This window comes from Moschus berezovskii, chromosome Y (genome assembly GCF_049115385.1).
Source record: "Moschus berezovskii isolate FMDL1 chromosome Y, NW_MosBer_1.0, whole genome shotgun sequence".
Lineage (NCBI taxonomy): Eukaryota > Metazoa > Chordata > Mammalia > Artiodactyla > Moschidae > Moschus > Moschus berezovskii.
In genome coordinates, this window is record NC_142489.1 from 41,635,671 (window position 1) to 41,779,849 (window position 144,179).

At 39.8% G+C, this 144,179-nt stretch overlaps 1 protein-coding gene across 4 annotated transcripts; it reads left to right on the forward strand.

The window, feature by feature from the left end:
- The first annotated feature begins 8,729 nt into the window (after positions 1 to 8,729).
- LOC129557936 (gamma-taxilin-like) lies at positions 8,730 to 113,734 on the forward strand. 4 transcript variants are annotated; one of them, XR_016036986.1, is made up of 10 exons: positions 8,730 to 8,875; positions 22,238 to 22,542; positions 23,937 to 24,028; positions 97,307 to 97,477; positions 102,073 to 102,267; positions 104,623 to 104,742; positions 106,330 to 106,404; positions 106,625 to 106,673; positions 108,575 to 108,667; positions 110,686 to 110,781. XR_016036986.1 is itself a non-coding variant. In XM_055428586.2 (10 exons), the coding sequence occupies exons 2-10, from the start codon at positions 22,254 to 22,256 to the stop codon at positions 111,480 to 111,482; spliced, it is 1,452 nt and encodes a 483-aa protein (XP_055284561.2). In that variant the 5' UTR covers positions 8,730 to 8,875; positions 22,238 to 22,253; the 3' UTR covers positions 111,483 to 113,633. The 4 variants fall into 4 exon arrangements, 3 of the variants coding, with proteins under 3 accessions (XP_055284561.2, XP_055284562.2, XP_088690490.1); XM_055428586.2 differs by lacking the exon at positions 106,625 to 106,673 and adding an exon at positions 111,162 to 113,633; XM_088834364.1 differs by lacking the exon at positions 106,625 to 106,673 and adding an exon at positions 111,162 to 113,734 and having other exon boundaries at positions 8,777 to 8,885.
- The last annotated feature ends 30,445 nt before the right edge of the window (positions 113,735 to 144,179 follow it).

Genomic DNA, 144,179 nt, shown 5'->3' on the forward strand with positions numbered 1-144,179 from the left:
CAATGATTCAACGGTTGTTTGCAATTTGATCTCTGGTTCCTCTGCCTTTTCTAAAACTAGCTTGAACATCTGGAAGTTCATAGCTCACGTATTGGTAAAGACTGGCCTGGAGAATTTTGAGCATTACTTTATTGGTGTTTGAGATGAGTGCAATTTTGTGGTAGTCTGAGCATTCTTTGGCATTGACTTTCTTTGGGATTGGAATGAAAACTGACCTTTTCCAGTCCTCTGGCCACTGCTTAATTTCCCAAATTTGCTGGCATATTGAGTGCAGCAATTTCACATTATCATTTTTTTTTTTTTTTTTTTTTAGGCTTTGAAATAACTCAGCTGGAATTCCAATACCTCCACTAGTTTTGTTCATAGTGATGCTTCCTAAGGCCCTGTTGACTTCACATCCCAGGATGTCTGTGTCTAGGTGAGTGAACACACCATCATGCTTATCTGGATCATGAAGATCTTTTTTGTACAGTTCTTTGTAACCTTGCCACCTCTTCTTAATATCTTCTGCTTACGTTAGGTCCCTACCATTTCTGTCCTTTATGGAGCCCATCTTTGCATGAAATGTTCCCTTGGTATCTCTGATTTTTTTCGACGAGATCTATAGTCTTTCCCATTACATAATTTTTTTCTAGCTGTTTATACTGATCATTAAGGAAGGCTTTCATTTCTTTCTTTGCTATTCTTTGGAACTCTGAATTCAAATAGGTATATCTTTCATTTTCTCCCTTGATTTTCTCTTCTTCTCTTTTTACAGCTATTTGTAAGTCCTCCTCAGACAGCAATTTTGCTCTTTTTGCTTTATTTTTTTCCCCCGGGGGATGGTCTTGATTCCTGTCTCCTGTACAATGTCATCAACCTCTGTCCATAGATCATCAGGCACTCTATCAGATCTAGTCCCTTAAATCTCTTTCTTAGTTTCACTGTATAATCATAAGATATTTGACTTCAGTTCAGTTCAAATCAGTCGCTCAGTCGTGTCCGACTCTCTGCGAACCCATGAATCACAGCACGCCAGGCCTCCCTGTCCATCACCAACTCCCGGAGTTCACTCAAACTCTGTCTGCAGAGTCGGTGATGTCATACAGCCATCTCATTCTCTGTTGTCCCCTTCTCCTCCTGCCCCCAACCTTTCCTAGCATCAGAGTTTTTTCCAGTGAGTCAACTCGTCGCATGAATTGGCCAAAGTATTGCAGTTTCAGCTCTAGCATCAGTCCTTCCAATGAACGCCCAGGATTGATCTCCTTTAGAATGGACTGGTTGGATGTCCTTGCAGTCCAAGGGACTCTCAAGAGACTTCTCCAACACCACAGTTCAAAAGCATCAATTCTTCGGCCATCAGCTTTCTTCACAGTCCAACTCTCACATCCATACATGACCACGTGGAAAACCATAGACTTGTTTAGATGGACCTTGGTTGGCAAAGTAATGTCTCTGCTTTTAATATACTACCTAGGTTGGTCATAACCTTCCTTCCAAGGAATAAGCGTCTTTTAATTTCATGGCTGCAATCAGCATCTGCAGTGATTTTGGAGCCCCCCCCCAAAAAAATAAAGTCTGACACTGTTTCCACTGTTTTTCCATTGGCTTAGGTCATACTAAATTGTTTAGTTGTTTTCTCAATTTTCTTCCATTTAAGTCTGATTGTAGCAGTATGGAGTTCATGATGTGAGCCACAGTCAGCTCCTGGTCTTGTTTTCGGTGACTGTATAGAGCTTCTTTATCTTTAACTGCAAAGAGTATAATCAGTCTGAGTTGTGTTTTGGCTATCTGGTGATGTCCACGTGTTATTCGAAGAGCATGTTTCTATGACCAGTGCATTCTCTTCGCAGAACTCTATTAGCGTTTGCCTTGCTTCATTCTGTACTCCAAGGCCAAATTTGCCTGTTACTCCAGGTGTTTATTGTCTTCCTACTTTTGCATTCCAGTCCCCTATAATGAAAAGGACATCTTTTGAGGGTGTTAGTTTTAAAAGGTCTTGTACATCGTCATAGAACCATTCAACTCCAGCCTCTTCAGCATTGCTGGCTGGGGCATAGACTTGGATTGCCATGATATTGAATGGTTTGCCTTCGAAATGAATATAGATTATTGTGTTATGTTTGAGATTGCATCCAAGTACTGCATTTCAAACTCTTTTTTTGGCATATTATAAATAAATATCTGTGAAATGATATAAACAGTATACAACACAAGTCAAACAAGCCCTTTTTCATATGAAGTATAGGAATATTAAGAATCATGTAAATGGCTTTTCTAAGGCTTTTATAACAAATTTTCACAAAATAAATTTTAAAACAACAGCAGATTTATTCTCTTACAATCCTGGAGGCTAGAAGTCTAAAATGAAGGGATTGATAGGAGTGATTCATTCTTTGGGCTTCCTCTGAGGGGTAGCCTTTTTCACGGTTTCCTCCTATTTTTCAGTGGTTTGCTCTTAATCTTTTGCTTTTTTTTTTTGGCTAGTACATATAGGAAAAAGTGTATGAAAATTATACTTCACAGATTGATTTATCCTATGAATTAGAAGTATTTTATATCACTGTAAGGCAATGAAAGAATATAATTTAATAAACTAAAGAGTGTAATTTAAACATTGCTTAGTTTTACATTGAAGACATCAGGAATTTCTTGTTTAACACGAATGCCCTTGTTACTTGAGAAACTTATTTGGCAGTAATATAACAGAAAGAGGATTAAAATATTAAGTTGCTCTGTCTCTTACATTTGTACTGGATTTACAAAGACTTATTTATTTTTATTTTCCTTTCTTTAAATCAGGAAATGACTGCTTTTTCCAGAATCAGTTCAGTTCAGTTCAGTTATGTCCGAATGAAGACTAAACATTGATCAGAGTGAAGTGAAGAGGTTAGGCCACATTTAAAAAGTGGTTTCACATATTCTAACTTCTTGTCATCAGTGGTACATTCAGATTGGAGAGCAGTGTGGGGACTCCTTAAACTACTGGGGATAGGTCTACCATATGACCCAGCATTCCCACTACTGGGCATAAACCCCAAGGAAATCAGAATCGAAAGAGACACATTAATACATTATTCATTGTAGCACTGTTTACAATAGCTAGGACATGAGAGCAACAAAGATGTCCATCAGCAGACGAAAGGATAAGGAAGTAGTTGTTCACATACACAATGCAACGTTCAGTTCCGTTCAGTTCAGTCGCTCAGTCGTGTCCGACTCTTTGTGACCCCATGAATCACAGCATGCAAAGCCTCCCTGTCCATCACCAACTCCTGGAGTTCACTCACACTCATGTCCATCGAGTCGGTGATGCCATCCAGCCATCTCATTCTCTGTCGTCCCCTTCTCCTCCCACCCCCAATCCTTCCCAGCATCAGAGTCTTTTCCAGTGAGTTAACTCGTCACATGAGGTGGCCAAAGTATTGAGTTTCAGCTTTAGCATCAGTCCTTCCAATGAACACCCAGGGTCGATCTCCTTTAGAAAGGACTGGTTGTATCTCCTTGCAGTATAAGGGACTCTCAAGAGTCTTCTCCAGCACCACAGTTCAAAAACATCAATTCTTCGGCCATCAGCTTTCTTCACAGTCCAACTCTCACATCCGTACATGACCACTGGAAAAACCATAGCCTTGACTAGACGGACCTTGGTTGGCAAAGTAATGTCTCTGCTTTTTAATATGCTATCTAGGCTGGTCATTGGAGAAGGCAATGGCACCCCACTCCAGTACTCTTGCCTGGAAAAGCCCATGGACGGAGGAGCCTGGTAGGCTGCAGTCTGTGGGCTCACTAAGAGTCAGGCACGACTGAGTGACTTCACTTTCACTTTTCTCTTTCATGCATGGGAGAAGGCAATGGCAACCCACTCCAGTGTCCTTGCCTGGAGAATCCCAGGGACGGGGGAGCCTGGTGGGCTGCTGTCTATGGGGTCGCACAGAGTCGGACACGACTGAAGCGACTTAGCAGCAGCAGCAGCAGGCTGGTCATAACTTTCCTTCCAAGGAGTAAGCATCTTTTAATTTCATGGCTGCAATCAGCATCCGCAGTGATTTTGGAGCCCCCAAAAATAAAATCTGACACTGTTTCCACTGTTTTTCCATCTATTTCCCATGAAGTGATGGGACCAGATGCCATGATCTTCGTTTTCTGAATGTTGAGCTTCAAGCCAACCTTTTCACTCTCCTCTTTCACTTTCATCAAGAGGCTTTTGAGTTCCTCTTCACTTTCTGCCATAAGTATGGTGTCTTCTGCATATCTGAGGTTATTGATATCTCTCCCAGAATGAAATGTTACTCGCTATCAAATAGTACACATTTGGGTCCCTTCCAGTGAGGTGGATGAAACTGGAGACTATTATATACAGTGAAGTAATTCAGAAATAAAGAAACAGTGCATATTAATGCATATATATTAGAAAGCAATTAGAAAGATGGTATTGACAATCTTATATATAAGGCAACAAAATAAATGCAAATGTAAAGAATAGAATTTTGGACTCTGTGGGAGAAGTCGAGGGTGGGATGATATGAAAGAATAGCTTTGAAACATGTATATTACCATATATAAAATAGATGACCAGTGCAAGTTTGATTCATGACGCAAGGACGTCAGGTACTCTGAGACCACCCAGAGGGATTGGGGGTGGAAAGCGCGGGGGAAGGGGCTTGAGAATGTGTGGAAGACACGTATACTTGTGGCTCATTAACGTTGCTGTATGGGAAAAACTGTCACAATATTGTAAAATACTTTCCTCCAATTATAATAAATTGATTAATTTAAAAAGTGGGAGTAAAAAAGAGAAACATATGTGAAGTCTGCAGGATGATGCAACTATTCTCATGTTAAACATTGTGTATATAAGGAGATTTTCTAGTATGTTTCAGGAAGCTAGTATTACTCACTGAACTTGGTTGACAGCCAGGTAAATTAATCTCCTCTGCCCTCACCTGCTGTAAAGGCCAATGTCCTCAGTTAACACTGCATCCTTTTCTGAGTTCTCTGTGAGACTCATAGTATACTCTGCCCCAGAAGCCCAGCAGCACAGATTTTTAGGCAGCTTGTTCCATAGCCTGGAAAAGTAGGAATTGTCTCTTTCAACTGCTTTTATTCACCTAATGAAAAGAGAATAATTTTAAAGTAATCCAGGAGACAGATCCTCTGGCATGCTGCAAGAGGTTTAGGTCTGTGAGTCACTTAACCCCTGGAGAGACAGCAGCACTCGTCATAGGGTGTGTATATGTGGGTGTGTACCTGTGATAGACAGGTACATAGGTGTCTTGTTAGTGTATGTTTCCCTTTCTAAGTAACAGATTTTCTCCAGGCTGGGTGGAAACCCAATTGTGTGCTCCTGGGTATCAGTACCAAACAGTGCAAGGAGACTGTTTCGGAATCCTGAGAGATCAGTATTCACAAGAAGACTCCAATTTTGCATGTCTTTGTACATCTGTTTATTCCAATTTTGTAAACATGCAAAACTGGATTCTTCTTGTGAATACTGATCTCTCAGGATTCCGAAACAGAGAGTCATAAACAAATATTTAATGGTGAAGATAGCAGTGCTAGAATTCCAGGCTGTGGAAATTCATGGGCTCGGCCTTGACGGACCTAAACTTTCTCCTGTCTGGTCAGAAATCCATATTTTCTGGGTTTGGAAGTCATTAGATCAGGAGACTGAGGACCTCGGACCACTGAAGTAGGGTGTGAATCTGTATAATTCCACTCAACAGAGGATGAATAGCTCTTGGCAAATTATGAATTAAATTTCAGAGATTTATGGGTTAAAAGGATGCCCTTTCAATGAATACCAAGTAGCCCTGGTCTTGGTAACCTGCTTTCAGCTCAAGTCTTGAATAGTAGAAACTGTCAAACTGCTGACAAGCTGTTAGAAAAGGCAGTCTCAGAAATAGGGATTTATTGTTAGAAATCCCTATCCTGCTGCAGACTGTAATACTCAGATCTTTCCTTATCCTAAGGATATGCTGAGACAGTAGGCAGCACACAAATCTGTGCCAACTGCCACCATCTTTTCGGAGAGACTGTGGTCTGGATTTGATCTACCTGCCAGCCCCTGGGAGACAGTGTGCCCCCTGCACCTTGGGAGGAGGACTTTGTAACCTTTCTTATAAGTGTTCCTGGGTGTAGCACAGAGGGTGCATGGGACACATGTGTAAGGGGAAGCATTGCAAGAGTAAGCACCTCAGAATCAGGTGTCCCTACCCTATACAGAGAGCTGGAGTTTTACCTCAGATTCTTGGCAGAGATGCAGTCTGACTGCCTAGGGTGTGACCAGTGAAGGAGTCAGTGAAATGGTAGAATAAGACAAAGTTGTCAGTAGTCTAGCCAAAAGTGACAGCCAAAGGCTAGATAGGTGATGGGTATGATGATGACTTGTGGGTTCAGGGCACAGGGGAAGTTATGGAAAGGAGTTCTTTTAAAGACTTTCCCTGACATCTCCTTCACCAAGCAAGAGGTTCTAAAATTTATGTTTACCAAACTAAGGGCTAAATATGAAATCCTCTAGCTTATTAAACTGGCTAACTCTTTTTTCAGGGATAATAACTTTGTAATGTTGTGTTGGTTTCTGCCTTCCATCAGCATGAATCAACCATATGTCTCCTCCCTCTTGAATCTCCCTTCCACCTCCCTCCCCATCTCACCCCTATCAGTTCAGTTCAGTCGCTCAGTCGTGTCTGACTCTTTGTGACCCCATAAATCTCACCCCTATAGGTTGTCTCAAAGTTATGTTCCAGTTATTTTGATTGAAGTATCCCTCCAAACTCCTCAGTAATTGAGCACCCAGCTCTGGAGAAAAAGTAACCAGAGGCATCCAGATTGTTAAAAGAACAAGTAAGATTGTTTCAAGACTTATTCTTGTATATGCAAACTACTAAAAAATCAGGAAGAGACATGGCCTTATAAATGAATCTGCAAAGTTACAGTAAAGGATGCACCTCAGCCAGATTGCAGCTCCCATTGCATATTAATTCAGGACAGATAAACAGCAGTCAAAATTTCAGTGAAGGGGCAAGATTCTAGACAAGCGTTGGGGCTGGAAAAATGAAATTCTGAAAGATATACCCACTTGTTTTTGGCAAAGTAGATGTAGAGATTCTCAGAAATTCTACTTGGTTTGTTCTGGGACACTTTAATAAAATCAATATTGAAATAGAGCAAGTCAGACACTTATTTTTATTTTTTTATTTCGCAGTGTGTATAATATTTGTATTTACCATTTATTGTAGCTTATTAAGTGCAATATCACTACATCTGAAAATCAATGTACAATCCTTAATTTAAAATTATTTACTGGTAAAAAAAATTCCAACCACCAAGTGAGCCTTCAGTAAACAGTAACATCATAGACCACTGGACACAGACCAATGTAAGAAATGTAATCATTTTTTAAATAGTTTTGAGTACTGAGAAGAAACAGACTTCCAGTTGCTTCTCCAGCACAGAGACGTTTACTCAGGATTAGCAAAGAATTGGCAATTTAGAATCTGCAGTTAAGTTTACGCCAGATGTACAAGCAGAAGCAGAAGCAGAAGGCAATTATAATTGCAGAAACCAGCTGCCAGGGTGGTAGTACACAGAGTCTCTGCGGTTTCATCCAGAGTCCTTGTCAGGAAATAAAAGGACGCGGTTCTGAATGTGGGAGGTGTGACGTGGTCTCAGGATGTGAGGTCCCTTCTGATTGACCAAACCTATTTAATTGAGGTTTCTGTTTCTTTATTATACAGGAAACAAGAAGTGATGAAATGACGTTCAAAGATATGAATAATGAGCTTGCAAAGTGGAGAATTGCCACAACCCTTCAATCTGCAAAATGATGAAGCAGCTGTGAAATGCAATGAACAAGGTATGCCCATACTGACCCTTCAGTTCAGTTCAGTCACTCCAACACTTTGCTACCCCATGAGTCGCAGCACGCCAGGCCTCCCTGTCCATCACCAACTCCCGGAGTTCACCCAAACTTATGTCCACAGAGTCGGTGATGCCATCCAGCCACTCAATCATTGCAGGATAACACCGAGGTCCCTAGCAAGTATAAGGTAACAAGAACAAAAAAGGAGTTATTACTATTTTCACCTGACCTTGAACTTTTTCGTAATATTTTCAAAGTTGCCTGAGTACTTTATTGTGATATTGCCCCTCAGTTGAGTTCAGTTCAGTTCAGTCGCTCAGTCGTGTCCGACTCTCCGCGACCCCATGAATCACAGCACGCCAGGCCTCCCTGTCCATCACCAACTCCCGGAGTTCACTCAAACTCATGTCCACAGAGTCGGTGATGCCATCCAGCCATCTCATTCTCTGTCGTCCCCTTCTCCTCCCGCCCCCAATCCCTCCCAGCATCAGTCTTTTCCAGTGAGTCAACTCGTCGCATATTGCCCCTAGAAAACCACAATTCCCAGTAAGCTGCACGCACAGCACAGTGAATATTCTCCCCTTCTTATAGCGCGCCCAGTTCCTCCCTAAACCCAAACAGGGCGTGCAGACTTTGGCGGATCAGTTTGCTAGCACCAGCAGTTCTCTCCACTGTGTCTATCCTCTTCCAGGCAAAGTCACTGGGTGTTCTTTTGTCTGGTTGACCCTGGAACCGGGTTTTGCCTCAGATAACCCCCACCCCCTCAATTCAGGTTTATCCAGTAGAAGCAAACCGTTTACTCGTCACGTGAAGAGCGCCAGATCAGCGATTGGCTGCTGGGGTTTGGAGAGAGTTGCTTGGTCCTGCGAGCTTCCGCCCTTTGGGTTAAAGGTGCGGGTTTATATGCTTGCGTCACTGCTCCGCGACGTGTAGGCTAGGCAGCGTTGAGCAGAGGCGTCGGTACCGAGGGTGAGACGGTTGAGGCCATTCCGGACAGTTGACTGCACCGAAGCAGTCAGAAGTCCGAAGCCGGTCAGTCCAGGTTGCTACCGGGTGACGGGGGTGGAGTGTGAGAGATCATTTTACGTTTTGCACGTTTTCCTGTTCGCTACCTTTGGTTACTTTACTTTTAGTTAACTTTTCCTTCAGAGGGTGAAGATAGGAGAAGGATGTATGTGTTGGGGGTTAGTAGGGGGAAGTTCAATTGGAATAAATCGGGTAGAGGAGCTGCTGGGCCTTCGGGTGGTGTGCGCCGGCTAATTAGAGGAGGCGGTTCGAAACTGTCTTGTTTGTGGGGAAAGAGTGCGGGGCGCGGGGAAGGTAATGTCAGCCCACTCCTTTACTCTTGCTTGGGAAATCCCATGGACGGAAGAGCTTGGTAGGCTACAGTCCATGGGGTCGCGAATAGTCGGACACGACTGAACGACTTCACTTTCACTTTTCACTTTCATGCACTGGAGAAGGAAATGGCAACCCACTCCAGGATTTTTGCCTGGAACATCCCAGGGACAGAGGATTTTGGTGGGCTCCCGTTTATGGGGTCGCACAGAGTCGGGACACAACTGAGGCGACTTAGCAGCGGCAGTAGTGCCGGCAGCGGATTCGCCGCCTGTTACAGCTGCCTGCGGCGGGTGCCTCGGGGTCCTTTGGGTCCTGTGAGTCATATGTCCTGTTTCCCAGCCTCTGATTTCCCCGTATTCCCTTCCTTGGCCGCCAGTCTCGGTCGACTGGGAACAAGGACTGCTGCTCAGCTTTCGGCGGGTCGCTCTTCAGGGTGTGTTGCGGCAGCGTTGGTAAGACTGTTGCGTACTTAGATAATGGCGCCGAGGTCCGGGCTGCGTTGCGTGGTGTGTTTTCCGGTTATCGGTTGCTGTCTGCCGCCGAGCGGATGGTAGGCATAGGTGGCGTAACTGTAAGAGTTGCTTGGTTTCGCTACCTGGGCTGTTGGCATCAGTGATGTGGACGACACTGGCGGTTTGGGGGGCTTCCTTCCTGGCCCAGAGCTAAAGAATTTGGCTGCAAAGCAGGAGACCCTTGGGTCTGGAAGATCCCGTGGAGGAGGAAATGGCAACCGACTCCAATAGTCTTACCTGGAGAATTCCGTGGATAGAGCAGCCATAAGGTTGCAAAGAGTCGACACGACTGAACGACTAAACCATGCACAGGACTTGGTATAGAAGTGATAATGGAGCATTACGTTGTTTTTCTGGTGGAAGGAAAATCTCAGTCTATATTAGAATCGAAAAACCCTTCTTCTGGGATGAGTTTGAGAAAGCTTACCACAACAACTGTGCTACATACAGTTATATGATTTTCGGAACCCTGGAGTTGAGAATTGGAGGGAAAGAGCCTGGGATAGTGCAACACTTTTTCTGTTCATTTGAACTTCTTGAAACGTTTGTTTCTCTTGGAACCCATAAAATAATATTTTTCTGGTATTTTCTGTGAACTTCAGAGTTTCATGAACTTTACGTTTGAACGAAGGGCGAAAAATTTGTTGCACCTGTGTTTGAATTGCGATTATTTTGTCTGTATATGAAGGTGCGAATACTTCACACTTTGCTTTTCTCTCTCTCTCCTTCTGAAAAACAGATTCAGTTCTTGCAGGATTGTGAAAAAACAAAAAAACTGGATGCATAGTACTCTTAAGAATTTGGAATTTCACAATGGGTACTTCCTCCAAAGACAAATATGATTTGAAAAAATAAAAGTGCAGCTCTGCAGTTTAGGACACTAACAAAGCAGAGAAATATTATTTTCCATAGAAATAGGAGAAGTTGGGGAGAATTTTTGAATGAAAGTCTTTAGGAGAAAAGTGAGAGTTCAGCATGATAATAATTTCTCACTCGCTGAGTTAAGTAGTGCATTTCTTCTAGGGAATACAGTGTCTGTGTTTTCCGTTTAGCATTTGTAGTTGGAAGATTTTTTTCCCCCTATTGATTATAGTGTTTGGATCTGTAATTGATAATTCTTCCTATAAGTGCAGTGGTACTGGCTGAAAACTCTGGGCCTCTGGGCTCCATTTTGATGAGATTTCCTTTTGTTAGTGTTCATAGAAATATCCATTTCTATACTTTGTCTGTTTGTGTACTTGTTATTTAAATGAGTCCCCTAACAGAGTAGTGCTTGCCAAAGGGGTAGGGATTATAAGGGAGGTAAAAATGGATAAAGTTTATCAACTATGTGGTAATGGATGGAAATCATATTTTTGTATGGGACTTCCCAGCTGGCTCAGTGGTAAAGAATCTGCCTGCCAATGCAGGAGACTCAGGTTCAGTCTCTGGGTCAAGAATATCCACAGAGAAGGGATCTCATCCTCTGTTGTCCACTTCTTCTCTCACCTTTAATCTTTTCTGACATCAGGGTCTTTTCAAATGAGTCAGTCTTTGCATCAGGTGGCCAAAATATTTTAGCTTCAGCTTCAGTCCTTCCATTGACTGTTCAGGACTGATTTCCTTTAGGGTGGACTGGTTGGATCTTCTTGGGGTCCATGGGGATGCAAAGTGTTGGATAGGACTGAGCACCCACACATGCTGTAAGGTATACAAAAGCTGAAATATAAGGTGTACAGTGAAACTCACATAATATTTTATTGGTATTGCAATGAAAGGATCATCTTCAGGAGAGCTTGTAGCTTGTAAATAACTTATGGGCATCTTGGTTATAGATATTAAGGTAGAGTAGGCAATCTTAGGGCTTCCCTCATAGCTCAGTTGATAAAGAATCCACCTGCAATGCAGAAACCCCGGTTTAATTCCAGGTCAGGAAAATCCTCTGGATAAGGGATAGACTACACATGCTAATATTCTTGGGCTTCCGTGGTGCCTCAACTGGTAAAGAATCTGCCTGCCATGAGAGAGACCTTGGTTTGACCCTGGGTTGGGAAGATACCCTGGAAAAGGGAAAGGCTACCCATTCCAGTATTCTGGCCTGGAGAATTTCATGAACTGAATAGTCCATAGGGTCACCAGAAGTCTAAGGGAAGGTGTTAATATTTTTAATCATGGGTAAATCTGGGAAGTCAAGTGATTTCTTCAACTGTAGTAGATGCCTGTGTACTTCAATAAATAAATTGGAAAGTTTTGAGAAAAGGAAAGTGAGTCATGTATAGTATGTCCTGGGATTACAGTTTTTAAAAATTTATCATTTTTTTGCCTTTTTATTGCAGAATTTATTCTGTTTAAGGTAATTTCTGATAGGGATTTGCTTTTGCCATTCTGTTGTTTGTTTTCTATATTTTTTCTTCTTATTTCCTGTTTTACTGCTTTTTTGTTTGAATTTTTGGTAGTGTAGAATTTAAATTCTCATTTCTTCTCATGTATGCTACTTAGTTTTTTACAAATTGATTCCCTGGAGATTAAAAAAAAAAATGACAACTATTTTATATTACTATCAGTGTACCTTCAGTAGTATAATCTGTTCCTATAGTTCTGCTATCTTCCTTTTGTCATAGATAATTAGCACATTGTCTTAATTTATTATCTCATAAATTTAAGTTTTAAATTATGTAACAGAGTTACAAGTGAAAAATAATTATTGGTTTTTATATTTAAGTATGTAATTATTTTTACTATTCTTTTTTTTTTTTTTTTTGCATGGCTTGAGTTGATTTGTAATGCCCTTTTATTTTTCTTGGAAGGACTTTGTGTGTTTTTTTGCAGGGCAGATCTAATAGTATTCTCTTAGCTCTTGTGTATTTGGGAATGTTTTAATGCCGTTTCTTATTTTTTTTTTTTCCAATTTTATTTATTTTTTTCAAGTTGAATAGACTAAATTTCTTTAAACAAACTTACTTATACTCCAGAGTCCTTTAAAAACTTAATAGCATTTATACATTGAAGGTATTTGATTTTCTTGTAACTACCACTTCAAATGCAACAAGCATTTGACCCAACAAGTAAAACTTTCTACAGTTCATAACTTTTATAAATAAATTAAATGTACAGTGAATAAGTTCTCTGAAATATTTCAATATTTCTGCAGGTTTAGTAACATCGTAAAATACATTTCAACTAAAATTCACAAATCTAAAAACCAGTTAGGCATTTTTAGGCATTTTAAGATGGAAATGAAGACCAATGTTATATTGTAATATGTCAATTACAAATAGTACTTCAAATAGCAAATACTACAGTTTGTCCCAAACTTTAAAAACTATTCATGAACTCAACACTGAACTATTGATGGCTATGAGAATTGTTTCCTAGCCTTTTTGAAAATTTCAACCCATTTACGTTTAAGGTAATTATTGATAAGTACGATCCTGTAGCCATTTTCTTTATTGCTTTGGGTTCAAGTTTATACACTCTTTCTGTGTCTCCTGTCTATAGAAGATCCTTTAGCATTTGTTGGAGAGCTGGTTTGGTGATGCTGAATTCCCTCAGCTTCTGCTTGTCTGTAAAGCTTTTGATTTCTCCTTCATATTTGAATGAGACTCTTGATGGGTATAGTAATCTGGGCTGTAGGGTATTTTCTTTCATCACTTTAAGTATGTCTTGCCACTCCCTTCTGGCCTGAAGAGTTTCTGTTGAAAGATCAGCTGTTATCCTTATGGGAATCCCCTTATGTGTTATTTGCTGCTTTTCCCTTGCTGCTTTTAATATTTGTTCTTTGTGTTTGATCTTTGTTAATTTGATTAATATGTGTCTTGGAGTATTTTGCCTTGGGTTTATCCTGCTGGGGACTCTCTGGGTTTCTTGGACTTGGGTGATTATTTCTTTCCCCATTTTAGGGAAGTTTTCAACTATTATCTCCTCAAGTATTCTCTCATGGTCTTTCTTTTTGTCTTCTTCTTCTGGGACTCCTATGATTCGAATGTTGGAGCGTTTAACATTGTCCCAGAGGACTCTAATATTGTCCTCATTTCTTTTAATTCGTTTTTCTTTTTTCCTCTCTGTTTCATTTATTTCTACAATTCTATCTTCTAGTTCATTTATCCTGTCTTCTGCCTCTGTTATTCTACTGTTTGTTCCCTCCAGAGTGTTTCTGATCCCATCTATTTCATTATTCATTGTATATTGACTCTTTTTTATTTCTTCTAGTCCTTATTAAACCTTTCTTCCTTCTTCTCAGTCCTTCTCTCCAGGTTATTTATCTGTAACTCCATTTTGCTTTCAAGATTTTGAATCATTTTCACCATCAAAATTTGAAATTCTTTATCAGGTAAATTCCCTATATCTTGTTCTTTTGTTTTAGTTGGTGGGCAATTATCTTGTTCCTTTACTTGCTGGGTATTTCTCTGCCTCTTCATCTTGCTTATATTGCTTTGCTTGGGGTGGCCTTTCCCTCTTCTTGCAGTTTGTGGAGTTCTCTTTATTACGTAGTTTCTTTGCTGTGTGTGGGGTTGGACGGGTGACTTGTCCGGGTTCCCTGGTTAGGGAAGCATGTGTCGGTGTTCTGGTGGGTGGAGCTGGATTTCTTCTCTCTCCTTTAGAAGACAATGGGCTGCTTTTCTGGGAGCCTGATGTCCTCTGCCAGTATTCAGAAGTTGTTTTGTGGACTTTACTCCGCGTTCAAAAGTTCTTTTGATGAATTTGTGGGGGAGAAAGTGGTCTCGCCATCTTATCCCTCCACCATCTTGTTCCTTCCTCCCCAGAACACTGGATTCTTATATTCCACTTGGCTGTGGAGTATCTCCTCCCAGCTGCTCCAGCAAGGCGCAGCCGCTGTACCCTACCTTGGACGAGGGGCATCTCCCCAAGGCCGCACCTCCTGCTTTGAATGTAGATCAGCTCCTCTCGGCCCTCCGGTGCCCAAGCAGCCACCGCCTCCTGAACGTGGTACAGCTCCTCTCGGCCACCGCCGCAACCCTGGGCGCGGGGTAGCTCATCTCAGCCACGATTATGCACGTGGTCGGTTGCGCCGGAGCCGGGCGTCTCCCACGTCCGCGCCGCCAGAGCCAGGCGACCGTCTCTTATTTTTAAAGATAGTCTTTGTGTTTATAATAAACACAAATTTTTTTCATTTAAAAGTTTATTCATTTTTTAACTCATGGGATGTGTAGACAAATGGTTTTCATCAAATAAGAGTTTTTTCTGTTATTTCTTCGAGTATTCTTGCCTCTTCTCTCCTCTTCTTCTGTGACTTATGTTATATGTATGTTAATATCACAAAAGTCTCTTAACTTCTGTTCATTTTTATTTATTCCTTTTTCTGTTTCCCACATTTTATTTTCAGTTGACCTGTCTTCTAAATTTCCAGTTTTTCTTCCTTCTGAATTCAGTTGTCATACTTCTCAATTCTGAAGTTTTGTTTGGTTCATTTAGAAATAAATTCTATTTGTTTATTGATGGCTGTTATTTTGTGTATTCTTAATTTAGTTTATTTCCATGACTTGCCTATAGTTCTATTTTTCTTTGCCTGACTTGTGACTTTATCATTTTCAGTGTGAATGTTTTGAGTTTTATAATGTAACTGTTGAACAAAAATGAATCCTGATATTTAGATAACAGGAGGCCTTATTCAAAGAGACTACTCTAATAGAGAGTACAGTATGGAACGGTACATTCTGATACTGATTTCAGAAATCTTAAAATGTCTCAGAATCAGGCAGTGGCTTATTGAAAAATGTAAGTAGGTTAATAGAAACCTTAGGTGAAATCAAACAAGTAAAGGAGAGTGTGCAGAGAGCATAATTGGCATGGTTGATGAGAGTTGTGTCTCAGCTGATTCTTAGATTCTTTGGATAAGTTGTTAATAGACATGCTTTGCATTTTTCTTTCTTAATTATGGATTAGAGGTGTGGGAAGAAAGAACCTTGCCCTTGGAGACAAAAGTTCCAGTTTAGACAAACCAGTGAGTAAGAAATGTGCAAATGTGAACCCTATATTCTGGAAATCATATTCTTCCTATATTCTTAGGGTTGTTGTTGCTTCTTCTATGAGTTGTAAATGTTTATTTAGTTATTTCTTTTTTTTCTGATTCATATGGTAAGCTGTTTCCTAAAGATCATGTTGTTTCCCCTGTATTGTCTTTGAAGTCTTTTGTGATAGCTTAGAAGACAGCCAGAAATTTGAAAGAGATTTCCTCAAAAACGTAAACAACAAAAATAATAAAAAGTACACTCTGAGTTTTTGCAAATTGACTTTGTTTAGGGAACTTGTTTAACACTTAGGCAAACTCAGCCTAAACATGTACGTCCTTGCACACAACCAGATACAAAAGTATATGGTCTTCTGAAGTCTTTTCTGAACAGGTTTCCTGCCCTGGACATGCATGTGGCCTTTTAGATTCTGTAGTATACCTGGGGCCAATCCAGATCCATTATTCTTCCATGGTTCTTCTTTACCAGCCTCCTTTATCAGTTTGTCTGCTGCTTCCCATGTCATTCGTTCCTTAGCCCATGTAGCTTTGACTGTTTCAGCATTCCATACCAAGAGGTTTTTACCAATTCTGGCAATGTGAAAGCTTATTCTTGAGCTCCCCTTGGGTATCTGTCATATAGCCACCTATCAGAACTCTTAAGAACAAGTTCTGTTACCCACTGTTCCTCCAGTGTGCCATACCAGATATGCAAACCGTTTCCAGGGTAGGGATTAGGGGAATGTAGGCATGTAGAATAAAAAATTACAATATTCCTTAAGTAAAATACAGCATCTTCTTTCCTAGTTAAGCTTTCTTCTGGTTGTTGGTTTTAATTGTTTTCTAGTTTCAAAACAGTTTGAACAATTTTTGCCAGTGTAATCATTGTGTAGTGTAGAAGTGGTGGTTTGGAGGTCCTTCCCTCACTATTTTCGTTAAAAAAAAAAAAAAAATGTATATATATATGGTATAATCAGTGTACAAGTTTCAGTTTATGACATATTGATTCAGAATTTTTAAAAGGTTATTCTTGTAGCTTATTTATTTTACACCTAAGTAGTTTGTACCTCTTAATCCTCCTGCCGTATCTTGCCATTTCCCTTTTCGCTCTCTCCACTGATAACCTCTAGTTTGTTCTCTGGATCTGTGAGGCGGCTGCTTCTTTGTTTTATTCACTAGTTTTAATTCTAGATTCAACATATAAATGACACATGTTTTTCTCTGATTTATTTCACTTAGCATAATGTCCTCTAAGTTCATTAGTGTTGCAGATGGCAAAATTTCATTCATTTTTAGGTTTGAATAATATTCCATTGTGTATGTGTGTGTCACATCTTCTTTATCCACTCGTTTGTTGATGGATACTAGGATTGCTTCAGTATCCTGGCAGTTGTACATAATGCTATGAAGATTGAGGTGAGTGTATATTTCTGAATTCATGTTTTTAGTTTTTTTGAATATATACTCAGGATTTGAATTTTTGAGTCACATGAATATCATATAGTTTGTTGAGAAATATCCAAACCATTTTGTACAGTGGCTGCACCTGTTTACATGCCCACCAAAAACGTAGGAGAGATCCCTTTTCTATACACTTACATTTGTGATCTTTTTGATGATAGCATTCTGGCAGGTGTGGGGGAATATTTCACTGTGGTTTTGATTTTCATTTCCTTTTCAGCATCTTTTCATGTATCTGTTTGCCATCTTTGGGAAATTGTGTATTCATGTCTTCTGGCCATCTTTTTGCTGGGTTGTTTTACCACCACTAATAAGTGTGGCCAGACAGTTGAGACTCTTCTGAAAGCCATCGTTGATCATTTCAGCTGAAGTTGTGAAGAGATTTCCTTCTGTCTTTTATTAGTAAATGACTCCCATTTGGGTGATAACTACCTATAGTATAACAATAAGCCAGGAATCAACTGCTCCTGCAGTGAGTTTCTTCAGGAAACCAAAGTAGCATCATTTTGGAGAGCATTTTGTATTTTTCTGATAGTCCCTTGACTTTCTGATCAAACAGTTGATAATCTCTTACGACCTTTCCTAACGTGGAAGACTTTTTCTACAGGAATGGAAGTTCATTCCTGGCTTCCATCTGAGAAGGGGCACACATGGTACCTTTGGGAACAAAGTATGGATTATGATTGTTGAGGTTCCTAAAGTGAAACTTACATTTTCCAATGGACACAGATTTAAAGTGATTTGCAGTATGGCTCCCTAGCCAACTGATAACACTAGGGTTTTCAGGTGACTAACTGAACTGTGGTATTGGAGAAGACTCTTGAGAGTCCCTTGGACTGCAAGGAGATCCAACCAGTCCATTCTAAAGGAGATCAGTCCTAGGTGTTCATTGGAAGGACTGATGCTTAAGCTGAAACTCCAGTACTTTGGCCACCTCATGTGAAGAGTTGACTTACTGGAAAAGACTGATGCTGGGAGGGATTGGGGGCGGGAGAAGAAGGGGACGACAGAGAATGAGATGGCTGGATGGCATCACCAACTCGATGGACATGAGTTTCAGCAAGCTTTGGAGTTGATGATGGACAGGGAAGACTGGCATGGGGCAGTCCATGGAGTCACAAAATGTTGTACACGACTGAGCTGACTGCATGCCAGATCATTTCAAAGGCTGTAGTGATGTAACCAAAGTCAAGTGATTGATGTGGCACATCAATCCCATGACCTGAAAAGGTTATTAACTATGGGTCACCCACGACTGGTAGATCTAAGGAGCCTTGAAAGTTGGTGCATTTAAGACTTTCAGAATGAAGGGAATCAAGGCCCTGTGTATCATGGCCTTCCCAGTCTGGAGACAAGTGGGTCAACTTTTTGTGTGTATCACAAGTCTAACAGGCAGAGGCAGCTTTTGCATTAGAAAAGAATCCTTTAGTTGGTGCCATTTCTGTGAATATGGGCACGTAGCCACACTCAGTATGGACTGCAGTCCAGGCAGCAATCATAGCCATCTGGACAGTGCAGTAGCTTGATTTTGCTCAGCATAAAGATCTATGTGAATAATCCATGTGATTCTTTCAGTAGCTATGATTTATTACTCCAGTTTGTGGTAGCCCAAAATGGAGTCTTTTGTGGTAACATCTATGTGGGTTATCCACATGATTCTTTTAGTAGCTGTGATTTATTACTCCAGTTTGTGGTAACTCCAAAATGGAGTAACCCAAAATATGCCTGTTCAGGTCTTCCCTGTGAATTTAAGTTTCTTGCCTTATTACAGAAAGAATTTGGAGACAAGACAGGGAGGTTAAAAAAGTAAAATGAGAATTATGACACTTCTGATACAAGCTACATACAGAAAACAACCTCACCTTCCCCTCAGGATAAAAATCAGGGAATATGGACCCTCAGACTCCTCCTTCCCCTGTGAATATTCTGCCCCTTCATTTGTGTGCTCCTTATAGCTGACTTGCCAAAGAAATACAGAGAAGCATTTCCTCACCTATCTGCCTGGTCTCCCTCCAAAAGCATGCCTTCTAAGCTGCTTCAATCATAAGCAGAAGTATGCTCTCAGAGGGCTTTCCCACTAACTCAGCAGGTAAAGAATCCACCCGCCAATGCAGGAGACTTAAGAGATTCAGGTTCGATCCCTGGGTTGGGAAGATCCCCTGGAGGCAACCCATTCCAGTATTCTTGCCTAGAAAATCTCAGGGATGGAGGAGCCTGGTGGGCTTTAGTCCATAGCATTTCAAAGAGTTGAATATGATTGAAGCAGCTTAGAAGGCATGCTCTTGGAGGGAGATCAGGCAGATAGGTGAGGAAATGCTACTCTGTATTTCTTTGGCAAGTCAGCTATGAGGAGCATACAAATGAAGGGGCAGAATATTCACAGGGGAAGGAGGAGTCTGAGGGTCCATATTCCCTGATTTTTATACTGAGGGAAAGGTGAGGTTGTTTTCTGTATGTAGCTTGTATCAGAAGTGTCATGGAGTTGGTGTGTGATGAGTGCTTCTTTTCTGCAAGGCTGATTTTATTGTAGTGAAAGCATATGAGCAACATGTTGCATTTGGGTGCAAGAGATTCCTGTCATTTCCCAACCTTTCTTTGCCTTTTGGACACCTATCATGTAAACTGTATGATTTCATGTCAGTGTGGACATTCTTGATTTTCTCTGACCATGGAACCCCTGCGTCATTTGTCATGGATATAGGTATAGGCATTTGTACTGGGCTTAGATATGTAAGTAACATGTAGTCAGCTTGAAGCTGATTGGTTGAGCTTCCTTGATGGAATGTGAACCCTGCCCCATGCCTCTTCAGTTGAATTCAGAGACCTCTTATCCCTGCAGAACTAGATGGGACAGTGAGTGATTTGAGTAGCTGTTTTCAAAGAGCCATAAAAATTAGAGTTGGGCTGCTCTTTTCTCCACAGTGCCCCAGCTTAATTGGATGGGTTTCATGTGGGGGTTGGAGAGAATTTGTCCCCGACCCTAGGCACCTTTCTGTGCAAGATAGCTAAAGTCAGAGTATTGCAGGAAGAGGGACCTGTTCTTAGGGCCTGAGTGTGGGCTCTTGTCTGATACTCAGAAATGTATTGTCCGAAGAGACACTCTTACTGACAAAGCAAGAGACTTTATTGGTTTGGGGCACCCAGATGGAGAGCAGTATGTCAAGGGAACCCAGGAGTGCCATGTGCATCATGGTCTCAGGTTTTATGGGGTTAGTTTCCAGTTTGTCTTTGGTCAGTCTTTCTGACTCAGAATCCTTCCTGGTAGCTCACACATTGCTCAGCCAAAATGGCTGCCAACAGGAAATCTGGGAGGTGGTAGGAAATGTGACGTCTCTTTGATCTTTCTCGAACTCTTCTGGTTAGTGATAACTTATCATTCCATGTTCCTTACCAGAACGTCCTGTCATAAAATAACTAATGTAAATGGTTACTATGGTGCCTGACTAGGGTGGGTGGTTTCAGTCAGTGTGCTTCCTTTAACAAGGGTACACCCAGGTACCCAGGGAGAGATCAGTGGATGTGAAGAGAGATAGTTTCACGTCAGTACACAAGACATGTTTTCTCTTGTACTTTTGAGTAGCTTAGAGTACTTAGCCAGGGTCTTTACAACTCGGCCTTAGCCTTTGTTTCTGCTTGAAGGTCAGACTGCTTGAAGGCCAAGCAGAGATAGTAAGATATTTCTAACGTGGGATCTTTAAAATACCTATGTTCATCTCCTTTCCCAGCCTTTCTTTTTGCAGATTTTCCTGTCTTTTTACTTTTTCCTTGTCTTTGTCCTATCTCTCAGCAGCCGAAGCAGTACTTCGGCCTTGCCGTCCACAAAGCTTCCCTAGTGTTGGTATTGTAAGAAGTGGGGTCCCCCTGGAGGGCTCCAAGAGTGGGCTCTTGTGTAAACACTGGGGAAAGAATTGTCTAAGGAGACATGTGCTGACAAAGCACAAGACTATCGGAAAAGTGCACCGGGGCAGAGAGCAGCAGGGTAAGGGAACCCAGGAGAAATGTTGTGCCATGTGGCTTGTGGCTCGCAATCTCAGGTTTTATGGTAATGGGATTACTTTTCGAGTTGTCTTTGGCCAATCATTCTGACTCAGAATCCTTCCTGGTGGCACACGCATTGCTCAGCCAAGATGGATGCTAACTAGAGGGATTCTGGGAGGTGGTCGGACACGTGGTGTTCTCTTTTGATCTTTTCCGAACTCTTCTTGGTGGTGGTGGCTTATTAGTTCAGTGTTCTTTACTAGGACCTTCTGTCCTAAAATAGCTCATGCAATTGGTTACTAGGGAGCCTGGCCGAGGATGGGCGGTTTCAGTCAGTGTGCATCTCCTAACACTGAGATAATGCTTCCAAGGGATAAACAGAGGCAGACTCCTTTACAAGTTTCTTAGGGAACTGCCCAAAAGGTTGAAAGAGACCACAATCCTATGAAAATAATGTCTGCATTGTTCCCACTGGCACTGGTAGCATCACTGAGAGCATGGGCTACTGTTCTTAAAGTCATTGGTGACCAGGAATATGGAGAATGGCAGACAGAAGTTTAAAATCACATAGTGATCTCAGACTTTTATTTGCTAGGCCTTCCATTTGGGTTGTTAATTTTAATTTTCTTCTGTAGGCTTTTAGGAGATTCCAGAGTTCTGCAGAATTTGATTCTGATATATTCTGCCAGCATATTTATTACTTACTAGAAGGTCAGAGCCTAGGATTCTTTTCTGTTCTGTGATTACAGTAGTCCCTTCTTCTCCCTTTTTCTAACAAGCACTCTCTTTTTGTAAACCACTGTGAAAGGGGGTAAAAAACTGTCATGATCATCTGCCAATTGATTTTACCATGTACACAAAGTAAAAACTACATTTAAACATGAGCAAAGCGGGGAGCTCACTCGTGGTCAAGTGGTTAGAACGCCAAACTCCCACTGCAGGGGGCTTTGATTCCTTGATGCATTGGGAAGCTAAGATATTGCATACCACTTGGTGCAGCCAAAAGAAAAAAAAAAAAGAACCTATGTTTGAGTCCACTCTTAAAATGAGCAAAGTGGGGTGGAAAACAGTGTTGTGCAGCCTTGTTTTACTCCCTTGATACATTTGGTTTAACTTCTTCTTCCTTTTTTTTTTTTTTCTGCTCTTTTCCTCTAGCTTATGGAGAATCACAATGGAAGAATCTAGAATTTGCCGAGTAGGAGTAAAACCAGATATGTTGCATCACTGTCAATCAAATGATATTCCTCAGTGTAATGACTCAAATTATGGTAGCACATCTAACAAGCATTCAGTGGAAGAGGATGAAAGCAGTAACGTTACAACAAAAAGCAGAGATTTACTGAGCCCATTGTACTGCACACAAGAGACAAGAGAGGAATCTCCAGGGCCAGGAGCTGGAGCAGATCCCTCTGGTGGTCAGCAAGATTCAGAGTGCCGCAGAAAGAAAGAAAAAATTTTAGGTAATAATCTCTGCTCAGGAGTTGAACATTTTCACATGGTGCTTGTTAAACTTATATTTTCTGCAGCACTGGTAATGGTGGAACGTGACCAGTTTTGAGACAGATGTTTAGCTAATACACCTAGTTTCTTTGGTCAGGTCAGTATGCTTCACTCCGGCAGTTACATGCAGGAGGTGAAAATAGCAGAGTAGAAAGTACAATTCTGGATGCCTTTGTTTGTTCTCTCTGACTAAGGATTGTTTTTCAGAAAAAATATTTGTGGCCAGTTTGACAGAAGTAGTATTTGATTTGCCTTGTTGCTTGATCATTCAAGGTAATCTAATAATTAGTAAGAAAGCTGTATATTTGCTCAGCTTATTAGAGAATATCCACTAAAATTTGGAAATGATATGTTATTTTGCAGCTTAGAAAGTGTGTAGTAAGACTAGTTTTAGGGTTTGTCCTATAACTGCTTATTTTGACAGGATTAACAATGTGATATGTTAAAGTTCATGAATGAAATCTGAAGCCCTTCATCTTACTGGTTGCTTCTCAGTTTTTCATTCCTGTTGTACCTAATATTTACCTTGTTTAATTAGTGATTTGTGCATAACATTATAATTTGAAATTCTCTTTCTTAATCCACCTACTACATTTTAAAGACTTTAAAATTTATATGATTATGCAAATTATTTATAATTCCTTGCAAAAAAGACAGATACTTGCAGAATCAATGACCCTAACAGTTGTGCATAAAATACAACTTCAGGTAAAAATCATTTAAATAGTTTAAAGTAGAATTTAAAATATTCATAAAGTTGAAGTATACGTTACTGTTATGTCTGCACATTGAAACATAGTTCCTTTTTTTTTTTTTTAATCTTGAACTGAAGGGAAAAAGCTTTCAGTACTGAAATCTTAATCTAAATAAGATAGTCAACTTTTTGAATTTGGACTGTTCTTCCTCCCACGTCCATTGCAGTCTGTAAAGTATATGAAATGTTAACTTTAGATTAAATCCTAAAGAATTAGATGAATACCATTCTCTTTGATGAAATACTCAACATACAAAGCTGAACAGTTTAGAAAATAAAAAAGTTTTCTATCCTTAGGGTAAGAAATAGAATATTATTTCTAACTTTAAAGCATCATTTGCCTCCACCTAGCTTAGTAACCTGTTTCCTCGGCTAAAGTTATTAAGGCACTCTTGAAGAACTCTTGTTTTTGCTGTTTAAGTGATTACTATCTAAGAGGTAGCAGTGTTGGTAAGTATAGAAACGTGGATGATGGTGAGGCTAATACATCAGTTTGAAAATAGCTTCTTTCCTTAAGTTATAAATATAAGTTTTATGTAGAGTTTACAGACTGAATTAATGTCATCCTTCTGCTACCTTTTTTCTTTTATAAATCATTAGGAAAAGAAGTATTATTATTGATGCAAGCCTTAAACACTCTTTCAACTCCAGAGGAGAAGCTGGCAGCTCTGTGTAAGAAATATGCTGATCTTGTGAGTATTAAGGGAGTGAGGCCCATATATAGCATAGCAAAATATGTGTATGTACTTGATAAACTTTGAAAATGTAGTTTTGATACAGTTTTATGTTTAAAATTATAATACAGAATTGAGGAGAAGAATAAAATTTCTTGGGAGTTATTCTGATTGTATGACTTAGTATTATGATATACAATTTAGAACATTATAATGCTTTTTGAGATGTATCCTGAAAGTCAGTCAGCCTTGGCATTTCCCTGATAGATTTTTTTGTTTATATGTGTAATGCCTCTCAGTTGAAAGAGACTTTTTTTTTTTTTGGTTAAATTCAGGCGTTCTGGACATGAAAGGAATATTAGAGACAAAGGCTTTTTCAATTTTGATTGAATATTTTAGTTATGTGACAGTGCTACATTTTAAGAAACGTTTACTGTGAATCCACTGTTTGCTAGGTTGTGTTCCTTTTTCCTTTTTCCAAAGAAGTTCACTCATGGGGTGTTTGTTCTAATTATGTTTTTCAACTAGCACTCTTTTCCTGGAATTATGGAAGCACTCTTAACCTGGAAACCTTGATAGCCTCTTAAAATTTAAGAATGGAAAAGGCATTAGAACCTTTGAAGAATAGTTGTGGGAAATTTTTGGAATAGTTGGTTCTAATGTAAATGCCAAAATCGTTGCATTTTGTGAAGCACTTAGTGAATTACCACTGATAAACTATGCAATTTCATCTGTTGTTTAAAGCGACTATTCTGTATCATTCCTGTGTTTTGTCATTAAGGAACAGAGCTGAAACAAATCTTGTTACTGTTTATTCAAGTGGCACATCTAAATCTGATTTAACAGCCTGGCACCCTCTGATAGTGTAAGAAGTGGAAATGTCCAAGAATCAAAGAAAATGAAGTGCCATCCAAACCAAAGGTTCCAACAGTCATTATTGCATTGCTGGCCTCAGAAGGAAAGTTTCCATTGGATATCAAACTCTCATGGCACAGTGAATGATAGAAATCAAGAAAGACATGGTAGAAAAATAAGGCAGGGACAAGAAAAAAAAAGGGAGAAAGAAATTGAGGGAAGAAAAGCAGCAGGAATAGTTTTGGTTGACTTACTGATGTGACAGCAGCAGCCAGCCATGAAAGGATCAGGGACGCAAGAGCAAATTGAATAGCATAGTGAGCTAGGCCAGTCCTTCTTAACTTCATACACATCACCCAGGGATCTTGTCAAATTGTCAATGCTGAGTACATAGATGTAAAAGACATTTCACAGTAGATTTTAAGTGGAGATGGAGAAGATCGTTAAGATAGATTGCATTCTAACAGGTTCCCAATTGGTGGTCAAAGCTACCGGTCCAGGGACTAAACTTTGAGAAACAGGAGTCAAGTTATTTATTTATTTAGACATTTTCTGAAGGTGGAAGGATATGGCAAGTAAGAGTTTCTGCATTTATTTTCAGAAGTGACACACTGGAGACTTGTCCAAGAAGTATTTTCTCTATGATGTTGTTTTATCCTTGTGGAGATCAGTAGTTCTCATGCATAATAAAAAGTAGATATATTTTAGGTTTAAAAATATGTTCAAAAACTGCTTCTTAAAAAACTTATTTTCTAAGTTATTGAACCACCTTTGGAATATAATGTCACTGTTACATTGACGGATAGGAGAGGCTGAATCAAACTTCATCCCCACAGTGGTGAGCTCACAAGCAAAAGGGAACTAGTAAGTTTGGATCTAGGGTTTGAACCCAACATCATCAGTACCTAGCTTTTAAGGCCTGTACGTGAGAGAATACCCCCAAAATCTGAGTTTGAAAAACAGCCTGTCTTTTTCGAACTCTTCAAAAAAATTTGTAAAGGATGGATTTTTTTTTTTTTTTTTTAAAGCCAGGTCAGTAGTTACTGATGTTTTTTGATACACTTTTTATTGTTTTGCTTATTTGATTTTTAACTTGGTCTTCGTTGCTGAATATGTATTTTTTCTAGCTTCTGCTTACTCTCTAGTTGCCCTGCACAACCTTATTGTTGCAGTGGCTTCCTGTGTAGCAGAACAGAAACTCTGGGGCAGAAGAGCTATAGTAGCTGCCACATGTGGGCCCACTGCTGTTGTGGTGGAGCATGGGCCTAGTTGCCCCAAGGCACGTGGATTCCTCCTGGACAGGGATTGAACCTGTTTGCCCTGCATTGGCAGGTAGATTCTTAATAACTTGAGCACCAGGGACGTCCCAAGGATGGAACAGTTCATAACTAACTTTCTTAACTATATGCAGAGTACATCATGAAATACCAGGCTGGATGAATCCAAAGCTGGAATGCAGATACCAACAACCTCAAATATACAGATGACATCACCCTAATATCAGAAAGCAAAGTGGAACTAAAGAGCCTCTTGATGAAGGTGAAAGAGGACAGTGAAAAAGCTGGTTAAAACCCAACATTCAAAAAAACAAAACTAGTGGCATCTGGTCCCATCACTTTATGGCAAATATGATGGGGAAACAGTAGAAACAGTGATACATTTTATTTTCTTGGGTTTCAAAATCACTGCCTTTGGAGACTGCAGCCACAGAATTAAAAGATGCATGTTTCTGGGAAGAAAAGCTATGACAAATCTAGACAGCATATTAGAAAGCAGACATATTACTTTGCCAAAAAAGGTCCATCTAGGCAAAGCTATGGTTTTTCCAGTAGTCATGTATGGATGTGAGAGTTGGACCATAAAGAAGGCTGAAGAATTGATGCTTTTGAAGAGTGGTGTTGGAAAAGACTTTTGAGAGTCGCTTGGACAGCACAGAGACCTAACCAGTCAATCGTAAAGGAAATCAGTCCTGAATATTCATGGGAAACAATGATGGTAAAACTGAAGCTGCAGTGCTTAGGCCAGCTGATGTAAAGAGCTGACCCACTGGAAAAAACAATGGTGCTTGGAAAGATTGAAGGCAGGAGGAGTAGGGAGTGTCAGAGGATGAGATGATTGAATGGCATCACCATCTCAGTGGATACAAGTTAGAGCAAATTACTGGAGCTGGTGAAGGACAAGGATGCCTGCTATGCAGCAGTTCATGGGTTTGCAAAGAGTCAGACACAACTTGCTGGCTGAACAGCAAGCAGCACTGTGTTGCCCAAACCTCACAAGAACACCACAAGAAAAACAAAACTTCAAGTTGGAAATTTAGAAACTTTTCCTGTACAGTAGGAGTAGATGAGTAGCTCATTCTCATCACTTACTCAGAATAGTACTTGGAGTCCTAGCCAAGGATATTAGGCAAGAAGGAGAAACAATGCAGAAAAATTGGAAAATAACCCAGGTAAAATTACTATTTGCAAATGATATTATAATTAGATTGTCAGAATCCACTAAAATCCGCTACCGTAAAACAAAAAAGGAAACCTCTTAGAACTAACAATTCAATAAGTTTCTGGATTAAAAAAATAACTTATGAAAATGAGCTGAACTTCTAAACAGTGACAAACCATCAGCAAAAACTATTAAGAAAATAATCCCATTTTAAGTTACGTCAGGAAAAATAAAAGATCTCGGACTTAAGTAATCTAGGAAGTTATAATATGTACACTGGAAATTGTAAGTTAACTGACAAAAACAATCAAGAAGATGCTCATAAATGGAAATAATTGTTTCATGCTGTTGTATTGGAAGAATTAATAAAATAGAGATACTACCCAAAGCAGTCTACAGACTCGTGAAAATCTCTATGAAAGTATCAATAACATTTTTTAAAATTAGTTATTTTAATTGTAGGCTAACTACAATATTGTGGGTTTTGCCATACACTGACATGAGTCAGTCATGGGTGTACATGTGTCCCCCTGTCCTGAGCCCCCTTTCCACGTCCCTCCCAATTTAATCCCTCTGGGTTGTCTAAGCACCCTGACTTTGCTATACTTCATGCATCGAACTTGGACTAGTCATCTAATACATATATACACATACATATACATGTTTCAGTGCAATTCTCTCAAATTATTCCACCCTCTCCTTCTCCCACAGAGTCCAAAGGCTGTTCTTTATATCTGTGTCTCTTTTGTTGTGTCTTTTTGTGGTCATCGTTACCATCGTTCTAAATTCCATATATATTCATTCAGTTCAGTTCAGTTCAGTCGGTCAGTCGTGTCCGACTCTCTGTGACCGTATGAATCACAGCACGCCAGCCCTCCCTGTCCATCACAACTCCCGGAGTTCACTCCAACTCATGTCCACAGAGTCGGTGATGCCATCCAGCCATCTCATTCGCTGTCGTCGCCTTCTCCTCCCGCCCCCAACCTTTCCCAGCATCAGTCAACTCGTCGCATGAGGTGGCCAAAGTATTGGAGTTTCAGCTTCAGCATCAGTCCTTCCAATGAACACCCAGGATTGATCTCCTTTAGAATGGACTGGTTGGATCTCCTTGCAGTATAAGGGACTCTCAAGAGTCTTCTCCAACACCACAGTTCAAAAGCATCGATTCTTCGGCGATCAGCCTTCTTCACAGTCCAACTCTCACATCCATACATGACCACGGGAAAAACCATTGCCTTGACTAGACGGACCTTGGTTACTGTATTATTCCATTGTGTATATGTACCACGGCTTTCTTATCCATTTGTCTGCTGATGGACATTTAGGTTGCTTTCATGTCCTGGCTGTTGTAAACAATGATGTGATGAATTTTGGGGTACACTTGTATCTTTCAGTTCTGGTTTCCTCGGTGTGTGTGCCCAGCAGTGGAATTGCTGGGTCATATGGCAGTTCTCTTTCCAGTTCTATAAGGAATCTCCACACTGTTCTCCAGAGTAGCTGTACTAATTTGCATTCCTACCAACAGTGTAAAAGGGTTCCCTTTTCTCCACACCCTCTCCAGCATTTATTATTTGTAAACTTTTTGATAGTAGCCATTCTGAATGGTGTGAGATGGTACCTCATTGTGGTTTTGATTTGCATTTCTGTGATAATGAGTGATGTTGAGCATCTTTTTCATATGTTTGTTAGCCATCTATATGTCCTCTTTGGAGAAAGTTTAGTTCTTTGGCCCAGTTTTTGATTGGGTCATTTATTTTTCTGATATTGAGCTGCATGCGCTGCTTGTGTATTTTTGAGATTATTTCTTTGTCAGTTGCTTTGTTTGCTGTTATTTTCTCCCATTCTGAAGGCTGACTTTTCACCTTGCTTATAGTTTCCTTCATTGTGCAAAAGCTTCTAAGTTTAATTAGGTCCCATTTGTTTATTTTTGCTTTTATTTTGATTACTCTGGGACAGGGGTCATAGAGGGTCGTGCTATGATTTATGTCAGAGAGTGTATTGCCTATGTTTTCCTCTAGGAGTTTTATAATTTCTGGTCTTATATTGACTTCTTTAATCCATTTGAGTTTATGTTTGTCTATGGTGCTAGAAAGTGTTCTAGTTTCATTCTTTTACAAGTGTTTGACCAGTTTTCTCAGGACCACTTGTGGAAGAGACTGTCTGTACTCCATTTTATACTCTTGCCTCCTTTGTCAAAGATAAGGTTTCCATAGGTGCGTGGATTTATCTCTGGTCTTTCTGTTTTCTTCTGTTGATATATATTTATGTCTTTGTGCCAGTACCATACTGTCTTGATGACTGTTGCTCTATATAGTATAGTCTGAAGTCAGGCAGGTTGATTCTACAGTTCCATTCTTCTTTCTCAAGATTGCTTTGGCTATTTGAGTTTTTTTTTTTTTTTGCATTTTCATACAAATTGTGAAATTATTTGTTCTGGTTCTCTGAAAAATACCGTTGGTAGCTTGAAAGGGATTGCATTGAATCTATAGATTTTTTAAGGTAGTGTACTCATTTCCAATATATTGATTCTTCTGATCTATGAACATGGTTTATTTCTCCATCTATTTGTGGAAAGTTTGATTTCTTTCATCAGTGCTTTATAGTTTTCTACATAAAGGTTTAAATTTCTTTAGGTAGATTTATTCCTAAGTATTTTATTCTTTCCATTACAGTGGTGAATGGGGTTGTTTCCTTAACTTCTCTTTCTGTTCTCTGATTTTGTGTAGAAATGCAAGGGATTTCTGTGTATTAATTTTATATCCTGCAACTTTTCAGTTCAGTTCAGTTCAGTTCAGTCGCTCAGTCGTGTCCGACTCTCCGCGACCCCATGAATCACAGCACGCCAGGCCTCCCTGTCCATCACCAACTCCCGGAGTACACTCAAACTCAGGTCCACAGAGTCGGTGATGCCATCCTGCAACTTTTAGGTCTAGTAAATTTCTGGTGGAGTCTTTAGGGTTTTCTATATAGAGGATCATGTCATCTGCAAATAGTGAGAGCTTTATTTCTTTTTTTCCAATTTGGATTCCTTTATTTCTTTATCTTCTCTGATTGCTGTGGCTAAAATTTCCAAAACTGTGTTGAATGGTAATTGTGAGAGTGGGCACCCTTTTCTTATTCCTGACTTTAGGGGAAATGCTTTCAACTTTTCACCATTGAGGATAATGTTTGCTTGAGGGATTATCATATATGGCTTTTATTATGTTGAGGTATGTTTCTTCTATGCCTGTTTTCTGGAGGGTTTTTATCATAAGTGGGTGTTCAGTTCAGTTCAGTCGCTCAGTCGTGTCCGACTCTCCGCGACCCCATGAATCACAGCACGCCAGGCCTCCCTATCCATCACCAACTCCCGGAGTTCACTCAAACTCATGTCCACAGAGTCGATGATGCCATCCAGCCATCTCATTCTCGGTCGTTCCCTTCTCCTCCCGCCCCCAACCTTTCCCAGCATCAGAGTCTTTTCCAGTGAGTCAGCTCGTCGCATGAGGTGGCCAAAGTATTGGAGTTTCAGCTTTAGCATCAGTCCTTCCAGTGAACACCCAGGATCGATCTCCCTTAGAATGGACTGGTTGGATCTCCTTGCTGTACAAGGGACTCTCAAGAGTCTTCTCCAACACCACAATTCAAAAGCATCAATTCTTCGGCCATCAGCTTTCTTCACAGTCCAACTCTCACATCCATACATGACCACGGGAAAAACTATAGCCTTGACTAGACGGACCTTTGTTGGCAAAGTAATGTCTCTGCTTTTTAATATATTATCAAGGTTGGTCATAACTTTCCTTCCAAGGAGTAAGCGTGTTTTAATTTCATGGCTGCAGTCAGCATCTGCAGTGATTTTGGAGCCCCCCAAAATAAAGTCTGACACTTTTTCCACTGTTTTTCCATCTATTTCCCATGAAGTGATGGGACCAGATGCCATGATCCTTGTTTTCTGAATGTTGAGCTTCAAGCCAATCTTTTCACTCTCCTCTTTCACTTTCATCAAGAGGCTTTTGATTTCCTCTTCAATTTCTGCCATAAGGATGGTGATGTCAAATATTGTCAAAGACTTTCTCTGCCTCTACCTAGATAATCATAATTTTTACCTTTCAATTTGTTAATATAGTGTACCACATTGATTGATTTGCAAATATTGAAGAATCCTTGTATCCCTGGGATAAAGCTCACTTGGTCATGATGTATGATCTTTTTAATATGTTGTTGGGTAGTGTTTCCTAAAATTCTGTTGAGGAATCTATGCATCTGTGTTCATCAGTGATAATTGGCCTGTAGTTTTCTTTTTTGGGTGGCATCTTTGTCTGGTTTTGCTGTTAGGTGATCGTGGCCTTCTGGAATGAGTTTGGAGTTTACTTAACCTTCCTCAGCTATTTTCTGGAAGAGTTTGAGTAGTGTAGGTATTAGTTCTCTCAATTTTTGGTAGAATACTTTTTTGGGCTCCAAGATCACTGCAGATGCCATGATTTTCATTTCACAGCCATGAAATGAAAAGACGCTTACTCCTTGGAAGGAAAGTTATGACCAACCTTGATAATATATTAAAAAGCAGAGACATTACTTTGCCAACAAAGGTCCGTCTAGTCAAGGCTCTGGTTTTTCCCGTGGTCATGTATGGATGTGAGAGTTGGACTGTGAAGAAAGCTGATCGCTGAAGAATTGATGCTTTTGAAGTGTGGTGTTGGAGAAGATTCTTAAGAGTCCCTTGTACCGCAAGGAGATCCAACCAGTCCATTCTAAGGGAGATCGATCCTAGGTGTTCATTGGAAGGACTGATGATAAAGCTGAAACTGCAATACTTTGGCCACCTCATGCGACGAGTTGACTCAATGGAAAAGACTCTGATGCTGGGCAAGGTTGGGGGCGGGAGGAGAAGGGGACGACGGAGAGTGAGATGGCTTTATGGCATCACCGACTCTCTGGACATGAGTTTGAGTGAACTCCAGGAGTCGGTGATGGACAGGGAGGCCTGGCTTGCTGTGATTCATGGTTTCGCGGAGAGTCGGACACGACTGAGCAACTAAACTGAACTGAACTGAACTGAGCACATGTGAAACTATCATGTCCTGGACTTTGTTTGTTTGAATTTCTTGATTATAGTTTCGTTTTCTCTGCTTGTGAAGGGTCTGTTTAGATTTTCTGTGTCTTTCCCTGGTTCAGGTTTGGAAGGTTATACTTTTCTAAGAAATTGTCCATTTCTTCCAAGTTGTCCATTTCATTGTTATATAGTTGCTGATAGTTGTATCTTATGATGCTTTGTATTTCTGTGTTGTTTGTAGTGATTTCTCCATGTTCATTTCTAATTTTGTTGATTTGATTCTTCTCCCTTTGTTTCTTGATGAATCTGGCTAATGGTTTTTCTATTTTGTTTATTGTCTCAAAGAACAAGCATTCAGTTTTGTTGATTTTTGCTGTAGTTTCCTTTGTTTCTTTGTCATTTATTTCTGTGCTAATTTTTAAGATTTCTTTCCTACTAACCGTGGAGTTCTTCATTACATCTTTTTCTAGTTGCTTTAGATGTAAAGTTAGGGTTTTTTTTTTTCCTCTTGTTTCTTCAGGTAAGCTTGTATTTCTATGAACTTTCTCCTTAGCCGTTCTTTTACTGAATCCTATAGGTTTTGGCTTGTCACGTTTTCATTTTCATTTCTTTTGATGCATACTTTTGTTTCTTTTTTGATTTCTTCTGTGACATGTTGGTTATTCAGAAGTGTCTTGTTTAGCCTCCATATGTTTGTATTTGTAATAGTTTTTTTTTTTTTTCCCTGTAGTTGACTTCTCTCTTAGAGCACTGAGAACATAAATGATGCTTGAAATGGTTTCAATTGTTTTGAATTTACCACGGCCAGATTTATGGCCCAGGATATGATCTGTCCTAGAGAATGTTGTGTGTGCACCTGAGAAAAAAGTGAACTTCATTGTTTTGTGGTGAAATGTCCTGTGGATATCAGATAGGTGTAACTGGTCCATTGCATCATTTAAAGTTTATGTTTCCTTGCTAATTTTCTCTTTGGTTGATCTACCCACAGATGTGAGTGGGATCTTAAAGTCTCCCACTATTATTGTGTTACTGTTAATTTCCCCTTTCAAACTTGATAGAATTTGTCTTTCATAGTGCAGCCCTCCTATGTTGGGTGCATCAGTCAGTTCAGTCGCTCAGTCATGTCCTACTTTGTGACCCCGTGAATCACAGCACGCCATGCCTCCCTATCAATCACCAACTGCCGGAGTGTACCCAAACACAAGTCCATTGAGTCGGTGATGCCATCCAATCATTTCATCCTCTGTCGTCCCCTTCTCCTGCACTCAATTTTTTCCAACATCAGGGTCTTTTTCAATGAGTCAGCTCTTCGCATCAGGTGGCCAAAGCATTGGAGTCTCAGGTTCAACATCAGTCCTTCCAATGAACACCCAGGACTGATTTCCTTTAGGATGGACTGGTTGGATCTTCTTGGAGTCCCAGGAACTCTCCAGAGTCTTCTCCAACACGACAGTTCAAAAGCATCAGTTCTTCGGCACTCAGCTTTCTTTATAGCCCAACTCTCACATCATACATGACTGCTGGAAAAACCGTAGACTTGACTTGACGGACCTGTGTTGACAAAGTAATGTCTCTGCTTTTTAATATGCTGTCTAGGTTGGTCATAACTTTCCTGCCAAGGAGCAAGTGTCTTTTAATTTCATGGCTGCACTCGCCACCTGCAGGAACCTTGGAGCCCAGAAAAATAAAATCAGCCACTGATTCCACTGTTTCCCCATCTATTTGCCATGAAGTGATGGGACCAGGTGCCATGATTTCATTCTGCTTTTTCACTTTCATCAAGAGTCTCTTTTTCTTCACTTTCTGCCATAAGGGTGTTGTCATCTACATATCTGAGGTTATTGATATTTCTCCTGGGAGTCTTGACTCCAGCTTGTGCTTCCTCCCGCCCAGCATTTCTCATGATGTAATCTGCCTATAAGTTACATAAACAGGGTGACAATATACAGCCTTGACCTACTCCTTTTCCTACTTTGAACCAGTCTGTTGTCCCATGTCCAGTTTTAACTGTTGCTTCCTGACCTGCATACAGGTTTCTCAAGAGGCAGATCAGGTGGTCTGGTATTCTTATCTCTTTCAGAATGTTCCACAGTTTATTGTGATCCACACAGTCAAAGGCTTTGGCATAGTCAATAAAGCAGAAATAGATGCTTTTCTGAAACTCTTTTTGCTTTTTCGATGATCCAACGGATGTTGGCAATTTGATCTCTGGTTCCTCTGACTTTTCTGAAACCAGCTTGAACATTGGAAGTTCATGGAAACATATTGCTTAAGCCTGGCTTTAATTATTTTCAGCATTACTTTACTAGCGTGTGAGATGATTGTAACTGTGTGGTAGTTTGAACATTCCTTAGCTTTGCCTTTCTTTGGGATTGGAATTAAAATGACCATTTCCAGTCCTGCAGCCAGTGCTAATTTTCCAAATTTGCTGACATATTGAGTGTAGCACTTTCACAGCATCATCTGTTAGGATTTCAATAACTCAACTGGAGTTCCATCACCTCCACTAGCTTTGTTCATAGTAATGCTTCCCAAGGCCCAGTTGACTTCACATTCCAGGATGTCTGGCTCTAGGGAAGTGTGAGTGATCACACCTTCGTGCTTATCTGGGTTGTGAAGATCTTGTTTGTACAGTTCTTCTGTGTATTCTTGCCACCTCTTCTTAATATCTCCTGCTTCTGTTAGGTCCCAAGCATTTCTGTCCTTTATTGAGTCTATCTTTGCATGAAATATTCCCTTGGTATCTTTAATTTTCTGAAGAGGTCTCTAGTCTTTCCCATTCTGTTGTTTTCCTCTATTTCTTTGCATTAATCGCTGAGGAAGGCTTTCTTATCTCTCCTTGATATTCTTGGAACTCTGCATTCAAATGGGTATATCTTTCCTTTTCTCCTTTGCTTTTTGCTTCTCTTCTTTTCACAGCTATTTTGTAAGGCATCCTCTGACAGCCATTTTACTTGTTTGCATTTCTTTTTTTGGGGATGGTCTTGATTCCTGTCTCCTGTAGAGTGTTGAGTCTCCGTCCATAGTTCATCAGGCACTGTGTCTATCAGATCTAGTCCCTTAAATCTATTCCTCACTTCCACTGTATAGTCATAAGGGATTTGATTTAGGTCATACCTGAATGGTCTTGTGGTTTTCCCACTTTCTTCAATTTCAGTCTGTATTTGGCAATAAGGAGTTCATGATCTGAGCCACAGTCAGCTCCTTGTCTTGTTTCTGCTGATCTTGTATAGAGCTTGTATTCTGCTGCTATTGCTGCTGCTAAGTCGATTCCGTCGTGTTCAACTCTGTACAGTCCCATAGACGGCAGCCCACCAGGCTCCACTGTCCCTGGGATTCTCCAGGCAAGAACATTGTAGTGGGTTGCCATTTCCTTCTCCAATGCATAAAAGTGAAAATGAAGTTGCTCAGTTGTGTCTGACTCTTGGCTACTGCATGGACTGCAGCCTACCACACTCCAACGTCATTGGGTACTGGAGTGTAGTGGAGAGTACCGGAGTGTACTGGAGAGTACTGGAGTGTACTGGAGTGGGATTGCCATTGCCTTCTCCATAGAGCTTGTATAGCGTTTCTCTGTCTTTGGCTGCAAAGAATATAATCAGTCTGATTTCGTGTTGACCATCTTGTGATATCCATGTGTAGCGTATTCTCTTGTGTTTTTGGAAGAGGTTGTTTCTATGACCAGTGCATTCTCTTGGCAGAACTCTATTAGCCTTTGCCCTGCTTCATTCTGTACTCCCAGGCCAAATTTGCCTGTTACACCAGGCGTTTCTTGACTTCCTACTTTTGCATTCCAGTCCTCTATAATGGAAAGGACATTTTTAGGGGTGTTAGTTCTAGAAGGTGTTGCAGGTCTTCACAGAACCTCTCAACTTCAGCTTCAGCGTTACTGGTTGGGGCATAGACTTGGATTACTGTGATATTGAATGCATATATATTTGGGTGCATATATATTTTAATTGTTATATCTTCTTCTTGGATTGATCTTTTGATCATTTTGCAGTGTCCTTCTTTGTCTCTTTTCAGTGGCCTTGATTTCAAAGCCTATTTTATCTGATACGAGTATTGGTACTCCTGAGTTCTTTTGGTCTCTATTTTAATGAAATATCTTTTTTTCCTGCCCTTCACTTTCATCCTGTATATGTCCCGTGGTTTGAGGTGGGTTTCTTGTAGATAGCATATATAGGGATCTTGGTTTTTTTTTTATCCGCTCAGCCAGTCTTTGTCTTTTTTTGGAACATTCAAACCATTTACATTTTGGGGATTATTAATGAGTATGATCCCGTTGCCTTTTACTTTGTTGTTTGGGGTTCGAATTTATACACCTTTTCTGTTTCCTGTAGAGAAGATCCTTTAGGATTTCTTGAAGAACTGGTTTGGTGGTGCTGAATTCTCAGTTTTTGCTTATCTTTAAAGCTTTTCAGTTCTCCTTCATATTTGCATGAGATCCTGTGGGTATAGAAATCTGGGTTGTAGGTTTTTCTCTTTCATCACTTTAAATATGTCCTGCCTTTCTTTTCTGGCCTGAGGAGTTTCTGTTGAAACATCAGCTGTTGTCCTTATGGGAATCCCCCTGGGTGTTATTTGTTGCTTCTTTTTCTTGCTCTTTTTGTTTGATCTTCATTAATTTGGTTAATATTTGTGTTGGGATGTTTTGCCTTGTGTTTATCCTTTTTGGGACTCTCTGGGTTTCTTGGACTTGAATGGCTGTTTCCTTCCCCATTTTAGGAAAGTTTTTCAATATTATTTCTCATGCCCTCTCTTCTTGTCTTCTTCTTCTGGAACTACTGTGATTCGAATGTTGGGGTGTTTAACATTGTCCAGAGGTCTCTGAGGTTGTCATTATTTCTTTTAATTCTTTTCCCCAGTTTCATCTCTGCTTCCTGTATTTCCAGCATTCTATCTTCCACCTCACTTATCCTGTATTCTGCCTCAGGTGTTCTACTGTTGGTTCCCTCCAGAGGGCTTGTGATCTTAGTTATTGCATTATTCATTATTGATTGACTCTGTTTTATTTTTACTAGGTCCTTGTTAAAACATTTATTGCATCTTCTCAATCGTTGTAACCAGACTATTTATCTGTAACTCATTTTGTTTTCAAGATAATAGATCATCTTTACTATCATTCTTCTGATTTCTTTTTCAGATAGACTCCCTGTCTCTTTCTCTTTTGTTTTGTTTGGTGGGCATTTTTATCATGTTCCTTTTCCTGCTGAATATTTCTTTGCCTTTTCATTTTGTTTAGATTGCTGTGTTTGGGGTGTCCTTTCTGTGTGCTGAAAGTTTGTGCTTCCTCTTTATTGTGGCGGTTACTCCATGTGGTGGGGTTAGACAAGTGCCTTGTCAAGGTCTCCTGGTTAGGGCAGCTTGCGTCTGTGTTCTGGTGTGTGTGTGGAGCTGGATCTCTTCTCTGTGTAGTGCAGTGACATATACAGTAGTAAGTTTTAGGGTGTCTATGTGTTTGGTGTTACTATTGGTCGCCTGTGTTTTAATGCTCAGGGCTTTGTTCCTGCATTGCTAGAGAATTAGCATGGTATGTCTTACCCTGAAACTTGTTGGTTCTTGGGTGGAGCTTGGTTTCAGTGTAGTTCTGAAGGCTTTTGGATGAGCTCTTGTCAATTAATGTTCCTTGCAGTCAGGAGTATGCTGGTGTTCTGAAGTTTTTGATTTAAGTCTCCTGCCTCTGGCTTTCATCTTATTCTTACAATAGCCTTAAAACTCCATCCATATGGCACCAATGATAAAACATCTAGATTAATGGGGAAAAGATTCTCCACAGTGAGGAACATCCAGAGAGGTTCACAGTTTCATGGAGCAGAGATGAGGGAAGAGGGAAATAGAGGTGACCAGGAGGAGAGGGGGAAACAAAAGGTGAGAGACCAGTCTAGTCAGTAACCAGTTCCTTGTGTGCTCTCCACAGTGTGGAACACTCAGAGGGGTTTGCAGAGTTACATAGAGTAGAGAAGACTTAGGAGGGAGATAGAGGTACTAGGAGAAGAAGAGGGGAAGTCAAATGGGAGACAGGAATCTAGTTAACAGTTAATAACTGTTAATAGTTAATAACTATTAATAGCTAGTTAATAGCAGTTTCCTAAGTTTTCTCAACAGCTTGGAACACCCATTGAGATTCACTGAGTTAAGTAGCGCAGAGAATGTGGAGGGAGGAGATAGAGGTGATCTGGAGGAAAAAAAACGGAGCTTCAGGAGGGAGAGAGCAATCAAGCCAATCAGTAATCACACCCCTAAGTGAAAATGGACACTGAAGATCAGATTCTTAAGGGTACAAAATTGATAAAAAATACCAAAAAACAAAGATTAAATATGTAGAGTAGAGGTTAGACTCAGAAATACAATATCAAAAATAGAAAACAAAGTGAGAAAAACTATAAAAAACATGAAATTTACTTTAAAGGTAGTCTTTTTTTTTTTTTTTTGCAAGGTAACAATAGGTTATAAAAATGAAAAGTATTAAAGAACTTAAGCGCCTTAGGTTAAAGCTTTTCTTGGGAAAGTTCTCTTTTTTTTTTTTTCTCTCTCTCTCTGGCTGTCCCACAGTTTGGGTTGCTATCTCACTTTAGCTCGCTATCTCACTTTAGCTCCCTCCAGTTGTCTTCAGGGCATTCAGTGCGGTCTTTACCCTAAGCATGCAACCAGCACCTCCCTGTCTTGTCCATGCTTCTTGGTGGCTGACACCAGCATCTGGGCAACTTCTCCACTGGGTGTTGCTGTTAGGTATGTGTTCTGTGGGTTTTAAAAAAATTTTTTTCCAGGTTATGTGCACTTCTGAGATTCCAAAACTCCCCACAGACCCACTGGTGAGAAGGTTTCCTGCTATTTGAAAAGTTATCCTCCTTTACGACTCCTTCCCCAGGATGGGTGTCCGTCCCTAACTCTTTTGTCTCACTTTTGGTCTATTTTCTCCTACATCCTTTCAAAGAGAATGGGCTGCCTTTCTAAGTGCCTGCTGTCCACCACTAGTTTTCAGAGTTGTTTTGTGGATGTTGCTAAGCGTTCAGATGATCTTTTGATGAATTTGTGGGAAAGAAAGTGGTGTCCCAATCCTGTTCCTCTGCCATCTTAGGACTGTCCCCCCAGTGTATTAATTTTATATCCTGCAACTTTACTATTTTCATTGATTAGATCTAGTAATTTTCTGGTAGTGTCTTTAGGGTTTACTATGTAGAGAGTCATGTCCTCTGCAAACTGAGAGTCTTACTTTTCCCATTTGGATTCCTTTTATTTATTTTTCTTCTCTGATTGCTGTGGCTACAACTTCCAAAATTATGTTGAATGGTAGATGTGAGACTGGGTACCCTTGTCTTCTTCCTGATTGTAGAGGAGATGCTTTCTATTTTTCGCCATTGAGGACAGTGTTTGCAGTGGGTGTATCTCAGATGGCTTTTACTATGTTGAGTCATGTTCCTTCTGTGCCTGCTTTCTGGAGAGCTTTTATCATCAAAGGCCTAATCTTCATCTATTGAGATAATCGTGTGGTTTTACTTTTCAGTTTGTTAATACGGTGTAGCACATTGATTGATTTGTGAATACTGAAAAATCCTTGCATCCCTGGAATAAAACCCACTTGCTCATGATGTTTGATTTTTATTATATGTTGTTGGATTCTGTTTGCTAGAATTTTGTTGAGGATTTTTTCATCTATTTCCATTATTGATATTAGCATATAGTTTTCTTTTTTTGTGGCATCTTATGACCAACCTAGATAGTATATTAAAAAGCAGAGACATTACTTTGCCAACAAAGGTCCGTCTTGTCAAGGCTATGCTTTTTACAGTTGTCATGTATGGATGTGAGAGTTGGACTGTGAAGAAAGCTGATCACTGAAGAATTGATGCTTTTGAACTGTGGTGCTGGAGAGGACTCCTGAGAGTCCCTTGGATTGCAAGGAGATCCAACCAGTCTATTCAGAAGAGATCAATCCTGAAACTCCAATACTTTGGCCACCTCATGGGACGTGTTGACTCACTGAAAAAGACTGATGCTGGGAAGGATTGGGGGCGGGAGGAGAAGGGGACGACAAAGAATGAGATGGCTGGATGGCAACATGAACTCGATGGGCGTGAGTTTGAGTGAACTCCGGGAGTTGGTGATGGACAGGGAGGCCTGGCGTGCTGTGATTCATGGGGTCGCAAAGAGTCAGACACGACTGAGCAACTGAACTTAACTGAAGTCTGCTTTTGATATTAGGGTGGTGGTGGCCTCAGAATGAGTTTGGCAGTTTACCTTCTTCTGTAATTTTCTGGAACAGTTTTAGAAGCATCAATTTCTTGTAGAATTCACCTATGAAGCCATCTGGCCCTGGACTTTTGTTTGTCGAAAAATTTTTAATTTCAGTTTTGATTTCTCTGCTTGTGATGGATCTGATTTATGTTTTCTGTTTTTCCCTGGTTCAGTTTTGGAAGGTCATACTTTTGTCAGAATTTGTCCCATGTCTTCCTGGTAATCCTTTTTTTTTGGGATATGGTTGCTGACAGTAGTCTCTTATGCTCCTTTGTATTTCTGTGTTGTCTATTGTGAATTTTACTATTTTCATTTCAAATTTGTTGATTTGATTCTTCTCATTTTAATATGTGTAATGGTTTGTCTATTTTGTTTATCTTCTGAAAGAATCAGCCTTTAGTTTTGTTGATTTTTCCTTAGTCTTCATTTGTTTTTCAGTTATTTTTTCTCTGATTTTTATTATTACTTTCCTTCTAACTTCGGGGTTATTCAGTTTTTCTTTTTCTAGTTGCTTTAGGTGGAAGTTTAGGGTATTTATTTAATGTTTCTTTTCTTTCTTTTAGTATGCTTATATTGGTATGAACTTTCCCCTTCACACTGCTTTTAATGAATTCCATAGATTTTGGGTGGTGTCATCTGCATATCTGAGGTTATTGATATTTCTCCCAGAAATCTTGATTCCAGCTGTGCTCCCTCCAGCCCAGCATTTCTCATGATGTACTCTTCATATAAATTATATAATCAGGGTGACAATATAGAGCCTTGACGTACTCCTTTTCCTACTTGGAACCAGTCTGTTGTGACATGTCCGTTCTAACTGTTGCTTCCTGACCTGCATACAGGTTTCTCAAGAGGCAGATCAGGTGATCTGAATTCCCATCTCTTTCAGAATGTTCCACAGTTTATTGTGATCCACACAGTCAAAGGCTTTGGCATAGTCAGTAAAGCAGAAATAGATGTTTTTCTGGAACTCTCTTGCTTTTTCGATGAAGTAACAGATGTTGGCAATTTGATCTCTGGTTCCTCTGCCTCTTCTAAAAGCAGCTTGAACATTGGAAGTCCAAGGATCACGTATTGCTTAAGCCTGGCTTTAAGAATTTTGAGCATTACTTTACTAGCGTGTGAGATGAGTGTAATTGCACGGTGGTTTGAACATTCCTGGCATTGCCTTTCTTTGGGATTGGAATGAAAACTGACCATTTCCAGTCTTGAGGCCAGTGCAGAGTTTTCCAAATTTGCTGACATATTGAGTGCAACACTTTCACAGCATCATCTTTTAGAATTGGAAATAGCTCAACTGGAATTCCATCACCTCCACTAGCTTTGCTCGTAGTGATTCTCCCTTCGGCCGACCTGACTTCACGTTCCAGGATATCTGGCTCTAGGTGAGTGAGTGATCACACCTTCGTGCTTACCTGGGTCGTGAAGATCTTTTTTGTACAGTTCTTCTGTGTATTCTTGCCACCTCGTCTTAATATTTCCTGCTTCTGTTAGATCCATACCATTTCAGTCCTTTATTTTGTCCATCTTTGAATGAAATGTTCCCTTGGTATCACTGATTTTCTTGAAGAGATCTCTTGTCTTTCTCATTCCATTGTTTTCCTCTATTTCTTTGCATTGATCGCTGAGGAAGACTTTCTTATCTCTCCTTGCTATTCTTTGGAACTCTGCATTCAAATGGGTATATCTTTCCTTTTCTCCCTTGCTTTTTGCTTCTCTTCTTTTCACGTTTATTTGCAAGGCCTCCTCAGACAGCCATTTTACTGTTTTGCTTTTCTTTTTCTTGGGGATGATCCCTGTCCCGTAAAGTGTCACGAGTCTCAGTCCATGGTTCATCAGGCACTCTAAGTGAAGAAGAACTAAAGAGCCTCTTGATAAAAGTGAAAGAGGAGAGTGAAAAAAGTTGGCTTAAAGCTCAGCGTTTAGAAAACTAAGATCATGGCATCCTGTCCCATCATTTCATGGCAAATAGGTGGGGAAACAGTGGAAATAGTGGCTGACTTTATTTTTCTGGGCTTCAAAATCAATGCAGATGGTGATTGCAGCCGTGAAATTAAAAGGCACTTGCTCCTTGGAAGGAAAGTTATGACCAACCTAGACAGCATATTAAAAAGCAGAGAGATTACTTTGCCCACAAAGGTTCATCTAGTCAGTGAGGTTATGGTTTTTCCAGTAGTCATGTATGGATTGAGAGTTGGACAATAAAGAAAGGTGAGTGGAGAAGAATTGATGCTTTTTAACTGTGGTGTTGGAGAAGACTCTTGAGAGTCCCTTGGACTCCAAGGAGATCCAGCCAGTCCCTCCTAAAGGAGGTCAGTCCTGAGTGTTCATTGGAAGGACTATTGCTGAAGCTGAAACTCCCAATACTTTGGCCACCTGATGCAGAGAGCTGACTCATTTGTAAAGACCGTGATGCTGAGAAAAGATTGAGGGCATAAGGAGAAGAGGACCACAGAGGATGAGATGGTTGGATGGCATCCTTGACACAATGGACATGGGTTTGGGTGGACTGTGGGAGTTGGTGATGGATAGGGAGGCCTGGCATGCTGGGGTTCATGGGGTCGCAGAGTCGGACAGTACTCAGCAACTGAACTGATAGGTTTTTGGTGTGATTTCATTTTTTTCTGTTGATTTCCTTTTTAATTTTTCCATGATCTGTTGCTTACTCAGAATCCTGTTGTTTAGCCTCCATATGTTTTATTTTTAAGTTTTTTTTTTTTTCCTGTAGCTGACATTTAATCTTACCGCATTGTGGTCAGAAAGGATGCTTGAAGTGATTTCAGCGTTTTTTAATTTACCAAGTGTAGATTTCTGACCCAGGATGTGATCTGTCCTGGAGAATATTCTATGTGCATGTGAGAATTGGCGAAATTCATTTTTTGGGGGTTTACCTATAGATATAAATTAGGTCTAACTGGTTCATTGTATCATTTAAAACTTGTATTTCCTTGCTAAGTTTCTGATTGATATTTCCATAGGTGTGAATGGGGTGTTACATTCTTTCACTGTTGTATTTCTGTTAATTTCCCCTTGCATACTTGTCAGTATGTGCCTTACTTATTGAGGTGCTCCTATGTTGCGTGCATGTATATTTATAACATTTATATTCTTCTTGGATTGATCCTTTGATCATTATGTTGTCTTTGTTTCTTTTCATGGTCTTTATTTCAAAGTCTATTTGATCTAATATGAGTATTGCTATTCGTGCTTTCTTTTGGTCTTCATTTGCATGGAATATTTTTTCCTGCCCCTCACTTGCAGCCTCTATGTGTCCCTTGGTTTGAGGTGATTCTCTTGAAGGCCGCATATCTAGTGGTCTTGTTTTTATATCCATTTGGCCAGTCTTTGTCTTTTGCTTGGGGCATTTAAGCCATTTACTTTTGAAGTAATTCTTGATAAGTATGAACCCACTACCATTTGCTTTGTTGTTTTGGGTTCAATTTTATAAACTTTTTCTGTGTTCCCTGTCTAGAGACTAAATTTAGGCGTTTGTTGAAGATCTGGTTTTGTGGTGCTGAATTCGCTCAGCTTTTGCTTGTCTGTAAAGCTTTTGATTTCTTCTTTATATTTGAATGAGATCCTGTGGGTATAGTAATTGTGTTGTAGGTTTTCCTCTTTTGTCACTTTAAGTATGTCCTGCCATTTCCTTCTGGCCTGAAGACTTTGTATTGAAATATCAGCTGATATCCATATGGGGCTCCCCATAAGGGGTTGTGTGTTATTTGTTGCTTTTTATCTTGCTGCTTTTAATATTTTTTCATTGTATTTGATCTTCCTTAGTTTAGTTAATGTTATATCTTTGGGTGTTTCACCTTGGGTTTATCCTGTTTGGGACTTTCTGGGTTTCTTGGATTTTTAGTTGTTTCCTTACCCATTTTAGGGAAATTTTTGACTATTATCTCCTCAAGTTTTTTCTCATGCCCCCCCCCCTTTTTTTTTTTTTTGGTCTTCTTCTGAGATACCTATGATTTGTATGTTGGTACTTTTAATATTGTCCCAGAGGTCTCTGAGGTTGTACTTGTTTCTTTTAATTCTTTCTCCTTTTTCCCTCTCTGCTTCATTTATTTCCTCCTCTCTTCCACCTCATCCTATCTCCTGCCTCAGTTATGCTACTGTTGGTTCCCTCCAGAGTGATTTTGATCTCAGTTATTGCATCATTCATTATTGATTGACACTTCTTTATTTCTTCTAGGTCTTTGTTAAACATTTCTTGTATCTTCTCAGTGCTTGTCTCTAGTCTTACCTGTAATTCCATTTTGTTTTTGAGATTTTTTTTATCATCCTTACTATCATTCTTCTGATGTCTTTTTCAGGTAGACTCTCTGTCTTCTCCTCTTTTGTTTGGTTTGTGGGTTTTTATCATTTCCTTTACCTGCTGAATAGTTCTCTGCATTTTAATTTTGTTTAGATTGATATGTTTGAGGTGCCCTTTCTGTGTGCTGGCAGTTTGTGCTTCCTTTTTGCTGTGAAGTCTGCTTCCTGCGGGTTGGCTTGGACTAGTGGCTTGTCAGGGCTTTCTACTTGGGGCAGCTTATATCTGTGTTCTGGTGTGTGGAGCTGGATCTCTTCTCTCTGGAGTGCAATGAACTGTCAAGTAGCAGGTTTTTGGGTGTCTTTGGGTTTCGCATGGCTTTGGGCAACTTGTCTTTTAATGCTCAGAGTTGTGTTCCTGTTTTGCTGGAGAATTAGTTTCCTGTATCTTGCACTGGAACTTTTTGGCTTTTGGGTGGAGCTTTGCTTCAGTGTAGGTATGTAGTCTTGTGTGAGTTGTTGTTTATTAATATTCCCTCGAATCAAGAGTTCTCTGAAATTCTCAAGTTTTGGAGTTAAGCCTCCTGCCTCTGGCTTTCAGTCCTCTTACAGTAGCTTCAAGACTTCTGAGAGTGTTTTCCCTATGTTTTCCTCTAGGAGTTTTATAGTTTCTGGTCTTACATATAGATCTTTACTCTGTTAGAAAATGTTCTAGTTTAATTATTTTATAAGTGGTTGACCAGTTTTCCCAGCACCACTTGTTAAAGACATTGTCTTTTCTCCATTGTATATTCTTGCCTTCTTTGTCAAAGATAAGGTGTCCATAGGTGTGTGGATTTATCTCTGGGCTTGCTGTTTTGTTCCATTGATCTGTGTTTCTGTGTTTGGAATTTTTAATAGTTTTTCTCTTGTAGTTGACATCTAATCGTACTGCATTGTGGTTAGAAAACTTGCTTGGAATGATATCATTTTTTTTGAATTTACCAAGGCTAGATTTATGGCGCAGCATGTGATCTGTCCTGGTGAAGGTTCCATGTGACTTGAGAAAGAGGTGCAATTCATTGTTTTGGGGTGAAATGTCCTGTAGGTATCAATTACGTCCAACCGGTCTGTTGTATCATTTAAACTGTGTTTCCTTGTTAATTTTCTGTTTAGTTGATCTAGCCATAGATGTGATAAGATATTAACGTCTTCCACTATTATTGTGTTATTGTTAATTTCCCCTTTCATACTTGTTAGCATTTGCCTTACATATTGCGGTGCTCCTATGTTGGGTTCATATATATTTATAATTGTTATATCCTCTTCTTGGATTGATCCTTTGATCATTATGTACTGTCCTTCTTGTCTCTTTTCACAGCCTTTATTTTAAAGTCTACTTTATCTGATATGAGTATTGCTACTCCTGCTTTCTTTAGTCTCTATTTGTGTGGAATATCTTCTTCCAGCCCTTCATTTTCAGTCTGTATGTGTCCGTGGTTTTTAGGTGAGTCTCTTGTAGACAGCATATATAAGGGTCTTGATTTTATATCCATTCAGCCTGTCTTTTATTTGGGACATTAAACTCATTTGCATTTTTGTTTTTGGTTTGTGTTTATAATCCTTTTCTCCTTTTCCTGTCTAGAGAAGATCCTTTAGCATTTGTTGAAGAGCTGGTTTGGTGGTGCTGAATTCTCTGAGATTTTGCTTTCTCTGTAAAGCTTTTGATTTCTCCTTCATATTTGAATGAGATCCTTCCTGGGTACAGTAATCTGGAATGTAGGTTTTCCTCTTTTGTCACTTTAAGTATGTCTTGTCATTCCCTCTGGCCTTGAAAGATCAGCTGTTATCCTTATGGGAATCCCTTTGTGTGTTATTTTTCGCTTTTCCCTTGCTGCTTTTAATCTTTGTTCTTTGTGTTCAACCTTTGTTAATTTGATTAATATGTGTCTTGGGGTATTTCATCTTGGGTTTATCCTGTTTGGGACTCTATGAGTTTCCCCCAGAGTGTTTTTGATCTCCTTTATTGCATTATTCATTATATATTGACTCTTTTTTATTTCTTCAAGTCCTGTTAAACATTTCTTGCATCTTCTCAATCCTTGTCTGAGGCTATTTATTTGTAAGTCCATTTTGTTTTCAAGATTTTGGATCATTTTCACTATGATTATTCAGAATTCTTTTTTAGGTTGATTCCCTATCTCTTCCTCTCTTTTTTGGCTTGGTGGGTATTTATCCTGTTCCTTTACTTGCTGAGTGTTTCTCTGCCCTTTCAGCTTGTTTAGATTGCTTTGTTTGGGGTGGCTTTCTGTATTCTGGCAGTTTGTGGGTTATCTTTATTGTGGAGGTTGTTCCGTGTGGTGGGGTTGGACTAGTGGCTTGTCAAGGTTTCCTGGTTAGGGAAGCTTGTGTCAGTGTTCTGGTGGGTGGGGGTGGATTTCTTCTCCCTGGAGTGCAATGAATTGTCCAGTAGTGGGTTTTGAGATGTCAGTGGGTTTCGTGTGGCCTTCAACAGCCTGTATATTGAAGTTCAGGGGTATGTTCCTCTGTTGCTGGAGAATTTGCGTGGTATGTCTTGTTCTGGAACTTGTTGGCTCTTGGGTGGTACTTGGTTTTAGTGTAGGTATGGAGCCTTTTGTATGGGCTCTTATCGATTAATTTTCTCTGGAGTCCGGAGTTCTCTGGTGTTTTCAGGATTTGAACTTAAGCCTCGTGCGTCTGGTTTTCAGTCTTATTCTTATAGTAGCCTCAAGACTTCTCCATTTATACAACATTAGTGATAAAACATGTAGGTTAATGATGAAAAGTTTATCCACAGTGAGTGATACCTGGAGAGGTACAGAGAGTCACATGGAGAAGAAAAGAGGCAGGAGGGAGATAGAGGTGACCAAGAGGAAAAGAGAGGGGAATCAAAAGGGGAGAGAGCAAGCTAGCCAGCAATCACTTCCCTGTGTGCTCTCCACAGTCTGGATCCCTCAGAGATATTCACATAGTTACACAGAGAAGAGAAGAGGAAGGAAGGAGACAGAGGTGGCCAGGAGAATAAAAGGGGAAATCAAAAGGAGAAAGACTGATCCAGCAAGTAATCAGTTCCCTAAGTGTTCTCCCTTTCCCAGTGGACCACATTCTGGCAAACCGCTTCAGTATACTTGCCTTGAGAACCCCATGAACAGTATCAAAAGAAAAATGATAGGATAACTTAATGAGGAATTCCCCAGGTCAGTAGGTGCCCAGTATGCTACTGGAGATCAGTGGAGAAATAACTTCAGAAAGAATGAAGGGATGGAGCCAGAGCAAAACCAATACCCAGTTGTGGGTGTGACTGGTGATAGAAGTAAGGTCCGATGCTGTAAGGAGCAATATTGAATAGAACTGGACGTGGTCAAACAGGACATGGCAAGAGTGAACGTAGACATTCTAGGAATCAGTGAACTAAAATGGACTGGAATGGGTGAATTTAACTCAGATGACAATTATATCTATTACTGTGGGCAGGAATCACTTAGAAGAAATGGAGTAGCCATCATGGTCAACAAAAAAGTCCGAAATGCAGTACTTGGATGCAGTCTCAAAAACGACATAATCATCTCTCTTCGTTTGCAAGGCAAACCATCCAGTATTACAGTAATCCAAGCCTATGCCCCAACAAGTAACGCTGAAGAAGCCGAAGTTGAACGGTTCTATGGAGACCTAGAAGACCTTTTAGAACTAACACCCAAAAAAGATGTCCTTTTCATTATAGGGGACTGGAATGCAAAAGTAGGAAGTCAGGAAACACCTGGAATAACAGGCGAATTTGGCCTTGAGCACGGAATGAAGCCGGGCAAAGGCTAATAGAGTTTTGCCAAGAGAACGCACTGGTCATAGCAAACACACTCTTCCAACAACACAAGAGAAGACTCTACACATGGACTCTCCAGATGGTCAACACCGAAATCAGATTGATTATATTCTTTGCAGCCAAAGATGGAGAAGCTCTATGCAGTTATAAAAAGACCAGGAGCTGATTGTGGCTCAGATCATGAACTCCTTATTGCCAAATTCAGACTGAAATTGAAGAAAGTAGGGAAAACCACTAGAACATTCAGATACGATCTAAAGCAAGTCCCTTATGATTATACGGAGGAAGTGAGAAATAGATGTAAGGGACTAGATCTGATAGATAGAGGGCCTGATGAACTCTGGACGGAGGTTCGTAACATTGTACAGGAGACAGGGACCAAAACCATCCCCATGCAAAAGAAATGCAAAAAAGCAAAATGGCTGTCTGAGGAGGCCTTCCAAATAGCTGTGAAAAGAAGAAAAGCGAAAAGCAAAGGAGAAAAGGAAAGATATAAGCTTCTGAATGCAGAGTTCCAAAGAATAGCAAGGAGAGATAAGAAACACTTTCTCAGCGATCAGTGTAAAGAAATAGAGGAAAACAACAGACTTGGAAAAAAAAAGAGATCTCTTCGAGAAAAGTAGAGTTTCCAAGGGAACATTTCATGCAAAGATGGGCTTGATAAAGGACGGAAATGGTATGGACCTAACAGAAGCAGAAGATATTAAAAAGGTGGCAAGAATACACAGAAGAACTGTACAAAAAAGATCTTCATGATCAAGATAATCAAGATGGCGTGATCACTGACCTAGAGCCAGACCTCTTGGAATGTGAAGTCAAATGGGCCTTAGAAAGCATCACTACCACAAAGCTAGTGGAGGTGATGGAATTCCAGTTGAGTTATTTCAAATCCTGAAAGATGATGCTGTGAAAGTGCTTCACTCAATATGCCAGCAAATTTGGAAATTCAACTGTGGCCACAGGACTGCAAAAGGTCAGTCTTCATTCCAGTCCCAAAGAAAGGCAATGCCAAAGAATGCTCAAACTACCGCACAATTGCACTCATCTCACACGCTGGTCAAGTCATGTTCAAAATTCTCCAAGCCAGGCTTCTGCAATTTGTGAATCGTGAACTTCCCGATATTCAAGCTGGTTTTAGAAAAGGAAGAGGCACCAGAGATCAAATCGCCAACATCCGCTGGATCATGGAGAAAGCAAGAGAGTTTCAGAAAAACATCTATTTCTGCTTCATTGACTATGCCAAAGCCTTTGACTGTGTGGATCACAATAAAGTGGAAAATTCTGAAAGAGATGGGAATCCCAGACCACCTGACCTGCCTCTTGAGAAACCTGTATACAGGTCAGGAAGCAACAGTTAGAACTGGACATGGAACAACAGACTGGTTCCGAATAGAAAGAGTATGCAAGGGTGTATATTGTCACCCTGCTTATTTAACTTATATGCAGAGTACAGATGAGGAACGCTGGGCTGGAAGAAGCACAAGCTGGAATCAAGATTGGTGGGAAAAATATCAATAACCTCAGATATGCTGATGACACCACCCTTATGGAAGAAAGTGAAGAGGAACTCAAAAGCCTCTTGATAAAAGTGAAAGAGGAGAGTGAAAAAGTTGGCTTGAAGCTCAACATTCAGAAAACAAAGATCATGGCATCTGGTCCCATCACTTCAGGGGAAATAGATGGGGAAACAGTGGAAACAGTGTCAGACTTTATTTTTGGGGCCCAAAATCACTGCCGATGCTGATTGCAGCCATCTAATTAAAAGACGTTTACTCCTTGGAAGGAAAGTTATGACCAACCTAGATAGCATATTAAAAAGCAGAGACATTACTTTGCCAACAAAGCTCCGTCTAGTCAAGGCTATGGTTTTTTCAGTGGTCATGTATGGATGTGAGAATTGGACTGTGAAGAAAGCTGATTGCCGAAGAATTGATGCTTTTGAACTGTGGTGTTGGAGAAGACTCTTGAGAGTCTCTTGGACTGCAAGGAGATCCAACCAGTCCATTCTAAAGGAGATCAATCCTGGGTGTTCATTGGAAGGACTGATGCTAAAGCTGAAACTCCAGTACTTTGGCCACCTCATGCGACGAGTTGACTCACAGGAAAAGACTCTGACGCTTCGAGGGATTGAGGGCGGGAGGAGAAGGGTACGTCAGAAAATGAGATGCTTGGATGACATCACCGACTCGATGGACATGAGTTTGAGTGAACTGTGGGTGTCGGTGATGGACAGGGAGGCCTGAGTGCTGTGATTCATGGAGTCGCAAAGAGTCAGACACGAATGAGCGAATTAACTGAACTAAAGTGTTCTCCACAGCCCAGAACACACAAAGAGATTCACAGAGTTGGGTAGAGAAGAGAAGGGGGAGGGAGGAGATAGAGGCGACCTGGTGGAGAAAGTAGAGTCCAAAGGGGGAGAGAGTCCAAAGGGGGAGAGAGGAACACGCCAGTAGTCACATTCCCAGGATAGGGTACTAAAGATTGAGTTCTTAAATGTACAAAATTGATTACAAATACTAAAAAGCAAAGATTGCAGGTCTAGAGTAGAGGTTAGACTCTCAAACATACAGTATTATAAAATAAAAGTCACAAACATTTTAAGATCATATATATGAACTTTGCTTTAAAAATGGGGTCCTTTTTTTTTTTTTTTTGCAAGTTAATAGTTGTATTATAAAAATGAAAATTAAAGGAGTACTGCTGCTGCTGCTAAGTAGCTTTAGTCGTGTCCTACTCTGTGTGACCCCATAGACAGCAGCCCTCCAGGCTCCCCTGTCCCTCGGATTCTCTAGGCAAGAACACTCGAGTGGGTTGCCATTTCCTTCTAGAGGACTTAAAAATTTAAAAAAAAATTTTTTTTTTTTCAATTTAAAAATGATAATAGTAAAAATATATCTAGGAATTTCTCTGGCGCTGTTGTGGACAGTGTGGGGTCAGGTCAGTTAAAGATAGTTCCTTGATCCGGCTTATACTTCTCAAGATCTCTAGGCCCCTTCCAATGTAGTCCGTGCTAACTCAGGGTTTTAATCTGTTGCACCTGTCACTTCTAAAGTGGTTCCCTCCGTTTATTTTAGCTTCTTCTGTTTGCTGGTCTCTTCAGTGTTTAATTTCTGCCCTGACACAAGGGGGTGAAGGAAATCACTTATTGAGGCTCGCTTGTTCAGTTGTGCTGTGGGGAGGGAGGAACACTTCACACATTATCACTGGCATGTGTGCGGAGGCTTGCAGTGTTTCAGCCGCACTGGGTTTGCCCCTGCTGACTGCGTGTGTGCTTTCATGGTCTTCACATCTCAGGCTCTAGGTTGCCCTGCTGGGAACTGCTTGAGGTGGACCCTGGGTTGTGTGCACTTTCCAGGTCTAAGCCGCTCTGGTTCAGGTTCTCAAGTACTCCACAAAGGCGCAGACTTGGTTGGGTCTGCGTTTTGTGCCCTTCCCAGGTCCGAGCAGCTCAGGTGACCAGGTGCTTGGGTAGTGCAGTCACTCCCAGGTGGGCAGTGAGTCTTATGGTCTCCCCCATCCCAGCTGCTTGATTTTCTGGGTGTACAGCGGGTGCACCTTCTCAGGTGTGCCGTGTGTCTCTTCTTGGGAGCTGATCTCTGGCTGTGACTGTTCCAGCAGGTCTTCCATACAAAATTCCGAGAGGTCTTGGTTAGCAACTGGGCCTGCTTGTAGTTTGGTAGACGATGCCTCTGTCGGGCTGCAGTTGACCCTTTCCAGCTCTGGCTCCCTGCCCCCGCTTGTCTCCGGCATGGGATGGGCGAATCCACAGACTGCTAGCTCTTCTCTGGTATTCATTCAGTCCTTTGTTCAGTGAGCAGGCCTGGCAGTGCCTCAGGTTAGGGCTTTTCGCAGGATAGTTCTCACTCTGTTTTTTTTTTTTTTTTTCCTTCTCTCTTTCTGGCTATTCCACAGTTTGGGCTGCCTTCTGACGGTAGTTCTCTCAGATTGCCCTCAGGGCATTTGGGCCTGGTCCTTACCCTAAGCAATGCAACTGGAGCCTCCCTGTTCAGCCCCCAGTTGATCTCAGGGAGTTTTCATTGGGCACATAATCTGTGGGTTTTAATTACTTATTTATTTTTGCTCCCAGTTATGTTGCCCTCTGAGATTCCAAGATTCCCCACAGACCCGCTGGTGAGAGTGTTTCCTGGTGTTTGGAAACTAGTCCCCTTTTTAAGACTCCCTTCCCTGGATGGATCTCCGTCCCTACCTGTTTTGTCTCTAATTTTATCTGTTTTTATCTTTCTGGGTGCCTGCCTGGTGTCCTCAGCCAGCATTCCGAAGTTGTTTTGTGGAATTTGCTCAGTGTTCAAATGTTCTTTCGATGAATTTGTGGAGGAGAAAGTGGTCTCCCTGTCCGGATTGAATTCTTAAAGGTAGATTATTGATATCACAAATAGGAAAAAGCAAAGATTAAAAATCTAGCCTAGAGTTTAGACTGTCAAAAATCCAAAAAAGACAAAAATCAGTCACAAAAATTAAATAAATGTGTATAGGAAATTTCCTTTAAAAATAGGATCTATTTTTTTGCAAGGTAATTTTAGATTCTAAAAATGAAACTTAAAGAATTTAAATTTTTTTAAAAAAATATTAAAAAGTGATGATAGTAAAAATGTATCTAGGAATTTATCTGGAGATGTTGTGGGCATTGTGGGGTCAGTTAATTCAGATAGTTTCTTGTTCCAGCTTGTGCTTGTTCCCAAGATCTATAGGTCCCCCTCAATGCACAGTCTGTATTATTTGCAGGGTTTAATTTGTTACCCTGGTCACTTCCAGAGTGGTTCCCTCTTGTTTATTTTCGCTTCTTCTGTTTGCTTGTGTCTTCAGTGTCTAATTTCCACCCTGTCACAAGGGGGATGACAGTGGCCACTTACTGAGACTTGCTCACTCAGTTGTGTTGACGGAAGTGTGGACACTGAAAACAGATACCATGGGCATCTGTGAAGAGTGTTCGGAGTGGATGGATCTTAGTGGGTTTACCACAGCCCAAGGTAGTGTGTGCTTCCCAGGTCTATACGGCTCAGGTTCTAGGGTGCTCTGCAAGGGCACTGTCCCAGTTGGGCCTGTGTTTCTTAGGACCCTTTGTTCTGTTTGTTGCACACAGGGTTCACTGTACTGTGTTAGACCCTTTTGGGGAAAAGGTCTTTTTCTGGCTCTCTCCAATTCCAGTGTTTGTATTGCTATCCCACATTAGCTCCCTCAGATTGTCCTTGGGGACCTATGCTTTTCCCAGGTCTAAGTCACTCATGTTCTTGGATACTCCATAAGGGCTCAGACCTGGATGAGTTGTGCGTTTTGTGGCCTTCCCAGGTCTGAGCAGCTCAGGCAACTGGTTGCTTGGAAAATGCCCTGTCCCAAGGGGGTTGTGCATCTTAATCACCTGCCAGGTCCCCACTGCTAATGTTTCCCAGGTATGCTGCTAAAGCACGGACTCAGATGCCTGTATCTCTTCTGAGCAGTTCATCTCAGGCCGAGACACTCCTGGCAGATGTCAAACCGTCCAGGATCGAGGAAGATGAGGTTAGCAACTGGAAGCCTTCTCACAGTTTGTGGAAAGATGCCATCTCTGGAGCTGAGGTTGCAGTGGCCCCTTGCCTTCTGACTCTGTCTGTCGTATGCCTGCCTCTCTGCCTCCAGTCAGCGAGGGATCTGTATGGCAGCTGGCTTGTTCTCCTTTGGTATTCACTCAGTGCTTTTTCTTTGAGTGCACCGTGGATCACTGTGCTGTGTTAGAGCCTTTCAGGAGAAAGGTCTTTTTTTTTGTCTCTCTCCCAATTCAAGTGTTCAGGTTGCTATCTTACATTAGCTCCCTCAGATTGTCCTCAGGGCATTAAATGCTGGTATTTAACCTAAGGACATATGATGCAGTCCCTGCCTCCCTGCCCAGCCCCCTCCTGCTGTTGGCAGATGCAAGCACCTGGGCTACTCTGCGGGCAGTTGCGATTTGGTGCATATTCTTTTTTTTTTTTTTTTTGCTCCCAGTATGTGCCCCCTGAGAGTCCAAAACTCCCCACAGACTCGCCTATGAGAAGGTTTCCTCATGTGTGGAAACATCTCCTTCACAACTTCCTCACCAGGATGGGTCTTGGTCTCTTAATCTTTTGTCTTTGATTTTTGTCTTTTTTATTTTGTCCTACATCCTTTCTAAGAGAATGGGTTGCCTTTATGGCTGCCTGGTGTCCTCCACCAGCATTCAGAAGTTATTTTGTGGAAGTTGCTCAGCATTCAAATGATCTTTTGATGAATTTGTGGGGGGAGAAAGTGGTCTCCCTGTCCTACTCCTCTGCTATCTTTTGACCGCCCACCAATATAATTTTTAATTTTTTAAATTTACTTATTTTAATTAGAGGCTAATTACTTTACATTACTTTTTAAAAACAGAAATATAACCTACCACCTGAATTTTTGTTCAGTTCAGTTGCTCAGTCACGTCCGACTCTTTGCGATCCCATGAACCACAGCATGCAAGGCTTCCCTGTCCATCACCAATTGCCTGAATTCACCCAACTCATGTCCATTGAGTCGGCGATGCCATCCACCCATCTCATCCTCTGTTGTCCCCTTCTCCTCCTGCCTTCAATCTTTCCCAGCATCAGGGTCTTTTCAAATGAATCAGCTCTTTGCATCACGTGGTCAAATTATTGGAGTCTCAGCTTCAATATCAGTCCTTCCAGTGAACACCTAGGATTGATCTCCCTTAAGATGGACTGGCTGGAACTCCTTGGAGTCCAAGGGACTCTCAAGAGTCTCCTACAACTCCACAGTTCAAAATCACCAATTCTTCAGCGCTCAGCTTTCTTTCTAGTCCAACTCTCATGTCAGTACACGACTACTGGAAAAACCATAGCCTTGACTAGATGGACCTTAGTTGACAAAGTAATGTCTCTGCTTTTTAATAGCTGTCTAGGTTGGTCATAACTTTCCTTCCAAGGAGCAAGCGTCTTTTAACTTCATGGCTGCAATCACCATCTGCAGTGATTTCGGAGCTCCCCCAAATAAAGTCAGCCATTGTTTCCACTGTTTCCCCATCTATTTGTCATGAAGTGATGGGGCCAGATGCCATGATCTTAGTTTTCTGATTGTTGAGCTTTAAGCCAACTTTTTCACTCTCCTCTTTCACTTTCATCAAGAGGCTCTTTAGTTCTTTGCTTTCTGCCTTATGGGTGGATCTACATATCTGAGGTTATTGATATTTCTCCCGGCAATCTTGATTCCAGCTTTGCTTCTTCCAGCCCAGTGTTTCTCATGATGTACTCTGCATATAAGTTAAATAAGTAGGGTGACAATACACAGCCTTGACATACTCCTGTTCCTATTTGGAACCAGTCTGTTGTTCCATGTCCAGTTCTGTCTGTTGATTCCTGACCAGCATACAGGTTTCTCAAAAGGCAGGTCAGGTGGTCTGGTATTCCCATCTCTTGAAGAATTTTCCAGTTTATTTTGATCCACACAGTCAAAGGCTTTGGAGTAGTCAGTAAAGCGGAAATAGATGTTTTTCTAGAACTCTCTTCTTTTTTGATGATCTTGCGGATGTTGGCAATTTGATCTCTGGTTCCTCTGCCTTTTCTAGGAAATGGCAAACCACTTCAGTTTTCTTGCCTTGAGAACCCCATGAAGAGTATGAATTTTTGTTAAGTAACTACAAAAGACTGAATTGTCAAAGCAAAATTACAAATGAAAAACCATCTGTATACGAGACAGCAAAAGAGACACAGATGTATAGAACAGTCTTTTGGACTCTGTGGGAGAGGGCGAGGGTAGGATGATTTGGGAGAATGGCATTGAAACATGTATATTATCATATGTGAAATGAATCAACAGTCCAGGTTCAATGCATGATACAGAATGCTTTTGGATGGTATACTGGGATGAACCAGAGGGATGGGATGGGGAGGGAGGTAAGATGTGCTTTCAAGATGGGAAACACATGTACATTTGGCACAGATTCATGTCAATGTATGGCAAAATCAAGACAATAATGTTAAGTTAAAAAAAAACGAACACTTATTTTCCATTAAAAAGGAAAAAGAAAAACAATCTGAGGTTTCCTTGTTCTGTGATTTGAAACTAAATTACAAAGTTATAGTAATCAATCAAGCTGGTATTGTCATAAAAATTGACAGCAGATCAACTATGTTGCTGCTTCTCTCTTCTCAGTTCATATGAAAGTCTGACCCAGGCTTCTTGTATGTTTCCTATATTGGTAACATAAACATAATACAAAGTTAGAATTGTAAAGTGTTCCTAATTTCTGTTTAATTTTTTAGGGAATTGTCATCTCCATAGGTACATCATTGTTTTATATTCTCATCAGCAGATCACAAGGGCTTCAGATTCTCTACACAGTTACTGACACTTGCTGGGTAATAACCCTGTTCTCCTCTCATAGGAATTTGAATTGTGATGAAATAGCCATAATCTTAAATTTATCATTTCAACCATTTTAAAACATGCAGTTCCGAGGTTGTACAACAATTAACCATTGTGGTTTTCCGAGAATTTTCATCATTCTAAACCAAACACCATATCTATTAAATAGTAAATTATCCTCCTCACCCTCATTAGTTAGTGTCATTGTACTTCCTACCTCTATGATTTTGATTAGTTTGGTATCCCATGTAAGTGGAGTCATTCAGTACTTATCTATTTCTGCCTCGTTTAGTTTACTTAGTGTAATGTGGTTAAAATTCATACATGTTTCAACATGTATCAGAATTTCATTCACTTCTACCTGAATAATGTAAATATATCACATTTTGTTTATATCATATTTATCCTTTGATGGATATTTGGAATACGTATATCTTTGGCTGCTTTGAGTAGTGGTGCTATGAAAATGAGTGTACAAACATTAGTTTAAGTGCTCAGTTTTATTAGCTTCGTGCAAGCGTGACTGCTATGTAATACTGTGAATTTTAAATCTCTATAACTTGGTTCAAACATATCTTTATTAATCAAAATAGGAACCATTAAAAATCAACACATTTGGCTAATGAGAAATATATTTGTTCCTGGGGTGATGCCTCATTGCAGTTTTTTTTTTAATTAATTTTTAATTGAAGGATAATTGCTTTATAGTATTCTGTTCAGTTCAGTTCAGTTCAGTCGCTCAGTCGTGTCCAACTCTTTGGGACCTCATGAATCACAGCACGCCAGGGCTTCCTGTCCATCACCAACTCCCGGAGTTCACTCAAACTCAAACACCAGCAGGAGTCAGCCATATATATACATATGTACCCTCCCTCATTTACTTCCCTCCTACCTACCTCCCCATCCCAGCCCATTAGGCTGTTTCGGAGTACTGGTCTGAGTTCCCTGAGTCAAACAACAGATTCCCATTGGCTATCTATATTACGTATGGTAATTAAAGTTTCTACGTTACTCTCTCCATACATCCCACCCTCTCCTTCCTTCCCCAAATCCGGTGTCTGTAAGTCGGTTGTCTATGTCTGTGTCTCCATTGATGCCCAGCAAAAATTTCATCAGTACCATCTTTCTAGATTCCACATATGTACATTAATATAAAATATTTTTCTCTTTCTGACTGACTTCACTCGTATAATAGGCTCTGGGTTCATTCATCTCATTACCACTGACTCATGGGTTCCTTTCCATGGCTGAGGAGTATTCCATTTCAGTATATGATTCTTTATTCATTCATCTGCTCATGAACTTCTAAGTTGCTTCCATGTTCTAGCTATTACAGTTGTATAGCTGCAGTGAACATTGAGGTACCTGTGTCTTTTTGAAATTTGGTTTCCTCTGCATGTACCTAAGTAATGGGATTGTTGGGTCATATGAGGGTTTTATTCCTAGTTTTTTTAAGGAATTTTATACTGTTGTGCATAATGACTGTATCAGTTTATATTCCCACCATCGTTGCAAGAGCATTCTCTTTTCTCCACACCCTCTCCAGGGTGTGGAGAAAAATCTATTCTTTGTAGATTTTTTAATGATGGCCATTCTGACTGGTATGGTATATAACTAATTGTAATTTTGATTTGCCTTTCTCTAATACTGAGTGATGTTGACATATTTTCATGTGTTTGTTAGCCATCTGTATGTCTTCTTTGGAGAAATGTCAGTTTAGGTTTTTTTTCCCATTTTTTGAATGTTTTTCTGATAGTTGTATGAGCTGCTTGTATATTTTGGAAATTAATCCTTTATTGATTTTTTCATTTACTGTTATTTTTTCCCTTTGAGGGTTGTATTTTCAACTTGTTTATAGTCTCCTTTGTGTGCAAAAGTTTTTAAGTTCAATTAGGTCCCACTCATTTAATTCATTTTTGTTTCCCTTACTCTAGGAGGTGGATCATACAGTTCTTGTTATGAGTTATGTCATAGAGTGTTCTGCCTGTGTTTTCCCCTTAAGGTTTTTAGTTTCTGGTCTTACATTTCGATATTTAATCCATTTTGATTTTATCTTCATATATGGTGTTCATTTTGTATTTGGTAACTTTGATAAAATCACTGATTAGGCCTAGTAATTTTTAGATAGTATGTTTAGGATTTTCTATGTATAATATCATGTCATCTGCAGACAGGGAGAGTTTTACTTCTTTTCTGATCTGGATTCCTTTTATTCTTTTTCTTCTCTGATTGCCATAGCTAGGACTTCCAAAACTGTTGAATAATAACAGCAAGAGTGGGAAGCCTTGTCTTATTCCTGATCTTAGAGGGAATGCTTTCAGTTTTTTACTGCTGAGAGTATTGTTTGCTGTGGGTTTATCATATGTGGCATTTATGTTAAGGTAGGTTGGGGTCGCTATGAGTCAGACATGACTGAGCGACCTCACTTTCACTTTTCACTTTCACACATTGGAGAAGGAAATGGCAACCCACTCCAGTGTTCTTGCCTGGAGAATCCCAGGGACGGGGGAGCCTGGTGGGCTGCCGTCTATGGGGTCACACAGAGTCGGACACGACTGAAGTGACTTAGCAGCAGCAGCAGCAGCAGGTTCCATCTGTGCCCATTTTTGGAAGTTGTGTTTTCTTTTAATATTTAATCATAAATGTGTGCAGAATTTCTCAAAGATTTTTCTTTTTATTTATTTAATTTTTAATTGGAGGCTAATTACTTTACAATATTATATTGGTTTTGCCTTACATTGACATGAATCTGCCCCGGCTGTACATGTATTCCCCTTCTTGAACCCCTCTCCCGCCTCCCTCCTCTCCTTATCCTCTCTCGGGTCATCCCCGTGCTCCAGCCCCAAACATCCTGTATCATGCGTTGAACCTGGACTGGTGATTCGTTTCACGTATGATAATATACATGTTTCAATGCCATTCTCCCAAAACATCCCACCCTCATCCTCTCCCACAGAGTCCAAAAGACTGTTCTATACACCTGTGTCTCTTTTGCTGTCTTTTATACAGAGTTATCATTACCATCTTTCTAAATTCCATATATATGCGTTAGTATACTGTATTGGTGTTTTTCTTCCTGGCTTACTTCACTCTGTATAATAGGCTCCAGTTTCATCCACGTCATTAGAACTGATTCAGATATTCTTTTTAATGGCTGAGTAATACTCCATTGTGTATATGTACGAAAGTTTTCTTATCCATTCGTCTGCAGATGGACATCTAGGTTGCTTCCATGTCCTCTTTATTATAAACAGTGCTGCAGCGAACATTGACGTACATGTGTCTCATTCAGTTCTGGTTTCCTTGATGTTTATGCCCAGGAGGCAAGAATATAAAAGGGATAAAAGACAGTCTCTTTAACAAGTGGTGCTGGGAAAATTGGTCAGCCACTTGTAAAAGAATGAAACTAGAACACTTCCTAACACCATACACAAAAATAAACTCAAAATGGATTAAAGTCTAAATGTAAGACCAGAAACTATAAAACTCCTAAAGGAAAAATAAGGCAAAACACTCTCCGACATAAATCACAGCAGGATCCTCCATAACCCACCTCCCAGAATATTGGAAATAAAAGCAAAAATAAACAAATGGGACCTAATTAAAAGCTTCTGCACAGCAAAGGAAACTATAAACATGGTGAAAAGACAGCTTTCAGAGTGGGAGAAAATAATAACAAATGAAACAACTGACAAAGAATTAATCTCCAAAATATATAAGCAGCTCCTGCAACTCAATTCCAAAAAAATAAATGACCCAATCAAACAATGGGCCAAAGAACTAAATAGACATTTCTCCAAAGAAGACATACAAATGGCTACCAAACACATGAAAAATCAACATCCCTCATAATCAGAGAAATGCAAATCAAAACCACAATGAGATACCATTTCACACCAGTCAGAATGGCTGCTATCCAAAAGTCTACATGCAATAAATGCTGGAGAGGGTGTGGAGAAAAGGAAATCCTCTTACACTGTTGGTGGGAATGCAAACTAGTACAGCCACTGTGGAGAACAGTGTGGAGATTCCTTAAAAAACTGGAAATAGAACGGCCATAGGTTTTTCTATTAAAATTATCATATGGTTTTTGTCTTTCTTGTAAGTTAATATGGTGTATCACATGATTGATATGCAATTATTGTAGAATCCTTGTATCCCTGGAATAAAGCCCACTTGATTATGATGTGTATGATCTTTTTAATGTGTTTGTTGAATTCTGTTTTTTCGAATTTTGGGGGGGATTTTTCCGTCTATGTTTTTCAGTGATGTGCTTCTGTGCTTAGGTGCTCAGTTGTGTCTGACTCTTTATAGCCCCATGGACTGTGGCCTGCCAGGCTCCTCTGTACATGGGGATTCTCCAGGCAAGAATACTGGAGTAGGTCGCCATGCCCTCCAGGGGATGTGTCAAACCATGTAATTGAAACAGGGTCTCCTGCATTGCAGGCAGATTCTTTACTAGCTGAGCTCGCAAGGAAGTCCATTCATCAGTGATATTGGCCTGAAATTGTCTTTTATATGTGTCATCTTTGTCTGGTTTTGGTAATAGGGTGATGGTGGCCTCCTGGAACCAGTTTGGAATTGTTCCTTCTTAATTTAATGAAAGAGTTTTAGGATAGGCATTAGCTCTTCTTTAAATGCTTGATAAAAGTCACCTGTGAAGCCATTGGCCCTGGGTTTTTATTTTTGGGGAGATTTTTTTTTTATCACACTTTCAACTTTAGTGCTTGTAATTGCATCATTCAATATTTCTATTTCTTCTTGGTTCAGTCTTGGAAGATAGAACTTTTCTAAGAACCTGTCCATTTCTTCTAGGTTGTCCATTTTATTATATAGGTGCTTATAGTAGTCTCTTGTAATACTTTGTATTTCTTTATTGTCTGTTGTAACCTTTCCTTTTTCTTTATTAATTTTGTTTATCTGATCTTCTTTTTTTGTTAATGAGTCTGGCCATGATTTGTTGATTTTGTTTACTGTCTTAAAGAACCAGCTTTTGGTTTCGTTATCTCTACTCTAGTTAGTTTCATTTCTTTTTCATGTCTTTCTGCTCAGATTTTTTATGATTTCTTTTCCTTCTGTTAATTTTTTGTTGTTATTATTCTTTTAATACCTGCTTTAAGTCTAAAAATAGGTTATTTGTTCAAATGGTCTAATGGTTTTTTCCTACTTTATTCAATTTAACTCCAAACTTAGCAATAAGGAGTTCATTATCTGAGCCACAGTCAGCTCCTGGCTCTTGTTTTTGCGGACTGTGTGGAGCTTCTCCATCTTTGCAAAGAATATAATCAGTCTGATTTCGATATTGACCATCTGGTGATGTCTGTGTGTAGAGTCTTCTCTAATGTTGTTGGAAGAGAATGTTTCCTATGAACAGTGCATTCTCTTGGAAAAACTGTATTAGCCTTTCACCTGCTTCATTTCGTACTGCCAAGGCCAAATTTGCCTGTTACTTCAGATATCTCTTGTCATCCTACTTTTCCTTTCCGGTCTCCTATAATGAAAAGGACATATTTTTTGGGTGTTAGTTCTAGAAGGTCTTGTAGGTCTTCATAGAACCATTCAACTTCAGCTTCTTTTGCATTACTGGTCAGGACATAGACTTGGATTACCGTGATATTAAGTGGTTTGCCTGGGAAACGAATAGATATCCTTCTCTCATTTTTGAGATTGCATCCAAGTACTGTATTTGGACTCTTTTGTTGACTATGATGGCTACTCCATTTCTTCTAAGGGATTCTTGCCCACAGTAGCAGATATAATGGTCATCCGTTCCAATCCATTTTGGTTCACTGATTCATAACATGTTGATGTTCACTCCTGCTATCTCCTGTTTGACCACTTCCAATTTGCCATGATTCATGGACCTAACATTCCAGGTTCCTATGCAATATTGGTCTTTACCGCTTTGGGCTTTACTTCCAACACCTATAACTTCCACAGCTGGGTGTTCTTTTTGTTTTGGCTGTGTCTATTCACTCTGTCTGGAGTTATTTCTCCATTGATCTCCAGTAGAGTATTGGGCTCCTACTGATCTGGGGAGTTCATCTTTCAGTGTCCTATCTTTTTGCCTTTTCATGGGGCTCTCAAGGCAAGAATACTGAAGTAATTTGCCATTCACTTCTCCAGTGGACTATGTTTTGTTTGAACTCTCCACCATGACTTGTCCATCTTGGGTGGCCCCATATGGCATAGCTCATAGTTAAATTGAGTTAGACAAGGCTGTAGTCCATATGATCAGTTTGCTTAGTTTTCTGTGATTGTGGTTTTCACTCTGTGTATCTCCTGGTTGATAAAGAGAATAGGCTTATGAAAGCTTCATGATGGGAGAGACTGGCTGAGGGAGAAACAGGGTCTTATTCTGATGTTTTAGTCCATGCTTAGTAAACAGAGGCAGCAGATATTAAGAAGAGGATATACAGAAGAATTATACAAAAAAGATCTTCAGGACCCATATAGCCACAATAGTATGATCACTTATCTAGAGCCATACACCCTGGAATGCAAAGTCTAGTGGGCCTTAGGAACCATCACTGTGAACAAATCTAGTGGAGATGATGGAATTTCAGTTGCACTATTTTAAATCCTAAAAGATGATGCTGTGAAGGAAAGTGCTGCACTCAATATGCCAGCAAATTTGGAAAACTCAGCTATGGCCATAGAACTGGAAAAGTTCAGTTTTCATTCCAATCCCAAAGAAAGGAAATGCTGAGGAATGTTCAAACTACTGCACAATTGCTCTCATCTCACATGCTTTCAGCAAAGTAGTGCTGAAAATCTCCAAACCAGGCTCTAACAGTAAGTGAATGTGAACTTTCAGATGCTCAAACTGGATTTAGAAAAGGCAGAGGAACTAGCGATCAAATTGCCAACATCGGTTGAATCATCGGAAAAAAAAGAGAGCTCCAGAAAAACCTCTACTACTACTTTATTAACTATGCCAAATCCTTTGACTTCGTGGACTACCACAAGCTGTGGGAAATTATTCAAGAGATGGAAATAGCAGACCATTTGACCTGCATCCTGAGAAATCTGTTTGCTGGTCAGGAAGCAACAGTTATTACTGGACACCAGACAACAGACTGGTTCCTAATTTGGAAAGGAGTACCAGCAAGGTTGTATATTGTCTCCCTGATTATTTAACTAATATGCAGAGTACGTCATGAGAAATGCGGGGCTGGTTGAAGCAAAAGCTGGAGTTGATTTCCTGGAGAAATATCAATAACCTCAGACATGCAGACGACACCAACCTTATGGCAGAATGCGAAGAACTAAAGAGCTTCTTGTTAAAAGTAAAATAGGAGAGTGAAAAAGTTGTCTTAAAACTAAACAGTCAAAAGGCTCAGATCATGGCATCTGGTCCCATCACTTCATGGCGAATAGATGGGGAAACAATGAAATCAGTGAGAAACTTTATTTTAGGGGGTTCCAAAATCACTGCAGATGGTGATTGAAGCCATGAAATTAAAAGATGCTTTCTCCATGGAAGGAAAGTTATGAACAATCTAGATAGCATATTAAAAAGCAGAGACATTACTTTGTCAACAAAGGTCCATCTTAGTCAAGGCAGTGGTTTTTCCAGTGATCATGTATGGATGTGAGAGTTGGACTGTGAAGAAAGCTGATCGCCGAAGAATTGATGCTTTTGAACTGTGGCGTTGGAGAAGATTCTTGAGAGTCTCTTGGACTGCAAGGAGATCCAACCAGTCCATCCTAAAGGAAATCAGTTCTGAATATTCATTGGAAGGACCGATGTTGAAGCTGAAACTCCAATACTTTGGCCACCTGATGTGAAGAATTGATTCATTTGAAAAGACCCTACTTTGGCCACCTCATGCGACGAGTTGACTCACTGGAAAAGACTCTGATGCTGGGAGGGATTGGGGGCAGGAGGAGAAGGGGCCAACAGAGAATGAGATGGCTGGATGGCATCACCAACTCGATGAACATGAGTTGGTGTGAACTTTGGGCTTTGGTGATAGACAGGGAGGCCTGGCGTGCTGTGATTCATGGGGTTGCAAAGAGTTGGACACGACTGAGCGAGTGAACTGAACCGAACTGAACCTGGGAAAGATTAAAGACAGAAGGAAATGGGGATGACAGAAGATGAGATGGCTGGACGGCATCACCGACTTGATTTACCTGAGTCTGGGTAAACTCCGGGAGTTGGTGATAGACAGGGAGGCCTGGCATGCTGCGATTCATGGGGTTGGAAAGAGTCGGACACGACTGAGTGACTGAAGTGAACTGAACTTATGTATGGATAAGAGAACTCTGCTATAAAGAAAACTGAATGCCGAAGAATTGATGCTTTTGAGCTGTTGTGTTGGAGAAGACTCTTCAGCGGTCTTGGCCATCAACGAGTTGCAACCAGTCCATCCTTAAAGAAATCAGTCCTGAATATTAATTGAAAGGATCGATGTTGAAGCTGAGACTTGAATACTTTGGCCATCTGATGCGAAGAACCGATTCATTGAAAAAGACTCTGATGCTGGGCAAGATTGAAGGTGGGAGGAGAAGGGTGTGACAAGAGTGGTTGGTTGGAAGATGTCACCAACTCAATGGACATGAGTTTGTGTAAGCTCCAGGAGTTGCTGATAGACAGGGAAGCCTCGTTTGCTGCATTTCATGGGCTCGTAAAGAATTGGACACGACTGAGCGACTGAAATGTCTATTTGGATTTTCTTGTTTCTTGAGGTAGGATTACATTGCTGTAAAATAAACTTCCCTCTTATAACTGCTTTTGCTGCATCCCATACGTTTTGAGTTGTGTTTTCATTGTCATCTGTTTCTAGGAGAATTTTTCTTTCCCTTTAGATTTCTTCAATAAGCTGTTAGTTATTTAGAAACATTGTACAGTTTTTTTTTTACAGTTTTTTTTCCTATAATTGATACCTATCCTCATAGCATTGTAATCAGAATAGATGATTGATATGCATTTCAGTTTTCTTACATTTACTGAGGTTTGATTTGTGACCCAAGATGTGATCTGTCCTAGAGAGTATTCCTTGTGCATTTGAGAAGGACGTGTATTCTGCACTTGCATGGAATGTTCTGAAGATGTAGTGATGTAAATCTGGTATAATGTGGTATTTAAGGCTTTTGTTTCCTTATTAATTTTCTGTTTTGAGCATCTGTCCATTAGTGTAAGTGGGGTGTTAATGTCCCCTATTGTGATTGTGTTACTGTCAGTTTCTCCTTTTATGTCTATTAGTGTTTGTTTTATCTTTGAGTTGCTGTGTTGGGTGCATAAATATTTACAGTTGTTCCATTTTCCTCTTGGATTCATCCATGATTATTATATAGTGTCCTTCCTTATGTGTTGTTATCTTTATTTTAAGGTGTATTTGTCTGATGTGAGAATTGCTAACCCAGATTAATTTTTGATTACTTTTGCATTCTCCCACTTTCAGTCTGTATGTGTCCTTATGTCTGAAGTGGGTTTCTGTAGACCAGGTATGTATGAGTTTGTGTATCCTTTCAGTCATTCTGTGTCTTTTGGTTGAATCGTTTAATCCATTGACATTTAAGGTAATTATTGATATAGTAATAATTCCTATTACCATTTTCTTAGTTTTGGGGTGTTTGTTTTTATGTTGTTTTTTTTTTTCATTTTTTGTGTTTCTTGTTCATATAAGCCTCTTTAACATTTGTTGTAAAGCTGATTTCAGTTCAGTTCAGTCACTCAGACGACTGTTTGCGACCCCATGAATCACACCATGACCACGCCAGACCTCCCTGTCCATCTCCAACTCCCGGAGTTCACTCAAACTCATGTCCATCGAGTCGGTGATGCCATCCAGCCATATCATTCTCTGTCGTCCCCTTCTCCCGCCCCCAATGCCTCCCAGCATCAGAGTCTTTTCCAGTGAGTCAACTCTTCGCATGAGGTGGCCAAAGTATTGGAGTTTCAGCTGTAGCATCAGTCCTTCCAGTGAACACCCAGGACTGTTGTCCTTTAGAATGGCCTGGTTGGATCTCCTTGCAGTCCAAGGGATTCTCGAGTCTTCTCCAACACCACAGTTCAAAACCATCAATTCTTCAACTATCAACTTTCTTCACAATCCAACTCTCACATCCATACATGACCACTGGAAAAACCATATCCTTGACTAGATGGACTTTGGTTGGCAAAGTAATGTCTCTGCTTTTTCATATGCTATCTAAGTTGGTCATAGCTTTCCTTCCAAGGAGTAAGTGTCTTTTAATTTCATAACTGCAGTCAGCATCTCCTGTGATTTTGGAGCCCAAAAAAATAAAGTCTGATGCTTTTTCCACTGTTTCCCCATCTATTTCCCATGAAGTGATGGGACTAGAGGCCATGATCTTAGTTTTCTGAATGTTGAGCTTCAAGCCAACTTTTTAACTCTCCTCTTTCACTTTCATCAAGAGGCTTTCGAGTTCCTCTTCACTTTCTGCCATAAGGGTGGTGTCATTTTCATATCTGAGGTTGTTGATATTTCTCCCAGAAATCTTGATTCCAGCTTGTGCTTCTTCCAGCCCAGCGTTCCTCATGATGTACTCTACATAGAAGGTAAATAAGCAGCGTGACAATATACAACCTTGATGTACTCTTTTTCCTATTTGGGACCAATCATTTAGTGGTAATCAATTCTGTTTTTCTTTACTGTGAATCTTTTGTTTTCTCCCATTAATTTTGAATGAGATCCTTAGTTCTAGAGTAATCTTGGTTGTAGATTTTTCCATTTCAGTACTTGAAATGTGTCATTTCTAGCCTGCAGAGTTTCTCCTGAAAAATTAGGTGTTAAATGTATGGAGCTTCCTTGGTATGTTACTTGTTTTTCATCACTTCTTTTAACATTCTTTCTTTGTGTTTAATTTTTGTTAGTTTTATTAGTACCTGTCTCAGTGTGTTTCTCCTTAGGTTTATTGTATATGGGTCTCTGCCCTTCTTGGACTTGATTGACTACTTCCTTTCCCATGGTTTGAAAATTTTTGACCATGATCTGTTCAAAAATTTTATCATAGCCTTTTTTTCTCTTCTTTTAAAAGTGAAAGTGAAGTTGCTCAGTTGTGTCTGACTCTTTGCGACCCCATGGACTGTAGCCTACCACTCTACTCTGTCCATGGAGTTTTCCAGGCAAGAGTACTAGAGTGCATTGCCTTTTCCTTCTCCAGAGGATCCCAATCCAGGGATCGCACCCAGGTCTCTGCATTGTAGGCAGATGCTTTACCTTCTGAGCCACCAGGGAAGCTTCTTTTAGGACCCATATAATTAGAATGTCGGTCCATTTAATATTGCCCCAGACGTATCTGAGACTATCCTTTGTTCTTTTCATTCTTTTTTACTTATTCTGCTCTTCAGCAGTTATTTCCACCATTCTGTTTTCCAGCTCACGTATCTGTTCTTCTGCCTCAGATATTCTGCTATTAATTTCTTGCAAAGTTTTTTTAATGTCATTGATTGTGTTGTCTTTTTTATTATTATTTCTTGTTTTAGGTCTTTGTTAAATGTACTAGTTGATTCTTTCATTTTTCCATTCTATTTTTGAGGTTTTGGATCATCTTTATAATCATTACTCTGAATTCTTTTTCACGTAGTTTGCCCATTTCTTCTTCATTTACTTAGACTGTGCTTCTAGGTTATTCCTTCTTTTGTGCAGTATTTTTCTGCCTTCTCTCTCTCTCTCTTTTTTAAATTAACTCACTGTGTTTAAAGTCTCCTGTTCCCAGGTGTCTTGCTGATTCTGCTAACAGAACCAGTTATCTTGCAGTTCCCACTGTCTGCACTGTTCACTGACCCAGGGTTGGGAAGTTGTGAGCTCAGAACCTGGAAGGAGCCTTAAGGAGGCTTCTTAAAAAGACGCTTTAAGAACTTATTTTCTCTGTAAGAACTGCAGACATGTTTATTGTCTCCCAGCTGGCACAGCAGCCATAACACGGCTCTCTCTTCTGGCTGACAAAGTAGCCGTAGTAGTAGCCATAACATAGTCATAATATATCCCTGACGTTTCTCCAGTGTAGCACTGGTGGAACAGCAGACAGGGCTTTATGATGATTCTCATACAGGTGGACCACACATAGTAACCTGTGACCAAAGTATTACCTTGTAACACGCATGTACAGTGCTGTAAGTGAATTCAGCTATTGTGTACCTGTGCAAAGTCATTGTTTACAGAACATGGGGCGAGAGGGCATGAGACTGTGGGATGAGAGAACCTGAGGCCATCTTGTTAATTTCCCTGTACCTGGCTTCGAGGTTGTATTCTTTCTTCCTTTTGGTTTCTGCCACTGTTGGGGAAGGTTGGTCCACTGGTTTGTGCAATGTAGGTTGTGACTTGTGCTTGTGTTCTGGTGGGAGGAGGTGAGTTTTGTTTTGTTTTTTTTCCCTGTGATGGACAGGGCTGTGTGAGTTGGTAATCCTATCTACTGATGATTTGGTTTGTATTTTTTTGTCTTGTTTGTTGCTTGGATAAGGTGACCTGCACAGGGTCCTACTGGCAGTTGCATGACTCCAGGTTTTGTATACGGGTGGCTAACTTTTATGGAGTTCTCACTAATTAATACTCCCTGTGGTTAGGAGTTCTCTGGTAGTCTAAGGCCTTGGAGTTAGCGGCACTCCTACTCCAAATGCTCCGGTCTTGATACTGAGTTTTGCATGGTTCTACATACCATTTCCTGGTGATCAGCTATTCTTGCCCTCTCTCAGCTGGTGTCCTGCAAGATCTTCTGTGTCTAGAAGGTGTATTATTGATATATCCATGGGGAGAGATGTACTCCATATACACCTTTTCCTCCACAATCTTTTTGTCTCCCACATTGTAGTTTTGATTTGCATTTCTATAATAATGAGCAGCGTTAAGCATATTTTTTTCATGTGTTCATTAGCCATCTGTATGTCTTTCTTGGAGAAATGTCTGTTGGAGAAGACTCTTGAGAGTCCCTTGGCCTTCAAGGAGATACATCCAGTCCATTCTAAAGGAACTCAGTCCTGAATATTGATTGGAATGACTGATGCTGAAGCTGAAACTCCAGACTTTGGCCACCTCATGCAAAGAAATTTCTCATTTGAAAAGACCCTGATCTGGGGAAAATTGAAGGTAGGAGGAGAAGGGGATGACAGAGGATGAATTGTTGGATGGCATCACTGACTCAATGGACATGAGTTTGAGTAAACTCCAGGAGTTGGTGATGGACAGGGAGACCGAGCATGCTGCAATCCATGGGGTTGCAAGAGTTGGACATGACTGTGAGACTGACTGGAACTGAACTGAAGAAGAAATAGGCAAAGTAGAGGGAGAGTTTTTGAAGCCAAGTCGACTTTGGGGGAAACAAGATTAAAGCCCTATTGCTAATAAGATAATCAGGGGAGTCCCAGCGCGATTAATAATCAGTACTCCTGCCTCTTGTTGGTCCTGTTTGTTCTTCAACCATGTGCTGACTGAACAGCTTCCGGTGTGATCAAGGCAGGGCTGTGGGGTGGTTGTTTCCTTCTTCGCCAGGTCAGGTACATGGGTTCCTCTGAACTGAGGGCCATTCTTTACTTCTCTTGGCTCTATGTCAGACTTGCAGGTTTGGCTCTGAAATAATGGATCCAGGTGTCTATTCCTGTCACCTTGAGAACTTTGCTAGTACTTAAGATTACGAAATATGGCCCTTTCCACATGGGTTTTTGTTTTGCTTTTTTTTAAATTATTTTTTCTTAATTGAAGGATAATTGCTTTACAGAATTTTGCTGTTTTCTTTGAAACCGCAACATGAATCAGCTATAGCTATACATATATCCCGTCCCTTTTGAATCTCCCTCCCATCTCCAAACTCAAACAGGGACTCTGTATCCACAGGGGTTTTAAAAGGCTCTCTTTTTCCTCCAATCCTTTACCTATATTGGGTTCCCTGCAGGATGTACTGTTATGCCTAAGGATATGGGTATTCTATCAGTTGTCCTTGTATGTATTTGAGAGATTGTGTGTCCTAATCCTGGTAGCTGCCTATGTAAGCCCATGTTCCCCAGTTTTCTGGTGTCTCTCTTTAAGTTGACTAGAGAGGTTGGTTGTCCATACAAGATTTCAAATGCCAAAAACCCTATCCCTGCCTGGAGTGCACACCTCACCTTTCAGAGGGCCACCGCTGGTCTCCTGGCATAGTTTTGCTAAGGTTTGAGGGTTCTATTCAGTGTTCCACTTTACATGAGCTCTAAGGTAGTGTGTCGAATGCAATTTTCACTGGGTTTTCAAAGCCCTTGGCTACCTGTTGTACTGTCAATATCCACCCCTATGCTCAGAGGCATTCTGTATCTGGGAACAATGTCTTTCAGGAGTGCCTTGGTTACTTCTTTTGCTTTTTCAGTTTGTGTAGGAAAGGCTTTCACCCAGCCTGAAAAGGTGCAGATAAAAGTCAAGGTATCTAGATCCTCAGCTTGGCGTAATTGCTTTGAAGTCTGCTTCCATATCCTCAAAGGGGGATAGTCCACAGAGATGTGTCCCTGCCAGCCTACTAGGCCCCTGGCAAGCCTACTTGGCCCCTAGAGAGCATTCTTTTGTAAACAGGTTGCACATCGCTGGGAAACAGAACAGAGTGGGGGAGGCGAACAATGAGATAGTACCAACCTAGCAAGAGGTCTCTACAGCTATCAGTATGGGTCAATTCATGTTGCTGGTTGACCAGCTTGTAGGCTGTTCCGGAACATAGACTCATTGGTCTTGTGTGATCCACCATGCCATCTTGGCCTTTGTTACCCCTTCCTTTTTTATGCATTTTTCCTCCTCAGGAAGGTACCTGGGGCAGCTGGTATCTGTGGGCCTAGCAGGTGTTTTGGTTTGTCTGGTGGCCACCCCTGGGCAGTCTTCTTGTGTTGCTGCATCAGTGTGGTGGTTCCCTTTGACCACCGGTTCACCTGCCTTCTGGTGGCCTTTAAAGTGGACAACTGCCATGTTCTTTGGTTCCCTTACTATTTACAAAGTTTCAGGATTTGGGGTTGATTTTTGATCCCTTTCCCTTCTGTTCTAAGGAGTCCTCTCTCCTTCTATGAGCCTCTGTGGACATGTAGAGTAACACAATCAAAAGTGAGTCAGTAAAGATGTTGACTCACTGGTCTCGGCTGAATCCCAGTGCCCTGATTAATGCTCATAACCCCACTTCCTGCACTGACAATTCTTGAGGAAATGCCTCTGCTTCCAACACTTCAGAGTCAGACACCACAGCATACTCAGCCATCCTCTTCCCATTTTCTGTGAAGCTGCTGCCATCAGTATATAGGACCAGGCCTGAGTTGCAGAGTGGCTTGTCAGTCAGGTCTGGTCTACTAGAAAGCCCTTCATGTCGTATTTCCAAGGGCCCTACTTCGTATGGGAAGACGGTAGCTGGATTTAAAGTCCATACAACTTCCAGTTTTTCCTGAGGATTTTCACCTAGTAACACTTGTAAGTCATTCGTGCATGCCTGAGATAGTGGTGGCCTCTGCTATCCATCAGGGTTATAACTGAATGTGGGACTTTTAACTTTTGCCCCAGTGTTAACTTATCAGCCTCTCTCACCAGCATGGTAGCAGTCGCTAGTCCTTGGAGGCAGGATGGCCATCTGGCTACAAGTCAGACGTTCTGTTTATAGTCAGGTAGGCCACCGGCCTCTCTCAATGTCCGAATTCTTGGGTCAAGACTCCCAAAGCCATGCCACTGTTTTTGTGGACAAAGAGATTGAACTCTCTGGTTATATAGGCAAGTCCTAGGTCTGGGACCTCGGACAGTTTGGTCGTAATTGTTTGAAATGCCACCCCTTGGCTTGATCCTCATTCAAGGGGAGCCTTTTATCCTTTCAGAACCTCATATAGGGATCTGGCTGGGTCTGAAAAACCAGGGATTCATCTACTGCAGAGTCCTACTGCTACCAAGAATTCATGGAACTTCTGGCGTGTGGTAGGGGTAGGGGTGATACAAACTGCTTGTTTCCTTTAAGCCGGCCCTGCGTGATGTTAATATTTCTGTTGTGCTTGGCAGCACAAGGTCATTGACATATTGCAGCAGGACACAGTCTAACTCCTGTCCAGGAAATTTAGCCTAGTTGCTGGCCAAATATCCCCAAAGAGAGTAGGAAGTTCTTGAACCCCTAAGGAATTCTTGTCCAAGTGAGCTGTTCCTTGTTTCGTGTATGTGGGTTTTCACATTCAAAGGCAAATAGTAGTTGGCTATTTTGACAGGTACAACCAAGAGGCAGAAGAAGGCATCTTTCAAGTCCAAGCAAGTAAATCATTTGACTGTGGAAGGGATCAGTCCTAGTAGTGTGTATGTATTAGGCACCGTCAGGTTCAGAGTATTTGTTGCCTCGTTTCAGCTCTTAAGTCCTCATCTGATGGTAGTCATGTATTCTGGCTTATTCACGGGTATTAATGGGGTATCCCAAGGTGACTGGCATTTTATCAGAAGTCCATGTTGGAGTAGTCTGTGTAAATGAATCTGGATTCCCAATTAGGTCCCCTGGAGAATTGTTTTTTGTCAGTTTTACAGTCTGAGCCCCTGGTTTCAGATCAAATCAGGATGAGAGCATGGTGTTTTGCCAGAACTGGAGGATTTTTCTTAGTCCAAACTAGTGGATGCTTAGTCTCTAATTCAGAAGCAATGGTCCTTTCTTCTGGAGGGGAGGAATACAGCCCCCGTTCTTCTTCTCTTCTTACAGAGAGAGTCATAAAGAAGGAGGAGGAAGGCGTTCCTGCTAGTTTTAGCTGAGCTAATCTGTCAGCCTTAAAGGAAATCTGGGCCCCATATTAGCAAGCAGGTCTCTTCTCATCAGGGGAACAGAACAAGTGGGCAGGTAGAGGAATTCATACACTACCTCATGGCCCCCCAGTTGGCTTTGTCAAGGTCCACAAAACAGCCTGCAGGTCTGGGTGTCTGTGGTCCCAATGATGGTAGTTTCTTTTCCTGAGAAAGGGGGCTATCTGCTGGGTGTCCACTAAATGCTTATTGCCTGTATTCACCATAAAGTGCACTGAATGATCCCCTACTTGAATTCTGACTGTAGACTCTCAGGGGCCCAGCTGGAGAGAACCTGGTCCACTCTAGTGGGTGTCTTCTCCAGCCAACCTGATCAGATTAGTGCTGGGTGGCTCGGGATGATATCGGCTTAGTGGGCCTGCTGCCTTGGTTTTCTTCTTAGGGAAGCTGGGGCACTCATTTTTCCAGTGTCCCTTTTCTTCTCAATAGGCACACTGATCGTGGCTGAGGGGAACTCTCCTTTTCGGATCTGGGCCCCTTGCCTTTTGGGGTGGCCCTGCCAGGGATGCAGGCTTTGACAGGGCAGCTGCCAAAGCTTCATCATCTTTTCCACTTCTTGGCATGCTGTTTGGTCACAATTGACAAAGACTTTGTTGGCTATTTCTAGCAATTCTGTGGCATTTTTACCTGCAAGCCCCTCTAACTTCTGTAATTTTTTTGGATGTCCAATTGGACCTGTCCCACAAAGGATGCATTTTTCATCTGTTGATTTTCAAGGTCTTCAGGATCAAAAAGGGTGCAGACCCAAAAGACCTCACAGAGCCTTTCATAGAAGTCGACTAGGCTTTCATCTGGGTTTTGTGGCATCTCAGTGGTCTTATTCATGTTAGCAGGCTTCTTTGCCTTGGCTTTTACCCCCTGTATAGGAGTATCTGTCAGTACCTGTCCAGCTGGTTTCTTTCTTAACCCTCGGTATTGGGGTTTCAGCGGGGCTTTTCCTCAGGAAGTTCTGCAGAGCCCATTCTCTGAGTCTAATTGGCCCCGTCTGTCATTGGCCTGGAGCCATTTTTGGGCCTCTGTCATGACTTATTGGAGCTACTCTGTACTGAGTAGGGTGATGACAAGCTGCTGGCAGTCTACCTAGGTGGGACAATGGGTCTGGAAGATAGATTCTAAGAGAACAACCAGCGCTTGCTGCTTTTCAGAGTACAAGGAGGACTGATGTTTCCAGTTGAGATTAGTCATGGAAAAATGCTGGCAGTAAAAAATGGGTCCCCTCTCTTGTAGGGGCCCTTTGGCAGCAAAGTCCTGTGGTCCTTGAGTCTCTCATAAGGGCATTTGTAATGCTGAGGCAGCTGCTCCCTGAGCTGACATGTATCGCCTACCCTTCAGTTAAGGGATGGCTGACCATGAGGGCACAATAGCTTCAGGAGCATCAGGAGGAGGAAGTGAAATGGAAGGTAGTGGACTGTCTGGCAAATGGAATATGCTGCTCTTGGTGGGGAGCTCTGGGGATGTAGGATGGGGACACTGGAGGCATTTCTTCAACCTCACCCTGGAGAATAGGTGGTTCTTTCTCTTGGCATGAGGTCCTTTTCTTTGGTTGAGTTACTTGGGTCTTACACTGTCTCTGACCTGTGGCATAGAATCGAACCCAAGTGTCCTTAACTAGGCAGTTTTCAAACATTAATCAACATATGGCAATTGGTCTGGGTGCCTGGGATCTCCCGTTACTACTCTATGCACTGCTTGGTCAGTGGGACAGATAAGGTCCTTTCTGGAGGCCATCTGACCCCAAGGGAGGGCCACTTCAGGGTACTAAGAGTGTACAGTTTTTCAGAACTCAATTTTACACCATAATCCCCAGAGAATCTTTTCTTAACATTCTTAACCATACACTCTTAAGACAGTGAGTTTAGAAGTCAAATTACCCATTATGTGAAGGTTCCCACGCTGAGGTGGTGTTGTACAACAAACAAAGGGAAACACTCACCTTAATTCCCCTTAATGGAGATTTATACACCACTAAGCATTGGCAGGTCAGTATTAACCCCCAACAGTCACCAGCCTTTCAGGGAGGGATTAAATCCTCCAGAGGCTGGCACTGATTGGAGCCATATGAGGTTGTAAGGGAACCGTGAGTTAGACCCTCTCAGGCTCCATAGCTGGAAGATGGTGGAGCATGGGGCTCTCACTTGATTACTCTCTCACACACACCAGAATTGACAGACCACCCAAGGGAACAGACCCTGGAACCCACTTCTGCTCTTCTGAATCTGTTCAGGAAGTGGCGTGGGGTTAGGCCAGCCTGGATTAAGTGAGAGTTGGGATCCAGCAAATGGACGCGAGATGCCTATCCCTTTTTTGGCACAAGGGGCCAGCTTATTGTTGGTTTTTCAGCCAACACACCAGAAAATGTTATAGAAACTATTGTGGCAGGAGAAGACAAGTGGCACCCATAAATGCAGAACAGCAGGACTTATTTAGCATGCATGGGTGCTGGCCCAGCGGAGTCACCTGCAAAGGCTGCTGCTTCTAAGTCACTTCAGAGTATCTTTTATACATGTTAAAACTTCCTACTCAAACAGCTCGTATCCCTCCCCAGGTAGCCCAAGTTGCCAGGAATGTAAGGAGCAAGCAAGATCATAGAGTTTGTAAAAGCGCTGATTGATGAGCTGCAGATGTTAAAACAAGATGATGGAAAAGAAAGAAAATGGGAAAGCAGAAGGTTGTTACTTGAATTGGGGGCTTTGATTTCTCTCCTATGGGAAGAATTTTTTTTTTTTTAACTGTTTATTTAATTTTAACTGTAAGATTTGTACTTCATATATTTCTGTTACTTGGTACCTTTGCATTTCAACTTAAAGAAACCTATTCAACATTTCTTTAAAAAGGGCAGTCTGATGGTGATAAACTCCATTAGTTTTTACCTTTCTGGAAAATTCTTTTTGTGTCCTTAACATTCTGAAAGGCAAATGGTTAAATACTCATGGTTGCCTTTTTTTTTTTTAAACAACTGAATGTATTATATCTTCTCCTATCTGCTTAAAAAGTTTCTAATGAAAACCTGATAATTTTGTGGAGTTTCCCTCATATATAAATAACAAGTTTTTTTCCTCTTGTAGGTTCTTGATTCTGTCATGTTTAACTTTTGACATTTTAATTGTCTTGTGTCTTGGTGTGGGTCTTTGGGCCTCTCTTATTTAAAACATTTTTGGTCTCCTGGATTTGCATGTCTTATTTCCTTCCATAGGTTTTGACCCTTTTTTCTTCTGGACCTGTTTATAATGCGAATGTTGGGGTGCTTGATGTTGTCTTAAAAGTCCTATAGTCAGGCTTTGCTGCTGCTGCTGCTTAATCGCTTCAGTCATGCCCGACTCTGTGCGACCCCGTAGATGGCAGCCCACCAGGGTCCTCAGTCCCTGGGATTCTCCAAGCACAGTACTGGAGTGGGTTGCCATTTCCTTCTCCAATGCATGAAAGTGAAAAGTGAAAGTGAAGTCGCTCAGTCTTGTCAACTCTTCGCGATCCAATGGACTGCAGCCTATCAGGCTCCTCCATCCATGGAATTTTCCAAGCAAGAGTACTGGAGTGGGGTACCTTTGCTTTCTCCGTAATCAGTCTCTACTTGTTTTTATTCCTTTTTTGCTATGGTTGCTTGAATTCCAGTGCCATATGTTTGAGCTCACTGGCCATTTTCGTACCTCATGTAATTGCTTGCTGATCTTTTTTTTTTTTTTTTTAATTTAATTTATTCATTTATTTTTAATTTTTTAAATTTATTTATTTTAATTGGAGGCTAATTACTTTATATTGTTGTATTGGTTTTTGCCATACATTGACATGAATCTGACCCAGGTATACATGTGTTCCCCATCTTGAACCGCCTCCCACCTCTCTCCCCATGCCTTCCCTCTGGTTCATCCCAATACACCAGCCCCCAGCATCCTGTATCATGCATTGAACCTGTACTGCCGATTTGGTTCACATATGATAATATACATGTTTCAATGTCATTCTCCCAAATCATCCCACCCTCGCCATCTCCCCCAGAGTCCAAAATACTGTTCTATACATCTGTGTCTCTTTTGCTGTCTCCTATACAGGGTTATCGTTATAATCTTTCAAAATTCCATGTATACATGCATTAGTATACATTTGGTGTTTTTCTTTCTGGCTTATTTACTCTGTATTATAGGCTCCAGTTTCATCCGCCTCATTAGCATTGATTCAAATATGTTCTTTTTAATTGCTGAATAATACTCCATTGTGTATATGTACCAAAGCTTTCTTATCCATTCCTCTGCAGATGGACATCTAGGTTGCTTCCAGGTCCTGGCTAATATAAACAGTGCTGCGGTGAACGTTGGAGTACAAGTGTCTCTCTCATTTCTGGTTTCCTCTGTGTGTATGCCCAGGAGTGCGATTGCTGGGTTGTATGTCAGGTCTATTTCCAGTTTTTTAAGGAATCTCCACACTGTTCTCCATAGTGGTTGTACTAGTTTGCATTCCCACCAACAGTGTAAGAGGGTTCCCTTTTCTCCACACTCTCTCCAGCATTTATTGCTTGTAGACTTTTAGATAGGAGCCATTCTGACTGGTGTGAAATAATGGTACCTCATTGTGGTTTTGATTTGCAGTTCTCTGATTATGAGGGATGTTGAGCATCTTTTCATGTGTGTGTTAGCCATCTGTATGTCTTCTTTGGAGAAATGTCTGTTTAGTTCTTTGGCCCATTTTTTGTTGGGTCGTTTATTTTTCAGGAATTGAGCTGCAGGAGTTGCTTGTATATTTTTGAGATTAATCCTTTGTAAGTTGTTTCATTTGCTATTATTTTCTCCCATTATGAAGGCTGTCTTTTCACCTTGCTTATAGTCCTTTGCTGTGCAGAAGCTTTTGATTTTAATTAGGTCCCATTTGTTTAGTTTTGCTTTTATTTCCAATATTCTAGGAGGTGGGTCATGGAGGATCCTGTTGTGATTTATGTCAGAGAGTGTTTTGCCTATGTTCTTCTCTAGGAGTTTTAAAGTTTCTGGTTTACATTTAGATCTTTAACCCATTGTGAGTTTATTTTTGTGTATGGTGTTAGAAAGTGTTCTAGCTTCATTCTTTTAGAAGTGGTTTACCAGTTTTCCCAGCACCACTTGTTAAAGAGACTGTCTTTTCTCCATTTTATATTCTTGCCTCCTTTGTCAAAGATAAGGTGTCCATAGGTGCATGGATTTATCTCTGGGCGTTCTATTTTCTTCCATTGATCTATATTGCTGTCTTTATGCCAGTGCCATACTGACTTGATGACTGTGGCTTTGTAGTAGAGCCTGAAATCTGGTGGGTTGATTCCCCCAGTTCCATTCTTCTTTCTCAAGATTGCTTTGGCTGTTCGAGGTTTTTTGTATTTCCATACATATTGTGAAGCTATTTGTTCTAGCTCTGTGAAAAATACCGTTGGTAGCTTGATAGGGATTGCATTAAACTTATAAATTACTTTGGGTATTCTATTCATTTTCACAGTATTTATTCCAATCCATAAACATGGTATATTTCTCCATCTATTACTGTCATCTCTGATTTCTTTCACCAGTGTTTTATAGTTTTCTATATATAGGTCTTCTGTTTCTTTAGGTAGATATATTCCTAAGTTTTTTGTTCTTTTCGTTGCAACGGTCAATGGAATTGTTTCCTTAATTTCTCTATTTTCTCATTATTAGTATATAGCAATGCAAGGGATATCTGTATGTTGATTTTATATCCTGAAACTTTACTATATTCATTGATTAGCTCTAGTAATTTTCTAGTGGAGTCTTTAGGGTTTTCCCTGTAGAGGATCATGTCATCTGCAAACAGTGAGAGTTTTACTTCTTTTTTTTCCCAATTTGAATTCCTTCAATGTCTTTTTCTGCTGTGATTGGTGTCCCTAAAACTTCCAAAACTATGTTGAATAGTAGTGGTGAGAGTGGGCACCCTTGTCTTGTTCCTGACTTTACGGGAAATGCTTTCAACTTTTCACCACCGAGGATAATGTTTGCTGTGGGTTTGTCATATATAGCTTTTATTATGTTCAGAAATGTTCCTTCTATTCCCGCCTTCAGGAGGGTTTTTATCATAAATGGATGTTGAATTTTGTCAAAGGCTTCCTCTGCATCTATTGAGATAATCATATGGCTTTTATTTTTCATTTTGTTAGTGTGGCGTATTACACTAATTGATTTGTGGATATTGCAGAATCCTTGCATTCCTGGGATAAAGCCCACTTGGTCACGATGTATGATCTTTTTAATGTATTTTTGAATGCTGATTGCTAGAATTTTGTTAAGGATTTTTGCATCTATGTTCATCTTTTATATTGGCCTGTAGTTCTCTTTTTGTGGCATATTTGTCAGGTTTTGGTGTTAGGGTGATGCTGGCCTCACAGAATGACTTTGGAAGTTTACCTTCCTCTGCAATATTCTAGAGGAATTTGAGTAGGATAGGTGTTACCTCTTCTCTAAATATTTGGTAGAATTCAGCTGTGAAGCTGTCTGGACCTGGGCTTTTGTTTGCTGAAAATTTCTGATAACAGTTTCAATTTCCGTGCTTGTGATGGGTCTGTTAAGATTTTCTGTTTCTTCCTGGTTCAATTTTGGAAAGTTGTACTTTTCTAAGAATTTGTCTATTTCTTCCAAGTTGTCCATTTTATTACCCTATAATTCCTGATAGTAGTCTCTTACGATCCTTTGTATTTCTGTGTTGTCTGTTGTGATCTCTCTAATTTCATTTCTAATTTTATTGATTTGGTTTTTTTCCCTTTGTTTCTTGATGAGTCTGACTAGTGGTGTGTCAATTTAATTTTCCCTCTCAAAGAACCAGCTTTTGGCTTTGCTGATTTTTGCTATGGTCTCCTTTCTTTGTTTTGCATTTATTTGTGCCCTAATGTTTAGGATTATTTTTTCCTTCTACTAACCCTGGGGTTCTTCATTTCTTCCTTTGCTAGTTGCTTTAGATGTAGAGTTAGGTTATTTAGTTGACTTTTTGCTTATTCCTTGATGTATGCCTGTATTGCTATGAACCTTCCCCTTAGCACTGCCTTTACAGTGTCCCAGAGGTTTAGGGTTGTTGTGTTTTCATTTTCATTCATTTCTATGCATATTTTGATTTCTTTATTGATTTCTTCTATGATTTGTTGGTTATTTAGCAGCATGTTGTTCAGCCTCCATATGTTGTAATTTTTAATAGTTTTTCTCCTGTAGTTGAGATCTAGTCTTACTTCATTGTGGTCGAAAAAGATGCTTGGAATGATGTCAATCTTTTGGAATTTACCAAGGCTAGATTTATGGCCCAGGATAAAGTTTCGTGTGCGCTTGAGAAGAAGGTGAAATTCATTGCTTTGGGGTGAAATATCCTATAAATATCAATTAGGTCTAACTGGTCTATTGTATCATTTAACGTTTGTGTTTCCTTGTTAATTTTCTGTTTACTTGATCTATCCATAGGTTTGAGTGGGGTATTAAAGTCTCCCACTATTATTGTGTTATTGTTAATTTCCCCTTTCATACTTGTTAGCATTTGTCTTCCATATTGAGGTGCCCCTATATTGGGTGCATATATATTTATAATTGTTATATCTTCTTCTTGGAATGATCCTTTGATCATTTTGTAGTGTCCTTCTTTGTTTCTTTTCACAGCCTTTGTTTTAAAGTCTATTTTATCTGATATGAGTTTTGGTACTCCTGCTTTCTTTTGGTTTCTATTTTCAATGAATATCTTTCCAGCCCTTCACTTTCAATTTGTATGTGTCCCTCGTTTTGAGGTGCGTCTCTTGTAGACAACATATATAGGGGTCTTGTTTTTGTATCCATTCAGCCAGTGTTTGTCTTTTGATTGCGGCATTCAACCCATTTACATTTAAGATAATTATTGATAAGTATGAACCCATTGCCATGTACTTTATTGTTTTAGGTTCAAGTTTATACACTCTTTCTCTGTTTCATGGCTAGAGAAGGCCCTTAAGCATTTGTTGGAGAGCTGGTTTGGTGATGCTGAATTCTCTCAGCTTTTGCTTGTCTGTGAAGCTTTTTATTTCTCCTTCATATTTGAATGGGATCCTTGCTGGGTACAGTAATCTGGGCTGTAGGTTATTTTTTTTTCAACACTTCAAGTATGCCCTGCCATTCCCTCCTGCCCTGAAGTGTTTCTATTGAAAGATCCGTTGTTATCCTTATGGGGATCCCCTTGTGTGTTACTTGTTTTTCCCTTGCTGCTTTTAATATTCGTTCTTTGTGTTTGATCTTTGTTCACTTCAGTTTACTTCAGTCGCTTAGTCGTGACCTACTCTTTGCGACCCCATGAATCACAGCACGCCAGGCCTCCCTGTCCATCACCAACTCCCGGAATTCACTCAAACTCATGTCCATCGAGTCGGTGATGCCATCCAGCCATCTCATTCTCTGTCGTCCCCTTCTCCTCCTGCCCCCAATCCTTCCCAGCATCAGAATCTTTTCCAGTGAGTCAACTTTTCGCATGAGGTAGCCAAAGTATTGGAGTTTCAGCTTTAGCATCAGTCCTTCCAATGAACACCTAGGATCGATCTCTCTTTTTTTTTTTTTTTTTTTGGAGGCTAATTATTTTACAATATTATATTGATTGGTTTTGCCATACATTGACATGAATCTGCCCCGGGTGTACATGAGTTCCTCTTCCTGAACCCCCCTCCCACCTCCCTCCTCCCTTTATCCTCCCTCTGGGTCATCCCCGCACACCAGCCCCGAGCATCCTGTAACATGCATCGACCCTGAACTGGCGATTCGTTTCACATATAACTACATACGTGTTTCAATGCCATTCTTCCAAATCATCCCACCCTCACCCTCTCCCACAGAGTCCCAAAGACTGTTCTATACATCTGTATCTCTTTTGCTGTCTCGTATACAGGGTTATCATTTGCATCTTTCTAAATTCCATATATATGTGTTAGTATACTGTATTGGTGTTTTATTTTCTGGCTTACTTCACTCAGTATAATAGGCTCTAGTTTCATCCACCTCATTAGAACTGATTCAAATGCATTGATTTTTATGGCTGAGTAATACTCCATTGTGTATATGTACCAAAGCTTTTTTATCCATTCGTCTGCAGATGGACATCTAGGTTGCTTCCATGTCCTGGCTATTATAAACAGTACTGCAGTGAACATTGGAGTACATGTGTCTCTTTCATTTCTGGTTTCCTCGGTGTGTATGTCCAAGAGTGCGATTTCTGGATCATATGGCAGTTCTATTTCCAGTTTTTTTAGTAATCTCCATACTGTTCTCCATAGTGGCTGTACTAGTTTACATTCCCACCAACAGTGTAAGAGGGTTCCCTTTTCTCCACACCCTCTCTAACATGTATTGCATGTAGACTTTTGGAAAGCAGACATTCTGACAGGTGTGAAATGTTATCTCATTGTAGTTTTGATTTGCATATCTCTGATTGTGAGGGATGTTGATCATTTTTTTCATGTGTTTTTTAGCCATCTTTATGTCTTCTTTGGAGAAATGTCTGTTTAGTTCTTTTGCCCATTTTTTGATTGGGTCATTTATTTTTCTGGAATTGAACTCCAGGAGCTGCTTGTATATTTACACCAAAGTAAACTCAAAATGGATTAGAGAGCTAAATGTAAGACCAGATTCTATAAAACTCCTAGAGGAGAATGTAGGCAAAACACTCTCCGACATAAATTACAGTGGGATCCTCTAAGACACACCTCCCAGAATACTGGAAATAAAAGCAAAAATAAACAAATGGGACCTAATTAAAATTAAAAGCTTCTGCAGAGAAGAGGAAACTAGAAGAAAGGTGAAAAGACAGCCTTCAGAATGGGAGAAAATAATAGCAAGTGAAGTAACTGATAAAGGATTAATCTCGATCTACTTTAGAGTGGTCTGGTTGGATCTCCTTGCATTCCGAGGGACTCTCAAGAGTCTTCTCCAGCACCACAGTTCAAAAGCATCAATTCCTCGGCGATCAGCTTTCTTCACAGTCCAACTCTCACATCCATACATGACCAATGGAAAAGCTATAGCCTTGACTAGACGGACCTTTGTTGGCGAAGTAATGTGTTTGCTTTTTAATATACTATCTAGGTTGGTCATAACTTTCCTTCCAAGGTGTAAGTGTCTTTTAATTTCATGGCTGCAATCAGCATCCGCTGTGATTTTGGAGACCAATATGCTTCCCTGGTGGCTCAGAGGTTAAAGCGTCTGCCTCTAATGCTGGAGACCCTTGTTCGATCCCTGAGTCGGGAAGATCCCCTGGAGAAGGAAACGGTAACCCACTCCAGTATTCTTGCCTGGAGAATCCCATGGACGGAGAAGCCTGGTAGGTTACAGTCCACAGGATCGCATAGAGTCGGACACGACTGAGCGACAGAACGGAATGGAAAAGTCTGACACTGTTTCCACTGTTTCCCCAACTATTTCCCATGAAGTGATGGGACCAGATGACGTGATCTTTGTTTTCTGAATGTTGAGCTTCAAGCAAACCTTTTCATTCTCCTCTTCCACTTTCGTTAAGAGACTTTTGAGTTTCTCTTCACTTTCTGCCATAAGGGTGATGTCATCTGCATATCTGAGTTTATTGATACTTCTCCCCGCAATCTTGATTCCAGCTTGTGCTTCTTCCATTAATATGTGTCTTGGGGTATTTCGCTTTGCGTTTATCCTGTTTGGAACTCTCTGGGATTCTTGGACTAGATTGAGTATTTCCTTCCTCATTTTAGGGAAATTTTCAACTATTGTCTCATCAAATATTTTCTCATGGTCCTTCTTTTTGTCTTCCTCTTCTTGGACTCCTATGATTCAGATGTTGGGGCATTTAATATTTTCCCAGAGATTTCTTCTATTGTCCTCATTTTTTTTAAATCGTTTTTCCTTTTTTTCTCTGTTTCATTTATTTCTACCATTCTATCTTCTAACTCACTTATTCTATCTTCTGCCTCCGTCTTTCTACTGTTGGTTACCTGCAGAGTGTTTTTGATCTCATCTATTGCATTATTCATTGTATATTGACCCTTTTGTATTTCTTGGAGATCCTTATTAAACCTTTCATGCATCTTCTCGATCTTTGTCTCCAGGTTATTTATCTGTAACTCCAATTTGTTTTCAAGAATTTTGATCAGTTTCACTGTCATTATTCGGAATTCTCTATCAGGTAGGTTCCTTATCTCTTTCTCTTGTGTAAGAATTGGTGGGCATTTATCCTGTTTGTTTATTTGCTGGGTATTTCTCTGCCTCTTCATCTTGATTATATTGCTGTCTTTGGGGTGGTCTTTCTGTCTTCTGGCAGTTTGTGGAGTTCTCTTTATTGTGGTGTTTCTTCGTTGTGAGTGAGATTGGACGAGTGGCTTTTCAAGATTCCCTGGTTAGGGACACTTGTTTCGGTGTTCTGGTGGGTGGAGCTGGATTTCTTCTCTCTGAAGTGAAATAAGTATCCAGTAATGAGTTATGCAAAACTTTGGCGACGAGTTGACTCACTCAAAAGACTCTGATGCTGGGAAAGGTTGAGGGCATGACGAGAAGGGGACGACAGAGAATGAGATGGCTGGATGGCATCACCAACTCTATGGACATGATTTAGAGTGAACTCCGGGAGTTGGTGATGGACAGGGAGCCTGGCGTGCTGTGATTCATGGGGTCGCAGAGAGTCGGACACCACTGAGCTACTGAAGTGAACTGAACCGAATGAGTTATGAGATGTCAGTGAGTTTCGAGTGACTTGGGCAGCTTGTATATTGAAGCTGAGGGTTATTTTCCAGTGTTGCTGGAGATTTTGTTTGGTATGTTTCGCCTCGGAATTTGTTGACCCTTGGGTGGTGCTTGGTTTCAGTGTCGGTATGGAGAAGTTTGATGAGCTCCTATCAATTAATTTTCCCTGGAGTCAGGAGTTCTCTGGTGTTCTCAGGATTTGGCTTAGGTTTCCTGCCTCTTGTTTTCAGTCTTAGCATTAGCCTCAAGACTTCTCCATCTGTCACTTCCAAGGTGGTTCCCTCTGTTTTAGCTTGTTTGCTTCGGTGTCTATTTTCCACCCTGACACTAGAGGGCGGTGGTAGACACTTTGTAAGGCTCACTTGTTCAGCCCTGCTGTGGGAAGGGAGGAGCACTGCACAGCATTTCTGACATCTGTGGGTAGTGCTTGTAGTGTATTGGCCACACTTGTTTTTCCCCCACTCACAGTGTGTGTGCTGTCCCAGTCTACACTGCAAAGGCTCTAGGTTGTTCTGCCAAGAGCTGTCTGAGGCCGGCGCTGGATTCAGGTACTACACAAAGGTGCAGGCTCCGTTAGGCCTGTGTTTTGTGCCCTCCCCCGGTCTCAACAGCTCAGGTGACCAGGTGTTTGGCGAGTGCAGTTGCTACAACTTACCGCCTCCCTGTCGCTGCTGCTAGGTTTTTTGGGTGTACAACTGGCACACCTTCTCAGGAGCATGTCGACCGGCCAGAAACCCAAGTCTTGGTTAGCAATGAACGTGTTTGCAGTTCGGTGTTGGATGCCTCTCTGTGATTGGCCCCTTCCGGCTCTGACTGCCCTCCCCTGACTGTCTGGGCGGGGGATGGGCTGTCCGCAACCGGCTAACTGCATAGTCCTTTGTTCTGTGAGCCAGACGCGTGGAGTGTTCAGTTCAGTTCAGTTCAGTCGCTCAGTCGTGCCCGACTCTTTGCAACCACATGAATCACAGCACGCCAGGCCTCCCTGTCCATCACCAACTCCCGGAATTCACACAAACTCATGTCCATCGAGTTGGTGATGCCATCCAGCCATCTCATTCTCTGTCGTCCGCTTCTGCTTCTGCCCCCAATCCTTCTCAGCATCAGAATGTTTTCCAGTGAGTCAACTCTTCGCATGAGGTGGCCAAGGTATTGGAGTTTCAGCGTTAGCCTCAGTCCTTCCAATGAAAACCGAGGATTGATCTCCTTTAGAATGGACTGGTTGGATCTCCTTGCAGTCCAAGGGACTCTCAAAAGTCTTCTCCAATACCACAGTACAAAAGCATCAATTCTTAGGCGAGCAGCTTTCTTCACAGTCCACCTCTCACATCCATACATGACCACTGGAAAAACCATAGGCTGGACTAGACGGACCTTGGTTGGCAAAGTAATGTCTCTGCTTTTCAATATACTATCTAGGTTGGTCATAACTTTCCTTCCAAGGAGTAAGCGTCTTTTAATTTCATGGCTGCAATCAGATCCACAGTGATTTTGGAGCCCCCCAAAATAAAGTCTGACAATGTTTCCACTGTTTCTCCATCTATTTCCCATGAAGTGATGGGACCAGATGCCATGATCTTCGTTTTCTGAATGTTGAGCTTCAAGGCAAACTTTTCACCCTACTCTTTCACTTTCATCAAGAGGTTTTAAGTTCCTCTTCACTTTTTGCCGTAAGGGTGGTGTCATCTGCATATCTGAGGTTATTGATATTTCTCCCAGCAATCTTGATTCCAGCTTGTGCTTCTTCCAGCCCCGTGTTCCTTATGATGTACTCTGCATATAAGTTAAATAAGCAGGGTGACAATATACACCCTAGACGTACTCCTTTTCCTGTTTGGAACCAGTCTGTTGTTCCATTTCCAGTTCTAACTGTTGCTTCCTGACCTGCATACAAGTTTCTCAAGAGGCAGGTCAGGTGGTCTGGTATTCCCATCTCTTTCAGAATTTTCCACAGTTTATTGTGATCCACACAGTCAAAGGCTTTGATATAGTCAATGAAGCAGAAATAGATATTTTTTTCTGGAACTCTCTTGCTTTCTCCATGATCCAGCGGATGTTGCCGATTTGATCTCTGGTTCCTCTGCCTTTTCTAAAACCTTCTTGAACTTCTGGAAGTTCACGGTTCACATATTGCTGAAGCCTGGCTTGGAGAATTTTGAGCATGACTTTACTAGCATTTGAGATGAGCGCAATTGTGCGGTAGTTTTATCATTCTTTGGCATTGCCTTTCTTTGTGATTGGAATGAAGACTGACCTTTTCCAGTCCTGTGGCTACTGCTGAGTCTTAGGTTAGGGCTTTTCACCTTTTTTGCGGAGTAGCTCTCCCACAGTCTCCTTTGCTATCTCCAGTTAGCTGTCTCAGATTGCCCTCGCAGCATTCAGTCCCAGTCCTCTCTCTAAGCAATGCAGCCAGCATCTTCCTGCCCAGCCCCTGCTTGCTAATGGCGGATGTGGGCATCTGTGCTGCTTCTCTGCTGGGAGTTGCCATTGGGCGTGTAAGCTGTGGGTTTTAATTTTTTGTTTTTGCTGCCAGTTATGTTGCCCTCTGATGTTCCTACTCGCCACAGACTCTCCAGTGAGAGTGTTTCCTGGTGTTTGGAAACTTCTCTCTTTTTCAATCCTCCCTTCCGGGGACAGAGCTCCATCCCTGCCTCTTTTGTCTCTCTTTTTATTTATCATGTTTTTTTTTCCTACCTCCTTTCGAAGACAATGGGCTGCTTTTCTGGATGCCTGATGTCCTCTGCTGGCATTCAGAAGTTGTTTTGTAGAATTTACTCAGTGTTCAAATGTTCTTTTGATGAATTTGTCGGGTAGAAAGTGATCTCTCCATCCTATTCCTCTGCCATCTTGTTCCGCTTTAATTGGAGGCTGATTACTACAATATTGTAGTGGTTTTTGCCATACATTGACATGAATATGTTGCTGATCTTTGAATATGAATATGTTGTGTTTTCGCAGTTTAATTATTTTATTATTCAGTTGTGTTGTTTCTGTTCGTTACTTGTATAACTTGTATTTTCTGTTAAAAACTTTCACCTCAATTTTCTATTCTTCAGAGCTCAGTGAGCATCTTAGGGTTGTGACTTTAGACGTTTTATCATGTAAACTAATTATCTCTTTTAGTAATGTTTTTTCCTGAAGTTTTATCTTTTTCTTCTCTTTGAGATATAGTCCTCTGTTTCTTTATTTTCTTTGACTCTATTCTGTTGCTTTCTTAGATAGATCAACCTTCTCTCCCATTCTTTCCATTTGGAAGGTGTGACTTCCAAACATCTCATGTTTGAGGTGTTAGCCAAAGAAATGTATAGGCTAAAAGTTGAGAATTATGTTTTATTTGGTAGATAAAACTGAAGATCTTGAATATCTCTAGGAGACGGCTGTTACGAGGTAAGGGCAAAGAGAGGATATATAAGAGTTTTTGCAACAGAGCCTAGGTAGTTGGAAATCAAATGATTTTAGGAATCAAATTATTTAGGAAAAATCAGGTACACCAAGTTTCAATGAGTGTATTTGTGTATTGGAAGTTGCTAGAGTCTGGGCTGGTTGAAATCATTCCTGGGTGTCCATCTTAGCTACTTAAGGCTAGTGTCCTGCTTTTCTCCATCCTGAATCTATTCAGGGTTCACCCTGAGGGATGATGGCAATGATAGAGGGCTTGGCTTATTTGTCTCCAACCATAGTTCCCTCAGGGCTTTTAGTTGGGTGACTTCAGTGGCCGATGGCTTGATGGCTACAACACCCTTTGTTTACTGATATAGCAGGTGAAATTTTTCATTTCACAGAGATAAAACTTGTGATTGAACTTTGCCTTAACTCTTGTTTGTCTCTCAAATGTTTCTTATTTTCCAAGCAGCCTACTTTCTTCTTAGTGGTTCTCAAGTCATTTACGTGTGCCAAGACCTGTCAGCGTCAGAAAAGGACAGATTTCATTTACAGCTAGATTCAGCATGATTGATAGCCAGCCAGTTGGGGCAGCAGCTTGGTAAACATGCAAATATACCTCTTTAATTGGAAGAATAAGAGATAGGTGTTGCTTTCTGAACACTGAGCGCTTGATTAAAGCCAGCTCAGAACAGTTTATTTTTTACTACCATCCTATGAACACATTCTGCTGGCCACTAGGGCCATGCTTTCAGGATAGCATGGTAGCCACAAACGCTGATGAATCAGACCTGAAGTCAAGTTTTCAGAGACATTTTCTGGGCTGTAGTAGAGGAAAATGATGAAAATAGTGCCTGTGGTTCTCCATGGTCTCTAAGGGCGATTATATTTGACCCTTAATTGTATTTAGAAATCTGCCCCTTCAGGCCAGATGTTGTTTCATGTGTGGATGGGTTAAACTTAGGTGTCTGTGTCTTTGCTGTGTTTAGGTTAGAGGTTAGCCAGAAGAAAGTATTTCTTGGTTTGTAACAGACCCACAGGACCCACAAGTGAAAACCACACGGGTCACAAGAGCTAGGCATTTAAGGGGCATCCCCTGGGTGACAGCCACAAAAATTGGAGAGCCAGGCAGTCTCTTTTCTGGGAGACGAGACACTGGTGATCTTGTGTACAGTAGAGGTTCCTTGTGCAAGCTTCCTTCCTCAAGGCTGCCTCAGTGGGTCTCTACATGTGTGCCAAACCAGAAGCCTGCCCCTCTCTCCAAAGCCATGAGTATCTTATAAGACTCTTTCAAACACAGACTGGGCCTTTCTGTATGCTGTCCCTCTGTTGGGTGGATCCTGTTCTTGGTTAGTCCATATGTGTATAACAACTGTTTTTTAGTTTCATATAGCTGTGTGAGTTTTTCTTGCATCCAAACCCCATTTACTTTCACATCTACATGTTTTGAAATCTTGTCTTTCAGGTGCAGGTCTTAAAAGTTTACGTGCCTGATGTAAGGTTCCAGTATGTAACTGTAGATTCATTGTGTCACTGGGAGGAGGAGGTAGGATCCTTCTGTATCTTCACGTTGAACCAGAAATCTGACACCATCATCAGTAAGGCCTTCATTCTGATGAGGGCTTTCCACTAGCTTTTAACTTGAGATGCAACTGAATCATATTTTTACCCATGCTGCCAATTTCTATTTTTCATTGAAATTTCATTGTACATTTAAAGAAGTTATTCATAAAAATTGACTTTTACCATTTTACTCTTTGTTTTCTGCATTGCTCTTTCATAGTTAATTGAATTTTTGTAGTAAATCATTTTAAGTTCCTTAGTGAATTCATTTTTAGTCTGTTCTGTATCCATTTTTTGGTGGTTATAATGAGGATTGCATATGACATTCTGAAGTTACTGCTGCTGCTGCTGCTGCTAAGTCACTTCAGTCGTGTCCGACTCTGTGACCCCATAGACGGAAGCCCACCAGGCTCCCCCATCCCCGGGATTCTCCAGGCAAGAACACTGGAGTAGGTTGCCATTTCTTTCTCCAACGTGTGAAAGTGAAGTCGCTCAGTCGTGTCCGACCCTTAGCGACCCCACAGACTGCAGCCTACCAGGCTCCTCCAGCCATGGGATTTTCTAGGCAAGAGTACTGGAGTGGCTTGCCATTGTTACTATCACTATTTAGCATTTATTTAAAAAGTGTACAGAAACTCTCTTGTGCAGCTCTGTTAGCACCTTTCACTTATTAATGTCACAGAAATTTAATATTTATGCATTATGTGCCCAATATAGCCTAATTATTTTTAAGATATATTATCTTTATTATCATAAAGAAAAATCATTTATTATTTATTTAATTTTTGGTTTCCTGAATCTTTGTTGCTGTGTGACATTTTCTCTGGTTGTAGCAAGTGGGAATTACTCTGTAGCTGTGGTGTGTGGGCTTCTTGTTGCAGTGGCTTTTCTTTTGGAATACCGTCTCCAGTGCACTCAGACCTCAGTATCTGTGGCACATGGACTCGGTTATTGCAATTCTTGGTCTCTAGAGCACAGACTTAGTTGTGGTACTCTGTCTTAGTTGCTTCATGATATGTTGGATCTTCCTGATCAGAGATTGAACCCATGTCTTCGGCATCAGCAGGCAGATTCTTTACCGCTGAGCCTCCATGGAAGCCCTATGGAGTGTATTAATATTTCATTTTTGAAGGACACTTTGGAGATGTAGAATTTTCAGTTGAGGGTCTCCCCTTCCAGCATTTTTAAAAGCTGCTGCTGACTTCTGGACTCCCAAGATTCATGCTGAGGAATTCTCTGATTATGTTAAGGAGGATCTTTCTATGTGGTAAATTTGGCATTGGAAAGTTTTATGACTGTTCAGTATGACTCTCAGAGTTTATCATCCCTGGAGTTTGTTGGGCTTGCACATTCATATCTTGGAATGAGATTTGGGAAATTTTTCATCATTATTTCTTCAAATAACCTTTCTGCCCACTTCTGTCTGTTTTCTCTGTGTGGTATCCCACACTGCATGTATTGGTCCACTTGATGGTGTCCCACAGATTCCTTAGCTCTTGGATTGCTCCTCAGTCTATATTAATTCCATTTCCCTGGAGTTGGTAATTTCTGTTGTTCTGCAGGTACACTGATTCTTTGTTATCTTTGATCAAATCAGAGTTTTAATCCATCTAGTGAATTTCTTGTTTTAATTATTGTACTCTTCTGCTCTAGATTTTTTTTTCCCCCTTGTGGTTCCTTTCTATGGTTTCTGTTTATTTTTTTCCATTTTACTCTTGCATTGCTTGTTGACTTTGTCTGCTTCCTTAACCTCTTATGCATTTTAACTACAGCTATTTTAAAGTCTTTTGTGATTCTACTATCTAGTCTTCCTCTTGGACAGTTTGGTTGATTGGGCTTGTGTCTTTGAATGGTCCATATTTTATTTCTTTGTATGCCTTATGATTTTTTGTTATTAACGGTGCATTTGAATCTTACAGTGTAGTATTTATAGATATGAGATTCCCTTTACCAAGGTTTGTTGCATTTGTATTGTTTTGTTTTAAAATGTCTCTTTGCTGGAGATCGGTCTGAGATGAAAATCTAATCTAAGGTGTTCTCAGATCATCTTTGATCCTGAGCTTGCATGGTGATTTTCTAAATTTCCCAGATGGAATTGATTTTGAATGTTTTAGTGCTTAAATATGTTAAAAAGCAGAGACATTACTTTTCCAACAAAGGTCCGTCTAGTCAAGGCTATGGGTGTTCCAATGGTCATGTATGGATGTGAGAGTTGGACTGTGAAGAAAGCTGATTGCCGGAGAATTGATGCCTTTGAACTGTGGTCCTGGAGAAGACCCTTGAGAGTACCTTGGACTGCAAGGAGATCTGACCAGTCCATTCTAAAGGAGATCAATCCTGGGTGTTCATTGGAAGGACTGAAACTCCAATACTTTGGCCACCTCATGCGATGAGTTGGCTCACTGGAAAAGACTATGATGCTGGGAAGGATTGGGGGCAGGAGGAGAAGGGGACGACAGAGAATAAGATTGCTTGATGTCATCACCGACTCGATGGACATGAGTTTGAGTGAACTCCGAAAGTTGGTGATGGACAGGGAGGCCTGGCGTGCTTTGATTCACTGGGTCTTAAAGAGTCAGACACGACTGAGCGACTGAACTGAACTGAACTGACTGCTTAAATATGTGGCTCTTCAAAGGGAATAAAAAGGATAAATGAAGGGGAAAATGATAAAATAGCTTCTACTTCCTTTAGTTCCCCACATGCCTCTTAACATGGAGGTGTTTGCAATAGTGGTGACCCTTGTCTGTGTTTGCCTTTTTATGATCAAATGTTAGTTATAAATCCACAATGAGAACACAGATCTCTGACTTTTTTTAGGCCTGAGTCTTTAGAGCTTATCTTGGCTCATGTAAGCCACTCTAGGAATTTTAATATGACCACCTGCAATGGAGCTGTGGAATGGAAAAATAAGAAGCTGCTACACTGCTACACAGAGATCAGATTGCCAACATCCGCTGGATCATGGAGAAAGCAAGAGAGTTCCAGAAAAACATCTATTTCTGCTTCATTGACTATGCCAAAGCCTTTGACTGTGTGGATCCCAATAAACTGTGGAAAATTCTTCAAGAGATGGGAATACCAGACCACCTGACCTGCCTCTTGAGAAACCTGTATGCAGGTCAGAAAGCAACAGTCAGAACTGTACGTGGAACAACAGACTGGTTCCAAACAGGAAAAGGAGTCCGTCAATGTTGTATATTGTCACCCTGCTTATTTAATTTATATGCAGAGTACATCATGAGGAACTCTGGGTTAGAAGAAGCACAAGCTGGAATCAGGATTGCTGGGAGAAATAGCAATAACCTCAGATATGCACATGACACTACCCTTATGGCAGAAAGTGAAGAGGAACTCAAAAGCCTCTTGAGGAAAGTGAAAAAGTTGGCTTGAAGCTCAACATGCAGGAAACAAAGATCATGGCATCTGGTCCCATCACTTCATGGGAAATAGATGGAAAAACAGTGGAACCAGTGTCAGACTTTATTTTTTTGGGCTCCAAAATCATTGCAGATGCTGATTGTAGCCAGGAAATTAAAAGATGCTTACTCCTTGGAAGGAAAGTTATGACCAACCTTGATAATATATTAAAAAGCAGAGACATTACTTTGCCAACCAAGGTCCGTCTAGTCACGGCTATGGTTTTTCCCGTGGTCATGTATGAATGTGAGAATTGGACTGTGAAAAAAGCTGATGGCCGAAGAATTGATGCTTTTGAACTGTGGTGCTGGGGAAGACTCTTGAGAGTCCCTTGGACTGCAAGGAGATCCAACCAGTCCATTCTAAGGGAGATCAATCCTGGGTGTTCATTGCCAGGACTGATGCTAAAGCTGAAACTGCAATACTTTGCCACCTCATGCGACGAGTTGACTCACTGGAAAAGACTCTGATGCTGAGAAAGGTTGGGTGTGGGAGGAGAAGGGGACGACAGAGAATGAGATGGCTGGATGGCATCACCGACTCTATGGACATGAGTTTGTGTAAACTCCGGGAGTTGATGATGGACAGGGAGGCCTGGCGTGCTGTGATTCATGGGTTCGCAGAGAGACGGACATGACTGAGTGACTGAACTGAAGTGAACTGACACTTCTACTGGTTAAATGAACCAAATTTAATCACAGTTTACTAACCATTTGTTTCTCTGGAAATTGTAGGCTGTTGTATAAACTTCACAGTTCCAAAATAATTTTATCACTTTGTGTCAGTGCAGTTATCTGGGTATGATGACATTTCAGCTTCTTGATCATTGACTGTGCCCTTCTGGCTAGCCTCTGCTCATGTATTAGAGGACTGTAAGTCAAAAATACAACTACTCTGTTCAGACTGTCACCATTGATTCAGCACGCTTTTTGAAGAAAATTCACTGCCTTTGTTTTCTGTGACTGCTGCAGCCACTTCTACATTCACTCTCTACTTTCTTTTTGCCAATACCAGTGTCTTCGTTTTTTTCCCTTAGGTTTCATGCATTATAAAAATCACTCTCTTCGGAAACATTTCTCACCTTCTTTGTTTATTCATTCTGCCTTCATACCTAAAAATATAACTAGGCAGATGATAATGTAATCGACCCTTCATTATCCTGTGGTCTTTTTTAATACTTCTTTCTCCACAGTCAATATCCAGTTATAAAAATACCACAGTGAGATAGTAATTTTTTGTTAAATATTAACCCTCAACTTTTCTCTACCTATCTCTGCAGCCTATGACTATGCCTTTTATTCCTTAGAGCATATAGAAACGATCAGTTTGTCAATCTATCCTTGTCAGATATCTCAGATTAACTGCACTTATGTCTGTCTTCTGGAGTCTCTCATTCAGCTTTTTTAACCATTAATGTTTGTTTCAATGTCTAGTACCTAGACTAGGTTGAGTGGAATATATCTCCATTGGTGGAATGTGAGTCTTCTAATCTGCTGTACGATTATTTTTGTTACTACTGTTACCATTGAGAATTAAAATCTGCATGATTGGAATTTTATTCATCATCTGGTGGTATATGAGCACTCTGGAGTACTGGAGAAAATTTTAGTCACAAATAATTTGTGCAGAGTCTATACTAATTTGTGTGCTCTTCTCATTGGGCTTCTCTGATTTCTCAGCGGTAAAGAATCTTCCTGCAAATCAGAAGGCTCATGAGATCGGAAGATCCCCTGGAGAAGGGAACGGCAACCCACTCCAGTATTCTTGCCTGGAGAGTTCCATTGACAGAGGAGCCTGGATGACTGTAGTCCATGGGGTCACAAAGAGTTGGAGGTAACTAAGAAAGCTCTTCTCATAGTCCATCAGTTCAGTTCAGTTCAGTCGCTGAGTAGTGTCTGAAAAGTGACCCCATGAACCACTGCACACCAGGCCTCCCTGTCCATCACCAACACCCAGAGTCCACCCAAACCCATGTCCATTGAGTGGGTGGCGCCATGTCATCCTCTGTCATCCCCTTCTTCTCCTGCCTTCAATCTTTCCCAGCATCAGGGTCTTTTCAAGTGAAGTCAGCTCTTCAAATCAGGTGGCCAAAGTATTGGAGTTCCAGCTTCAATATAAGTCCTTCCAGTGAACACCCAGGACTGGTTTCCTTTAGGGTGGATGGGTTGGATCTCCTTGCAGTCCAAGGGACTCTAGAGTGTTCTCCAACACCACAATTCAAAAGCATCAATTCTTCTGTGCTCAGCTTTCTTTATAGTTCAACTCTCACAGCCATACATGACCACTGCAAAACCATAGCCCTGACTAGATGGACCTTTGTTGACAAGGTAATGTCTCTGCTTTTTAATATACTGTCTAGGTTGGTCATAACCTTGCTTCTAAGGAGCAAGCGTCTTTTAATTTCATAGCTGCAATCACCATCTGCAGTGATTTTGGAGCCCAGAAAAATAAAGTCAGCCACTGTTTCTACTGTTTCCCCATCTATTTGCCATGAAGTGATGGGACTGGATGCCATGATCTTAGTTTTCTGAATGTTGTGCTTTAAGCCAACTTTTTCTCTCTCCTCTTTCACTGTCATCAAGAGGCTCGTTAGTTCTTCTTCATTTTCTGCCTTAAGGGTGGTGTCATCTGCATATCTGAGGTAATTAATATTTCTCCCAGCAGTCTTGATTCCAGCTTGTTCTTCCTCCAGCCTAGCGTTTCTCATAATGTACTCTGCATATAAGTTAAATAAGCAGGGTGACAATATACAACCATGACGTACTCCTTTTACTATTTGGAACCAGTCTGTTGTTCCATGTCCAGTTCTAACTGTTGCTTCCTGACCTGCATACAGGTTTCTCAAGAGGCAGGTCAGGTGGTCTGGTATTCCCATCTCTTTCAGAATGTTCCACAGTTTATCGTGATCCACACAGTCAAAAGCTTTGGCATAGTCAATGAAACAGAAATAGATGTTTTTCTGGAACTCTCTTGCTTAAGATATAAAATCAAGTAAGATATAAAAGTAAAAGCTATTTTTCCCTGCCTCTGGAATTTGAATGAAGCTCTTTGTAATAGCTTTAAATATTTCGCTTGTAAGGACGCTTCATAGTTCTCCTGTATATATAATTTTTGCACTTGGAATACTTGATGGGTGAACACCTATTCTTAAAAGTTTTACTGAAATGTCAGCAAGGCTGCCTTTTTGTCTGTTAATATAAAATAGAAGAAATTGCTGTAACTCTAAAATTGCCTTCTATACTCACAAAGACTCCTGAGTGCTGCTTATATTTTTCAACAAATTATCCTTTGCATGTTCTTACAGAAAAGTAAAACTGGCAGTTGTTGATTTGTAACAGGTTTTCCCGAGAGATATATTTTTCTTTCTAATAAAATAATAAACAATGAAATTGTGTTTCTTCTCGTTTTATATGACTTGTGTACTTTCTTATGACAGCTAATTAAAAGAAGTAGAAAAATTTCCATGATTGTAATTGGTATTTTTCCAGTTTTAATTTAAAAATTCTTTCTGCTTTATAAACCTAAATTATTTACTAATTTTAGCTGGAAGAGAGCAGGAATGTTCAGAAGCAAATGAAGATTTTGCAGAAGAAGCAAGCCCAGATTGTGAAAGAGAAAATTCACTTGCAGCCTGAGCATAGCAAGGCTATCTTGGCAAGAAGAAAACTTGAATCTCTTTGCAGGGAACTCCAGCGTCACAATAAGACATTAAAGGTGAGATTGATTTTATAATCACTGCATATCTGTTAGAAGTAAATCCTTGCATCATTTGCTTTAGTGGGAATTAGTTATAATAATGGCTGCTGGTTGATAACTTCTGGATTCAGTTGCTCTGGTAAATTAGGTTTCTGAGCAGAGCATTCTGTGCAGTCCTCAAAGACAAGTTGTTCAGTTGTTGCTGACTCTGAAACAACTTAGACTGCAGCATGTCAGGCTTCTTTGTCCTTCACTATCTCGTGGAGTTTACCCAAATTCATGTCCATTGAGTTGGGGATGCCATCTCATCCTCTGTTGACCCCTTTCTCCTTCTGCCTCAGTCGTTCCCAGCATGAATGTCTTTTCTCTTGGGTCAGCTCTTCACATCAGGTGGCCAAAGTATTGGAGCTTCAGTTTCAGCAGCAGTCTTTGCAACGAATATTCAGAGTTGATCTTTAGGATTGGCTGGTTTGATCTCCTTGCCGTCCATGGGACTCTCAAGAGTCTTCTACAACACCAAGGTTTGAAAGCATCAGTTGTTTGTCTCTCAGCCTTCTTTGTAGTGCAACTCTTACATCTGTATGTGACTACTGGAAAAACCTTAGCTTTGACTAAATGGACCTCTGATGGTAAAGTAATGTCTCTGCTTTTTAATGCACTGTATAGGTGTGTCATCCTTTTTCTTTCAAGGAGCGAGCATCTTAATTTCATGACTGCAGTCACCATCAGCGGTGACTTTGTGGCCCAAGAAAATAGTCTGCCACTGTTTCCATTTTTTCCCAGTGTGTTTGCTGACAAGTGATGCACTGGGATGCCTTGATCTTAGTTTTTTGAATGCTGAGTTTGAAGCCAGCTTCTCCATTCTCCTCTTACACCTTTATTAAGAAGGTGTTCCTCTTTGCTTTATGCCATAAGGGTGGTGTCATCTGCATATCAGCATGTTGACATTTCTCCTGGCAATCTTAATTCCAGCTTGTGAGTCATCTAGTCTAGCATTTTACATGATGTACTCTGAACATAAGTTTAATAAGCAGGGTGACAATATACAGGCTTGATGTACTTTCCCAGTTTTGAACTAGTCCATTGTTCCATGTCCAGTTCTAAATGACAAGTTAGCCTTGCCTTCTATTTTGCTTGGGTGTAGTGCTGTGTGTGTTGTCATATATATCAAAGATTCATTCTTTCTAGTCAGCATTGTTTTCAGATTCAAGGAAGAGCTACTTAATAATAATTCATAATTGATCGCAGGGAAATTAGACTGTATTGATACTTATGTCAATAACTGCCCTGCTTAAAAAGTTTAAGGTTGCCATATATTCTTCTAATCAATAATGTAGTTTTGATTACTATGTCCTCCTTGGATAATGAGTGAAATGGCTTGGATGAAATAAATTACAAACTTCAGTCAAAATGAGTTTAAAGGGAAAGCAGGTTGCAGAGCTCTACTGTGGATGCTGGTTAGATAGTCCCCTTTACTATTCTTTACACATCTTCAACTATTTAGTTGCCAAATAGTTTAGAATAGTACTTATCCCTTAGCTGATTTAAGGAAAGTTGTAAAGGAAGAGGGACCAGGTATCAAAATTTTTGTCAGTAGGGAAAGGACAAAGAGAGGCTCTAGAAATAACCTATATCTATAATGGGAACATGTCTGTCTTTAGCAGTCATTAAAGAGTTGGAGTATGATTTTCATCAAGCCTGTTTGACATATTACCCCTGTTTCTGAAAATTCCAAGTATCTAGAATATAGATATTCTGAACATCATTGAATATTCATTTGAATATCCTGAAAATTTTGGAATATCCTGAATATTCACTGGATGGACTGATGCTGAAGGTGAAACTCCAATACTTTGGCCACCTCATGCAAAGAACTGACTCATTTGAAAAGACTCTGTTGTTGGGAAAGAGTGAAGGCGGGAGGAGAAGAGATGACAGAGGACATGTTTGGATAGCATCACTGACTCAATGCACATGAGTTAGAGTAAACTCTGGGAGTTGGTGATTGACAGGGAGGCCTGGCATTCTGCAGTCCATGGGGTCGCAAAGTGTTGGACATGGCTGAGCAACTGAACTGAACTGAAGAATATAGGACAACTTTTGAAGTGATCATCATCTAGTGGTGGTGTGTGTGTTTTAAATCCCCTTTGCTTTTTTTATTTTTGAATATAAAGTGAAAACTTTTGTTGTTTAGTTGCCCAGTTTTCTCCGACTCTGTGACCCTATGGACTGCAGCACACTGGGCTTCCCTGTACCTCACCATCTCCAGAAGTTTGCCCATGTTCATGTGGATTGCATTGGTGATGCTATCAGCAATCTCATCTTCTGATGCCCTCTTCTCCTGCTGCCCTCAATCTTGCCCAGCATCAGGGACTTTTCCAATGAGTCAGCTATTTGCATCAGATGACCAGAATACTGGAGCTTCAGCTTAATTGTCAGTCCTTCCAACAAATATCAGGGTTGATTTACCTTAAGATTGATTGATTTGATTTCCTTGCTGTCCAAGGGACTCTCAGGAGTCTTCTCCAGCATTACAGTTCAACAGCATGAGTTCTTTGGCTTTCTGCCTTCTTCAAAGTCCATATGGCTCTCATAAACAAATGTAACTTCTCATAAAGAAATGTATCCTTGACTATAGGGACCATTGTTGGCAGAATTTGTATGGAGAGTACATCATGAGAAACGCTGGGCTAGAAGGAGCACAAGCTGGAATCAAGATTGCCTGGTGAAATACCAATAACCTCAGATATGCAGATGACACCACCCTTATGGCTGAAAGTGAAGAGGAACAAAAAAGGCTCTTGATGAAAGTGAAAGAGGAGAGTGAAAGCGTTGGCTTAAAGCTCAACATTCAGAAAACAAAGATCATGGCATCTGGTCCCATCACTTCATGGGAAATAGATGGGGAAACAGTGTCAGACTTTATTTTTTTGGGCTCCAAAATCACTGTGGATGCTGAGTGCAGCCATGAAATTAAAAGACGCTCACTCCTTGGAAGGACCAACCTAGATAGCATATTAAAAAGCAGAGACATTACTTTGCCAACAAAAGTCCGTCTAGTCCAGGCTATGGTTTTTCCAGTGGTCATGTATGGATAAGAGAGGTGGACTGTGAATAAAGCCTAAGAATTGATGCTTTTGAACTGTGGTGTTGGAGAAGACTCTTGAGAGTCCCTTGGACTGCAAGGAGATCCAACCAGTCCATTCTAAAGGAGATCAATCCTGGGTGTTCATTGGAAGGACTGATGCTAAAGCTGAAACTCCAGTACTTGGGACACCTTATGTGAAGAGTTGACTCACTGGAAGAGACTCTGATTCTGGAAGGGATTGGGGGCAGGAGAAGAAGGGGACAACATAGAATGAGATGGCATCACCGACTCTATGGACATGAGTTTGAGTGAATTCCGGGAGTTGGTGATGGACAGGGAGGCCTGGCATCGCAAAGAGTCAGACACGACTGAGTGACTGAGCTGAACTTGCATCATATGTCTAGGTTTGTCATAGCTTATGTTCCAAGAAGCAGTTGTGTTCTGATTTCATAACTGCAGTCACCATCCACAGTGATTTTGAGCTAAAGAGGAAATATGTCACTGCTTCCACCTTTTCATTTTCTTTTTGCCATGGAGTAGTGGGGCCAGATGCCATGATCTTAGTTTTTTGTGTTTTTTTTTTTTTTTTTTTAAATATTTGGGTTTAAGCTGGCTCTTTCATTCTCCCCCTTCACTTTTATCAAGAAGCTCTTTAGTTCGTCTTCACTTTCTGCCATTACAGTGATATCATCGGCATATCTGAGGTTCTTGATTTTCTCCTGCTTACCTCAGTGTTTTTCAGGTTGTGATCAGCATATAGGTTAAAAAAATAGGGTTATAATAGACAACCCTGTCATACTTCTGTCAGTGTTGAAGCAGTCATTTGTTCCATACAGGGTTCTAATGTTTACTTCTTAACCCACAAACAGGTTTCTCAGGAGACAGATTGAATGATCTCTTTAAAAGATTTCCACAGTTTGTTATGATCCACACAGTCAAAGGCTTTAGCACAGTTGACAAAACAGAGGTAGACTGTGTGGACAGGCTCCTTACTTGTACTTTGGTGGTGGTTTAGTCACTAAGTCATGTCTGACTCTTGCATCCCCATGGACTGTAGCCTGCCAGGCTCCTCTATCCATGGAATTTTCCAGGCAAGAATACTGGAATGTATTGTCATTTCCTTCACCAGGGGATCTTCCCGACCCAGGAATTGAATCCAGGTGTCCTGTATTGCAGGCGGATCCTTTACCGACTGAGCTAGATGGAAGCCCTTGTACTTTCCTTCCACCTAAATGTCTAGACGGTCAGATAGCACTTTATTCATCACAGCGCAGTCTCTGATTAGTCTGTCTGGTTTGAAAAATATCTCTCTGATTACTGTGTCTACTTCTGGAAGTTTGCTTGATTTCCAGCAAGAGCTTTCTCCCCATCGACCAGAACGGAGAAGAAATTATAGTTCATAAGCATCACTTTGGGCAGCATAATATGAAGGTCCATAGCAGCATCTTCCTTTTGTTTGTTTGTTTATTTTTAGCAATTTAGGTATAGTTTTACACTATTAACACAAATTATTTTGGACAATAAGGAAGAAAATATGCAGCAGGCAAGAGAAGAAGAAGAAAAACGTAAAGAAGCAACTGCTCGTTTCCAGTTTACTTTGAATGAAATCCAGACACAACTAAAACAGCATGACGTACGCAGTGTGGAACTCCACCAGGAAAACATTGAACTGGGAGAAAAACTTAAGAAGCTTATTGAACAGTATACACTGAGGGAAGAGGTAAGCGTGTTCCTCGTGTTTAGATATCTTGTTAGTACCAAAAGCTTTTTGCCCCTTTCATAAAAATCTAAAACTGTCACAGGACAATTTTAGAACTTCTGCACATGTGTAGTGGAGGGCAGGGTTATATCTGAGGAGAAAATTGTGCATCATGTGAACTGAATTATCATCCCTTGATATCCCAGAAGTCAATGGATTGGATATGTGAGGTAATTTCTACGAGACAATATTAAGTAGTAGTTTTTTCTCATGTGATACTGGAAGAATGTGATTTTACCACTGAGGTTGTTTTTCCCATATCTAACCTAATTATATAGGTTATATTTACATGTATATACAAAATATACAAGTAAACATTTGCATGTTATATATGTATAAACATTTGGACGTCAAATGCCCAATATCTCTCAGATTTCTGTGATCATCTGTACCATGTGCAATACCATTGCTTTCCCCTTTCTATCTTGAATATAAGGCAAAAAAATAGAACTATCACCCAGTGTGGTTGAAACATCCAATGAAATAAAAACTTCATAGGGATGATCTTTGGAATCATAGGAATAATCTGTAGAACCTGGTCATTCAAATTAAAAACTAGTCTGGAAGTGGGGATTAAAGAGCAAATTCTTGATAACCTGCTTATGTTACTTTCACAGGTTAGGTGTGCATCATGAGAGGCTTTGAGTTTTCCGAAGACTGCATGCTTTGACTTGCTTTAATGTGCTTTAAGCTAGTAAAATCATGCTTCTTTATGTATTATGAACCTTATAAAAAACTTCATCTTTGTATCAAAGATACAAAGATAAAAACTTGTAACTAAAAACAAATATGTCCAGTTAAATTTTTAATTTTATTTTACCACCAAAAAGAAAGATATGTCCGGTTTTCAATCAAATTTCAGATCGTCTCAATTTATAGTTTTATGTATAAAACTTGAAAATATTGTTAAGATTTTTAGAATCTTTCAACCATTTTTTATTTCTTTTAAGTTTTACTTTCATAATTTGAAAATTAAAAGTGGAATCCATCAGTTAAATTCACCAGTTACTCACATTTGCATCTAATTTTAAAGATCTACTTTGAAGCAAATCCAAGATGACATATTATTCTACTCCACTATTTAAAAAAATATCTTGAAGTGGCAAGACCTTTTATTGAAGCAGAAGGCAATGCGATTTCATACCTAAAAATTGTGTAACAATCAAATATTAATCTTCACATTTTTCCACCTCCCACTATATAAGATTGTTTGAGTCAGATCCAGATGAGGTTTATACATTTCACTGATTATGATATCTCATGCCCTTATAATCGATAGGATTTCTTCTCTTTTTTATTCCTCTTGTCATTCTGTTTATTGGAGATATAGTTTTTAAGCATAGGCAGTAAATTTTCTTTTTTTTAATATTTATTTTATCAAGTCAGATTTTTAAGATTTTTTAAGTTTCATTCCTAATAATGAGTATACCTAGCTATCAATGTAGCAAATTCGAAAAATGTGTGTTCAAGTCATATTACTTGTAAGCCTTATTTGAAATATCACTGAATTTCCTCTTCCTTTTTGTAAAAAAGGATATAATTTAATAAGTAACCTATTTACAATTCAAGGCAGATTTCGTACAGCCCTCAAATTTTTTTAACTTAAGGAAAGTTTTTAAATTATGTTTTATAAATCTGCCTTTCTTCTTTTGTTGGATCTTGTAACGAAGATAGTTACTATTTCTCTATCTGAGAAGGGTGTTCTGATTGTGTTATTGTACATAAATACCACTTAACAATTAAGGTTGAAAATGATAATGACCTCTTACCAGAGTCTACTAATGAGCCATATTTTTACAACAATTCTGCAAGGTAGATGTGATTACCAACCTTTTTTGGTAAGAAAACTGATTCATCAATGGAAAAAATTTGTCCAGGATCTTCCACTGAGCATTTGACTTCCTCCCATTATGATATCCTACTGCATACTAATACCTACACCTTGAAACTTGGGAAAATTTAATGAGAGAAATGTTTAAGAATCCTGTGTTTTTCAGTCTTTTTCTTGATAGTTTAAGCCAGTTTTCAGTACAGAGCAGAAATATGAAATACAAACTATTTACTGAATAGTTTACCTTGAATAAAGCCATAAGCATACAGAAGTAGTCACAGGGGATCTTTCCTATAAGCTTAGGATGGTTTCAAGGAGATGTAAATAGATGTATCTTGAAGCATACATAGAAAGACCCAGTGTTACTATGTGTCATAATGTTGGTAGGAGCAACAAAGAGCCAGGTTACCATATCTTGTGTTAACATTCCTCACTAGTTTGTCCCCTTTCTGTAAATGATAGAAGAAATTCTGTTTTCTCTGTAGCATATTGGTAACGTGATCAGACACAAAGAATTTCAACAGCACCTTGTGGATGCCAAACTTCAGCAAACAACACAACTTATAAAGGAAGCTGATGAAAAACATCAAAGAGAAAGAGAGTTTGTAAGTTGTATTTCTTAAAACAATTGTCTCTTCAAAACTGTTAACAAAGCCATTTAAAACTCTTAAACTCATTCAACATTTTACATTGATACTGGGACAAGTAATTTGTCTTTTTCAACACTTTATATTGAGAAATGTTAGAATACATTTTTGTTTTTTATTTCTGATGTAATTTTCATATTAAAAAACATGAACTGCTATACCAAGTTCAGTGAATAGACCCCCACATGTTTGATTTTTCTATCTAGAATGTTATATTGATTTTTAGATAGTGATAGGCAGGTTCAAGATTTGTGCAAGTTATCAGCAAATTTGGGCTTGAGAGCTAGGAGCAATTAAATTTCACACCAACCTTACCAAAAATGGGTCTCCTACACTTTGTTCCATTTTTTTCTAAATAGGTAAATATTTGTTTAATTACTCTGATAAAACTTTCTGAAAACAGAATTCTCTATTTCCTAATCATAAGCTACTATTTGCTGAATCTGTTTGGATTATTTTGCTTGTCATTAATTTTGAATATAGTGAAGGTCTCATATTTATCATACATAAATTAAATTACATATGCTTAAGTTAGATTAATAAAGTGAGAAATGATTATAATAATGTGAACTGTTTCATTTAGCACTTTGTTCAAGTAGGCTGAGCCCTGAAAGTAAACATAGTGTGACATATGTATATGAACATTCCTATGTGTTCCTCCTTATGTAAAAAACTCATATTTAGTGTGAGTCTTGCCTGGAGAATCCCAGGGACAGGGGAGCCTGGTGGGCTTCCGTCTATGTGGTCACACAGAGTCGGACACGACTGAAGTGACTTAGCAGCAGCAGCAGCAGGATTTACAGAGATGCATTTTTTACACCGTGGACCTTCCATAAAACCCATAAACAATATCCATTACACAGCTGAAGAAACAGTTGCTATTTCCAGTTTGGAGTACAAATTAGGAGTCTGCACCTACATAAACAACATGTGTACATGAATCTAGTCTCTGGTTGGTTTAAGTTTTGTGTGACATTAATTCAGAAATGCAAGGATTGAATTTCTCATTTCCCAGTATGCAAATTTACTGTATGATTTTCTTAAAAACAATAGTGCGCTAACTATGTGCTCCTCTGTTCCACGTTTAAAAAAGGTAATAAGACATCGAGTCTGTTTTCATTGCTTCACTCCACAGCCTCTCTACCTGCCTCTTCTTACCTGTCAAGCAGTAGGTGAGCTTTCTGAACAGTCTAGACAAGATCAAGATTCCTCACTCTTTTTACCACTTCAGTGTGTGAATATCTTAATTATTTTCACCTATAACAGAACAATTTAACACAGAGTTTTATAAAGCTTTGTGTGCCTCTCAGGTGCTTTTTGTCCTTAAGAGATTTATAGGTGATTTCTGTATTCCTTGGTATTAATGAGGGTTTAACAGATCTGGGATAGAGGTAATTGACAATTAATATAATAGGATGTTTCACTGATGGACTTATGATTCTTGCTAGAATAATGAAAGGAAAGGCTGCAGTATTTGGTTTTCTGACATTTTAGTCGTATGTGTAATTACTATTAGTATTTTGCTAGAATGTTTCTGTTTTCTAGTTGTTAAAAGAAGCCACAGAATCAAGGCACAGATATGAAGAAATGAAACAGCAAGAATTACAATTAAAACAGCAGGTAACAACAATAGAGGTTAGCAAAATTTTTGAGTCTCCTGGTTCCCAACCAGAGCCAGAACTGAACTGAAAAATATCTTTTGTCCTCTTGAAATTTTCTTTTTCACATAAGGTGACTTATTTATCATGTTTTGAGTAGAGTTTTTCTCTGTAAGTCCTATACTTAGGCAAATTGGTGTGTCTGATCAGACTGTTTTCATTGTCCCCCTTCTACTATCTAGATTTTTCACCAGTATCATTTTAGCTTGTTCTATGAGGAAAACAACACAGGTAGAGTGTACCTTTTTTTTTTTTTTTTTTTTAATATGTAGAGTTAAGTTCACGTCCAGGTGATGTTGTGCTTTTATTTTTTTAAAAAAAGAATTGGGATTCTTCTTGTTTTTCATTGTCCTTTAGTGTCTTTAAGTTGGTTGCTTTGTATGGAATAAAGAGAACAAATGCTGCATCTTTGCTTTAAAGGAAAGATACAGGAAATATTGTGCCTTCCATCCCTGAAAGTTTTAGCAATGCCTATCTAGTTTTGATAGAGAGGTGCATTAGGTATTTATTTGATATATGCATGACTTACTTTCAAGTTAAACTGATTACATTCTGTTGAAAAAAATGCATTACCTGTTAAGACTTCATTATATACTGTTTAAGCACTCTCAGTTTTAAAATATGCTAATATATTAAGAATAGCATACATTTTCATGGGCAGTCTTTGGGAATATTTTATAATGGTGTTATGAAAAAGTGAAAATTGAAGAGGATTCAAATGTTAGAGGTCTGTTGAATTTCCCACTGTCAGATTTAAGTACCTTATTTATTAGCCATGTATACTCAGTAGTTCATATAAATGGAGAAGAGAGTAGATGTAGAGAATGTATGAAGAGTTTGTATTTACTTTAGGACATGATCTTTAATGTGGATGTCATTGACAATTTCTGCAGATTAAATCACCAAGAGGAACTGTTTACCAACCTCACAGGCCATCTCTGGTTCTTGTATAATATTATCAGTTCAATTTCTATTATCTGAGACTTATGTCCCTTTGGCTAGTCTTATCTAATTGGCTAGTCTTATCTAATCATTAGTCTGTTTTGTTTATTGTCACCTGCTTCCTAAGTGTGGCTTTGTTTCCCAAGTTGGGCTCATTGTGTGCTCTTACTATGTCAGTTTTCAGCCTTTATTGATGATTTCATTGTCTTTACTGCTTTGTAATCTAGGCACATAATTTCAACTCTGTGATAATTACCAATTGCTAACTACTTACAGTTGGCCAGCATTAAACTCAAGTAGGACAGAGTACTTGGATGTTCCATTTTTGATAAGAATGGACCATGGCTAAAACTGCTATAACTTGTCTTCTCTGTCAAGTGTCATTGCATGACTCCTTCCCATTCTATTTGATATATTTGAAAAGCATCACTAATGCTATCTCTTAGGTGCAATCTATTATTATTTTCTACTTTTCTTTGGCAGAACACTCAAATTTTCTAGACCTCTGTTTCATCTTCCTGAATATAATACACTTATATTTACATGGGCTCTGAAGTGTGTTTCCTTTGTTCACATAAAATAATTAAGCACATGCTTTAGCCATTATTTTCTCAGCTAGATAATAATTATTTGAGGGTGAGTTTTGAAATTTATGTCTCTACCTCTTTTAGATTATCTTTTTCTCAGCCATACTCACATTAAATTTTTTCTGTTTCATTCACACAATTTTTTGACTTCTGTTTTAATTTCCTGCCTAGTATAAGGTTAGACATAGCCTTGATAGCAAGCTACTAATTATACACGTTGTCCTCTAAAAGTGTCATCTCTTTCCAAGGGCAATTTTTCAAAAGCAAATAGAAGGCTAGTGCATGATGTGTTACGGTCTAGTGAAATATATAGTGATAACACTGCAGTTTATTTTATAACTGATGGAATGGAGCTACCACGTTTGTACATTTTAAATATGTACAGTTAGATTAAACCAACAAAATTTTGCCTCAGTGCATTTCAGTGAGTTACAGGAATTTTAGACGTTTTGTCAGCCCAAAGATTTATTATTCATTTGTCCTCACTTTTTATTGCTTATAGCAAGTAAATAATATTTAGTCACATTATATATTATTTTGATAGTCTTTGGGATTTTATATCAGATATCTGAAACTCAGAATATTTGATACTTTTTTCTGTAGGTTTCTCTTTATATGGATAAGTTTGAAGAATTCCAGACTACCATGGAAAAAAGCAATGAACTCTTTACAACCTTAAGGCAGGAAATGGAAAAGGTATTTACCTATTTTCAGTAGAATATCACTACTGAATTTGTAATAGATTATTTTAAGCAATTACTATTTGGACAGAGTTTACATTGGTCTGGTTATGATTTTAATTTTATCTTTTTAGATCCTCTGCTGACTTACTTAGAGAAATTGCTTAGAAATTACCTCAAATTGCTACTGATCTTGATACTCTGAAAATTAGATTTTTATCCTAAGGACAAATTGTTGTTAAAAGTATATTTTTAAAACACGAGTTGCTTCAGATGATTACACCCAGTTCTTTCACAAAACATTTGTAAATTATTATTTTTTTAAATCCAAGCCAACGAAAGCAGTAATATATGAACAATTTACAATAGATTATTTATGTTTGCAATAGATTATTGAAATGGATTATTTAGGAGGACCTAATTAATACCTAGAAAGTTTTTAGTCTTAAATTTTATCTCTATATGTATAATATAGAAGGACATTATGCAAAATTTAGAAAATAATTAAAATGTCATATAGAGAAGTTTTGGGTCATTCTAGTTCAAAATATGGCTAAAGGGTAGTTTTAAAGTGTATGATACCTGCCTTTTCCTCACATTACTGAGATCTGTTAGTTGCATTGTATAAATTCACTGGACCAAGCTGTCTTCCACTTCCCCTTAAAATTGGGATTTTTTTTTTTTTTTAAGTGGAGAATAAGTAACAGTAGGGCATGACATTTTGTAAGCATTTGGTAGATATTAGTCATGATTATTACTGAAGATTATTATTACTAAGATTATTACTAAATCTTATAAACATAGTGCTTTGAAGCACCTATAAGTCAAATTTCTTGTATCAGTAACTCTTATGTCATTTATGGTAGACCATACAAAAGTTGTTTAACCTTTCTATGCTTTTTTATTCTTTAATTCTTAAAAACAAAAATTTTTGACTGTTGTATGTTAGATAGTGCTTGGCCATGTTAAGTCGTCTGTTTACCAGCTTGGGGTATTTTTAAACTGAACAATATGAAGAATTAAGTGAGTGGTAGATTGGTTATGCCTGACACACCTCTCAGTTGAGGCTCTGATCAAGGGACACAGCAAAAGTGTTATGTGGAGTCCAGCATGTATGTGCTCATCATGAAGGACAATTTTAAGACAGAGACTAATTTTGTTACCTCCTCAAGAATCCTCGGGACTGGAACACATTCCTCATCTGCTAGTGGCTGTAGAGGTCAACATTCAAGCCATATACATAGCGTTTCTCTCATTTTGTGAATAATTAAAATGACTTGACACAAGGCACTAGCTTGTCTTACCCGTGTTTCCCTCAAAAATTCCAGACTCAACAACTCTAGAACAGAGCTGATATAGTAAAATAATACTAGAAACAAAGGTGAATGACTAGGGTATTTAAATCTTATTCTGAACTTCTGAAAACTAAGATTTTGTAGCATCAGATCTTACATTTTGAAGCATTGTATCTTTAACAAAATTTGAAATAAATTAGTTTTCTGAGTTTGTGAGGAGATTAAAGCTAAGGATTCAATAATTTAAATATTTGAATTATAAAGAGTCAGACGCGGCCTAGCAGCTTAACCACAGCAACAAAAATAGAATCTCTATTCTTCTGAGTCCTTTGCAACTTTGAGAGAAGGAGTTCAGCGAGAGATGATCTCTTGCTGCCTCCAGCAGGAATGAATTGCACTCCAATCCTAACTGAGAGAGTTGAGATTGTTGTATAGAAAGATCCCATATTCTGCTACTTACCTGAAACTGACAAAATCAGATTTCTTTTTCTGATAAATTGAATCTTTCAACTTTGTTTCCTATTGCTCCTCCAAAGAAGCTTCTGTTAGTTTTGCTGGCAACAAACTATCACAGCCACTTTTATAAAGATATAAATAGCTATCAACTACTTTTATAAAGATATAAATAGCAATCAAGTACTGGAAGTACTCTGTTGCATGATTAGAAGAACATTATAAAATGGTTTTGTGGTGACTCTGGCAGTTTAGAATTTAAATTTGCAATTGTGTTCATTCACAGATGACAGATAAAATGAAAAAACTCAAAAAAGAAGTGATAAGGTGGCGTACCAAATGGGAAAATAATAATAAAATACTTCTGGAAATGGCTGAAGAGGTGAGGAGGTTTACATGACTGAATAGCTAATGCTAATTTATTTTAGTATTGAGGCAGGTTAAAACTTGTGTAAGTTTGCTAAGTTATGGCAGTTTTGATTATACATTCTCTTTCTTGCAGTAATTTAGGTTGACTTACAGAAGTGTTTAAACTTTTCAGCTTAACTAACTCAGTTTTGTGTGATGGATAGCTATAAACTACCTAAGTTTTGTTTTGTTCCATAGTATACTTGAGAATAAATATTTAAAATACTACTAGGTAGTAACATTCAAGACATGATAAAAATTAGTTTACAGGTTGACTCATTACTTAGTTTTGTGCACAGTAACCTAATTTGTGTTTCATATAAAAATTTCATAAATTTTCTATTTCTTTCCCAGAAAACTGTCCGTGATAAAGAGTACAAGGTCTTTCAGATAAAGCTGGAACGATTAGAGAAACTGTACAGAGCTCTTCAGATGGAAAGAAATGAGCTGAACGAAAAGGTGCAAGTCATGAAAGAGCAGCTCTCTGTAAAAGCATCAGATATAAACTTAGCAATACCTATATTACAGCCCAGCACTGTTCTTGATTCTCAGAAAGAGGTGATCACCCACTCTAAAAGAGCTACAGGAGGCAAACTGGGGGTTGAGTCCAAAGGAACAAATGAAACAAAATGCAGTTCAAATGACCCTTTTTATGTGATCTCTTCTGGGCATTGATTCTGTTGACTAAGATGAAGTATGATGACTGTACTGAGAGAAATATTTTGTGTATAACTTTTATGTAGTAGTTCCTATTCCTTTTGTGATGAAAATTTTCTTAGTTTTTCTACCATAAATGTATTTTCTTAGCTGTTGGACTATATGATACAGGAGACTACTTAGCCGTCTGCATTGTTTTGATTTATACATTTTCTACTCCTTTATTGTATACATTTGCCTTATTTTTCATTTATTGGAATGCATGTGCTCATTGCCTTGTCCTTTTAATTATATCTGTTTATATGCTCATTGCCTTATCCCTGCCTCTTGAATATAATTAAAGTGAGAAGTATTCTGATAATGGTTCCTCTGTGTAGAAATTAATACTAATTTAAACTCCAGTTCATTAATATAAAGGAGAGAAAATAGTAAAGATGATTACTTTTGACTGGTAACTCATTTAAAAGGCAGGCGAAAAAAAAGTGCAGTATGGGATATGAAAGAAGCAAAGCTGTTTGATTCAGATTAGTCTTTGATAATATTTTCATACTTGACAAACTGAGATAACTGCAAATTTTCACTCCTACAAAATTGTTGCAGAATATGTGTATGAAATACCATTTGTTTGGAAAGCATTACATTCAGGCAAGTCACTGGACAAAGGCTGAAAGTTTATGAGACTTAAAAGTATTTGTTTATTTGTGTTAATTTTACATTGGAACAGATGCTTGAAAAAAAATCAGTTTTTAGGTGTTCGCATTTACAATTGGAAAAAGTTTGAATTTTGTTCTTTACTTCATTAGTTTGATGTAGAAAAGCTAAATAACCTTACTTCTATGTTTCTGTCACATTGTGAAATAAGAAGGCTTAAAAATTGAATTCTCTCATAGGAAAGAGCCCATAATGTGAAATAGTTATAAATTTCCATCACTGATCTTGATAATCAAGGGCACGGACAGTGAAGCAAAGGACATATATGAAAACTGAATAATCTGCAAAAATTAACAAAACTAAATACAGTTGTTTAACAGATTGTTTTTATAGTACCTCCTTTAGTTACTAAAGGGCTTCTCCGTGGCTTCTCCTTCTCCAGGACATCCCTGGTGGCTCAGATGTTAAAAAAAAAAACAAAAACCCTGCATCCCAGTGCAGGATATGCAAAGATGCAGATTCAGTCCCTGGTTCACACAGATCCCCTGGGGAAGAGCATGGCAAGCCACTCCAGTATTCTTGCGTGGAGAAGTCCGTGGACAGAGGAGCCTGGTAGCTTACAGTCCATGGGATCTCAAAGAGCTGGACACAACCAAATGAATACTACTTCAGTTACTAAATGAAAATACTGGACCCACTTCTATGAGAGAAAAAATAAAGATATGTGCTAGAAATTAAGATTTTAAAAGTAATATGATTGAAATTTCACTAGCACCCTGCTGCTTGTAAGATATTGACATTTAAGATTAAGGTAGTTGTGTTGCCTGCCACACTTCTTTGTGGCACTTGTTTCTGTAGAAGGTAAATGTTGGGCTGAATTCAGTGTGGTTGACAGGAGTTAATCCACTGTTTTAGGCATATTAGGTATATTAGGTATTGTGTGAAATAATATAGATATTAAAAATATGTAAATGCTATGGGATGTATTTGGTTCTTCTTTATTCCCTCTGTCACTGTACCTCCTTTGATTCTTCAACCCTTGTTTGAAAATACTTTAGCTGGCTGATGAAAAGTTGCAATAGAATTTAATTATACTTGCTTTACCATTTTATGGAATCTGCTAGAGTGTAAAATCTATAGTAGCAGTGGATACCAAGGTATACAAAAAACAAGGGTGTAGAATAACTTAATTGACTATTATATTTTTAGTTGTATAGGATGATATTTTGTGGTTAGGAACCCAGTATTTTTTATTTATTTATTTTTTGAGTATCACCTTACATTTCTCAGGTGCTGAAGCTCTTTCAAGCTGTAAATAGAAAATTACTGAAAACAAACTGCTAAATACACGCCTCTGTTTTTATAACATACATTTTTCTGAGGATAAAAGATTAATGAGGCAGTCACTTTGCTTTTTGAAGACGTTTTGTAGATATTTCACAAACGTGAATTTTACCTGCTCTGTTAAAAGTAGAGTAAATCTGTGATGACTAATGTAACAGTCTGTGTGTATTCTTTACACGTAACGTGATTTCATGTGACAGTGATCAGCTGCAAACGTAACTGTAAAATGATTTTTATGCCCTTGGAAACATAGGTAATTACAGCATTTAGGTAAGTTGGGATGAAGGAAACTACTCCCTCATTGACTGGCAGAAGTCAGTTTATTTAGCCAACTTCTGTAAGCACCTTAGTTTCGTAGAACTTCCCTCTTATACAGTGGTTAAGACTTTGCCTTCCAATGCAGCTGGTGCCAGTTCAGTCTCTGGTTAGGGAAACAGTATTGTAACAAAGTGAGTAAAAGCTTTAAAAGTGGTCAACATCAAAGAAAGGAAAACATGTTTATAGTAGATCTTTAGAAGGTATCTATAGTGTGACATCTGCCAACACTTTGAATTTCTCTAGTTTTAGATGACCTTAGTAAGGAATGTCTGCATATGGAGTTTTAGAGACTTCTACTGATAGAATTGTATTTTTGAGAATGAAAAATTAAGTTTATCCAATTTTATGTAAGAAAACAGACATATTTTTTCTTTGAACGGCCTGGAATACAGTATTTCTCTTGAGTGTCCAGAGAAGCCTCTTAATTAGCAATATAGGTCAAGACAACTATCGTACAAATGGTGTTGGAAAACGCTAAGAGTCAAGCACTTTATGGAAATAGCCAAAATTATAAATGGTTTATGTAAAACATTTGTACAAAGGACATTTTCTAGAAAATGAAAATAATTATAAAATGAGAGTATGACACAGCTCTGCACGCCAGAGAAACCTCAGTTAAGTTCAGTTCAATCGCTCAGTCGTGTCCGACTCTTTGCGACCCCATGAATCACAGCACACCAGGCCTCCCTGTCCATCACCAACTCCCGGAGTTCACTCAAACTCATGTCCATCGAGTTGGTGATGTCATCCAGCCATCTCCTTCTCTTCTCTGTTGTCCCTGTCTCCACCCGCCCCCAATCCCTCCCAGCATCAGAGTCTTTTCCAGTGAGTCAACTCGTCTCATGAGGTGGCCAAAGTATTGCAGTTTCAGCTTTAGCATCAGTCCTTCCAATGCACACCCAGGATTGATCTCCTTTAGAATGGACTGGTCAGATATCCTTGCAGTATGAGGGACTCTCAAGAGTTTTCTCCATCACCACAGTTCAAAAGCATCAATTCTTTGGCAATCAGCTTTCTTCACAGTCCAAATCTTATATCCATACATGACCACTGGAAAAACCATAACCTGGACTAGACGGGCCTTTGTTGGCAAAGTAATGTCTCTGCTTTTTAATATGCTAACTAGGTTGGCCGTAGCTTACCGTCCAAGGAGTAAGCGTCTTTTAATTTCATGGCCGCAATCAGCATCCGCATTGATTTTGGAGCCCAAAAAATAAAGTCTGACACTGTTTCCACTGTTTCCCCATCTACTTCCCATGAAGTGATGGGACCACATGCCATGATCTTAGTTTTCTGAATGTTAACCTAAACCCTCTTAATTTTTGTGCTCAGCTGGCATGGCATTGGAAAATGGAAACTGATGACAAGGGGCATACTATAAGGAAGGGTACTTTTGAGGATTATTAATAATTATTTTGAAAATTATATTTTTAAGTAGATTTAATCAAAGGCTGGGAAGGATTGGGACGCGGGAGGAGAAGGGGACGACAGAGAATGAGATGGCTGTATGACATCACCGACTCTGGACATGAGTTTGAGTGAACTCCGGGAGTTGGTGATGGACAGGGAGGCCTGGCTGTGCTGTGATTCATGAGGTCACAAAAAGTCGGAGACAACTGAGCGACTGAACTGAACTGATCTCAAAGGCCTGGAGAGCACCTTGTTTCCTGGGTACAGTGCATATATGACCCTGGAACTGCTTTAATCCTCATAGATGAGGAGGGTGTAAATAAATTTGGCACTTTGAGCAGTGATTATTTTGTGTAACAGGCTTTCAGATACAAAAGGCAGGGTCCTGGAGCCTCAAATCTGTCAGAAGTGGTGACTGAAGAGTGTCTTAAGAATATCGTTTAGAATCCACCTGGCCTTTAAGTGATCCGTCTTGGTATACTTTAAAGGACTGTGTTCAGAGGTTGAAGGAGGAGGCCATGGAAAATGCCATTTTTGTGTGACATACAGATGAAATGTTGCAAGATGCCCCTCAAAGTACAGATTTTTAAAAAAGACTTTAAAAAAAAAATGACTCCTCCACTTTAGAAACATGTTATCTTAACTCTTGTTAAATAAGACAAGATACTTTCATTAATAAAGTGGTTCATAAAGTCCAGGAACTAGGAGATTTGAGAGAATGGGATTTTGAAAGCAAGGAAGACTGAGAATGGAACAAAAGTCATAATAGAATATCTAGAAAGGAGATGTCCATGGCTCTTATTAAAAAGAAAGTCCCTAAAGAGAAAACTGATGAAACACCTGCTGTAGAATTATGGGGCTATGTACCATAAAAAAATAAATGTTAGATGTCAGGGAAATGCAACGTACATTTATACATAAGGAAAATGAGAATGGGGAAAGAAAGGGAAATAATCCACTTCGTGATGATGAAGGTGAGTCTTAAATATTAAGATGTGTATATAAATACTCAAATATTCAAATCTGTGGAAAGATGTGAGAAAGTGTGAAAAGAAACAAATGGCTTGTGAGCCAGGCCCTGGTAGATTCTTGGGCTAGGGGAGATATGCAGTCTCATGTTAAAGTAAAAATTTTTTGGACAAATGACCCACAAATGACTGGTTCAGTTCAGTTCAGTCGCTCAGTCATGTCTGACTCTTTGCCACCCCATGAATCACAGCACACCAGGCCTCCCTGTCCATCACCAACTCCCGGAGTTCACTCAAACTCATGTCCATCGAGTCAGCGATGCCATCCAGCCATCTCATTCTCTGTTGTCCCCTTCTCCCGCCCCCAATCCTTCCCAGCATCAGAGTCTTCTCCAGTGAATCAACTCTTCACATGAGGTGGCCAAAGTATTGGAGTTTCAGCTTTAGCATCAGTCCTTCCAATGAACACCCAGGATTGATATCCTTTAGAATAGACTGATTGGACCTCCTTGCAGTCCAAGGAATTCTCAAGAGTCTTCTCCAACACCACAGTTCAAAAGCATCAATTCTCCGGTGATTAGCCTTCTTCACAGTCCAACGCACATCCATACATGATCAGTGGAAAAACCATATCCTTGACTAGACGGACCTTGGTTGGCAAAGTAATGTCTCTGCTTTTTAATATACTTATGGTTGGTTATAACTTCCCTTCTAAGGACTAAGCGTCTTTTAATTTCATGGCTGCAATCAGCATCCACAGTGATTTTGGAGCTCAAAAAAAATAAAGTCTCACACTGAATCCACTGTTTGCCCATCTATTTCCCATGAAGTGATGGAAGCAGATGCCATGATCTTTGTTTTCTGAATGCTGAGCTACAAGCCAACCTTTTCATTCTCCTCTTTCACTTTCATCAAGAGTCTTTTGAGTTCCTCTTCACTTTCTGCCATAAGAGTGGTGTCATCTGCATATCTGAGTTTATTGATATTTCTCCCGGCAATCTTGATTCCAACTTGTGCTTCTTCCAGCCCAGCGTTCCTCATCTGTACTCTGCATATAAGTTAAATGAGCAGGGTGACCATATACACCCTTGACGTACTCCTTTTCCTATTTGGAAGCAGTCTCTTGTTCCATGTACAGTTCTGACTGTTTCTTCGACTTGCTTACAGGTTTCTCAAGAGGCAGGTCAGGTGGTCTGGGATTCCCATCTCTTGAAGAATTTTCCAAGTTTATTGTGATCCACACAATCAAAGGCTTTGGCATAGTCAATGAAGCAGAAATAGATGTTTATCTGGAACTCTCTTGCTTTATCCATGATCCAGCGGATGTTGGCTATTTGATCTCTGGTGCCTCTGCGTTTTCTAAAACATGCTTGAACATCTGGGAGTTCACAGTTCAGTTATTGCTGAAGCCTGGCTTGGAGAATTTTGAGCATGACTACTAGCGTGTGAGATGAGTGCAATTGTTCGATCGTTTGAGCATTCTTTGGCATTGCCTTCCTTTGGGATTGGAATGAAAACTGACCTTTTCCAGTCCTGTGGCCACTGCTGAGTTTTCAACACTTTCACAGCATCATCTTTCAGGATTTGAACTAGCTCAACTGCAATTCCATCACGTCTACTAGCTTTGTGGTAGTGATGCTTTCTAAGGCCCACTTGATTTCACATTCCTAGAGGTCTGGCTCTAGGTCAGTGATCAATCCATCATGATTATTTTGGTCGTGAAGATCTTTTGTGTACAATTCTTCTGTGTATTCTTGTCACCTCTTCTTAATATCTTCTGCTTCTGTTAGGTCCATACAATTTCTGTCCTTTATTGAGCCCATCTTTGCATGAAATCTTCCCTTGGAAATTCTAATTTTCTTAAGAGATCTCTTGTTTTTCCTAGTCTGTTGTTTACCTCTATTTGCGTTGATCGCTGAGAAAGGCTTTTTTATCTCTCCTTGCTATTCTTTGGAACTCTACACTAAAATGCTTATATCTTTCCTTTGCTCCTTTGCTTTTCGCTTCTCTAATAGGGCATTAATTAATACCACAGTGGAGGCTTCTTTGATCTTTGAAAATCTCGAGGTTTTAGAGGACAGAAAATGATAAAAACTGGCCTTAGAGGAAAGCAGAAGCTTTATGAATTAAAATTGGTTTTAAAATAGGGCAGTTACCTCTATTGACTTAAGAAAATGCACAACTTGAGAGCTGTGAATTAAGTTTTATTTGGAACAAAATGAGGACTGTAGCCCAGGAGACAACAACTTAGATAAATCAGAGAGACCGCTCCAAAGAGGCAGGTGTAAGGCCAATATTAAGATTTTGGTGAAGGAAGCAACCAGGAGCTTATTTTACAAAGATTTTCTGCTAGTCAGTAGCTGATGTCACCGTGAAGGGGTTTAGTGCTTAGTGCTTTGCTAGATGTGACGATATAACAGTTCTATGAAAACTATATGCTATCTTGCATATAGGATAATTGTTACCATCTTTCAAAATTCCATATATATTTGTTAATATACTGTATTGAATTTCTCTTTCTGGCTTACTTCATTCTGTGTAATATGCTACAATTTCATCCACCTCATTAAAACTGACTCAAATATATATATATATATAAAATAGCTGAGTAATACCCCAGTGTATATATATATGACAGTTTCCTTTTCCATTCGTCTGTTGATGGACATCTAGGTTGCTTCCATGTCCTAGTTATTGTAAACGGCACTGCAGTTAACACTGGGATACACGTGTCTCTTTCAATTCTGGCTTCCTCGATGTGTATGGCCAGTAGTGGGATTGGTGGGTTGTATGGCAGTTCTATTTCCAGTTTTGAGGAATCTCCACACTGTTCTCCATAGAGGCTGTACTAGTTTGCATTCCCACTATCAGTGCAGGAGGGTCCCCTTTTCTCCACACCCTCTACAGCATTTATTGTTTGTAGACTTTGATGGCAGGCATTCTGACCAGTGTGAAATGGTACCTTTTTGTGGTTTTGAGTTGCATTTCTCTGATAATGAGTGATGTTGAGCATCTTCTCGTGTTTGTTAGCCATTTATATTTTTTCTTTGGAGAAATGTTCGTTTAGTTCTTTGGCCCATTTTTTGTTTGGGTGGGTGGTTTATTTTTCTGGTATGAGCTTTATGAGTTGCTTGTATATTTTTGAGATCTATTTTTCGTCAGTTGCTTTGTTTGCTATTATTTTCTTCCAGTCTGAAGGCTGCATTTTCACCTTGCTTATAGTTTCCTTCATTGTGCAAAAGTTTAAACTAGGTCCCATCTATTTATTTTTTTTTTCTTTCTGTTACTCTGGGAGGTGGATCATAAAGTATCTTCTGTGATTTATGTAAGAGAGTGTTCTTCTTAAGTACTCCTCCAACAGTTTTATAGTTTCTGGTCTTACATTAAAATTTGTACTCCATTTTGAGTTTATTTTTGTGTATGGTGTTAGAAAGTGTTCTCGGTTCGTTCTTTTTCAGGTGGTTGACCAGTTTCCCAGCACCACTTGTTAAAGAGATTACCTTTTTTCCATTGCATATTTTTGCCTCCTTGGTCAAAGATAAGGTGTACATAGGTGCGTGTGTTTATCTCTGGGCTTTCTATTCTGTCCCATTGATTGATATTTCTGTCTTTGTGCCAATACCATACTGTCTTGATGACTGTAACTTTGTAGCATAGGCCGAAGTCAGGCAGGTTGATTCCTCCATTTCCCTTCTTTCTCAAGATTGACTTTCTATTTGAGGTTGTATTTCCATACAAATTTTGAAATTATTGGTTCTCACTCTGTGAAAAATATCATTGGTAGCTTCATAGAGATTGTGCTGAATCTATAGATTGCTTTGAGTAATATACTCATTTTCATTATATTGGGTCTTCCAATCCATGAACATGGTATATTTCTGATTCTTCAGTATTCACAAATCAATCAATATGATACACCAGATTAACAATTTGGAAGCTAAATTGGAAGATAAAAAACATGATTATCTCAAAAGATGCTGAGAGAGCCTTTGACAAAATTCAGTATAATTTATGTTTTTTTTTTGTTTGTTTTTTTTTTTTAAGCTTAACAGAAAGTAGGCATAGAAGTAACATACCTCAATGCTGATACAAGTTCTGAAACAAATTCTGAGAAGGTTCTGAAACAAGGCAGAAGAATCAGACTGAATCTGCTCTGAACTTCGACCATCTTCCCAGTACCACACAGTTCTTCACTCAACCCCACTGAGGACCTACTCTTGTTTCTCTTGCTCCATAGAATGAGATGATGTTAGGACAGTTCCATTTCTATCATTTTCCTGTTAAAGAGGAAAAACGTGAATTGTATCATAAAAAAAATCTGGATAAGCCAAAATTGAAGAGAATTCTACAAAATAACTGGCCTCGAGTTTTGGCATCCAAGTAATACTGGCCTCATAGAATGAGTTAGGAAATGTTCCTTTCCATTTCTGTTGATACATTTAGAATGTGTTTATGGAGAACTGGAGTGACTTTTGATTTAAATAGTTGGTAGAATTCACCAACTATTCTGTCTGGGTCTAGGTATGGAGGGAAGGGGGCGTTTGGAAGTTCACTGGGGAAGAAGTTAAAAATTACTGTCTATGTCTTTACTATTCAGATTTTTATTCTCAAATCAATTTCAATCATTTGTGTATTTCTTGAAACTCGTCCATTTCATCTATTGTTTTTTCTAATTTGTCCCATGTTATTTCCTTAAAATTATATTTATTTACCTTAAGTTGGCAGTAATTTTTCCTATTTTATTCCTAACAGTAATTTGAGTCCTCCCTTTGATCAATAATGTTAAAGTTGTGTCGATCTTTCTAAATAACCAGATTTTGATTTGCTGATTCTCTCTGTGGTTTTTCTCTTCTTTATTTCATTTATTTTGCTCCTATACTTATTGTTGACTATGTCTGCTTCACATGAGTTACTTTGCTATGTACACTAACAGATGTGCTGTGTTTTTGTCTTCATTATTCTCAAAGTGCATTTGACCATTGAACAACAGGAATGTGAACTGTGCAGGCCCAAGGTTGTTTTTTGTTGTTGTTTTTTTTCCTATGCTAATAGTATAGCAGTGCAATATCTGCAGCTGGTTGAATCAGCAGAGGTGAAATCATGGATGTGGAAGAAACACATAGATGGAGTGCCCACTATAATTTATACACAAATTGGTGACTTCAGAAACAGTTGATGTCCTAAGTCCCACATTGCTTAAGAGTCAACTGTATTGTCTTCTGTTTCTTATGATTCTTTCTTTCTTCCTTTAATTATTTAAGAGTATGTTCTTAATTTCCAAATATAGATGTGTTTCTCATTTTTTTTTTGTTTTCTAAATTGATTTTATTCAGAGGATGTATATGATTTCAATACTTTCATATTTATTTAGTTTTGTCTTATGTCCTAGCATGTAGGTTATCCTGAGAATGTTTCATGCACTCTTAAGAAGAATGAATTCCCTGCATTGGATAGATTGCTCTACAGATACACGTTAGGAACACCTGGCTTATATTATCATTCACTTCGTTATTTGATAGTTGGTATTCTTCCTAGTCTTCTATCGTTTATTGAAATTGGATTAGAAAGTCTATCAATTGTTATTTAATGGTCTATTTCTCTTCGCAGTTCTATCAGATGTATTTTTTCCTCCATGCAGTTTTAAGTTGTTAGGTTCGTATATAATTGTTATGTGTTCCTAATAGAGTCACATTTTTATCATTATAAACTGTTCTTCTTTATTCCTAATAGTTATTAATAATTTTTTTTTGGTTGACATTATAGTATAGTGAATTCTTTCATTGGTTGATATTTGCATGATATATAATTTTTAGTCATTTCACACAAAATCTACATCTTTCACTCTGAATTTTGTCTCCGACAGAGCATAAAGTTGGATTATTGTTTTATTTATATTGAGTCTCCAACTGACTGCTATTTGATTAGATTGTTCAATTCATTCATATTGTATCATTGTAAATATGATCAAAGTTAAGCCTTTTTCTTGTTTTTTTTTTTAATTGAATTTTTGCCCTTCTCATTACCTTCATATGTAAGTGATTGACATTAGTGTAGCAGTTGTTCTGATTTCATGATATATATATGTATTAATTTAATTGGAAGCTAATTACATTATTGTATTGGTTGTGGCATGTATTGACATGAATCTGCGCTGGGTGTACATGTATTCCAAATTTTGAACCGTCCTCGCCCCTCCCTCCCCATCCCATCTCTCTGATTCATCCCAGTGCACCAGCCCCGAGCATCCTGTGTCATGCATCGAACCTGGACTGGCGATTCGTTTCACATATGATAATATACCTGTTTCAATGCCATTCTTCCAAATCATTCCATTCTTGTCCTCTCCCAAGGAGTCCAAAAGTCTGTTCAATACATCTCTGTGTCTTTTGCTGTCTTGTATACAGGATTATCATTATCATCTTTCTAACTTCCATATATATGTGTTACTATACTACATTGGTGTTTTACTTTCTGACTTACTTCACTTTATATAATAGGCTCCAGGTTCATCCAAGTCATTAGAACTAATTCAAATGCATTGTTTTTTATGGCTGAGTAATACTCCGTTGTGTATATGTACCAAAGCTTTCTTATCCATTCGTCTGCAGATGAACATCTAGGTTGCTTCAATATCCTGGCTATTATAAACAGTGCTGCGATGAACATTGGAGTACAGGTGTCTCTTTCAATTCTGGTTTCCTTGGTGTGTATGCCCAGGAGTGTGATTGCTGGATCATATGGCAGTTCTATTTCCAGTTTTTTGAGGAATCTCCACACTGTTCTCCATAGTGGTTGTACTAGTTCGCATTCCCACCAACAGTGTAAGAGGGTTCCCTTTTCTTCACACCCTGTCCAGCATTTATTGCTTGTAGACTTTTGGATGGCAGCCATTCTGACTGGCGTGAAATGGTACCTCATTGTGGTTTTGATTTGCATTTCTCTGATTATGAGTGACGTTGAGCATCTCTTCATGTGTTTGGTAGCTATCTGTATGTCTTCCTTGGAGAAATGTCTGTTTAGTTCTTTGGCCCATTTTTTGATTGGGTCATTTATTTTTCTGGAATTGAGCTGCAGGAGTTGACTGTATATTTTGAAGATTAATTCTTTGTCAGTTGTTTTATATGCCATGATTTTCTCCCATTCTGAAGGCTGTCTTTTCAGCTTGCTTATAGTTTTCTTTGCTGTGCAGAAGCTTTAATTTTAATTAGGTCCCATTTGTTTATTTTTGCTTTTCTTTCCATCATTCTGGGAGGTGGGTCATGGCGGATCCAGCTATGGTTTATGTCGGAGAGTGTTTTGCCTATTTTCTCCTCTAGGAGTTATATACTTTTTGGTCATACATTTAGACTTTAATCCATTTTGAGTTTATTTTTCTGTATGGTGTTAGGAAGTGCTCTAGTTTCATTCTTTTACAAGTGGCTGACCAGTTTTCCCAGCACCACTTGTTAAAAAGACTGTCTTTCTCCATTTTATATTCTTGCCTCTTTTGTCAAAGATAAGGTGTCCATAGGTGCATGGATTTATCTCTGGGTTTTCTATTTTGTTCTATATATCTATATTTCTGTCTTTATGCCAGTACCATACTGTATTGATGACTATGGCTTTGTAGTAGAGCCTGAAGTCTGGCAGGTTGATTCCTGCAGTTCCATTCTGCTTTCCCAAGATTGCTTTGGTTATTCGAGGTTTTTGTATTTCCATACAAATTGTGAGATTATTTGTTCTAGCTCTGTGAAAAATACCGTTGGTAGCTTGACAGGGATTGCATTGAACTTTTGAATTACTTTGGGTAGTATACTCATTTTCACAATATTTATTCTTCCAATCCATGAACACGATATATTTCTCCATCCATTAGTGTCCTCACAGATTTCTTTCAACGGTGTTTTATAGTTTTCTTTTTTTTTTGGGGGGGGGGACTTTTTTTTTCCCTTTTTTTTTTATTGGATTCTCATTACGTTACAATATATATTGGTTGGTTTTGCCATACAGTGACATAAATCTGCCCCGGGTATACATATTTTCCCCTACTTGAACCCCCTTACCACCTCCCTCCTCCCCATATCCTCCCTCTGGGTCATCCCTGTGCACCAGCCCCTGGTCTGGTGATTCGTTTCACATATGATCATATACCTGTTTCAATGCCATTCTCCCAAATCATCCCACCATCACCCTCTCCCACAGAGTCACAAAGACTGTTCTATACACCTGTGTGTCTTTTGCTGTCTCCTTCCTTTGCCAAAAAAGGTCCGTCTAGTCAAGGCTATGGTTTTTCCTGTGGTCATGTATGGATGTGAGAGTTGGACTGTGAAGAAAGCTGATCGCTGAAGAATTGATGCTTTTGCACTGTGGTGTTGGAGAAGACTCTTGAGAGTCCCTTATACCGCAAGGAGATCCAAGCAGTCCTTTCTAAGGGAGGTCGAACCTGGGTGTTCTATTGGAAGGACTGATGCAAAAGCTGAAACTGCAATATTTTGTCCACTTCATGCGACGGGTTGACTCACTGGAAAAGACTCTGATGCTGGGAAATGTTGCGGGCTGGAGGAGAAGGGGACGACCAAGAATGAGATGGCTGGATGGCATCACCGACTCTGTGGACATGAGTTTGAGTGAACTCCGGGAGTTGGTGATGGACAGGGAAGCCTGGCGTGCTGTGATTCATGGGGTCGCGGAGAGTCAGACACGACTGAGCGACTGAACTGAACTGATACAGGGGTTAAGGTTACCCTGTTTCTAAATTCCATACATATGAGTTAGTGTACTCTATTAAAGTTTATCTTTCTGTCTTACTACACTCTGTATAATAGGCTCCAGTTTCATCCACATCATTAGAACTGATTCAAATGTATTCTTTTTAATGGCTGAGTAATACCCGGTGGCACAGACATGAGAGATGCTGGCCCCGGCGGAGCAGACACGAGAGAAGCCAGCCCCGGCGCAATTGACCATGCAAAGAGGCGCGGCCGTGAGGAGCTATCCCACGCCTGAGGCCAGGGCCAGCGGCCGAGAGGAGCTAGGCCACATCCAACAGGCGGTGGCTGCGCGGGCGCAGGAGGGCTGAGAGGATCTACTCCACGTTCCAGGTCAAGGGGGCTGCCTTGAGGAAATAGCCCTCATCCAAGGTAAGGTGCAGCGGCTGCGCTTTCTTGGAGAAGCTGTGAAGAGATATCCCACGCTGAAGGTAAGAGAAACCCAAATAAGATGGTAGGTATTGCGAGGGGGCATCAGAGGGCAGACACACTGAAATCACAGGAAACTAGTCGATCATATCACATGGACCACAGCCGAATGTGGTCCACTGGAGAAGGGAATGGCAAACCACTTCAGTATACTTACCTTGAGAACCCCATGAACAGTATTAAAGGGCAAAATGACAGGATACTGAATGAGGAATTCCCCAGGTTGGTAGGTGCCCAGTATGCTACTGGAGATCAGTGGAGATGTAACTCTAGAGGGAATGAAGGGATGGAGCAAAAGCAAAACCAATACCCAGTTGTGGATGTGACCGGTGATAGAAGCAAGGTCTGGTGCTGTAAAGAGCAATATTGCATCGGAACCTGAAATGTTAGGTCCATGAAACAAGGCAAATTGGAATTGGTCAAACAGGAGATCGCAAGAGTCAACATAGACATTCTAGGAATCAGTGAATTAAAATGGACTGGAATGGGTGAATTTAACTCGGATGACCATTGTATACACTACTGTGGGCAGGAATCCCTTAGAAGAAATGGAGTAGCCATCATGGTCAACAAAAGAGTCCGCAATGCAGTACTTGGATGCAATCTTAAAAACGACAGAATGATTTCTGTTCATTTCCAAGGCAAACCATTCAATATTACAGTAATCCAGGCCTATGCCCCAACCAGTAATGCTGAAGAAGCCAAAGTTGAACGGTTCTATGAAGACCTACAAGACCTTTTAGAAATAACACCCAAAAAAGATGTCCTTTTCATTCTAGTAGACTGGAATGCAAAAGTAGGAAGTCAAGAAACACCTGGAGTAACAGGCAAATTTGGCCTTGGAGCACGGAATGAAGCAGGCAAAAGGCTAATAGAGTTTTGTCAAGAGAACGCACTGGTCATAGCAAACACCCTCTTCCAACAACACAAGAGAAGACTCTACACATGGACATCACCAGATGGTCAACACCGAAATCAGATTGATTATATTCTTTGCAACCAAAGATGGAGAAGCTGTATACAGTTAGCGAAAGCAAGACCAGGAGCTGACTGTGGCTCAGATCATGAACTCCTTATTGCCAAATTCAGACTGAAATTGAAGAAAGTAGGGAAAACCACTAGACCATTGAGATATGACCCAAATCAAATCCCTTATGATTATACAGTGGAAGTGAGAAATAGATTTAAGGGAGTAGATCTGCTAGATAGCGTGCCTGATGAACTCTGGACGGAGGTTAGTGACATTATACAGGAGACAAGGACCAAGAAAATCCCCATGGAAAAGAAATGCAAAAATCAAAATGGCTGTCTGAGGAGGCCTTACAAATAGCTATGAAAAGAAGAGAAGTGAAAAGCAAAGGAGAAAAGGAAAGATATAAGCATCTGAATGCAGAGTTCCAAAGAATAGCAAGCAGAGATAAGAAAGCCTTCCTCAGCAATCAATTCAAAGAAATAGAGGAAAACAACAGAATAGGAAAAACAAGAGATCTCTTCAAGAAAAAAAGAGATTCCAGGGGAACATTTCATGCAAAGATGGGCTCGATAAAGGACAGAATGGTATGGACCTGAGAGAAACAGAAGATATTAAGAAGAGGTGGCAAGAATACATACAAGAACTATACAAAAAAGATCTTCACGACCAAGATAGTCATGATAACGTGATCACTGACCTAGAGCCAGGCATCTTGGAATGTGAAGTCAAGTGAATCTTAGAAATCATCACTACGAACAAAGCTAGTGGAGGTGATGGAATTCAGTTGAGCTATTTCAAATCTTGAAAAGTGATGCTGTGAAAGTGCTGCACTCAATATGTCAGCAAAGAGAAAACTCAGCAGTGGTCACAGGACTGGAAAAGGTCAGTCTTCATTCCAATCCCGAGTAAAGGGAATGCCAAAGAATGCTCAAACTACCGCACAATTGCACTCATCTCACACGCTAATAAAGTCATGCTCAAAATTCTCCAAGCCAGGCTTTAGCAGTATGTAAACCGTGAACTCCCAGATGTTCAAGCAGGTTTTAGAAAAGGCAGAGGAACCAGAGATCAAATTGCCAACATCCGCTGGATCATGGAGAAAGCAAGAGAGTGCCAGAAAAACATCTATTTCTGCTTCATTGACTATGCCAAAGCCTTTGAATGTGTGGATCACAATAAACTGTGGAACATTCTGAAAGAGATGGGAATCCCAGACCACCTGACCTGCATCTTGAAAAACCTGTATGCAGGTCAGGAAGCAACAGTTAGAATTGGACATGGAACAACAGACTGGTTCCAAATAGGAAAAGTTGTACGTCAAGGCTGTATATTGTCACCTTGCTTATTTAACTTATATGCAGAGTACATCATGAGGAATGCTGGGCTGGAAGAAGCACAAGCTGGAATCAAGATTGCTGGGAGAAATATCAATAACCTCAGATATGCAGATGACACTACCCTTATGGCAGAAAGTGAAGAGGAACTCAAAAGCCTTTTGATGAAAGTGAAAGAGGAGAGTGAAAAGGTTGGCTTGAAACTCAACATTCAGTAAACAAAGATCATGGCATCTGGTCCCATCACTTCATGGGAAATAGATGGAAAAACAGTGGAAACAGTGTCAGACTTTATTTTTTTGGGCTCCAAAATCACTGCAGATGCTGATTGCAGCCATGAAATTAAAAGACGCTTGCTCCTTGGAAGGAAAGTTATGACCAACCTTGATAGTATATTAAAAAGCAGAGACATTACTTTGCCAACCAAGGTCCGTCTAGTCAAGGCAATGGTTTTTCCCGTGGTCATGTATGGATGTGAGAGTTGGACTGTGAAGAAAGCTGATTGCCAAAGAATCGATGCTTTTGAACTGTGGTGTTGGAGAAGACTCTTGAGAGTCCCTTATACTGCAAGGAGATCCAACCAGTCCATTCTAGAGAAGATCAATCCTGGATGTTCATTGGAGGGACTGATGCTAAAGCTGAAGCTGCAATACTTTGGCCACCTCATGCGACGAGTTGACTCATTGGAAAAGACTCTGATGCTGGGAAAGGTTGGGGGCGGGAGGAGAAGGGGACGACGGAGAATGAGATGGCTGGATGCCATCACCGACTCTGTGGATATGAGTTTGAGTGTACTCCGGGAGTTGGTTATGGACAGGGAGGCCTGGCGTGCTGTAATCCATGGGGTTGCGGAGAGTCGGGCACGACTCAGTGACTGAACTGAACTGAATGTGATGTATTACATTGATTGATTAGCAGATATTGAAGAATCCTTGCATTCCTGGGATAAAGCCCACTTGGTCATGATGCATGATTTTCTTAATGTATTGTTGGATTCTGATTGCTAGAATTTTGTTAATGATTTTTGCATCTTTGTTCATCAGTGATATTGGCCTGTAGTTTTCTTTTTTGTGTGTGGGATCTTTACCAGGTTTTGGGATCAGGTTGATGGTGGTCTCATAGAATGAGTTTGAAAGTTTCCCTTCCTCAGCAATTTTCTGGAAGAGTTTGAGTACAATAGGCGTTAGCTCTTCTCTCAATTTTTGGTAGAATTCAACTGTGAAGCCGTCTTCACCTGGGCTTTTGTTTGCTGGAAGATTTCTGATTACGTCCTCTAGTTCCATGCTTGAAATGGGTCTGTTAACAATTTCTGTTTCTTCCTGGTTCAGTTTTGGCAAGGTGTACTTTCTTAGGAATTTGTCCATTTCTTCCAAGTAATTCATTTTATTGCCATACAATTGCTGATAGTATTCTCTAATAATCCTTTGTATTTCTGTTTTGTCGGTTGTGATCTCTCCATTTTTATTTCTAATTTTATTGATTTGGTTCTTCTCCCTTTGTTTCTTGATGAGTCTGGCTAGTGGTTTGTCAATTTTATTTACCTTCTTAAAGAACCAGCTTTTGGCTTTGCTGATTTTTGCTATGGTCTCTTTTGTTTCTTTTGCATTTATCTCTGCCCTAATTTTTACAATTTCTTTCCTTCTACTGACCCTGGGGTTCTTCATTTCTTCCTTTTCTAGTTTCTTTAGATGTAGAGTTAGGATTTTTAGTTGACTTTTTCCTTGTTTTTTGAGGTGTGCCTCTATTGCTATGAACTTCCCCCTTAGCACTGCTTTTACAGTGTCCCAGAGGTTTTTGGTTGTTGTGTCTTCATTTTCGTTCATTTCTATGCATATTTTTATTTCTCTTTTGATTTCTTCTATGATTTGTTCATTATCCAGCAGCATGTTGTTCAGCCTCCATATGATGGCATTTTTAATAGTTTTTCTCCTTTAATTGAGATCTAATCTTACAGCATTGTGGTCAGAAAAGATGCTTGAAATGATTTCAATTTTTTTGAATTTACCAAGGCTAGATTTATGGCCCAGGATGTGATCTATCCTGGAAAAGGTTCCTTGTGCGCTTGAGAAAAAGGTGAAATGTCCTATAGAAATCTATTAGGTCTAACTGAAAAAAGTCAGTTATAGGAGTTATAGGAGTGGCAAGCCAGAGGTCAGACAGAAAGTTTTTAAGATTGGCTAAGGTGGCCCGGCTCCGGCGGCGGATGCGCAAGAGACGCCCGGCTCCGGCGGCGCAGGCGCGAGAGATGCGCGGCTCCGGCGCAACCGACCACGTGCAGAATCGTGGCTGAGATGAGCTACCCCGCGCCCAGGGTTAGGGCGGTGGCCGAGAGGAGCTGTACCACGTTCAGGAGGCGGTGGCTGCTTGGGCACCGGAGGGCCGAGAGGAGCTGATCTACATTCAAAGCAGGAGGGGCGGCCTTGAGGAGATACCTCTCGTCCAAGGTAAGGTACAGCGGCTGCGCCTTGCTGGAGCAGCTGGGAAGAGATACTCCACGACCAAGTGGAATATAAGAATCCAGTGTTCTGGGGAGGAAGGAACAAGATGTCGGAGGGATAAGACGGCAAGACCACTTTCTCCCCCACAAATTCATCAAAAGAACTTTTGAACACGGAGTAAAGTCCACAAAACAACTTCTGAATACTGGCAGAGGACATCAGGCTCCCAGAAAAGCAGCCCATTGTCTTCTAAAGGAGACAGAAGAAATCCAGCTCCACCCACCAGAACACTGACACATGCTTCCCTAACCAGGGAACCTGGACAAGTCACCCATCCAACCCCACACACAGCAAAGAAACAACATAATAAAGAGAACTCCACAAACTGCAAGAAGAGGGAAAGTCCACCCCAAGCAAAGCAATATAAGCAAGATGAAGAGGCAGAGAAAAACCCAGCAAGTAAAGGAACAAGATATTTGCCCACCAACACAAACAGAAGAAAAAGATATAGGGAATTTACCTGATAAAGAATTTCAAATTTTGATGGTGAAAATGATTCAAAATCTTGAAAGCAAAATGGAGTTACAGATAAATAACCTGGAGAAAAGGATTGAGAAAATGGAAGAAAGATTTAATAAGGACTTAGAAGAAATAAAAAAGAGTCAATATACAATGAATAATGCAATAGATGAGATCAGAAACACTCTGGAGGGAACAAACAGTAGAATAACAGAGGCAGAAGACAGGATAAGCGAACTAGAAGAAATAATTGTAGAAATAAATGAAACAGAGAGGAAAAAAGAAAAATGAATTAAAAGAAATGAGGACAATATTAGAGACCTCTGGGACAATGTTAAACGCTCCAACATTCGAATCATAGGAGTCCCAGAAGAAGAAGACAAAAAGAAAGACCATGAGAGAATACTTGAGGAGATAATAGTTGAAAACTTCCCAAAAATGGGGAAAGAAATAATCACCCAAGTCCAAGAAACCCAGAGAGTCCCCAACAGGATAAACCCAAGGCGAAATACTCCAAGACACATGTTAATCAAATTAGCAAAGATCAAACACAAAGAACAAATATTAAAAGCAGCAAGGGAAAAGCAGCAAATAACACACAAGGGGATTCCCATAAGGATAACAGCTGATCTTTCAACAGAAACTCTTCAGGCCAGAAGGGAGTGGCAAGACATACTTAAAGTGATGAAAGAAAATACCCTACAGCCCAGATTACTATACCCATCAAGGATCTCATTCAAATATGAAGGAGAAATCAAAAGCTTTACAGACAAGCAAAAGCTGAGGGAGTTCAGCATCACCAAACCAGCTCTCCAACAAATGCTAAAGGATCTTCTCTAGACAGGAAACACAGAAAGAGTGTATAAACTTGAACCCAAAGCAATAAAGAAAATGGCTACGGGATTGTACTTATCAATAATTACATTAAACGTAAATGGGTTGAAATTTTCAAAAAAGCTAGGAAACAATTCTCATAGCCATCAATAGTTCAGTGTTGAGTTCATGAATAGTTTTTAAAGTTTGGGACAAACTGTAGTATTTGCTATTTGAAGTACTATTTGTAATTGGCATATTACGATGTAACATTGGTCTTCATTTCCAACTTAAAACGCCTAAAAATGCCTAACAGGTTTTTAGATTTGTGAATTTTAGTTGAAATGTATTTTACGATGTTACTAAACCTGCAGAAATATTGAAATATTTCAGAGAACTTATTCACTGTACATTTAATTTATTTTATTTATAAAAGTTATGAACTGTAGAAAAAAAATAAAGTATATGTCAAACAAACAAAAAAAAAGAAATCTATTAGGTCTAACTGGTCTATTGTATCATTTAAAGTTTGTGTTTCCTTGTTAATTTTCTGTTTAGTTGATCTATCGATAGGTGTGAGTGGGTTATTAAATTTTCCCACTATTATTGTGTTATTGTTAATTTCCTTTTTCATACTTGTTAGTAATTTTATTACATATTGCGGTGCTCCTATGTTGGGTGCATAAATATTTATAATTGTTATATTTTCTTGGATTGATCCTTTTATTATTATGTGGTTTCCTTCTTTGTCTTTTTTCACAGCCTTTGTTTTAAAAATCTATCTTATCTGATATGAGTATTGCTACTCCTGCTTTCTTTTGGTCTCTATTTGCGTGGAATATCTTTTTCTAGCCCTTCAGTTTCAGTCTGTATGTGTCTCTCGTTTTGAGGTGGGTCTCTTGTAGACAACATATATGGGGGTCTTGTTTTTGTATCCATTCAGCCAGCCTTTGTCTTTTGGTTGGGATATTCAACACATTTATGTATAGGGTGATTATCGATAAGTATGATCCCGTTGCCATTTTCTTTATTGTTTTAGGTTCGAGTTTATATACCCTTTCTGTGTTTCCAGTATAGAGAAGATCCTTCAGTATTTGTTGGAGAGCTGGATTGGTGATGCTGAATTCTCTCAGCTTTTGCTTGTCTGTAAAGCTTTTGATTTCTCCTTCATATTTCAATGAGATCTTTGCTGGGTATAGTAATCTGGGCTGTAGGTTATTTTCTTTCATCACTTTAAGTATGTCTTGCCATTCTCTCCTTGCCTGCAGAGTTTCTGCTGATAGATCATCTGTTATCCTTATGGGGATCCCCTTGTGTGTTATTTGTTGTTTTTCCCGTGCTGTTTTTAATATTTGTTGTTTGTGTTTAATCTTCATTAATTTTATTAATATGTGTCTTGGAGTATTTCGCCTTGGGTTTATCCTGTTAGGAACTCTCTATGTTTCTTGGACTTAGGTGATTATTTCCTTCCCCATTTTAGGGAAATTTTCAACTATTATCTCCTCAAGTATTCTCTCATGGTCTTTCTTTTTGTCTTCTTCTTCTGGGACTCCTATGATTCGAGTGTTGGGGCGTTTAATATTGTCCCATATGTCTCTAATATTGTCCTCATTTCTTTTAATTCTTTTTTCTTTTTCCGTCTCTGTTTCATTTATTTCTACAATTCTATCTTCTAGCTCGCTTATCCTGTCTTCTGCCTCTGTTATTCTACTGTTTGTTCCCTCCAGAGTTTTTTGATCTCATCTATTGCATTATTTGTTATATATTGACTCTTTTTATTTCCTCTAAGTCCTTATTAAACCTTTCTTCCATCTTCTCATTCTTTTCTCCAGGATATTTATCTGTAACTGCATTTTGATTTTGAATCATTTTCACCACCAAAATTCGAAATTCTTTATCAGGTAGATTCCCTATATGTTCCTCTTTTGTTTGTGTTAGTGGGCATTTTTCCTGTTTCTTTACTTGCTGGGTATTTCTCTGCCTCTTCACCTTGCTTATATTGCTGTGTTCGGGGTGGCCATTCCGTCTTCTGGCAGTTTGTGGAGTTCTCTTTGTTATGTAGTTACCTCGTTTTGTGTAGGGTTGGATGGGTGACTTGTCAAGGTTCCCTGGTTAGGGTAGCTTGTGTCGATGTTCTGGTAGGTGGAGCTAGATTTCTTCTCTCTGGAGTGCAATGAAGTGTCCAGTAATGAGTTTGAGATGTCAGTGGGTTTGGAGTCACTTTGGGCAGCCTGTGTTTTGAAGCTCAGTGCTATTTTCCTGTGTTGCTGGATAGTTTGTGTAGTATGTCTTTCACTGAAATTTGTTGAACCTTGTATGGTGCCTGGTTTCAGTGTATGTATGGAGGCATTTGATGAGTACCTATCAATTAATGTTCTCTGGAACAGGAGATCGCTGGTGTTCTCAGGATTTGGACTTAAGCTTCTGCCTCTGGTTTTCAGTCTTATTCTTGCAGTAGGGTCAAAGCTTCTCCCTCTGTTACTTCCAAGGCAGTACCTTCTGTTGAAAAAGCCCTTCTTTATTCTGGTCTCCTCAGTGTCTAATTCCCATCCTGATACCAGGATGAGGTGGTGGACAGCCCAGCTGCCCCACCCCACCCCCGGCTCACCTGTTCAGTCCTGCTGTGGGGAGGTAGGAACGCAGCTAACAAATATCCCTGGCATCTGTGGGGAGTGCTCTCAGTGTCTGGGCTATGCTGGGAATGCTCCCATTCGAGGCGTGTGTGCTTTCCCTGTTTATGCTGCTCAGGCTCTGGGTTGCTCTGCAGGGAGCTGTCCATGGCCAGCACTGGGTTGCATGCACTTCCCATGTCTGAGTGGCTCAGGCTTCAGTCCTCGGGTACTTCACAAAGGTGCAGACTTGGCTGGGCCTGTGTTTTGTGCCTTCACCGGTCTGAGCAGCTCAGGTGACCAAGTGTTTGGTGAGCGCAGTCGCTGCAACTTATCGCCTTCCCGGTCCCTGCTGCTTGGTTTTCTGGGTGTAAAACCGGCGCATTTTCTCAGTTGGATATCAACCGGCCCAAACCCAAGAAGTCTTGGTTAGCAAGGAAGCCTGCCTGCAGCTTGGTACAGGAAGCCTCTCCGGGGCCGCGGCTACACCTTCCGGCACTGGCTGCTCTCCCTGCTTGTGTAGGCGGGGGCTGGGGGATGGGCCGTCCTCAGCTGGCTCGCTCTGCTCAGTCCTTTGTTCTGTGAGAGGGGCTGGCAGTCTTGGGTTTCAGCTTTTCACAGACTTTTCGCAGGCTTTTTGCCTTTCTGCTTCACTATTTTAAATTTGCGCCTCAGTTTGCCCTGGGGCATTCAAGCCCAATTCTCCCTCTATGTGCTGCCACCGCGCCTCCCTGCCCAGCCCCCGCCTGCCTGTGGGGGATGCGGGCATGTGTACCTCTTCTCCGCTGAGAGTTTCTTCTGGGTACTTAGTCCATGAGTTTTAATTTTTTATGTCTTTTTTTTCCCAGTTATGTGGTCCTCTGCGGTTCCACTCGCCAGTGTTTCCAGGTGTTTGGAAACTTCTCTCTCTCTTTTTTTTTTTTAAGACTCCCTTCCCAGGACGGAGCTCCGTCCCTCCCTCTGTTGTCTCTTTTTTTTTTTTTTTACTCTTTCCTACCTCCTTTTGAAGACTATGGGCTGCTTTTCTGGGTGCCTGATGTCCTCTGCTGGTATTCAGAAATTGTTTTGTGGGATTTATTCAGCGTTCAAATGTTCTTTTGCTGGTTTTGTGGGGGAGAAAGTAGTCGCCCCATCCTATTCCTCCACCATCTTCCCGTGCTCCCAGCATCATCTTTCAGGATTTGAAATAGCTCAACTGGAAATCCATCACCTCTACTAGCTTTGTTCATAGTGATGATTTTTAAGGCCCACTTGACTTCACATTCCAAGATGCCTGGCTCTAGGTCAGTGATCACGTTATCGTGACTATCTTGGTCGTGAAGATATTTTTTGTACAGTTCTTCTGTGTACTCTTGCCATCACTTCTTAATATCCTCTGCTTATGTTAGGTCCATACCATTTCTTTCCTTTATCGAGCCCATATTTGCCTGAAATGTTCCCTTGGAATATCTAATTTTCTTGAAGAGATCTCTTGTCTTTCCTATTCTGTTGTTTTCCTCTATTTCTTTGCATTGACTGCTGAGGAAGGCTTTCTTATCTCTCCTTGTATTCTTTGGAATTCTGCCTTCAGATGCTTATATCTTTCCTTTTCTCCTTTGCTTTTCGCTTCTCTTCTTTTCACAGCTATTTGTAAGGCCTTCTCAGACAGCCATTTTGCTTTTTTGCATTTCTTTTCCATGATCAAGTGGGATTCATCAAAGAGATGCAAGGATTCTTCAAAACATGCAAAGTAATCAATGTGAAACACAATATTAATAAACTGACAAATAAAAAACCGTCTGATCATCTCAATAGAGGTAGAAAAACTTTTGCAAAACTCAACACCCATTTATGATAAAACCTCCCCAGAAAATGGTCATAGAGGGAACATATATCAACAAAATAATGGCCATATACAACAAACATAAATAGCAAACATCATTCTCAATGGTGAAAAACCGACACAGATGGCAATTAGAGATGAAAAATAAATACAAATTGGGAAAGAAGTAAAATTGTCACTCTTTGCAGATGGCATGTTGCTATATTTAGAAAATCCTAAAGATGCCACCAGAAAATTACTAGAACTAATCAGTGAATTTGGTTAAGTTGCAGGATATGAAATTAATACACAGAAATCCCTTAAATTCTTATATACTTACAAAATAAGATCAGAAAAAGAAATTAAGGAAAAAACCCATTTCCATCACAACAAAAATAATAAAATACCTAATAATCAATCCAACAAAGGAAGCCAAACTTGTACTCAGAAACCCATAATGAAAAACCAAAAATGAAATGAACAGATAGAGAGATATGCCATGTTCTTGGATGGGAAAAAACAATGCTAGTGAAAATTGCTATACTACCAAAAGCAATCCATAGATAGAGTAGAATCCTTATCAAAATCCCAATATCATTTTTCACAGCATTAGAACAAATTATTTTTCAATTTGTATAGAAACACAAAAAGACCCCAATTAGTCTAATCAGTTGTGAGAAATAAGAGCTAAGAAATAAAGCGGTAGGAATCAGTCTCCCCGATATCAGGCAATACTCCAAAACTACAGTAATCAATACTGTATGATAGTGGCACAAAAACACAAATGTAGATCAATGGTACAAGAATGAAAGCCCAGAGATAAAATTTATACGCCTGTGGTCACCTAATCTATAAGAATGGAGGCTAGAATATATAATGGAGGAAAGACTGTCTGTTCAGTAAGTGGTGCCAGTAAAACTGGACAGCTGCATGCCAAAGAATGGAAATAGACCACTACCTGACATCATACACAAAAATAAACTCGAAATGGATCAAAGATCTAATATAACACCAGATACTATAAAACTCTTAGAGGAAAACAGGAAAAACACTCTTTGACTTGAATCACAGATCTTTTTTGAGCCATCTTGCAGAGTAATGAAAATAAAAACAAACAAATGGGACATAAGTAAACCACAGCTTTTTCACAAAAAAGGAAACCATAAACAAAATTAAAACACAACCCTCAGTGTGAGAGAATTTATTGGCAAACAATAACAAAAGATTCATCTTCAACATACCAAGAAACTTCATGTCCCTCAATATTAAAAAAAAAAAATCACCAAACAACCCAATCAAAAAAAGGGCACAGAAACCCCCACTGATCTAGTGGTTAAGAATCCCTCTGCCAATGCATGGGACAAGGGTTTGATCACTGCTCTGTGAATATTCCACATGCCAGTGGGAAACTAAGCCCATGCACCACAACTACTGAGCCCATATACTGCAACAACTGAAACCTGCATGACGTAGAGCAATTGTTCTGCAAAAAGAGAAGCCATCACAATGAGAACTCTTCCTACTGCAACTAGAGAGTAGCTCCCACTCACTGCAAGTAGAGAAAAGCCCATGTACTGCAATGAAAGCACAGCCTGCAGCTAATAAATAAATTTTTAAAAAACTAAAAAAAAAAAAACAAAAAAACAACAAATGGGCAGAAGACCTATATAAACATTCCTCCAAAAGAAGACACACAAATGGTCAAGAGGCACATAAAAAGCTGCGTGTTATCAGTAATTATTAGAGAAATGCAACTCAAAATACCGGTCCTGATGGTCACCATCAAAAAGTCTACAAATAACAAATGCTGAAGTGGATATAGATAAAAGTCCTCCCTCCTACACTGTTGGTGGGAATGTAAGTTGGTGCAGCCACTATGGAAAACAGTATGGAAGTTCCTCAAAAATAAAACTAGAATTACCATATAGTCCAGAAAGTCCATTCCTGGGCATAAACCCAGACAAACCTGTAATCTCAAAAGATACATGCACCCTGATGTTCATAGCAGCATTATTCACAATAGTCAAAGCATTAAAACATCCTAAATGTCCATTAACAAATAAATGGGTGAAGAAGAAATGGTATACATTTACAATGGAAGAGTACTCGGCCATAAAAATTCAAATGATTCCATTTGCAGCAATATGGATGGACTGAGAGATTATCATACAAAGTGAAATAAGTCAGACAGAGAAAGACAAATAGCAAATTATATCACTTATATGAGGAATTTAAGTATGACACAAATGAACGTATCTCTGAAACAGAAACAGATTCATGGAAACAGAGAACAGACCTGAGGTTTCCAAGAAGGAGGCAGTTTTGGGTGAAAGGAATATGAGTTTGGAGCTAACAGATGTAAACTATTACATATGGAATGGATAAACAACAAGGTCCTACTATAGAACACAGAGAACTATATTCAGTATCCTATCATAAACCATATTGGAAGAGAATATAAAAAAAAGGATATATATGTGACTCCCTAGTGGCCCAGTGGTTAACATTCCACATTTTCACTGCAGGGGATTCAGGTTCAATCCCTGGTCAGGGAACTAAATGCACACACCCTGCAACATAGCAAAAAACAAACAAACAAACAAAAAATGTATATATACACACAAAGTATATACATATATATATATGTGTGTGTGTGTGTGTGTGTGTATAGTTGAATTACTTAGCTGTAAAGCAGAAATTATTATGATATTGTATACTTCAATAAAAATAACATGAATAGGAATAAAAAGATTCATGTATTTCATTGTATGCAAAGTTCATATCCAAAGAAAACTCCTGTAAGCAAATACAGCTCTCTACTTAATGTATGGCTTTCTGAAATATTTATGGAGATGCATACTGATGTCTGCAATTTATCACAAAATACACCAAGGAATAAGATGGATTGTTGGATGGATAGAGGGATGAACAATGGAAGACACAAGAAAAAGGAAGCACTGCAAACAGTTACAGTAGAATCTAGGTGAAAATTCTTTGTCTATTAGTTAGAAAACATGTTAAACCATGTTGAATGTTTGGACATTTTTATAATAAATTTTGAGTAAAGTACAGAGGAAAGAACAATGAAAACCAAAATGCACATGAAGTATAATTTCAAATTTAAAAATAAGAGCAGTAAAAAGATGCAGAGGAGGTAGGTTAAAACATTGTGTGCTCAGTTCCTCAGTTGTGTCTGATTCTTTTGCAACCCTATGGACTGTAACCACCAGGCTCCTCTGTCCATGGAATACTCCAGAAGAACACTGGAGTGGGTTACCAATCTCTTCTCCAGAGGATCTTCCTGACCCAGGGATCTCACTCCTGACTTCTTAACCACTAAGCCAAAAAGGAAGCCACAAAATATGAACTGTAGTGAAATTAAGCATGGTTTATATTTACTTTTTCACACTCCACGAACTGATGTAGTTCTTTTCCCTATATCCACAGACTACATTTTCCATAATGAAAATAGACTCAAGTTGCCTCTGGCCCAAGGGTGACAGGCCTACTGGGCAGCATCATCACCCTACTTGTTTTCCCCTCCAGGTATTGTTGGCTTTAAGCACCTTCTGGGGTTTCCAGAGACCTACAGTCACAGCTCTAGAGACATGTCCCTATTGGCTTCACAGGGCTGACCAAGCCTATGGCTGACCCTTCTGTTTGGAGTCCCAGGTGCAACCCCACCCATCCTGGCTTCATCTTGCCCAACCATGGTGTTACCCGCCTCCACTTAATTAGTTTATTGAAAAGTACATGTGAAAAGGCACACAGATAAACTCAGAGAGAGTTGCCCCCCACACTCCCACAATCTTTCAAGCCACACGCCCTAGTTCCCTGTAGTGTTTCTCGCTTATTTAAATTTCTTACTTTAAGTGACTTTTGTCCAGTAGCTAAAAAGGAAAATTAACACTTTGTAGAAAAATTCCTGCAAGGATAAATAAATAATGAACAAGGAATTATAAAGTAACAACTGAGAAACTTTTGGAAGATAGCTGATAAATTGCATATATACATAATTTATGCAGAGTTCAAAAGTTGAAATAAGAAATGAAGATGAAACATCCAATAGAAGACAGACATAAAGTAAACAAAGGGAAGAAAGAAATGCACATTACTGAGAAGAAAAATTAGAAAAATTTCCAGGAAACAGGATGAAATGTTGAATCTAATTTGTAATAAAAAAAAATGCAAACCAAAACAATAATGGATAATGATTTCTCATCATGTAAATTGTCAAAAGTTCAATGAAAGCATTGAGTAATACCAAATGTTTCCTCCAAATTGAGGATGAGAGGTTGGCAAATGAGTGCTCATGTATTGTTTTGAAAGAATAAAGTGATGCAACTTTCTGAAAGACAAGATGACAATACCTAGTAAATTTATAAATTCAAGGAGGCACTTAGCAAGACCTTGTTTGCAATATACATTGCAGAAGTATTTATGATATTTCACCTAGTGTATATACATAGTGTTCACTGCAATATTTTTTACCAATCATCCTAGAAAATGTCCTGGGCTCCTTCACCACATTTCCCATCCCCATGCAACTCCTGTGCTCAGTTCTATCAGTATAGATTACCTTTGCCTCATCTAGGACGTTCCATAAATGGACCCTACAGTATGTAAACATGTAGTTGCTTTAGAATGTTGTGTTACTTCCTGCCGTACAGCACAGTAAATCAGTTGTGTGTATACCCTCCTTTTTAAGTTTCCTTCCCATTCAGGTCACCACAAAGCATTGACAGAGGACCGTTGCCTGTGCTACACAGATAGTTCTCATTAGTTATCAAGGAATTTTTCTCCAAAATATAAAAATAGCACATGTAGCCCAGTATCATAAAAATCAGAAACAACTCAATCAATAAGCCCAACTTTTTGCGACCTATCAGGATTTTAGCTACCTACATGGATTTTAGCCACCTACATGGCTCCTCCATCCATGGGATTTCCCAGGCAAGGATAACTGGAGTGGATTGCCATTTCCTAATAAACAGGCAGATCTAAATAGACATTTTTTCAAGGAAGACATACAGATGGCCAACAAGCACTTGAAACGATTCTCAACATCACCAGTTATTAGAGAAATGCAAATCAAAACTACAATGAGGTATGACTTCACACCAGTCCAAATAGCAATTTTCAAAAATTCTACAAACAATAATTTGGAGAAGATGTGGGGAAAAAGGGAACCATCTTGCACTGTTGGTGGGCATGAAAATTGGTACCAAAATTTGACCAGTATTACAGCTCCTTAAAAAGCTAAAAATATCTAAAACTACAATCACCATATGGCTTACTCCTGGGCATATGACTTATTCCATGCTGTATTAGTTTTTCTGTTGTTGCTGTAGAGTTCATTGGATATTCTACATAGACCTTCTTGACAAATAAAATCAGTTTAATTCTTTTCCACACAGGATAACTTCTCTATCATTTTCTAATATGACTTCAAGGACAAAACTTCAATGTAATAAGAGTGGATATCTGTTTTTGATTCTGATCATAGAAGTAAAACACTCAGTGTTCTTCCATAAAGTGTGATGTTAGTTATATAATTTATTACCTTCATCAAGTTCATGTTATACAATTGCTCGTTTGCTAAGAGTTGTGTTTTTTTTTTTTAACAGAATGTGCTCAGTCACGCAGTTTTCTCCCGCTCTTTACCACCCCATCGAGCATAAGTCCAACAGGCTCCTCTGGCACTGGGGATTCTCCAGGCAGGAATACTGGAGTGGGTTGCCTTGCTGCAAAAGATTGAAAGCAGGAGGAGAAGGGGACAACGCGGGGTGAGATGGTTGGATGGCATCACCGATGCAATGGTCATGAGTTTGGGTAAACTCTGGGAGCTGGTGATGGACAGGGAGGCTTGGCATGCTGCAGTCCATGGGGTCACAGAGTCAGACAGAACTGAGTGATTGAACTGAACTGAGTTGTACTAAGAGAGCTGTGGAAAACCAAGTACAGCTGAGCTGAGGAGGGCTAAGCTAAGGAGAGCTGAGCTAAAGAGGGCTACAAGGACTGAGCTTAGGGAACCTAATCTAATCTGAGAAAAACTAAGGAGAAGAAATTAAGGAGAAAGAGTCTGATGCTAGGAGGGATTGGGGGTGGGAGGAGACGGGGACGACAGAGAATGAGATGGCTGGATGGCATCCCCGACTCGATGGACATGAGTTTGAGTGAACTCCGAGAGTTGGTGATGGACAGGGAGGCCTGGTGTGCTGTGATTCATGGGGTGGCAAAGAGTCAGACACGACTGAGCGACTGAACTGAACTGAACTGAAGGGGGGCTGAGCTAATGAGAACTATGGACAGCTTAGCTAAGGAGAGCTAAGGAATGCTAAGCTAAGGAAAGAAGGGATGAGTTAAAGAGAGCCAAGATAAGGACAGCCATGCTAAGGAGGAGAACCATGCAAAGGAGAGCTAGCAGGGCTGAGCTTAGGGGAACTGACCTAAGGAGAGCTAAATTAAGGAGAAATAATTAAGGAGGCTGAGGAGGACTGTATAGTCATAAGGGATTTGATTTAGGTCATACATAAATGATTTAGTAGTTTTCTACACTTTATCCACTTTAAGTCTGAATTTGGCAATAAGGAGTTCATGGTCTGAGCAACAGTCAACTCCAAGTCTTCTCTTTGCTGACTGTATAGAACTTCTCCATCTTTGGATGCAAAGAATATCAGTTCAGTTCAGTCCTCAGTCGTGTCTGACTGCACGTGACCCCATGACCACAGCATGCCACTCCTCCATGTCCATTACCACCTGCCAGAGTCTACAAAATACCATGTCCATTGAGTCGGTGGTGCCATTCAACCATCTCATCCTTGGTCGTCCCCTTCTCCTCCTGCTCTTTATCTTTCCCAGAGTCATGGTCTTTTCCAATGAGTCATCTCTTTGAATCAGGTGGCCAAAGTATTGGAGTTTCAACTTCAACATCAGTCCTTCCAATGGACACCCAGAACCGATCTCTTTTAGGATGGACTGGTTGGATCTGCTTGCAGTCCAAGGGACTTGGAAGAACCTTCTTCAATACCACAGTTCAAAAACCATCAATACCTTGGCACTCAGCTTTCTTTATAGTCCAACTTTCACATCCATATATGACTACTGGAAAAACCATAGCCTTGAATAGATGGATTTTTGTTGACAAAGTAATGTCTCTGCTTTTTAATGTGCTGTCCAAGTTGGTGATAACTTTCCTTCCATGGAGTAAGTGTCTTTTAATTTCATGGCTGCAACCAGCATCTTCAGTGATTTTGGAGCCCCAAAAAATAAAGTCAGACTCTGTTTCCACTGTTGCCCCATCTATATTCCATGAAGTGATGGGACCGGATGCCATGATCTTAGTTTTCTGAATGCTGAGCTTTAAGAAAACTTTCTCTGTCCTCTTTCACTTTCATCAAGAAACTCTTTAGATCATCACTTTCTGCCATAAGGGTAGTGTCATCTGCATATCTGAGGTTATTGATATTTCTCCCAGCAATCTCGATTGCAGCTTGTTCTTCACCCAGCCCAGCATTTCTAATGATGTACTCTTCATCTAAGTTAAATTAGCAGGGTGACAAAATACAACCTTGACATACGCCTTTTCCTATTTGGAACCAGTCTCTTCCATGTCCAGTTCTGACTGTTGCTTTCTAACCTATATAAAGGTTTCTCAAGAGGCAGGCAAAGAATATAATCAATCTGATTTTGGTGTTGGCCATCTGGTGATGTCCATGTGTAGAATATTCTTTTGTGTTGTTGGAAGGGATGTTTGTTGTGACACGTGTGTTCTGTTGGCAAAACACTATTAAGCTTTGCCCTGCTTCATTCTGTACTCCAAGATCTAGTTTTCCTGTTATTGCAGGTATTTCTTGACTTCCTGCTTTTGCAGGTATTTCTTGACTTCCTGCTTTTGCATTCCAGTCTCCTATAATGAGAAAAGATACCTTTTTAGGGTGTTAGTTCTAAAAAGTATTGTAGGTCTTCATAGACCCATTCAATTTCAGCTTCTTCAGCATTACTAGTTGGTGTATAGAGTTGGATTACTGTGATATTGAATAGTTTGGCCTGGAAACGAACAGAGATCATTGTGTCGTTTTTGAGATTTGATTCAACTATTGCATTTCAGACTCTTTTGCTGACTATGATGGCTACACCACTTCTTATAAATGATTCTTTCCTACAGTGGAAGATATAAGGGTCTTCTGAGTTAAATTCACCCTTTCCAGTCCATTTTAGAACACTGATTCCTAAAATGTTGACTTTCACTCTTGGCATCTCCCATTTGACCACTTCTAATTTGCCTCGATTCATGGATCTAACTTTCCAGATTCCTATGCAATATTGCTCTTACAGCATTGGACCTTGCTTCTATCACCA

Excerpts from the sequence above, each read along its gene's own strand:
- LOC129557936 (XM_055428586.2), top strand. The coding sequence starts at position 22,254 with ATGGAAGAATCTAGAATTTGCCGAGTAGGAGTAAAACCAGATATGTTG. Across the intron at positions 22,543-23,936 it reads AAAGAAAGAAAAAATTTTAG|GAAAAGAAGTATTATTATTG; the intron begins GTAATAATCTCT and ends ATAAATCATTAG. Across the intron at positions 104,743-106,329 it reads ATCAAAGAGAAAGAGAGTTT|TTGTTAAAAGAAGCCACAGA; the intron begins GTAAGTTGTATT and ends TCTGTTTTCTAG.